The 134,547-nt window shown below is 38.0% G+C and overlaps 1 protein-coding gene and 1 pseudogene across 4 annotated transcripts; one reads left to right on the top strand and one right to left on the bottom strand.

The window, feature by feature from the left end:
* The first annotated feature begins 23,184 nt into the window (after nt 1-23,184).
* On the top strand, nt 23,185-86,482 carry CSNK1A1 (casein kinase 1 alpha 1). 4 transcript variants are annotated; one of them, XM_043983364.1, is made up of 11 exons: nt 23,185-23,912; nt 24,580-24,686; nt 48,091-48,217; nt 50,613-50,711; nt 53,098-53,181; nt 58,693-58,832; nt 62,841-62,919; nt 65,136-65,210; nt 66,780-66,886; nt 73,513-73,625; nt 83,867-86,482. In XM_043983364.1, the coding sequence occupies exons 1-11, from the start codon at nt 23,790-23,792 to the stop codon at nt 83,872-83,874; spliced, it is 1,062 nt and encodes a 353-aa protein (XP_043839299.1). In that variant the 5' UTR covers nt 23,185-23,789; the 3' UTR covers nt 83,875-86,482. The 4 variants fall into 4 exon arrangements, with proteins under 4 accessions (XP_043839299.1, XP_043839298.1, XP_043839297.1 ...); XM_043983362.1 differs by having other exon boundaries at nt 23,188-23,912; nt 73,513-73,661; XM_043983363.1 differs by lacking the exon at nt 83,867-86,482 and having other exon boundaries at nt 73,513-73,666.
* Nucleotides 86,483-125,113: 38,631 nt separating this feature from the next.
* On the bottom strand, nt 125,114-125,798 carry LOC122744365 (annotated as a pseudogene).
* Nucleotides 125,799-134,547: the final 8,749 nt, after the last annotated feature.

Raw genomic sequence — 134,547 nt, 5'->3', positions numbered from 1 at the left:
CTAATCCTATTTCCCCACTGATTTACATTATCATTTTAGAGATGCTAATTTACTTGGTGACCTTGAGTAACCTCTCTATGGGGCCATGCTCACAAAGGCATTTATAGGTATTTTCCAGTGCTAAAAATTATTTACCGTCCCCACCTTTACCATGAGTTATTTACTTTTTTTTTTTTTGGTGAGGCAAATGGGGTTAAGTGACTTGCCCAGGGTCACACAGAGTTATTTACTTTTTTATGTTTCACTTTAGTACTAGAGAGGACGGTGGCACAGGGATATAAAGTCCCTTGTTACCTGTTTATTTCTCTAAGGTTGGTCCTCAGATATAAAGCCCTTCACCTTTACTCCTCAGCCTAAGAAAGTAGCATAAAAAATATCAAACTCCAACATGCTAATAAATTCCTGAAAAATGAAAACTGCTAATAAGAATACATTAAACTTTCATAAAGAGTGCATTTTCAGTAATGATTACTAGGATTAAAACAAAAATATACCAATTCACCTTGTTTAATCATATCAATCACAATAGATTGGTACAGTAAGAGCATCATAGAGAACATATGGTCAGAGTTTCAATGACTTGGGGGAAATGAATTATATGAATTTCCTTTTTGTCAGGACACATCTTGGGTGTTTTCATATCTGCATTTTGTTCTGCTGACTACTGGCAAACCAGTTAAAGCCTCTGGCATTATTTTAAAAGTAGCTGTAAGAAGGGAGTGGTGGGTTAATGAATGTATTATTAAAAGAGGATATGAAACATGCTTAGCTTAGTTGCTTGGTCATTATTAAATCATAGTGCTTCCCAAGAATAGATCTCATATTGAAGACTTGGAGAACCTTTTTATACTTTGGGTCAGGGGAGATAGAATCATGAAATCTTAGTAGTAGAAGGAACTTGTAAGCATGGATCAAAGGAATTGTTTTTCTTTTTTTTTTTTTTAACTTTTCTCCCCCTAATTACCAAGTATTTATTTTCTCTCTTCACCCCTCCCCAATGCTACTTATTGTAAAAAAGAGAAACCAAACTCTTGTAAAAAATACATATAGTCAAGCAAATAAATTCCTGCATTAGCCACTTTCAAAAATGTATGCAGCCTTGCACAACCTGAGTCCATCAACTTTCTGTCATGAAGTGGAAAACATATTTCATCATAGGCTCTTTGGAAACAGGGTTGACTATTGCTTTGATCAGAGTTCTTAAGTCTTTCAAAGTTATTTTTTGTTATAATGTTATTGTCTTTGTATAATAATATATAATATTATATATAATAATACTTCACTCTGTATCAGTCTATACTTCCCAGGATTCTTTGAAATAATAATTTCTCTCATTTCTTCATTTCTTCAATGTAATAATATTTTATTATATTCATATAGCATAATTTATTTGCTCATTCTCCAGGTGATGGATACCCTCTTATTTTCCATATCTTTTCATTAATTTTTTTCCCTTTTAATTCTGCCTTTAGGATCAAGAAGTTTGCTTTGCTTCTAACTGTTCCTTTTGGTATTATTCTCATTCTTAATCTTCTCCTTCCTTTCCCTCTCCACATGTTCACCTGTTTCCCTGTTGAGTTTGGCATATTTCTACACTTAACTTTTTCTGTGTTTTTGTTCAGATAAAAGTAAGGTTCACCTTACTCCTTTCCATGTTTTTATATTCTTCTTTTCATACACACCAATTATGTTTCACTCTCTACACTAGTATATTATTTTTATCCTTCCTTCTAGTTCCCTTTTCAAGCCATTGGAATAGAATCAGTTTGGATATACCTCTCCTCTGTTTTTCTTAATTCAACATTCTCATTTTCTTTTGAAGATATTCAAGCTCTGAAGGGACAGATTTCTTCTCCTATTAGATTATTAGCACTTCATCATTTTACAGTCCCTTCCAATTGCCCCAAAGAATTTCACTTTCTGGGTTTCTCTTGACCCTTGTATTTGCATTTCAAAGTTCCTACTCAGCTTCTATTCTTTTCATCAAGAAGTCTTAAATATCCTCTATTCCATTAAAGATCCATTCCCTATCCCTCCACCCACCCTGAGTATGATACTCCGATTTGTTGGGCAAGTTATTCTTGGGTGTAAACCTATAACTTTTTGCCTCTTAGGATGTCACAATCCATGATTATTTCTCCTTATATGTGGTAGCTTCTAAATCTTGTGTGACCTTAATTATGGCTTTTTGGTTTTGGCTTCTTCCAGTATTTTTTCTTTGACTTGGGAATTCTGAATTTTGGCTATGGCATTTCTGGAACTTTTCCTTTTGGGGTTCCTTACAGGAGGTTGTAGATGTATTCTTTCTTCATTTTGCCCTCTGGTTCTAATAGATCTAAGCTGTTTTCTTTTATGATTTCTTGGAATATAGTGTCCAAAATTTTTATCATGGTTTTCAGGGAGTCTAATGATTCTTTTTTTTTTTTTTGGTGGGGCAATGGGGGTTAAGTGACTTGCCCAGGGTCACACAACTAGTAAGTGTCAAGTGCCTGAGGCCGGATTTGAACTCAGGTACTCCTGAATCCAGGGCCAGTGCTTTATCCATTGCACCTCCTAGCCGCCCCCTGAGTCTAATGATTCTTAAATTATATCTCTTAGACTTGTTTTCTAGGTCACTTGTTTTTTTGATAGTAATAACCTTAACACTTTCTTCTATTTTTTCAAACTTTTGGTTTTGTTATAATATTTCTTTTTGTACTATGGAATCATTTGATTTTTGTTTCGTCCATTATAGTTTTCAGAAAGTCCACTACTTAGGTAAGGTTTGCCATTTTCTATTCTAAGCTATCTTTAGATCTATTATAATTCTTTAGACATCTGTTTTGTTCACTGATCTCTCTTGCCTTAGTTTCCAAATTGGGACTTTGTGTCAGTTCCAGGCTCTACTCTTTGGTATGCTTTTGGATGTAGTGGTCTGCCTTGTTTGGTCTCAAACTAGGTTATTCTTGCTGCTAGGATTAGGTCCCCTTAAAACTTTGAATTTCAAAGCCTCAGATCACTAGGGGTCTCTACACAAAGTTGTACTGAAAAATGTTTAGCAACTCCCTCTCCAAAAATTCCCTATACACCTAACCTGCATTATTAACATTTTCTCCATCACTTTCCTATGTCTGGACAACCAATGAAACAATAAATCAAGCCCTTATTTGTTGTGTTTACAGATTTCTGAGACGTAAATGCTCACACTGAAAATTTAACAATCAGCTCTCACTGACAGCTAGATGACATGTCAGGAAAGAGTACCAGGGACCTTGGAGACAGAGCTCCAGGCTTCCCAGAGTGAGTGCTGCCGTGACCACAGACATACATGCAACACTGGTCACTGCTGATCTTGGTATCTTTCAAGGTGCATGATAAGGTTTTCTTGGGAGAATCTCTTTTCTTGTTGCCTCCAGACACATGTGCCTCTGACTCATTTCTAATGTACTGGGAGGATACTGGTTTGTTTGTGTGAGCACAAGTGCTATATTTTTAGTGGACCCCCTTTCCTATTGCCTGGGAGTTTCTGGCTGAATTTTTATGCATTTCTGGGGTAAGCAAATCACTTACTATAATTGTTAGTTGGGTTTATTGATCAGTTTTTGATCTGGTATTACTTTTAGGTTTTTGCTGGAATAGAGATGTGGGAATTAGGCCACCTGCTTCCATTTAGACAGTATCCTTGGTCAGAAGAACTATGAAGATTATTAAGTATATGCTCCTTACCTCCAGATAGGGCTGCACCTAAAACAATCTAAGACATTAATCTTCTATCATAAAAAATCTTTAGAAAAATACATTTTTCTTGCCCTCCTCAGAAAGTTCTTGTAATCCTAATATTTTTATTGGGACATTTGGCTGTCAGTAAGGTTTTCCCCATCTTGTAACTTCATTGAGGGTCTTTCTAGTAACATATGAAAAAGCCAGATCTATGAAATTTTTTGGTCATAGAAACACATTTCATGGGGAGCTTAAAAGTTATCTAGTCTGAACCCTGATAGGATGAACGAATCCTCTCTGTAAGACTCAAAAAGTGGTTATCCTTACTCTATTTATAGTGTTGGGGAATTTACTACCTTGTGAGGTAGTCTATTCCAGTTTTTAGATAGCTCTAATTTTTAGGTAGTTCTTCCTTATATGCATTGAACCACAGCCTACTTCTCTGTGACTTCCAGGAATTGGTCCTAATTATCTTTTCCAAAGTCACCGAAAATGAGTGAATGATGTAGCATTTATTAAGCACCTATTTTGTGCAGAGGACTGTACTAAAATGCTAGGGATATAACTGGAAATATAAGACAGCCCCTGCTGTCAAGGAGCTCCTGTTCTAATAAACGGAGGCAATGCATAGAAGAGGTTTAAACTACAAGTCAGACTGAAAACCCAGTGGTCCTTTGGGTGCAGTACAAAACTGGATGGCAATGCATCTTCTTTAATGTCATTTCCATTGATTAGAAACCATGTCTATTTCTGAGATTGAACCATTTGACAGTGCCAAGTACTTTGGTGGCAAGAACTTTCTTTTCTCGATTTTCAGTAACTGTGGCTTTTGAGAGGCAAGTCTCTGCAGAAGATCTGACAGGTAACATCTAGATAATTGTTGCTTCTGTGGACAGCAACTATGGGGGACCAGGCTGGCATTAGGACCACTGGTTTGGGGGCATTGTTATTCCTAGGGACCATGGACTCTGTATCCTGTGCTGCCTTCACTAGAGCATAAAGGAAAACTGATTGAGGTGGCAGGAGTGGTTTCACCTACCTGGACCATGCTACTTCCTTCAAGATGATTTTATTACTTCCTCTAGGCTAGCTTGCTTGCCCAGTGATCGGAGGTTTGTTGGAAAACAAAGAAGACTGATCACACAAATAAATATAACCTCTCTTTCCCATGAAAACCCTTCATTTATGTCAAGATAGCTATCGTTCAATTTTTTAGGGTCAATGTCCTTCCTAAAATGTGACAAGTGGTTCAGTGCAAAGTTTTCCAGTTTTGATCTAACCAGAGCAAAACGTAGTAAAACCATCATTTCCCTCATTGTGGACATACTTTTATTATTATTATTTTTTGTTTTGTTTTTTAATTCTGAATAGAATTTTGTTTTCCAAAATATATGTAAAAACAAAATTTTAACATCAATTTTTATAAAACTTTGTGTTCCAACTTCTCTTCCCCCTTCCATTTCCATCCCCCACCCACAAGAACTCAATCAATTCAAAATAAGTTATACATGAGTAGTCATGGAAACATTCCCATATTAGCTAATTGTGAGAGAAAACAGTCAAAAAAACCCAAACTTCAGATTAAGGAATTGTCAGAGAGGAAATGAAAAAAAAAATTTTAACATGCGTTTCCATCTGTTTTCAGATACTATCAGTTCTTTCTCTGCAGATGGGCTGCAATCGTCATAAGTCCCTCAGGGTTACATTGGATCATTGCCTTGCTGAAAACAACCACATGCTTCCCAGCAGATCATCCCCCACTATTGCTGTTATTTTGTATACAATACATTTCAGTCTGCTTCAGCTCATGTAGGTCTCTCCAGGTTTTCCCCATAGCATCCTGTTCATCACAACCTCTATATCAACCTTAAGCTTGACAGAGAATCTTCTTCACAAAAGCCCAGCAAAGTAGGTAACATACATTTTGCCATTATAATCAATCATCGTAACTATTTCCCTCCATCCCACTCCCTTCCCATGACATTTACTCTATCTTCTTTTTACCTATTCCTCCTCAGAGGTGCCTTACTTCTGACTATCCTCTCCCTCACTCTGCACTTCCCCTTTTTCATCCTTCCTTCCTTGTCCTCTTCCCCTCCTATTTTCCTGCAGGGTTAAATAGATTGCTCCTCCCAATTGGGTATGAAAGCTATTCCCTCCATGAGCCCACTCCAATGAGATCAAGGTCCCTGAGCTAATTCTGTGTTCTAAATTTTTCTTCCTCCCTCCCTCCTCAACCCTCCCTATGAAATCAAGCAATTCAATATGTCATACTGGTGCAGTAATGCAGAACATCTTCATCTTCCTTGAAAGTGTTTTGCTTTTTACTGCTCTCTCCCCCAATCTGCCCTTTCTCCTTCCCTTCTCCCCCCCACCTTTTCTCCCTCCCTCCAGGGCAAAACTATATTACTATACCTACTTGAGTATGTATGCTAGTCCTTCTTTGAGCCAATTCTGATGATATTAAGGTTCACTCACTCCCCAACTCCTTCCCCCTCTTCTACTCTCCTCCATAAGCTTTCTTCTTGTTTCCTTCATGTGAAATACCTCTCCCCAGACCATCTCTCCCCTTCTCTCTCCCCCAGTTTATTCCTCCTACACCTCAACCCTATTTTAATGATGTCATCATGGATTAACTAGGTGGCACAGTGGACAAAGCACCAGCCCTGGACCCAGGAGGCCCCCCCAAGCTCAAATCCAGCCCCAAACATAAGACACCCCTCCCCATCTGCCCCACAAAGAACAAAACATAAATGCTTTACAGATATCATACCTTCATATTCAGTTCAGCCCTGTCTTTTGTGAATTTCTTGTGAAGAATTTTTGTTTTGTTTTGTTTTTTGGTGAGGCAACCGGGGGCCAAGCGACCTGCCCAGGGTCACACAGCTATCAATTGTCAAGTGTCTGAGGTCACATCCGAACTCAGGTTCTCCTGAGTCCAGGGCTGGCGCTCCATCCACTGCACCACCCAGCTGCCCCTGAATTTTTTACTGAGATAGTTCTTATGATTTCAAAGTATTATCTTCCCATGTAGGAATGTAAACAGCTTGATCTTTTAATATCCCTCATGAAGTCTTTTTCCTGTTTACCTTTTTATGCTTCTCCAGGATCTTGTATTTGAAAGTCAAATTTTCTATTCAGTTCAGGTCTTTTCATCACAAATGCTTGAAAGACCTCTTTCACATTGAAATCCCATTTTTGCCTCTGAAAAATTATACTCAATTTTGCTGGGTATGTGATTTTTGGCTGAAGTCCCAGTTCCTTTGCCCTCTGGAATACCATATTCCATGCCCTTCGGTCCTTTAATGTAGAAGCTGCTAGATCTTGCTTTATCCTTACTGGAGTATTTTAATTCCCTTTTTCTAGCTGCTTGCAGTATTTTCTCCTTGACCTGGGAGTTCTGGAATTTGGCTATAATATTCCTGGTGGTTTTCCTTTTGGGATCTCTTTCAGGAGGTGATCGGTGGATTCTTTCAATTTCTATTTTAGCTTCTGCTTCTAGAATATCAGGGCAATTTTCCCTCACAATCTCTTGGAGGATGGTGTTTTGGTCATGGTTTTCAGGTAGTCCAATGATTTTCAAATTATCTCTCCTAGATTTATTTTCTAGGTCAGTTGTTTTTCCAAGGAGATATTTCACACTGCCCTCTATTTTTTCATTCAATTGGATTTGCTTTACTGTGTCTTGGTTTCTTATAAAGTCACTATCTTCCATTTGTTCAATCCTAATTCTTAGGCAGTTATTTTCATCAGACAGTTTTTTAATCTCCTTTTCCATTTGGCTTTTCAAACTGTTGACTTTTTTCTCATGACTCTCCTTCATCGCTCTCATTTCCCTTTCCATTCTTTCCTCCTTTTCTCTACATCTTCTTTCTATCTATCCTACTTTTTATCTCTCCTACTTTCTCTTCAAAGTCCCTTTTGAGAGCTTCCATGGCCTGAGACCAGTTCATATTTTTCTTGGAAGCTTTGGATGTTGGAGCTTTGACCCTGTTATCTTCTTCTGAGGTTGTATTGTGGTCTACCTTACCCCCAAAGAAGTTTTTGATGGTCTTCTACTTTCTCTGCCTGCTCATCCTGGCTTACTATTTCTTGGCTTTTAACTCCTTCTTTAAGTGTGGTGCTGCTTCCAGGACACACTGTTCAAGCTACAGCATGGCCTGGGGGATGGTTGGGCTTCTTCTCAGTCTGCCTGGCCTCGCTTTCATTTGATTTTAAACTCTCCACTGCGGGGTGGGGGCTGCTTCTCGGCTCCACTCCTGTTCTCAGCTTCAGAGGGTCCCAGGTGTTTTGGCTTGGGGGGGGGGGGCAGGCTTTAATCTCACCTGGCCTGTTCTCAGGTCCAGAGATAACCTCAGGCCTATTTACTAAGAAACCAACCAGCAAAGCTTTCTGTGGTGTGGTTCTCAGCTTCCGATGAGACTGCTCCCCTGCTCCTCTCCTCCACCTGGGTCTCCTGCTGCTCAGGATTTCTTCCTGGTTGCCCGCTGGGGTGGGACAGTCGAATCCTTCCCCCCAATCCACTGGTACCCCTGCACTTACCCCTCCCCCCCCAGGCCAGCCGTTCAGTCCAACTGCCGCTTGGTTCCCGAAGACGCTGGTGCTGCAGCCGATTCAGAGGCACTGGGGCAAATTCCTCTGGCGGGTGTGTCAGCCCGATTGTGGGGTTAAGCTTTATTCGTGGCCCAGCATGGCCCCCTGAAATCTATCTATAGCTGGAAAAAACTCTCAGCCCATATTTTTGTGTTTTTCTGCCCCAAGGGTTCTTTTATTGCTATTTTTGGGGTTATTGTATTAGGAGCCCTGTGAGCTTAATGTCTTTCCTCCACCATCTTGGCTCCGCCCCGACATACTTTTATTAATACAGTATAAGATCGCATTCATTTTGGGGGCCATCTTGTCACAATGTTAATTCATATTAAACCTGAAGTTGCCTAACCTTTTCCCCTCAGGTATTTTTTCACATGAAATGCTATCTAGCCTTGTCCCCCTAATCCTGTATTTTTGCATTTTTTTTTTTGGTGGGACAATGGGGGTTAAGTGACTTGCCCAAGGTCACACAGCTAGTAAGTGTCAAGTGTCTGAGGCCGGATTTGAACTCAGGTCCTCCTGAATCCAGGGCCAGTGCTTTATCCACTGCGCCACCTAGCTGCCCCCTATTTATGCATTTAAAAAAAATCTAAGTATAAGACTTTACATTCATCTGTCTTAAAATTCACCTTGTTAGACTGATACAATTGTCCAAGCCAGTGGAGATTTTTAAAGTTCCTAAATCTATTATACATTCTATCAGTTATCCTTCTTAGTTTCATGTCATTCCCAAATTTGATAATCATACATTTAATATTTGCATCCAAGTTATAAGGTTGTGATAGTGGAGAGAGGAAAGAGGCGTGTTAGCTAAAGTGAATCTTCTAAGAACTTACCAACCATAGAGAGAGGTAGAGTAACCCTAATGAATTATGTCCTAAGGCTAAATCCACAGCGGAGGTCCAAATGGTCCAACTGGAGCCAACTTTATTTTGAGATTATGGGCAATATAAACATTTGGGAAATATTGGTCGTTGTTGGAGTGAAACTGTATCCCACTGACCAGAGTAATCAATGCTTTTAATTCTCCTTTGCCTTCGCAACAGGGACTACAAAATATCCCTTTCCCTTAGCATAAGTATCTACACTGGGAATATCTGGTTCTTTCTTTCCCTAATCTCTTTTGGACTTCTTTCACAAAGCAGTTCCAGGATAATTGGAATCATCCATTCTAGCCTCTCTGGAGGACAAGGGATGGAAAGACAAGCAGGGAGAGAACAGGGGTGTTCCCTCTGAACCACAGACTCAGTGGGGACATAGTTATATGAGTGGAAAACATACTATATATAGGTATTGGGGGTGAGTGGGACTTACTTAAGATAGCATAGAATTGAAAACAGAGATTCATTTGGAAAGTATAATAAGGAATTGTCCATATAGACGTCTGAGGTACCCTTTTCCGTGTGTGAAGGGAAAAATGTTGAGATCTGTAGAACTGTAAGGTTTCAAAGAATGGAAATCCCCTCACCTGGAAGCATAGGCCAAGGCTAAGGATCAAGTACAATCTCTCTATACAGGCTAATGTTCTACATTCATTCCAAACTCAGGATATCCAAAATGTAATTCATTATCTTTCTTTTAAACCTTCCTCTCTTCCTAACTTTGCTATTTCTGTTAAGGATACCACCACTCCTCCAGTTATCCAGGTTTGCCACCTTGAAGTTATATCAACCCTCAGATCCAATAGGTTGCTAACTCTTAGCAACTCTTCCAACTATCTCCTTTCTATTCATATAGCTACCACCTTAGTTTGGGTCCTTATGACCTCTCAGCTGAACTATTGGAACAGATTCCTAATTGATCTTGTAGCATCAAATCTCTTTCTGCTCCAATCTAAATTCCATACAGATGCTGAATTGACTTTTGGGGGGGGGGGCAGGGCAATGGGGGTTAAGTGACTTGCCCAGGATCACACAGCTAATAAATGTCAAGTTTCTGAGGCTGGATTTGAACTCAGGTACTTCTGAATCCAGGGGCAGTGCTTTATCCACTGCGCCATCTAGCTGCCCCCTGAATTGATTTTTTAAATTTCCCTTTTTATTATTATGAACTTGTCATAAAACAAATACCAACATTTTCCTATAAAAAGAGAAACAAAAAAAAGACTGAATACAAAGTTCTGATTGTTCACTATGTATATTGTGGTGGATTTTTTTAGATTTTATATTTAAAATTTACCATCCTAATTCCAATATTTCTCTATGTGTCTGTGTCCCCTTCCAGACTTTATTCTGCTCTTGTTTCCCACCCCCCAATGATTCATTGATGCTACTTTCCTCCCTCCCTCCCTCCGTCCCCCTTTTCCTCCCTCTCCCTTCCTCTTTTCCCTCCCTCCCTCCCTCCTTCCTTCCTTCTTATTTCTTTTTTGTATGACTATCAATATTTCCTAACTTTTCCTCCCTAAAACATGTCTCATTCTTAGGCCATTGTCTCTCTGCAAAGAGGTGGAAAGCACAATTCATCATCAGTCTTTGGTAGTTGTGATTCCATTTTGTTGATCATAGATCTCAATTGTATAAATTGTTCTTCCGGTTCTTCCCATTTCACTCTGTATCAGTTTATATGTCTTTCCAAGTTACTTCATTTCTTATGATGTAATAATATTTCATGATTTTCAAATTAAATTATTTGTTCAGCCATAACTTAATTGATGAGCAACCACTTTGTTGCTAGTTCTTTGAAACAATAAAGGTGCTGCTATAATATCTGTGCAAATGGGTCTTTTCCTTTCCATCTTTCTTTGATCATTTTGTGGTATAAGCCTAATAGTTGTATTGCTGAGCTAAAGGGTCATGCAAAAGTTAGTGACTTTTTGAGTATAGTTCCAAACTGCCTTTTGAAATGACTGGATCATTTCACAGTGCCAACAGCATTGTATCTGTATGACTGTCTTCCTGTAACCCAAGAATTGTCATTTTCTCTTTTTTTGGTGGGGAAGGGGGAGGGAGGGTTATCTGGGGTTTAATGTAGAAGCTCAATATTATTTTAATTTTCCTTCTTTATTAGTTATTTGGGTGATACCCCCCCATGATTGCTTTTAGTTTATTTTTCTTGAAAAGTGCCCTTGGCCATTTATCTATCGTAGAATGTCTCTTGTTCTTACATTTTTGCCTATATATTTGGATGTCAGAGTTTTATCAGAGAAATTTGTTGCAAAAATTTCCCCAATTAACAGTTGTTTTTCTAATGTTAACTGCATTAATTTAATTTGTGAAAACCTTTTTCAATTTCATGTAATCAAAATTGTCAATTTTATCCTCTGTGTTTTTTTATCTATTCCTTGTTTGCCTATGCATTCTTCCACTATCCACAGTTATGGAAAAAGTATCACCTTTCCCGCTCCTCTAATTTTATGATGTGACCTTTTATATCTAGGTCATATATCCTTTCGGAGCTTATTCTAGAATTATAGTGTGAATGCTGGTCTGAACTTAAATTCTGCTAGATTGTTTTCTACCTTTCCCAGCAGTTCTTGTCAAATACCGAGTCCCCATCATAAGAGGTGGAGTCTTTTGGTTTATCAAACACTATATTATGTTCTATTGCTTCTGGGTCCCATGTACCTAATTTGTTCTAGTATTAGACTTTCCAATATGTTTTTAAACTAGTAACAAATAGTTTTAATGGCTAGTGCTTTGTAGTATAGTTTGAGATCTGATACTATTAGGCCCCTTTCCTTCCTAGTTTTTCTATTATTTTTCATGAGGTTCTTGACTTTTTGGCTAGAAATAAATTTGGCTATTTTTTTTTTAGTTTTACAAAGGTACCTTTTGGTAGCTTGATTGTTATGCCACTGAATCTAAAAATTAATTTACACATTTATTATAGCTAGCTATTTGTCTATAGTTTTCTTTCTCTGCTTTTTCTCTTCCTGGTTTAGGTATTAGAATTATAGCTCTCTCGTAGAATTTGGTAGGAACTCTTTCCTCATTTTGGTAAATAATATATAGTAGAATTGTTGTTGAATGCTTGTCACATATATCCATTTGGTCCTAGGTTTTTAAAGAATTCATTTATTTTAAAAAAAGAATTAATTTATGAGTTCTTTTCTGAGATCATCAGGCTAATTTGACTCAAATGGAGGGTTTTTGATATGAAATAAGACTGAAAAGGTAGGTGGAAGCCAGATGGTAGAAAGCCTTAAATGCTGGGTTTTTATATTTTGTCCTAGAGGGAGTAGGAATGGTTGGAGATGTTGGATTTCGGGTTGAGGGGTTTTGAGGGTGGGTAGGAGGGACATGGTCAAATTGTTTTGACAATATCAAATAGGCACCTGTATGGAGGATGGATTGGAAAGGGCAGAGACTGGATGCAATTAAGAGGGGGTATTGTCATAGTAAAGGCTGAGAGGGTTTCAAATAGGCTTTTTTGAGTGGAGACTAATGTGAAAAGATAGAAGGTAGAATATTCAGGTCTTGGCAACTGATTTGATATGAGGATTATGAAAGAGGAAAAGTCAAAGAAAACTCCAAGGCAGTAAACTACATCCTAGAAAACTTCCCAGAGTTCCTGAATAAAATATTTCCAGCATCTCAGCAAAGGGTTCTTGTTATGGGGGTCACTCGATAGTTAGGTTCTAATAACTGTGGGGATGCAAAGGTCTTTTTGGCCAAAAATAATCTGGTTTACATCAGAAAGTTAGGGAGCCTTCTGGAAAGTTGCCTGAGAACTTCTCAAGGTATATTGGTTACATCAAGGGAAGGTTATCTATTCATATCTACCTGCTCCTGAAGCCATGTTTTCCTCCCAAAGAGAGGTGAGAGCAACCTAGACCACAGCATTTTCACCGAGGCAATCTGGAATTCTCTTTTGTGAGCTGGGTCAGTTGCTTTTGGCAAACAAAACTCTGAGCTTGCTGAATGGCCAGCTCCTGCTGCAGAGTAAGCATTGTTTCCACCAGAGGCTCTCTTCATGTGGGGACAAAACAGGGTGGGCCAAGAGGGATGCCAATGGGAACCCAGCCTATGAGACCCTTGGCCAGTTATGATTGGCCTGCCAGACTCTCTACCCTCTGGCTGATGAGGTGGTTGAAGGAAGCAGGAGGTAAAGGTTGCTGGTTGAGGTCAACGTCAGTGATAAAAAAGACCAGAGACCAGTGGAAGTATGTGTGTAGTGGAAAAAGCCCTGGACTTGAAGGTAGAAAACCTGGTTCATGTTTGGTTCAAGTATTATTCTGCTGTTTGCCTTAGGCAGGTTACTTTTCTTCATTGAGCTTCACTTTATTTGTTAAGTGATTGAGCTAGATGATCTCTGAGGTCCCCAGACACAAGCCTGATTCTATGACAAATTGGTTGAGGTCTGTCTCAGAGAAGACAGACAGCATCCAGGCATAAGGACTCAGGGGCAAATAATTCCTCAAGTGAAAATGTAGATGGAAACTGTAGGCAGTTTCCAGGAAGTGGAATGAGTGTAAGGATAAGGTGGAGGAGGGTGACAGTCACAACTGTCGGAACTGTCAATTTGAGTGACATGCCTACAGCTCCAGAGCAGCCTCTATTTTTACCAGGGCATATGGTCACAACCCTCTCCTCCTTCTTGCTTAATGTTTACAGCTTTACTAGGAACCAGCTCTGATAGACTGCAGTGTCCTGGCTTTCCTCCTATCTCTCTGGCTCACTTGTGAGCACTTCTTTTCCACTTTTATTTCTTGCTCTTCTGCTTGTACATTTGCTCGAGTCATTTGTTCAGTTGTATATGGTCTCAGCTTCTCCACTGAGGATTCCAATTCTCCATATATTCAACAGATTCTTAATGAGTATTGCTATGTTCAAGGTATTCTAGGGGATAGAAAGATGTGTAAGACAAAGTCATTACCCAGTGTAATAGAAGCAATAGCTGTAAAAGAAGAACTATGATTGGGGGGCTGTTTAATAATATATCAGGATAATTAGTGATACAAGGTAGTATAGCCACCAAATAAATACTATATTTAGTAAATTCTATAGGAGCCCAGAGGAAAATATGTAAGGGTTGTTGTTTTTTAACCTCTCCCCTTCCCCCCAAATCAATCAAAAGCTGTGGAGGATCATGGGGGTATAGTTCTAGTAAACAATGCACTCCTTTATTTTCATGGGTATGGGGTCTCAAACTTAACAGATACATTTTGTTTTGTTTTGTTTTTTATGAGGCAATTGGGGTTAAGTGACTTTCCCAGGGTCACACAGCTATTAAGTGTTAAGTGTCTGAGGCCGGATTTGAACCCAGGTACTCCTGACTCCAGGGCCGGTGCTCTATCCACTGTGCCACCTAGCTGCCCCAACAGATACATTTTTTGCAAAGTAACACAGAAAATATTTTGCACCAAAGCTTTCCTAATATGACTACAATCCAACATGGCCCTATCAGAATTTCGAGTCTAGGCTCAGAATTGAGTTGGAAGAGGATAGGGAGTAGCTACATAACATTTGAGAAGGTGTGAAGTGATTTTAATGACTTAGTTTTTCCTTAACAATAATAAGCATTTATTAAATAACCATTATGTGTTGGTCAGTGCTAAGTACTGGGGCTATAAAGGCAAGAAAAGAGACAGTATTCTAAAGGAGCTCATAGTCTAATGGTTAAGACAATATACAAACACCTACGAACAAACAGGATTCACACAGGATAAATTAAAAGCCATTTCAGAAGAAAGGTACCAAGACTAAGGAGGATTAGGAAGGGCTTCTTGAAGAAGGTGGGACTTTATCAGAGATTTGAAGGAAGCCAAGGCTGTTAGGAGTCAGAGATAAGGAGAGACAGAATTCCAGGCATCAGGCAAGACTACTGAAAATGGCAGAGATGAGAGATGGAGTAACTTGTTCAAGGAACTAGGAAGAGGCCAGTGTCATTGGACTGAAGAGTATGTGGAATGGCGTGAAGTGTAAGAAGGCTGGAGGGGTAGGGAAGGGCTAGGTTATAGAGGGCTTTAAAAGTCAAACAGAATATTTTAAGTTTGATCCTGGAGGGAGTAGGGAGTCACTGGAGTTTATTACATGGGGAGGGAGGAGTGTGTGACGTGGCCAGACTCATGATATAGGAAGATCAGTTTGACAGCTGAGTGGAGGATGGACTGGAGTGGGGGAAAGACATGAGGCAAGGAGACCAACCAGCAGGCTATTATAATAGTACAGGTGTGAGGTGATAGGGGCCTGCACCAGGGTGGGAGCAGTGTCAGAGGATAGACTAGGGTACATGTGAGAGATGTTATGGAAGTAGAAATGAAGAATTGGCAGTTGTTTCTTTTTTTAAAAATTCCTTTTGAACTTAAATACAAAAAAGACAAAAAGCAAAACATTTCCATACAACATAAAAAGAGGACTCGATATAAAACCATGTATTTCCATTTCACGCTATTTCTTTCTTTCTTTTTTGTTTGTTTTTTTAGGCAATTGGGGTTAAGTGACTGGCCCAGGGTCACACAGCTAGTAAGTGTTAAGTGTCTGAGGCTGCATTTGAACTTGGGTCCTCCTGACTCCAGGGCTGGTGCTCTATCCACTGCACCACCTAGCTGCCCCTATTCATTTCTTTTTGAAAAATTATGTAACAAATATTACATACTATTTTCAAAGCTGCCCTGCTTTTCTGTGCTTCCAAGTTTTCTTTTGTTCTCTGATATAGACTTTTTTCCCTCCCTCCCACCCTGTCCCACACTAGAGAATGCTAACATTGGACACAAATATGTGTGTGTATAACTATATTATACATACTTCTATTTAACAGTTTTTTTTTCTCAATGTGGATATAGCATCTTCCTTCATTGGTCCTTTGTGGCTATTCTTTTTACAGGTAAAATCTATATGTATCTTTTTAAATTATAAAAGTATTTTTATTATTTTCTAGTTACATGTAGAGAGTTTTCAACATTTGTTTTTATAAGATTTCTAGTTTCAAATTTTTCTCCCTCCCTCTCCTCCCTCCCCAAGACAGCAAGTAATCTGATCTAGGTTATATTTGTACAATAACATTAAACATATTTCAGAATTAGTCATGTCATAAGAGAAGAATCAGAGCAAAAAGGAAAAACCTCAAAAAAGAAAAACAACAGCACCAAAACTAAAAGAAATAGTATGGTTCAATCTGCATCACAGTTTTTTGTTGTTTTTTTTTCTGGATTTGGAGATCATTTTCCATCATGAGTCCTTTGGCACTATCTTGGACCATTGTATTGCTGAGAAGAATCAAGTCTATCACAGTTGATCAATACTGTTTCATCAATGAAAACCCCATTTCTTGAAGACACAAATGGGGAATTGTAATGATTGGAATGACGCCACCTGCTGGAGACTTATGGTAGCAAAGCGCCGCCATGAGGTGAAGGCCTCTGATGCCAAGCCATGTGGTCAAGGTCCTTAGCGTCAGGAAGTGATGTTTGCTTGTGGGAGGAAGAAGGGGAAGGCTAGCGCTCTGACTTTCTCTCTTTCGTGTGGACTCTGGTGGAGAGTGGAGCTAGGAACGCTCTTTCCCTTTAATAGATAGATGAATCTAGGCCTTTCTCTTTCTCTTCACCAAATTCTTATTCTCCTCAATAAATGCTTAAAAGTCTAACTCTTGCTAAAGCTTATAATTTATTGGTGACCACTCATTAGATATTTTAGACAGTATAGCTAGAATTTTAGCCCTTACAACACAAAATGTTGGTGATACTGTGTACAATGTTCTCCTGGTTCTGCTCATTTCACTCATCATCAGTTCATGCAAGTCCTTCCAGGTTTCTCTGAAATCTGCCTGCTCATCATTTCTTACAGCACAATAGAATTCCATTACATTCATATACCCCTTTGTGGTTATTTTGAGTATACTCAAAATGACTTAGTCATTCAAAGTTGTTCTTAGAATACTATTCGTTTTACTGCATACAATGTTCTCTTGGTTCTGTTCATTTCACTCTTCATTATTTCATGCAAGTCTTTCCATAGTTTTCTAAAATCAAGCAGCTCATCCATTCTGATAGCACAATAATATTCCATCACAATCATATACCACAGCTTGTTTAGCCATTCCTCAATTGATGGACATTCCCTCAATTTCCAGTTCTTTGCCACCAAGAGAGCTTTAATAAATATTTTAGAACATATAAGTTCTTTTCCTTTTTTTTCTAATCTCCTTGGAAAACAGACCTAACTGTAGCATTTCTGGGTCAAAGGTTATAAGGGCTAAAATTCTAGCTATACTGTCTAAAATATCTAATGAGTGGTCACCAATAAATTATAAGCTTTAGCAAGAGTTAGGCTTTTAAGCATTTATTAAGGAGAATAAGAATTTGATAAAGAGAGAGAGAAAGGCCTAGATTCATCTATCTATTAAAGGGAGAGTGCATTTGTAGCTCCCTTCTCCACCAGAGTCCTCAGGAAAGAGGGCGAGCCAGCCTCCCCCTTCCTCCTCCCACAAGCCAACGTCACTTCCTGAAGAAAGCCGCATGGTCCTGCCCTCAGACTTACTGTAGGGAAGCTCCTCATGTTGGAGCTTCCCTACAGTAAGTCTCCAGCAGGAGGCGTCATTCCAATCGTTACAGGTTATACACAATTTTATAACTTTTTAGGCATAATTCTAGATTTTTTCTCTAAAATGGTTAGATAAGGTCACAGTTCCACCAACAGTGAATTAGTGGGGGCAGCTAGGTGGCACAGTGGATAAAGCACTGGTCTTGGATTCAGGAGGACCTGAGTTCAAATCCAGCCTCAGACACTTGACACTTAACTAGCTGTGTGACCCTGGGCAAGTCACTTAACCCTCATTGCCCTACAAAAACAACAAAAAACCCCCCAAAAAAACCAAAAACAAAAAAAAACCACACAGTGAATTAGTGTCCCAACAACTGTTTCAGTATAGAGGATAATAATGAGTAGTCGAGAATGACATCTAGGTTTCAAACTTTGGTGGATGGTGATACTCTGGTTAGGAAGTTAGGAAGAGGGAATTGTGTTCAATTTTGGACATGCTAAACTTAAGTTATCTAAGGCAATCCAGTTCAAGATGTCTAATAGTCAGTTGGAGATATGAGACTGGGCCCCTGGAGCACCTCCCTTCCTCTGGTTGGAGAGGGTAGATGAACATTGGAGAATTTCAGCCCCTTGCTGAGTAATACTCCAACCCTTTTCATCTTCTTTTTTGTTTGTTTTGTTTTGTTTTGGTGAGGCAATTGGGGTTAAGTGACTTGCCCAGGGTTATGCAGCCAGTAAGTGTTAAGTGTCTGAGGCTGGATTTGAACTCAGGTCCTCTTGACTCCAGGGCCACCTAGCTGCCCCCATCTTCTTTTTATATAACAGTTCTCCCATTAGATTATGAGTTGCTTGAGGGCAGGAACTATCTTATGCCTTTCTTTGTATCTGAATACCTAGCTCATATTAAGTGCTTTACAAATGTTATCTCATTTGATCCTCATCACAACCTTGCAAGGTGGATGGTGTTATCCCCATCTTACAATTGAGGAAATTGAGGCAGTGACAAATTACTTGCCCAGGGTCTCACAGCAGTAAGTATATGAAGTTGGATTTGAATTCAGGTCTTTCTAATCCCAGGCCCAGAGTTCCACCCACTGTACCACCCCCTACCTAGGCTGTAGTAGATTACAAATGAAGAACTGTACACTGGAAGCATGTATCACTGAAGAGAGGTATACCTGGAATAGGTGGGTCAGTAACATAGTAACAGTGAGGGAAAATGGATAAACTATGTGATAAACTGATAAAATATTGAGAAATATGAACGAAAGACCCCTGGCACATAGTCTGTTCAGTCATCTTCCAGTCATGTCCAATTCTCTGTGACTCTCCCAAGGTCATACCACTGCTAAGTGTCCTGAAGCTAGATTTGAACTCATGCTTCTCTGACTCCAGGCCAGGCTTTCAATCCACTGGGCTACTAGCTGCTCACATAGTATGTACTTAATGTAATACATGTTGAGTGGACTTCTTGGGGAGGATTCATGAGAAGCGGCTATAAGCAGCACCTCCAACATGAAGATTTTCCTGAATGCTCTCATTTTTGGGGATGCTACTTTATGCCCTCTTACGTGAGGTTTTTCCTGATCTGCCCATTTATTTGCTTATGTTCCCACCCTCCCTATCTTCCCTTCCACTTTCAGGAATCATAATCAAATCAATGTTGTTACTGTTACTGCTGGGCCAGTTGGCTCCCCCGAGCTTCCATGTTACCAGCAAGGTTACTTCAAGCAAAAATACTCCTCTCTGATCACTATTTCCCTTTAAGCACAACCTCCCCTATTGGACTATAGTCCTTGCCCTCAAGGATTATCTTGTTTTTGTATTTGTATTTTGCCCACTTAGCCCAGTGAGGCATAGTGTATGAAAAGGTACAGAAGTGAGAAAGGGTAGAATGATCCAGGAATGAGGATTAGTCTGTTTGGCTGAAATATAGAATGTATGAAGGAGTGGAGCAGGCAGTAGTGATCAAGTAAATGTTTTTGAGAGAGAATAGCATGGGTCAGGTCTGGACATTAAGGGTACAGTGGCAGTGATGGTATAGATGGACTGGGGAGGGAGCCAGAATTTCAACCCGGTCTTCTGACATAGTCAGCTGTTTTCCAGTATAACCCATATTTATACAAAACTTTTAAGGTTTGCAAAGCACTTTACATATGTTATCTCATTTCATATAATGCTGTCTTTCATTTAGTGATATTTTGAGGTGAAGGAAGCAGAGGTAAAGGTGAAAGAGAGAACAGAGAGAAGATACCATGGAGAGATTAATGCTTTTTGTTTGGGACATGATTTTTAGGGGAAGGTGTTTATATGGATGGATAGCAAAGGTATATATGTGGGGCAGCTAGATGGCGCAGTGGAAAGAGCACCAGCCCTGGATTCAGGAGTACCTGAGTTCAAATTCGACCTCAGACACTTAACACTTATTAGCTGTGTGACCCTAGGCAAGTCACTTAACCCCAACTGCCCCGCAAAAAAAAAAAAAAAGGTATATATGTTAGCTCAGTAGAAATTGAGATGTAGAACTGGAGTTTAGGTGAGAGATCTTGACAGGACATATGAAACTGGATACATTTATGTAGTAAAAAAGAACACGATTTAGAACTGTTTAAATCCTCAACCTGTAAGTTATGGGTTACTATGCTTAAATCATGATCTTTCAGCCTGCTTTCTAAAGTGGATAGAACTTGTATTGTCTACATTATGGGATTATTAGGAACACTCTTCATTAACTGTATGGCAATATATAAAGATGTGTAGAAGAGACATGGTGATATCTTAGAAAGAATGCTAAACTTGAAGGCTGGAAGACCTTAGTTTCAAATCTGCTTCTGGCAATGAAAAAGTATATGACTTTGGGCAAATCATCTAACCCCTCTCAGCTTCAGTTACTTCCTCCGTAAAAAGAAGTTGGATTAGATTGCTTTACAGGTCCCTTCTCCGTCTAATCTAAGACCATGATCCTATGAGTGGAGCCTTGGGGAGTACCCTGTTAGGGTTTAAAAGAGCCATTGATAAGAGAACACTTCAGTGTTCTAGAAATTAAAGGGAGACTTTTGAAGCCTTGGGAAACTTTACTTTCTAAGGACGGGGCCATTATCATTAACAGGTTGGCATAGATGGATTTCCACTCTAATCTGCCATTAATTGTAGTATCTTGCATTTATATAACACTCTACAGTTTACTCAACAAAGCACATTTTTTTTCATAATAGTCCTGTTGGAGGTAGTCCGATATTATTTATTTTAAAGGTGACGGGGCAGCTAGGTGGTACAGTGGATAAAGCACCAGTCCTGGATTCCGGAGTACCTGAGTTCAAATCCGGCCTCAGACACTTGACACTTGACACTTGACACTTACTAGCTGTGTGATTCTGGGCAAGTCACTTAACCCCCATTGCCCCGAAAAAAGAAAAAAAAAAGAGCAGCTATTTTAAAGGTGACAAATCTGAGGCTAAGTAATTTTTTCATACGTTGTGTGTGCTAGAGATTTGAACTCAGGTGTCCTCTCTTTTTCACTGTGTTGCACATCACTGCTTGGTTAAGTACCAAAGAACAGAGATGGCACTTTGCTAAATTTTTTGTCTTTAACACAAAAAATACCACTGAAGCATAAAAGGTATCAAATTAAAATGTTTACATCCTTATAACATCTTTGAATATATATCTTTAGAGCTACTTTGAAGGAACTATATTGTGAAAATACACTTAGACTTGAATAGGTTCAAATCCTAGTTCTGACACTTCAGATCCTACAGTAGCTAGCAATATGCATTAACTCATATAATCTTTTTTTTGTTTTGTTTTGGCCAGGCAATGAGAGTTAAGCGACTTGTCCAGGGTCGCACAGCTAGTAAGTGTCAAGTGTCTGAGGCCGCATTTGAACTCAGGTCCTCCTGACTCCAAGTCCAGTGCTCTATCCACTGCACCACCAAGCTGCCCCTACTCATATAATTCTTAAAACCCTTCTGAGGAAGGTGCTGTTATCCCCTTTTATAGATTAGGAAACAGATCACAAAGCTAATAAATCTGTGAGACAGGATTCAAACTTGGGTTTCCTGAAGCCAATGGCCAGTATAAAAAGCAAACAATGTAATATGTTTCCTCAACTGTAAAAAGAGGATATCTACCTCACAGGCTTGTTGTGGGGAGACTGCTTTGTAAAATTCAAATTATCACATAAATATTAGTTTTTTTAATTTCAAGTAATGTTATGCTTCCTATCAATTCTTTGAATTATCTGTTAAGCTTTCAAACTGCCTTTCCCTATCTTCCATCACTTGACTGATAATTTGTGCTTTTTATCCTAAAGAGGTACAACTTCCACAACTGAATCATTTGCTTTCTAAAATGTTTAAATTTCTAAAAAGTTTAAAGTTCTTCTGCTGTTAAGGGCAAGTAGAAAGATAAAACTCTCATAACCGAGAACCAAGCCTGGCTGTAACTTGATGTGGTGAGGCCACGAAGGCAGAAAGGTCATTTTGGATATTCAATAGGCCATTGATGTGGGAACAATGAACATAGCCAGGTTGTGTGGCAGAGAGCTAGGCAATGATCAAAGGGATAACCTTTGTAAAGCGCTTACAAAGCATTGCACAAAGCAAGGCATTGTTAGCATTATTAGGCGGGCGGCAAAACCTGGGGAGGAACAAAGGATTATAAAAAGGGTCAGAGCGAGGCTTAGGCTGGGGTTTAGGACCCAGAAGGTAGTTCCCTGGGAAAAGCCACCACTGTCTACACTTCATCAGCTAGTTTCTTTCTTAAACCTATTTGAGAACTGCAAGAAGCCGCGTATCCCCAGGGGCAGCTGTCACTGACTCACTGTTCGACCTTGGGAAAGTCAGTTTTTCTCTGAGGGCCTCAGTTTCCCCATTTGGAAAATGAGAGGGCTGGGGCTCAGTGACGTAGGCCAAGGTCCTTTCCAGCTCGCAAGACTGACTCTATGATTCACCTGACCCATCTTGAAAGAAATCGCCTCCTCCTCGCAGCTCCCCAACCAGAAAGACAGCCCGGCGGACGGCTTTCTCCCTACCTCCGCCCCGAGTCGGCGTCGCTTTACCCCCGGGGTGGGGCGGGGCGGGGCTAGGGAGACCGCAGACCGAGGGCTTCCAACGGCCGGGCCAGGCCAGGCCAGGCCGGGGGTCCGCGCCGGCCTCCCACCGCGGCGTGGGCCTTCTACCCGTTGCTACCAAGGGAGCCTGAGTGGGTCATGTCCACCTTCAGGGGCCTGAGCCCACGAAAAGCAGGTTGCCGAGAAAGGGAAGGAGGGAGGCCGGCTGGGGCCTGTCGATGACTAACGCCACAAAGCTTCCCTGGCGGCGGCGGCGGCCGCTGCATCAACTACAATTCCCTGGGCCCAGGGCAAACGCCCAATTACTAGCCGAGGAGGTAGCGCGCATGCGCTATAGGCTTTCTCCGGCCCCTCCCTCCGCTTCTGCCCGAGTTACGCCCATGCGCAAACCCTCTGGCGACGGGCTGACGCTACCGGCGTGAGACGAGGCTCACACCAATCTAGTTCCTTCCTCTCGTCACCCACCGTGTCTCGCGCCCGGCGATCCCCTTCCCAGGGTCCTTTGCGCCGTGAAGAAGCGGCTTCTGTGGGCTGGGGGCATTTTGTGTCGGCTGTAGCCGGAGGAACAAGATGGCGGCGTCGGCCGAGTGACCGTGGTCCTAGCGGGCGGGACCCGGCGGCGGCGCTGGCAGCAGTTGGGCCACCCCGACTTACTGCGCCTTCTTCGACTCAGGACGTCGCCCTGAACCCGCGGGGGATCTTTTAACGGGGGAGGGGGCACTCGGGAGAAGCAGCCCGGCCTGGAACCACGACCCTCCTGGGAGCCTGAGGAGGGAGAAGCCGGAACTCCGCGCGTCGGCAGAAGCGACAGGCTCCCACGGGGCGCCTCAACGTCTTCTTAACCCGGGGAAAGGGCCTCTTTTATTTATTTATTGGGGAAAAAATATTGAGTGCCACCATCTCCGGTCCCAGGAAGCTCGCGCCTGGTGGGTGAGACCCGCCCGGTCCTCGTCCTTCCCCCTTGGCCCCGGGACCCCCAAGGTCCCCGTCTTCCCTTTCCCGCCGCCAGGATGGCGAGCAGCAGCGGCTCCAAGGCCGAATTCATTGTCGGAGGGAAATATAAACTGGTGCGGAAGATCGGGTCCGGCTCCTTTGGGGACATCTATCTGGCCATCAACGTCACCAACGGAGAGGTGAGCACCCGGGGCGGGGGGGTGGGGTGGGGGCGGCAAACGACCCTTCTCCAGAGAACAATCCCTCCTCTTCTTTGCCGGCTACGTGGGCGCCTGGTCCGCGCCCCTCGGGAGGAGGCCAGGCCGGGCCTGAGCTTTCGCTTTGCCCTGTGAACCTTTGCCTGAAAGGGTAAAAAAGAAAGAAGTCTGCGTTGGCGCTGGGGCACAGCTACGACAATTAAGGTTCCCAGACTTTTTGAATCTTTTCAATCTTTAAAAAAACACGCCTCCAAAATTAAACATTAATATATAACCAAGGGTTTTTTGGCCTTAGGATGCTTATTCCACGGACCGCCCCCCTCCCCCTTTTCCTTCTAATTAGGATAGCTTTCGATTCCCCCCCCCTCCCCATTCTCTTATATCATATAGGCGATAACATTTGCTATTTTTGCATCGTTGTTGTTATCGTTATTGTTATGCTTCAGAGGACGACTTTGTCACCGGCCTGAAGAGGCTCTGTTGAGGCCGATTGCCTCCTTTTATGAATACGAGAAAAGATTTCCTCCAAAATTCCTATTTCACTCGATAGTTCGAATCGGAAGTTTGCGTGTTGTCCCTCTACACACTTAAGCGTCCCCTCCCCAACTCGCTGTTAAGGGTGTTGATGCCATCTCCTCTCTTCCCACAGGAAGTGGCAGTGAAGCTAGAATCTCAGAAGGCCAGGCATCCCCAGTTGCTGTACGAGAGCAAACTCTATAAGATTCTTCAAGGTGGGGTTGGCATTCCCCACATACGGTAAGAACCAAGAATCAGATGCTCTAGCCGTTCAGGGCGGAAGGTATGGGAAAATTGGGCAGCTAGGCATCTAACGGGAGCACCTGAATCAGACTGATTTCGTTGTGTATGTTCGGGAACCTCTGAGTCATTTAAGTGTCTTTTTTGTTGGCACACTGACGTTATATATGGTCGGTAGTTTCCTTTGATCTCCAATTCACCTCCGTAAGAAAAACGTTTTGTATGTGAATTTAAGGCTAAGTTTTATTCCCGATTCTCCTTTGACTTCCTGCATCCTTACTGAGGGTTTTTTGTTTGTTTGTTTTGCTTTTAAATTTACCGGGAGCAATTGCTTTCATTCCTGTTGGGAGAGGTCGATTGCTGTTTTTATGTGTTATGTCGGATATTCTTATAACCTTTAGCCTGTGCAGTTGAATTTGAAGGTTCAGTGACCAGGCTCATCCGGTTAGAGTTGCTATTGGATCTGGATTGGGAAATGGCTGCTCTTTTGTTGTGTTTTTGTTCCAACATGTCTTCCTCCTCCGCTTAGAAAATGGCGGATCTACGTGACTCAACCTCATTTTCCTGCCCTTTTCTCTTACTGGGTTGACAAGTCTTAACTTCCTTGGGTCCTCCTTCATCTCCTTAAATCCGGATTGTACCTGTGAAACTAGGAGAATAGAGTTTCCGAGGTCTAGGGTGGCAGAATGATTACTCATTTGTAGTCTCTGAACTAGATGTAGTGTGAAATTGTCAGATTGGACCATGGCTACTATTTCCACATTTAATTAGTAATTTTAATTTCATCAATTAACTATTAAATGTCCTTTAAGTTAGAAAGATTGCAGCTCTTCTCTCCAATGGAACGCAAATTGGACATCAACTGAGTTTACTTCAGTTTTCTGAAGAGAAAAACTTAATCATCATTCCACATCTTGATAAATTAACCTGTTGAATTATCTTTATGATAACTGCACATTAGGGAAAAGTAGGTCAACTTCTGGTGGGAATGCTGATTATTCTTAATTTGTCTGTTTAACTTAATGGATTTTACAAAATTTGGATTTGGGGTTAATCAGAAGATCCTGTTGACCATGATCCAAAGAATGAAATGACAACTGTACCTTGTCACATAAAGGTTGTTTTTTTTAAATGTAAAATTTGCAGAGTAAGTAATGGACCGCCTGTCTTGACTTAAGGATCAGTTTGGTTAATGCTCGGTTGTTTTTGTTGGAAAATAGCATTAAAAGGTTTTTAGTAATTGGTAAATAATCAAGTTTTTATTATGAAAAGCAACCCATTTTTATGCCTGCCCTCTTAAGGGAGAAGCAGCCAGTTGGAGTTGAAAGAACACTGAATTTTGGTTCTGTTACTTGCTTTTTGATCAATTCCTTAACATTTTTGGGCTTGAGTTTTTCATCTATAAAATTTGAAGGAATTGTGCTAATTGAATTCTGAGGTTCATTCCAGGTCTAAATCTATGATCCTAAAACATGTTGAAGTGGGTAGAGTGCTGGGCTTGGCATTGGGAAGAGCTGAGTTAAAATTTGTTCCAGACACTAGCTGTGACCCTGGGCAAGTGACTTAACCCTGTTTGCTTCAGTTTTTTTCATCTGTAAAATGAGCTGGGGAAGGAAATGGCAAACTACTTCAGTATCTTTGCCAAGAAAATCCCAAATGGGATCACAAAGAATTGGACACAACTGACCAACAAAAAAAATTCAGTCACTTCCCTTTTCTCCTCCCAGTTATGTAGGCCAAAAAGTGAAATTTCATTGTGCAGAATGGAAATCTGGTAAGCTTATTTGCCAGTTCTTTTCTTTGAGAAGAGAAAGTAGTGAGAAAGGGTTTTCTGGTTTCTTTTACAACATACCTAACATACCTAGTTTATTTTCTTATAAAGCAAAGTTCTTTTTTTCTTAATAGAATGCTCTAAAATTTGAATAACATAATTTTGTTAGACATAATTGAGAGTCTCTACAATCTCACCCAAAATATGAAGAATTTCCACATTGGGCACAATTGAAACAGTCTTGCTTTGCTTTTCACTTATATTATTCAATTGATTTAAAGCGTCCCTTTTCCTCTCACTCCCCCTACCCCCCCCCCAAAAAAAACCCTTAAAGCATCAAAACTGTGCTCATCTGTGTTCTTGATCCCTTCAAGGTTGAGAAATTGCAGCCCTTCTTTGCAACTACTGTGGGGTATTGGGCAAGCATTGGGCCTTGAAATTACATTTTAGTTCATGACCTAGCTTTGCTTTTCTCAGATGATGATAATTTTGAAATTCGATTTATTTTCCTAATTGGTGGTTTATTTCATAATTTTATAATGCTGAGTTAAAATACACTTGTAAAGTTCGTGGGATCATAGATTTTTGAGGTGACAGTCAAGTTCGTTCATTTTCCGGAGGTTAGCCATACCCTAATGTGGTGTTACTTGCCAAAGTTCACACATGGTAATGTTAGTAAAACTGGATTCAAACTTAGGCCTTCCAGCTGACTATATGCTTTGCTCTTTCTACAATGCTGTGCTGCTTTAACTGAACTTTTTGGTATCACTTTAAAAAAAAAAACAACATTTAAGTGGTCTGCTAGTGGTATACAGGATTTGAATATTTATGGTCCCTGCCATCTAGTTTCTGTTAAGACATAAGGTACTAAACAAGTAATTGACTAAGGTTGAGTCATGGCAGTTAAATTGGGTGGGGCTGGGGGAAATTACCACCTGGCTTCCTAGGTAAGAAAGGCATTTTGATTTTTAGGAACCGTTTAGGAGGGAGGAATAATTTATGGCTCCAGAGAAATAGACAGTTCTGAGTCTATAACAAATAGGAATCTAAGAAGACATGAGGCTTAGTAAACAAAATTGTAAGTATAGTGATTATGAAATAAAATTATTTGAGGTCCAATGGATGGTTTTATAAGAAAGATTTTCTTAACCTTGATGTGTGGTGTTGTGACACCTTTTCCTTTCTATGGTTCTGAGATACTTTTTTTTTTTTTACAACTGCCCAGGTTGTGCCCAATTAAAATAGTGATATTCAGACTTGTGGAAGATTTAACACTTTACTTTTTATTAGTATTTTACACTGCCCCCCTCCCGCAAAAAGCACAAGAGTCACATGTATTTTATAAATGAATTTAACTTTAATAATTTCTGGCATACCTTAGAGAAAATTTGAGATGGCCTTGAGTGACCTAACATGGGCTGTAAGTCACTGACCTACATAATATTCTTCTCTGTTACGGTCATTATTGTGTAATTTCAGGGAACCATTTATAGACTCAAAAGCATAGTTCCGTTTTAGAGAGCAGAAGCAAGATGCTTTTTGAAATTTTCTGGGCACTAACAATCTGTAGGCCATCTCACCTGACATCTGGTACTGGAGGGCCTTCAAATTTGGGGGAAGGATAATAAAATTCAAGGTAAGATTAAAAGTTCCCTTCTCCATAATGTTCTGTTTCTATTTATAGTCTTACAGGAACAAGACCATCTAACAATCCATTTGTAGTTAGGTGAATCTCAAACTGGCTAGAGGGAAATTAAAATATTTAATTGTCTTCAATAGAAATTAATAAGAGGCATCTAGGTACTGCTGTGGAAAGAACACTGGACCTGGAGTCAGGAAGATTTGAAAGTTCAAATATACCATATGACCTAGTATGACCCAGGGCAGGCCACTTAACCTCACTTAGCCTCAGTTTCCTCATCTGTAAAATGGAAATAATAGCACTCCTCTCTCAGGATTGTTGTGAGGATGAAATGAGTTATTTGGAGTGTGCTTTGGAAACCTTAAAGCACCATGTAAATGCTAGCTATCATCATTATTGTCTGCTATTAATGAATTGAATTTTGAGAGAGGAAAACAACACTATTGTGTTATCTTTTTTATTTTATCTTTTTTTTTAGTGAGGCAATTGGGGTTAAGTGACTTGCCCAGAGTCACACACCTAGTAAGTGTTAAGTGTTTGGGGTCAGATTTGAACTCGGGTACTCCTGACTCCAGGGCCAGTGCTCTATCCACTTCACCACCTAGCTGCCCCTATCTTTTTAATCTTAATCCAAGTTTCAGGGGTTATGGGCTAATAGCCCATATGAGAACCTGAATGTGAGGAACAAAAGAAAAGATTCTTTTTAAGTTTTCTTTTGCACTTGATGCATAATTCATAGATCTTTTGTGAAAGAATTTGAAAGTCTAAGAATTTTGAGTTTAGATAGTTGTCTTCCCCTTGAAAGTTTAAACCATTTAATATTCTGTGTATAAACATTTTTCAGTAATCTAACAAGTAGATAATTCCATAATCTCTTTTATACTTGCAGTTACTTGAGGATTAGGTGACACCCACATTGTGGTGGTCCTTGTTTTAATAGGAGATCACATAGAAAACTAGATGCCTTACGGTGAATTTCCACTTGTGGATTAGAATGGAATAGTTTAATTAAAAATAAGGGATTTTGGAGCTAGAAATGAGTTAATTTAGTTAAATCCTTTATTTTACAACTGTAAAAAAGTCTGGGCCCCAGAAGGACTCATAGCTGATTAGTGAGCCAGTGACTATAGAGACTCCAGATCACTCACCTTGTTCCTGCTATACCACTTGCTGTCAATCACTATTTGAATGGCCAAGATGGAATAATTTCTGCTATTAAACCCTGCTTTTGCATTTTATTCTTAACCTCTTATTATATGGTTTATGTGCTAAACTTTGGCCTTCCTCATTTTATATGGTTTGAGAATGGGAAATTCCATTGAAATACAGCAGTATTAAATATGTTTACTTTGGGGTCTAAATTGAAAGGAAGCATATGAGCCATTGTAAAGTGAATGGATGAGCATCTTTATACTGTAATGATCGGAATGATGCCACCTACTGGAGACTTGCTGTGGGAAAGCTCCGCCATGAGGAAAATGCCTCAGAGGAATTGTGGCTTTTCCTTGGCGTCAGGAAATGACGTTTACTCATGGGTGCTGTCTATCAAGGCTACCAGCCAATCAACTTGAGGAGCCTCCTATTTTCTGAGAGGAGACAGGAAGGAGGAAAGGGAGCCTGCGCGGAGAGCTCTCGCGTTTTTAGGGTTCCTGACTTGATGGTGGTGGCGGCAGAGGACTTCACAGGAAATTTGAGGAAAGATAGGAATGCCAGGCTGTTGGAATTCTGTTCTCAATCTTTTTCTTTCTATTTTCCAATAAACCCTTAAAAACCTAAACTCATTTTATCAGTGATTTTAGTCAGTTTCCCCCAAAACTGGGGGAACAGATTAGAATCCACATTTAGAATCTTAAATTACACAATACTAAATGGTCTTTTTTGCTTTGTGTGGAGGTGAACCCTGGGTTATTGATTGCTATGCCTTTGGAGCATGAGTTCTCTCAAACTGGATGAAGAGGTTTCCAGTGTGTCTCTGAGGACTAACTTAGCTAAGTTTAGAATAGTTCTTTCTCTTCCAGATTGGCTTAAGGAGGAATTTATTGGCCACAACAGTTCCCAGAGACTATGTACTATATTGAAGTGTGGTTATGATTTATATTGATGGAGGTGGTAATGCTGATGAAATCTTGGGTCCTTTCTGTATAGATGAATTTTACAACATAATTTGAGTTTTCATTTTCCCACAAAGTTTTGGTATGAATTTAGACATTGAATTATGGAAGAATGATTTGTCTTCTGAATAGGAAACCAAGAAAGGGAGGCATTCTTAGTCTACTCTTATTCTAGGCCTTACTTTTACTTACTTTACTGGACTACTAGATCATTGGTTCTCTCATCTTCCCCCACCGCAGACCCTTTCAGAGGGTCCCTGAGGTCAAAATACAAAAATGTAATTTGCCTATTAAAATGCCTCCCTTTTTTTTTTCCTTTCTTTTCTTTTTTTTTTTTTTCTGGGCAATGGGGGTTAAGTGACTTGCCCAGGGTCACACAGCTAGTAAGTCAAGTGTCTGAGGCCCGATTTGAACTCAGGTACTCCTGAATCCGAGGCCTGTGCTTTATCCACTTCGCCACCTAGCTGCCCCTCCCTTTTCTAATTGACATATTCTTGTGAGGCCAGATTTTCTTCATATACTTTCAAACACCATGTCATAACAGATTGAATGCAGAAGCAGAATGCAACTGTCTTCTATTAAACCAGACATTAAAGAAATTTGCGAAAAATATGTGAAGTCTGACACCCTTTTCACTAAATTTTATCTTGGAAAAGTAAAAATATGTTACTTTATGTTAATGTGTAATGAGTTTATTATAAATGAATTAATATTTAAAACTATCTGTTGTAGTTTTTAATATGGTAATAAACATAAATAAAAGCTCTTTGTGGTCTTAAATAATTTTTAAGACTCTAAAGGGTCCTGAGACCAAAAGAGTTGAGAACTGTTGGACTAGATGATCCTTAAGTCTCCTTTCAACTCTCAAAGCTTCAGTCCTTGGTGGGGGGCGGGAAGGGAATAGTGATCCCCAAATTAGGTTGGGTAAAATGTTGTGCATCATTGGGCTTAATGGCTGGAAATTTGAACTCTCTTCTACAGACTCACTTCTCATCTATACTATTCTTTATAACCTCCTAATTGGTTTCCCTGGCTACATTCATTTTTCTCTCCTAATCCATACAGCTGCCAAATTGAATCTAAGGCACAACTCTCTCTAATAAAAACTTTAGTGTCTTCTTATGCCCTCTAGGATAAAACAAAAGGATTCAGCCTGAAATTTAAAGCTTTCCACATACTTCTAGTCTTATATTTAATATACTTTCTATCATGGACTCTGTAACTAGCCTAAACAACATTCTGTGTCATGTTTGCCTGTGTCTGGAATTCACTTAAATGCTTAGAGAATCCTGAACTCAACTTTTTTGTGTGTGTGTGAGGCAGTTGACTTGCCCAGGGTCACACAGCTAGCTTTCAAAGTATACTTTAGGTGCCACTGCCTACACCCTTTTCTGGAGTCATCTCCAGGCCCCTTCAATTATGTTAGCACTTTCCCCTGTTAAAGCTACTTTATATTTATTTGTATTTTACTGTCTATGTACTGGATTTCCCTCAGTAGAATGTAAATTCCTTGAGGCCAGGGACTAGTTTCTGTCTCCCCAGCTTTTTGCACAGTTCTTTGCACAGTGACTGCTAGATGTTCATGTAGGAAAATGGTATATGTTTTATGAAGGTTTTATTTGAAGGTTGTACATATTCTTTAAATGATTACCCAAAGCTGAATAAGGTTGCTTCAAAACTCTTACTGCAGTTTTAAACTTTAATAACTACAGAAGTATAAGTGCTGTATATGCTTTTTAAAAAAATCATTTGAAAGTTTAATTTACATTTCTTTAATTTTGTGAATTTTAAATAAAATTTTAAAAAACAATTTAATTTTTATTTTTAAATTGAGTTCCAAATCTCCCTCCCTCCTCCTCCTCCTCCTCCCTCTCCCATACCCAATGAAAAGGCAAACAATATATCAGTTATACATTTGAAATCATTAAAATGTATTTCCATATTAGCCAGATTGTTTTTTCAAAAAAGCAAGAAAAATAAAGTTAGAAAACTATTTCAATTTGTACTCAAGAGTTCATCAGTTCTTTGGAGATGGGTGGCATTGTTCATCTTGAGTCCTTTGGAATTTTCTTGGATCGTTGTATTGATCAGGGAGTAGCTGAGTCTTTCACAATTGGTCATCATTGCAGTATTGCTGTTATTGTGTACGGTGATTTCCCAGTTCTGCTCACTTCACTCACTCTGCATCAATTCATATGGGTCTTCGAATATATTTCTGAAACCATTCCCATCATCATTTCTTATAGCATAGTAGTAGTAGTCCATCACAATCATATGCTACAGCTTGTTCAGCCATTCCCTAATTGATAGGCATACCCTCAATTTCTGATTCTTTGTCACCACTAAAAGAGCTGCTATATTTTTGTGCATGTAACTCCTCCCCCCTCTCCCTTTTTAAAATCTCTTTGGGATACAGACCTAGAAATGCTGTCGCTGGATCAAAGTGTAACGATTGGAATAACGCCACCTACTGGAGACTTGCTGTGGAGAGCTCCACCATGAGGAAAATGCCTCAGAGGCATTGTGGCTTTTCCTTGGCGTCAGGAAATGACGCTTGCTCATGGGTGCTGTCTATCAAGTCTACCAGCCAATCAACTGGAGGAGCCTCCTATGGTCTGGGAGGAGACAGGAAGGAGGAAAGGGAGCCTGCGCAGAGAGCGCGGGCCCTTTTTGGCTTCCGGACTTGATGGTGGTGGCGGCAGAGGACTTCACAGGAGATTTGAGGAAAGATAGGAATGCCAGACTGTTAGAATTCTGTTCTCAATCTTTTTCTTTCTATTTTCCAATAAACCCTTAAAAACCTAAACTCGTTTTATCAGTGATTTTTAGTCAGTTTCCCCCAAACTGGGGGAACACATTAGAATCCACATTTAGAATCTTAAATTACACAGTTTGGTGATGCAAAAAGTGATGAAACAGATAAAAATTATTTTTAATAATTAATATTGCAGCAATTGTCTTCTCAATTACCCTCCATAAGGGGGGGACTATAGTAATATTATAATTTTAAAGAATGTTTCAATTTTTGTTTTATTATATGTTTCATGTGTAACAACTAAGATTCTGTATTCCCTTAGACATGTTTTTGAGAACTTTCATTGTTTGATTTTATTATTGACAAAGCTATTTTAAAGTTGTGTTAAGCTCAATTTTGTAGGAAATTTCCTGGCTGATTACCAGCATCCATACCTCAACCCCTGAAAAGACTTCCATTCCACGACTACACCTAGAGGACATCTGAGAAAAGACTTTCAGAGACTTTAAATGAACAGTTTTGATTTGTTTTTGTTGTTTTTTTTTTCTCTTTCTGTTATAATATACACCATCTGTAACATGTATTCTCTGCAGAGGCCCTCCCTTTGCAAGACCAATGTCAAAGCGTCGGTTCATGAGGACAAAAAAATCGCCCCTCTGGACAAAACTTTCCTCTCTTCCTTTTCTATATTGTTGTTCACATATTATTAGTTAGCAATAGTTATTATATTGTTTTTACTGTTCCGTCAAGGAAACATTTTGTTTCTTGAGGAACAACGGGGGGACTGTAACGATTGGAATAACGCCACCTGCTGGATACTTACTGTAGAAGAGTTCTACCCATGAAGCGAAGGTCTTTGAGGGCAAGACCAGGAGTCTTTTCTTTGGCAGGAGGAAGTGACGCGGACTAGTGGGAGGAGGAAGGAAGAGACTGGCGCTGACTCTGGGGCTCTTGCCTTTGGACTCTGGTGGAGAGCGGAGCTAGAAATGTGCTCTCCCTTTAATAGATAGGACTCTAGGCCTTTCTCTCTCTTTACCAAATTCTTATTCTCCTTAATAAATGCTTAAAAGTTTAACTCTTGCTAAAGCTTATAATTTATTGGCGACCACTCATTAGATATTTTAGACAGACTAGCTAGAATTTTAACCCTTAACAAAAGGGTATGCATAGTTTTAAATTGTTTTCTAGAATGGTTGGACCAGTTCACAATTCTAAAAACACTTCACTAGTGTACCCTCATCCCTTTTATTTTTTGTTTTGTTTTTGTTTTTGGCGGGGCAATGAGGGTTAAGTGACTTGCCCAGGGTCACACAACTAAGCAAGTGTCAAGTGTCTGAAGCTGGATTTGAACTCAGGTCCTCCTGAATCCAGGGCTGGTGCTTTATCCACTGCACCACCTAGCTGCCCTCCCTCATCCCTTTTAGCATTTGTCATTTCTAATAGGTGTGAGATGAGCAATAACTTGAACCAAACCTTAGTATATGGCATAAACTGTTTTATGCTAGATTTGATTCCTGTACTTTTAAATATTTTAATTTGTATTTCTCCAATTAATGGTGATTTAGAGCATTTCTTCATATGACTAAAGAGATTTTTGATATTACTTCATTGTCTACAGTACCTTTTATCAAAATGTAGTTTCCCTACTTTTAAGAGTTCTTTAGTGAATTTCTGTGCCTCTTTTATCATGAGGCCAGTTCTGTTTTTAAAGATGTTATTTTGGGGGGCACTACGTGGTGCAGTGGATAAAGCACTGGCCCTGGATTCAGGAGGACCTAAGTTCAAATCTGGCCTCAGACACTTGACATTTACTTGCTGTGTGACCCTGGGCAAGTCTCTTAACCCTCATTGCCCTGCAAAAAAACAAAACTAGGGAAAAAAAGATGTTATTTTCTTCAGTATTTGTGGTGCCTCTTTTATGAAACTGAGTTAATTCTCTTTTCATAATTTTCTTGCATGATTCTTATTTCATATTCTAATTTTTCTTCTAGCACCTTTAGCTCTTTATTTTACTTTTCCAGGAATTCTTGTTGGGCTTGGGTCTGACTAGCATTTTTGAAACTTTGCTTCTTGTAGCTGTTTTTACATGGTTGTCCTCTTCTGAGTTTTTATCTTGATATTCCCTGCCACTATAGTAACTTTCTTATGTTCAAGTTCTTTTGTTGTTTGATCATTTAAAAAATTTGTATCTTGATTTTGAACATTTCCTTGATGTTGGCCTTCTCTTGGTGGAGGTAAGGGGGTGAGGAGATACTGTCCCAAGCTTCAGGTTTTTTTGTACTGCAGTTTTCAGAGCTATTTTGGTGGTGGTGGTGGGGTTCTTCAAGTTTTCAGTGCTTCCAAGGTGAGATGATACAGGAAAGTGTGTGGTCACTGCTTTCCTGATTTGTACTTTCAACTTTTTCCAAGGAGGGCCTTGGCTCTCCTGCACCGGAAAGTGCTAGAGCTCCTTCTGGCTCTGGAACTGTTACCAGAGCCCCTGCTTCCTTGTGACTGACCACAAGTGTTCCTCTCCAGCTATGAATTGTGACCCAGAACTGAGGATGGTAAATAGAATTGCCAGCTGCATGCAGTTCCAGCAGTGGGTCCCCTGTAATCAATCTCTCATCAGTTGACAGACTCCATTACCATCTTTGGACTGAGAGCTCCCAAAGCTGCTGCTGCTTGTTGCATCCGCCTCCAGAGCCTGTACCAGCTGCATTGAATGTGTTACTGGCTGTTGCCCACTCCAATGATCCAGACCTTCTGCTGACCTCAATCTGGAAAAATGTCTCACTCTGACCTTTTATTGGTTCTGCTGCTCCAAGATTCAATTTGAGGCTTTAATTTAAAGTTGTTTGGAGAAGAATAATATCATGGCTTCCCCACCCCCTTCACCAACTTTAATACATTTTTAATTTAATTTTTTGTATGAAAGTTTCTTAGGTGGATGAATAGAAATCCTCTTGTTAAGCCACCTTGGTCATGTGATCTCTCAAATTTTTTTTGTGGGGTTATATAAAAATTGTATATTGCTTCAAAACCTTTGGGTGATCTTAAAGGAGTTATAAATGCAGTCTTTTCAGTTACTGAGGAGTAGTTGATGAAAAGGATAGATGGCTTGGTTAGTTGAATTTTAATAAGGAACATATCAATACTTTGGGCCTTTTAAAATAGTTTTTTTGCATGTTCATAGCATTTATACATTTAAAGTTATTAAAGTTTAAAACTGAAGTAAGACTTCTGGGATCCTTGTCTTTCCTTTTGTAGTGGGGGGAGGAGGCACCATGAAAAGGCAGTATAATGGAATAGAACAAATGTTTAAAAGTCAGAAGCAAGTTGTGGTATATGATTGTGATGGAATACTACTGTCCTATCAGAAATGAGCTAATTGATTTTAGAAAAACATGAAAAGACTTGCATGAAATAATGAAGAGTAAAATGAGCAGAACTAAATAACAACAAATACTTTTCTAACAACAACGTTGAATGACTAAGTCATTTTGAATATCAAAAAATTCTCAAATCAGCTACAAAGGACCTATGAAAGAAGATGATGTCTATATACATCCAGAGAACTGATAAATAGAAGTATGATATAGTATGGTTTTACATCCATACATATATATACACACACACACACACAGGCTGGTAGAGGGAGGGGGAGAAAAATTTAAAGTGCACATCAGAGAAAAGAAAATGCATACACAGAAAAGTAGGGCAGCTTTGAATATAATGTGTAGTATTACATTAATTTTTCCAAAAAAAGAAAAAGAAGAAAGAGGGTGAAAAATAAATTAATTGTTCTATATTGAATCCTCTATTGTGTGCACGGAAATGTTCTTTGGTTTGGTCTTGTTTTTCTGTTTCAGTTCAAAATGAGAAGAAAAATAGCTGCCAAAAAAAGGAAGTCAGAAAATTCCTTCCCTGACTATCCTTTTTGTTACACTTTGGAAAAGACCTGTGGTTTTTATATTGCCTGTTCTCTAGTCATTTGTGGGTCATTTACCTCAGAGGGACATAGTGTATATATATGTGTGTGTGTGTATATATTTACATATATACACATGTAGATTTATGTTTAGTGGTAGCCATCTTGAAGTTGGGGGGAAAGGGGCAAAAAAGAAAGTTGCATGACAACTGGTTGGTATATTTGAAAGAAATAGCAAGTTGTATATAGTAGATTGGCAATCTCAGGGCAATGCTGTTTTTCTATCCCATTTTGCTATGGAAATGCTTGTTTTATTTCTTAAGTTTAGAATAAAATAAAGGTATTTTTAAAAAAGGAATAGTATTTTATGCGTCTCTAGAGAAAACTGATGGAGTCTGAATGCAGATTGAAGCATGCTTTTCCTTTACGTTCTTTTTAAGTTTTCTTTCACAATATGTCTAACATGGAAATATGTTTTGTATGACTGCTCATGCATAGCCTGTATCAAATTACTTGCCTTCTCAATGCAGGGGATGGGGATGGAGGATGAGAATTTAGAACTCAGATTTTTAAAAATGAATGTTAAACATTTTTTTTTCACATGCAATTAGAAAATAATTTATTAAATTTAAAAATTGTGGGAAGAAAAGGAATAACATTTTATTATAGGTGGAGGTACTGTGCTTCTGACTCATTTGGAAAAGAAGGATGTAGTTCTTAAATATTTTTTCCTGAAAGAACCACAAGTTAAAACCCTTCCTTATTTCAGGAGTCTTAAAACTACTAATACTATTTTGTTAGAGAACTTGAATGTTTGCATTCCAGTACAGGTAGAACCTGCCTTATGTATTACTGAAATTTAACGCACAAACAAGTTTGTGCATTCATCATCATTGTTCATTTTGATTGTGAAAAGAAAAATCCTTACCCTAACATTGATAAGTGAAGAATCCTAGTGATTACTTTAAGATCCACTGTTGTCATAAATTTCATTCTTTTTAATTTTGCTTGGAAACAGAAGCGAAGTTAATCAAATAATAGTTAATCCATATGATCTTTGAACACTAATTAAAAGTATGTTATAATTCAGTTGAACTGTGTGTTAAAAGCATATAATCAGTTTCTTCTTGGGGAAATAAATACATGTAACTCCTTGGGATTTAGGGTGATCCTAAGTATTTTACAAATAGAAAGGCCGTTACATATTTGTCTAGCTCTGATAAATCCTTTAAGTCCTCCCCCTTTATGTATGTAGAAACTGGAGACCCAATAAAAATAACTAACTTGCTCAAAGCAAGGTTGAAACCTGGTTTTCCCCTACTCTTTCCTTGAATCCAGATCCTTGCCTCTAAAACCTGCCAAGATAATTTAGTTTAAACCCTTGGAGTTTAGACTACTCAATTCCAGTTTAGATTTTACAGTAAAATGGTACTAATTAAAAGTTAATGTTCATTAATGTAATAAGGGCTTTAATGGTGTTGACTGACTGGGTTCCTTTAGCAGTATCCCTTAGGATTTATTAACAAGTACTTTTGGCCTGAAGTTTAGTTCTTACATAGAGGAATTGGGGAATTGAGAGCTTCCTGATACTTTTGTAGTTTATTTGAAGGTGATTTTTTTTGGGTGTCTTTGTGGAGAATATTTCAGAGACTAACAGGTATCATTTAAACCAGAGGCCAGCAAACAGTGAAGGACCAAATCCAGACAATAAAACTTAATTTTAAAATGTAAAAACCATCTTATCTTACTAGCTGTACAAAATAGAGGTGGGCTGTAGTTTTCTGACTTTTTTTTAGGCCTTATATAGGTCTAATTAACATTTGTGAGGTTTGAGAATACTTCCTGTTTGCAAAGCAAGTTTTTTAAACAGTAATTTTGTCACAAGGTATTATCTTTTACATTTTCCTCGTTTCAGGTAGAATGTTACCAAAGATAGACTTAATTGAAAGGAAGCAAATATGGCATTACTCTGCATATACATTTTTTTGCATGTCAAAAAGCACTGGCCTTCATTTTTGGAGAAGCCCATGTGATTTTATATCTTGAAGGCATTTTGGTCGAGTGTGTGTGTGTGTGTGTGGGGGGGCAATTGGGGTTAAGTGACTTGCTCAGGGTCACACAGCTAGTAAGTGTCAAGTATCTGAGGTTGGATTTGAACTTGGGTCCTCCTGAATCCGGGGCTGGTGTCTATCCACTGCACCACCCTAGCTGCCCCGCGGTCTTATTTTTAGAAGTATACAATGTAATTTTTGGAAATAGTCGAAAAACCTGAAAGTTAGCTCCTTGTAATGTTTCCTGAGTTCAAATTCGGCCTCAGACACTTGACACTTAAGTCACTTAACCCCAATTGCCTCACCAAAAAAACAAAAACAAAAAAACATAACTAATGTGGAAATGTTTTATCATGACTGCACATGCATAACTATATCAGATTGCTTGACATCTTAGGGAGGGGGGAGGGAGAAAAATTTGGAACTCAAAATCTTATAAAAATGAATGTTTTAAAAGTATCTTTAGTGGGGCAGCTAGGTGGCGAAGTGGATAAAGCACTGGCCTTGGATTCAGAAGGACCTGAGTTCAAATCCAGCCTCAGACACTTGATGCTTAACTAGCTGTGTGACCCTGGGCAAGTCACTTAACCCTCACTGCCCTGCAAAAACAAACAAAAAAAGTATCTTTATATGTAATTGGAAAAAATTAAATATTAAAAAAAAATAAAACTTCATCAATAGCAGTGATGTCAAACTCAAATATAAATAGATACGTACAGACTATATATTGACTTAGAATGCCACAAATTAATATTATCTACTTTTTGTATTTTCATCTATTTTGTTAAATGTCTTTCACAATTACATTTTAATCTGGTTCAGCCCCATTCAGTTTTGCATGCCAGTGTGACATGGCTGATCTACAGTATTTAAAATACATCCAGATGACCAATACCCACAAAAACTAAAAGGTCCAGTCCCAAGCTCTACAAAGCCCAAAGCAAGATTCAGATAAGGGGAACCATATTTTCAATCCATGCCATACCTAGATACCCTAAATTACAGAGATTCTGAGATTGCTAAAGAAAAAAAATTACACTTTTTTTATCATTTAGGAGGTAACTACTGCACCAGATACCACCTCAAGCAGCAACATTTAGCTCCATTTCCCTTAAAGCTTTTAAAGCTAAAAATAGATGACTTAAGTGTCAAGTGTCTGAGGCCGAATTTGAACTCAGGTCCTCCTGACTACAAGCCCGGTGGAACTGCGCCACCTAGCTGCCCCAGTCATGTTGTGAAAGAAGAAACAAAGCTAAAGGAAAAAACTAAGGGGTAAAAAAACCAAAGTGAAAATAGTATTCTTTGATCTACATTCACTCCATCAGTTCTTTTTTCTCTGAATGTGGATAGCATTTTCCATCATGAGTCTTTTGGAATTGTCTTGGATCATTGTATTGCTGAGAAGAGCTAAATCTATCACTTGATCATTCACATAAAGTTGTTGTTACTATGTATACAATGTTCTCCTGGTTCTGCTCAAAGATATGTTATTTCTCTATTTTCAGTGCTTAACAAAACTATTGGTCTTTTTAGGGCTGTTTACATTATGATACCCTAGCTGCCTTCATCCTTTCCCTCCCAGCCAAATGCAAGGAATCTCTGGTTAGTGTGGATTTAGTTTTGTCCATGTTGAAAGGATTCTTTTTGGTTTCGGGTTAGCACAAAGTACTCTAGATGTTACCCAGTATTTCAGAGCATTTATTTGCCTTTGTCCAGTTTAAAAAAAAGAATTGCTAAACAAATTAGTAGGAAAAATGAGATTGGAAGAAGAGGTGGTATGTATGAATATTTGACCTACCTGGAAGGATTTATATCCTCGATAAGGATTCATTTACATTATAAACTGTGCTAATTACAAGTAATTTTTACCTTAAGAATTGCCATGGGGGGCAGTTTTTTTAAAAATTGCTATAGGATTCAGAATTTTACTGACTCTGATTATCCATGAAGTCATTCTCAAAAGTTTAGGAGTAGGTGGACTACCTTGAGACTTCACTAGTTTTCATTATTAATGAAATAGTTGTAACATGTCGATTATTCATTACCAGTCCAAACCCTTCTTGGGCCTATTTTTATTTTCAATATGCAACTATTTTTCAGGATGGTAATGAGTTGCACAAATTTATTGTCTACTCTTTTAAGTACTTTATTATACACACTAGAAAATAAAACTATATATAGGATATTCAAACCAGCTTTCCATTTAACATTTAGTTCACACCAGTGAAGTTTTTACTGTATGTTAAATGTGGCACATGCCAGTTTTCCACCTGTTTGCTTTTTAAAATTTTGTTACCTAAATAGGAAATAAAACGGACACCTTCATTATTATTCAATCTGTAGATTTCAAAGCTGTCTGGTCTATGCTTCTTTTTGGTCTGTTCTGCATCTCCCCAACCCTGTTCCTCCTTATATACTCCTATGCCGCCCTCCAGGATGGGGAACAAATTGTACATAGTTAAGCAAAACAAAATCTCATTGTTTGAGTATGAAAATTTATTATCTTATGTATCTTTTGTAGCACCCTTCAGTCTTGTAGAATTGTAGTTGTCATTTCATTTGTCAGGTCTCTCATGTCTTTCACAGATTTTTTTTTAATGGTTCTATATAAATTTTTTTTTATTCCATTCACTGCAAAGATCGATCAATTCCAATGCTTAGTATAGTGCTTGGAATGTATAGTGGGTATTAATCGACATCTATCGATTGAATTTATGCATATCTAACCAGGCTTCTTTGGGACAACAATCTCATTTTATCATTTGAAATGATAAAATAATATTACATTATGTTCACAACATAATTTGTTCAGCCAACCCCTATTAGATGGGCACCCTTTAAGTTTCAGGTTCTTTACTACTATAAAAGAGTTGCTTTTGAACTTTAGAGTGTTTTCCCTTTTTTTTGGTTTCCTTGGCCTAGTAGGGGAATTGCTAGGTCAAAGGGTATTTCTGAATCCAGACAGTTGTGTTCTTTAGCTGGTAAAAGAAAGAAAATAAAAGAATGGTAGCTGTAGCTTTACTAGCTCCTTTTTCTTAGGGAAAAAAAGTGGGGAATTCTTCCCTATTGTTAATAAAATTTTTTTGTTAAATTTCACACCTTTGGTTGGTGAGAAATTTGGCCACTGACCAGCTCTTTGTTTTTTACAAGCAAGCTCACTTGTAATTTGTTAGTTTTCTTATCGGCATATAGAAACAGTTAAAGTAAAAGGGGTGGTTCATTTTGGGGAAAGGATACCTTGGTCAATGCAGCAGTGTTTTGGAGCTTTTTGTCAGCTCCTCTGTAAGTGGCAGTCACTGATAAAAACAAATGGAAGACTTGGCTTCTGTTACTATCTAATAATAGCATTTACATAGCTATTGACAAATATGTCATTTGATCTTCACAGCAGTTCTGGAAGACAGGTACTATTATTATCATTCCTGTTTTAGAGATGAGCAAACTGAGGCAGCATAAGTAACTTTCCCAGAGTCATAGGTCCAGCACTTTATCTACCTAGCTAACTGTTTAGTTGTAGTTAGAAAACATTCAAAATTTACCAAGGACCCATTTGTAAGGAATTAACAATGTGTGGTCTCCACTCAATATTTTATAAATGAGTCTGTGATATCCAGAGTATCATAAACTCTTTTTTTATAGATGAAATATAAAGATTGAGAAATACATCTTCAAGGCAATAGGAATTGCATTAGTAAGAAAGGAAGAGGAAAAATTATTATAATACCTTAGAAATTATCTAATCTGTATTCCCTTATTTTAATGAGAAGAAACTGAACCAGGAAATTAGTACAATTCCTAGGACATAAATGCTTGTTAGTTTGACAGTACAGTAATCCTTGTATTATAAGGTGGGAAGGATCAGTGACTGGAGTGGCTTTGGAATGAGTTTTATGGGTAAAACGAACAGGGAGACCATCCTCAGTAAAGATCTAAGTTTTTGTGTTTGGGAATCATAGAGAAATAAAAGTTGGATATGTTAGAGTATTGTAGTCATAGTAGGAAAATTACATGATAAAATCAGTTTTAGGAAGATTAAGGTGGCATTATTGGGTCCTGTGGGCTAATCTAAATCTGAGTTATTTCAGGGAAGAATTGAAAACAATAACTGGGTTTGGGAGAAATAGGTTATTGAAGTGTTTGGAGTTAGGGTGACTACAACAGAGGTACCAAAATCCCCAAAACATTTTTTGGGCTCACCTAAACCTCTTCTGACAAGTTTCAGGATAACCTTGAATTAAAAAGTTTCAACAATAAAAATTACCTTTTTTTCTAATCATCAATACTTTGTCTTGTCTGTAACATTTCTTCATAGCAGTGGTTAGCTTTCTTTCTTTGGTGCTGAAGCTTCCAATTTATATTAGAAACCCTAGCTAATTTTCCCTACACTTGGAACAGGAATAAGACGACCACATGTTTCGTTTTTTACTTGTCACAGTAACAATCCCATTAGCTGCCAGGTCCCTCTTGAAACACTTGGCTTGTTTTTTGAGGAATTAGGATATTTTGCAGCAATAGTTTATCAGCTTTTTGGTGGGGGGGGTGTTTTGTTTTTTAACCATTTCTTTTGCTCTTCTAATTTTGGCCGATTCTCTTATGTTCTTTGCATGTTCCTCAAAACGTGACTTCTATACTGCTGCTGCCATATCGTTAATAGTATTGAAATGTGGTATTATGTGCTTTTTGAGAGCTGCAACTTTAAAAGTTGTTTATTATTATTATTATTATTATTAAAGTCCCTATTATGTATGCCAAGCACTGGCCGTATTAAGTGTTAGAAATACAAATATAGAATCCTGGATGGTCCCTGGCCACAAGGAACTTAAATGTTAATAGAGGGAGGCCACACACACGGGGAGTGGTGGCCTGGGTGTTTTGGATTGGAAAGTTAAAATGGTGGTGAGTAGAGCAATAGAGTTAGATTGGCTGTATTCATTTGATTGTAGTTAATAGAATTGGTACATAGAGAAGGAAGCCTGGGAGTAAAATGAACTTGAAGTGGCCCAGATAAAGTGCATTGTGAAGCACTCACCATTCAAGATAGGTGGGGCTAAAGATGGGAGAATTGTGAGTGTTGTTATGGTTTGAATAAAAAGTAGATCGGAGTGAGGCAGAATGGGTACATTCGGAAAGATTGGTCGGGCCCTGAATATCAAGCTAAATATTTTATACTTTTATCTTTTAGGGAAAAGGGAACTATTGAAATTTTTGAGCAGGGCAGTGACCTGAATATTTGAAAAGGAGAGACTGGAGGCATGAAGACGATTTAGGAAACTGTTGTGATAGTCTAGAATTGAGATTATTGTAGACATGTTAAAAGATTTGGATTCTTGAGACATGAAGAAAGGATTAAATAGGACTTGGTAGTTAGATTATTTGGTAGGTGGTAACAAGGAAGACAAGATTTAAAAATTATAGATTTTCCACCTTGGGTGAATGATGCTAAAATGAACAAGAATAAAGAAGTCAGAAATTAAATTCAGCAAGTATTAAGTACCTATTATGTGCAAAGCACTAATTGTTCTAGGAAATGGAAATAGAAAAAGAAAACCTGCCTAAATACTTTCTATTTGGGTACATAGGAAGCATTAACAACTGGGGGGTGGGTAGGATGGGGGTAGGGTTAGGGTTTCACAGTAGATATGGTTCCCATGAAATTGAACTAGGAAGAGTTTTTTTCTGAGGGATAAAGTAGAAAACTAAGCAAAATGCTATTTTTCAGTGAACAACATAGAAATTCTGATTTGTAAAACTACTTTTTATCTTGGAAAGAAAAGTGCTTTCACATAACCCTATTTGACAGATGAAGAATTTGGGGGACAGATTAGATGACTAAACTATTTTGGTTAAAGGCACCACTATCCAGTAAGCAAAGTTTGCAGCCTTCCTCTTCCTGCTCTATATCTCCTTATTCCCTTTTACAATCCTCCCCATTCTCTCCACTCCTAGTCATCTGACTATGCCTTGCTAATTCTAACTCTACAACATTTCCTATCTCTCCATTACCACCACCATAGTTAGGCACTCATCACCTCTCACTTAACTATTGTGATAATTTTTCTTCTGGTCAGCTTATATCTAGTATTCCCTTTCCAATCCCTCTTCCTCACACAGTGATATTCCAAAGTGATTTTTGTTAAAGCACAGGTCTATTATAGCATTTTCTTGCTGAAAGGTGCCCTGTTTGCTCTAAGATAAAATACAAACTTCTCCAGTCTATTTCCAGGCTTATTACAACATTTGTCTACTTACCTTATGTTCCAGCTATGCTAACCTGGTTGAGTGTAGGGGCTGTGGTTTGCCTCTTTTTTGTTATCACCCACCAGTGCTTGGGACAGTCAATACCTGATACTTAGTAGATAAAGTGTTTTGCATTTAATCTTGACAACCTGAGGAGCTTCCCTTCCCCCATCCTCCCAGTGAGGCTTTCTTGTGGTGATTTATTAATCTCCCACTCTTTTAGTTGTGTTTTAATTTATTTGGTGCATCTAACTATTTGGAAGTGGTGAGGGGGAGCTGGGCTTAGACAGGATTTCAGAAGTCTTGCCAGATGAATTCAGATTTAGGCAAGTCACTTCCCCTCCCCAGGCTTACACTCTTCATAGCTAACATGAGTGTGTTAGACTACTTGACATCTAAGGTCTCTTGCAACAATTGATGATATAAGTCCTGAACTTGAGTCTGAAAGGTAAAGAGACGCATCTATTATGCACCATATATACTACAGGCATTTTAGAAGTCACCAAATCCAACCTTCATTTTATAAAATGAAGGTCCTTACCACCATTCCTATTCCACAATAAAAACTAAGCAAAATCGACAGAAAGATCATACCTAACATTGTCTAGAAAATTAAACTGAGAGAAATGTGTTTGATCAAGTTCTTCATGACTAAGATGTGGCATTGCAATCTGAATGTTGCTGCTGTTAACATTTTCATTTGTTCTAATCATTGTGTACACAATCTCTTGTTTTCTGATTATTTTACTGTATATCAATTTATACAAGTCATTCTGATGAATCTTCCTTGGATCTTTATTGGATGATAGATTTAGAGCTGGCAAGGTCATCTAGTCAAACTTAGGGCATGTTGTGATTTGTCCAAGCTTATGGGTAAAAAAAGTGACTTTGAACCCATTTACTCCAAATCTAGCCCTTTTTGGTATTCCATCATATTCATTCATCACAGTTCTGCCATTTCAATGTCAGTAAACACACTATTATTATTATTATTATTATTATTATTATTATTATTATTATTATTATTATTATTATTTTGGCCTTTACCAAAAGTGCTGCTGTGGTTATTTTGTTGCATACCTTATTGGACCTTTCTGCCTTCATGAGATTGTATGCTTATAATAATGCTGAGTCAAAGAATAAGTAATATAGTCTTTATTTCATTTTTCTTTGTGTCTATTCATCACACAGTAAATGCTTCATGTTACATAGACAGTGAGCCTGCAGAGCTTCTTACGGTTGCCTTGACTAGTTATTTTCAAATGTTGAGGATTAAAATAACCCCTAGATGATTCTGTGGTATGAGACTAAAACTGGGGTGCTCTTACATTCTTTATCCCTGGGATCAACCTGTATCTTGAGTCCACTTGATTAAGAAACTCAAGAGTCACCAGTGTTGGGGATACTGCTTACCATGTATGGTTCTAAGTGGTGTGGGGAAGTATAGGAAATTGGCTTTGATTCCATGGCACTTAATGTTCTAGTCTAGGAGGGCATGAGATTATGAAAATCTCTAAATAGATTGTACACTAAAATTATAGTCAGTAAGCGCTTATTTAGTGCCTACTATGTGCCAGGAACTGTGCTAAGCACTGAGGATTACAAAGAAAAGCAGAAACCAAGCCCCCCTTCCTTTCAAGGAAATAACTCACAACCAAATGGGGTAGTACAACTATGTACAAATAAGTTATATGTAGAACACATTGGAGATAATCTCAGAGGAAAGGCATTAAGGAAGATCTGGAAAATCTTTTATCAGGAACTTTTAACAGAAATTACTTTTAAAAGGCTATCGCACAGAAACTTAATTGAAATTCTGTACTTTTGAAGCAAAAAAGGGCAGGATGACTATAAATACTTAACCACAACTTAAAATCAAGGAAGTTAAAATACTGTGGAATAAAAGTGGTTGCAGAGTCATGTGATTTAGAAAAGGATGAGGATATAATGAGACTTTGAAGATTTTGAAGGATACTTTTGAAGAATTTCAGTAAATCCCTTTGCTTAGCAATATTCAACAATTGAAAAGTACCTACTTCCAACTACAAGAATTGTTACTATAAGTAAGACATCTTTTTTGATAGGTTATATCTCTGGGTTAGTACACCAAACATTTATTGAGCAACTATTTTGTGCTTGGCACAAACTGATCTTAATGTATAAAATTAACATCAATTTGAAAGTATAAAATTGACAAGCTAAAAAGCGGGTATAGGAATTTCATTAAAAGACTTTAGAAATGTCATTTTTTGCAGGAGAATGTCTTAAGCACATTTCATCCATCTTCTTGGCAATGTATTTGTTTGATCTTGCATGAACTTTGATGCCTGTTTAGAATAATTTATCTAACTTAATATATACAAGTTCTTAATATAGTATTGCCATCATATCAGAATTACTATTATATTATAAGCAATAATTTTCAAATAATTTTTATGGCATTTTGTTTTAAGAAATACTAATTGAACAAAGATACTAATTATGAACTAAAAACTGGATTTAGTTTCAAGCAAATATAACAGTAGCTTAAGATTTGTTAGTACTTGCCTGAGTATTTTTCGTTTTATAAGTAATACTGGAAGAAAAATGCTTTACTTGAAATCAGACGACTGGGGTTCAAATCCTACCTCAGACACTTAATTGCTAATGAGACTGGGCAAATAATCAGTTTGCTTCCCTTGTGTAAGTGGGGATAATGATACTTCCTTGCTTTTTTTTTTCTTTTGGCCTCACATAGTGATTGTGAGGAAAGTGCTTTGCAAACACTATCATGCTATAAAAATGTGAGTAGTCGGTGGAAGAGAAGCCCAGGGACATTTTTCAAATAAAAGATGATTTTATTCCTCAGATTATATAAATTAGCTTTCATCTCTACAATTAGTTAATGGATAATTTTTCATAGACTTTTTTATAACTTTATTTTGCAGGTGGTATGGTCAAGAAAAAGACTATAATGTTCTAGTCATGGATCTTCTTGGACCGAGTCTTGAAGACCTCTTCAATTTCTGTTCCCGCAGGTTCACTATGAAAACAGTACTTATGTTAGCTGACCAGGTATGTGAAATTTAAAGAAAAGCTATAAGTAAAATTAATAAAATAGAACTGCATTTAGCATAATTCTGAGATGTCAGTAATTTGTAATATGATCTTGTTTGACCATGTAGAAAACAGAGTCTAGGAATTATGTAGGATGTCCTAGAAGTCTCATCCAGTCAAGTCATCTATAAACAAGGAGTTTGGACTAGATGTAAGATTTCTTCTGTCTTTTAACATTATATAATTCTGTGAGACAGATCTTTACTTGAACTTCTTTCTTGATAATTGTTATCATGAGGTCTTAAACTAGGGTGTCTCTAAGAATATTGGTCCAAGAGTGGCTCTTCCTTCTTACATCTGAAACCAGAGCTTAGAGGAATTATGGGTATTATGTGCAGATTAAGACAATTCTTCATATTTAGAATGGGGAGTGCACAAAATTTAGACAACTTTTTGTCAGGCTTCTCAAACATTTTTTTCAGATTCAGAGATAGGTATACTACATTCGAGAAGTAAAGAATAGGAAAAAGGAAAATAATGGTTAACAGAATTAGAAGAGGTATAAGAGGGAAGGGAAAGTGCCTTAGAAAAAATCAGTTGGACATTAGTGGCAAATTATAGATAGATATTAGAGATAAAATTGGCACCTGAGTATAAAGTCAAAGACAGGGAAATCTATTAAATATTCAGGGAGAGCTTGGTGTGTTTGGGGAAATATAGTGGGTAAGAAGATGTGTTTTGATTGTCAGTGAGATGGCCTAAAGTAAAATGAGAGGATAATAAAAACTTTTGGTAGAACTTTGAAAAGGCTTATGTAAGGGGGAAGGAAACAGACTTACTTAAGTCAATAATTACTTGTCTCTAATTTTTTTAATCTTAAAAGCTAGTTTGTTTTACAGATTAAAATTTAATATTAGTGTTTTTTAAGATTAAACCTGTGGAAATTTAGTGATAACTTACATTTACAAAAACTTTTTATATCCATTATTCTCATTTGATCTTCACAACAGTACTGTGTGAATGCTATAAAAACTGCAGGTTCATGAGTGTAAAATTAAAAGTAGACTTGAAAAACAATCTAGAAATTCGTGGCATCACCATTTTACAGATGAAGAAATGGAAGTTCAAGAGAGTTTGAAACTTACTCACAAAGCTAGTAAAAAGAAGGGAAAAGAACAAGCATTTATTAAATTCCTACTATGCAGCTTACAACTTACCTCATTTGATCAAAACTAATATGTGGCAAAAGACTGATAGCAAATGAAGTGCCTTTTCTATTAAGCCAGTTACTTTTCAGAGCTCTTATTAGGAAGCTCTTAGAAGATCAAAAGTATTTTTACGTTCAACCATCAAACCTTTTGGAAAAAGTCGGGAGTTTTATTTGTATTTTAGAGACAGTCTTAAGTAAAATCAATATAATTATTGATACTCCCTCATTGAAGATAAAAGCCATCATTTCAGCTTAAAGGTAAATTATCTCTAATTATAATTTGTCTACCAGTTGACTAATATGCTGAAGATTGGAGTTTTTGTGAACTGAATGTTATAGCATTTTTCCTCTGAAAAGGAAAAGCCAGAACAAAAGAATATTACTCACATGCAATATATATAATGCCTAGCTTATTGTACTCATTAAAGAGTTTCCCTCATTTTTGTAGTTTGAGAGGATATCTGTGTTAAGATTTAGGGGTAAGATTATGAGAGAGATATACCTATAATTGTTTCTATTTTTTATTTTTATTTTATTTTTTTGTGTGGGGCAATGAGGGTTAAGTGCCTGTCAAGTGCCTGAGTTCAGATTTGAACTCAGAATAGAACAAAGAATATGCAAAGGAATTTCAAGATGGAGCGAGCATACATATATAATATACATATGCATAGGGAATAGCTAGCATGATATTTGACTGGTTTAAGAGAGTATAAATGGAAGTAATATGAAATAAGAGGCAAAAAAATACCATATATTCCTGTGTATCACCAACTATTTTTTTCTCTAAGTATTTTCTCTTCCTCCCTCCTAACTTTCCACATTAAAAAAAAAAATCTCCTGAGAGTTAAAGAATTAAATTTTATTTTTATGATGCAATAGTTGTGGTTTTGTGTGTATGTTCATTATATCACAAAGAAAAATCCTTTTGATGTTTTTAGGAACCTTTAATAGTAAGAGACTAGCCATTGGATCTATTGGCATTCGATATACCATACTTTTAAGAACTCTTGGACCAAAATCAAATGGTGACTTTTTTCAAGAATGTGTTTGGTCCCTTTGTATAATTTTGTAAAATGCTGCTCTTATGACCTAAAAGGTGTTATTGAAGGGGTGGGGGAATATCTTAGGAACTTTTTGGTCAAATGAACTTGTTTATAACTAACATGTCCTTTTTATTTTAACCCTGTTCTTTTTTTTTTCCAGATGATCAGTAGAATTGAATTTGTGCATACAAAGAATTTTATACACAGAGACATTAAACCAGATAATTTCCTAATGGGTATTGGGCGTCACTGTAATAAGGTTAGTCCAGTGTTCTTTGCATGAAGAACAAAGTGTAACTCCCTAATCTCTGATAAAATTTCAACTTAAAAAAATTCTTAGTACTTAAATTAGCTGTTTGTAATTGCTTATGAAGATTGTGCCACAAAGACCAAATCACCTAATTCCTAACTTGCTAAATTTTGGTTGCTTTCCAACTCCTTCAGCCAAGAAGGTTAGTTAGATTTCCACATTGTAAGTGTTTAAGCTAAAAGTCCAAATGCTCTATAAAGAAACCATATTGCCTATGTTGTTTCACTTTTGAACTGCTGTGTCCACCATTCATGTATTATAATAGTGGAAGTCCCCATATATTTTTGTAAATATTAAAATTTGATATTAACCTTTTGGCTCTGAGTTTTGGATTACCTGATATGTGTTTGTGCCAGCATTGGAGCTACTGACCCATCTGTCACCAAGTCATTAACATTTGCTGACTGAGTATGGTTGGTAGTGAGAAATCTTTAGCCCCTGAATCTGTGGCTATGAGAGTGCCACCTATGAGCCTGTTTCAGAAGTAATTGACAATTTTATGTATATGTTACACCTGCCCAGATGTAAGTTGGAAGGGCTTTTTTTTTTTAAAGAAACAATTTAGAAAAGTGAAATTATTATAAAACTACTTTTTATACTTTGGGGATTTCTGAGAGCTGTTGAATTTATGTGGTGAGTGGGTATTAGTTAGTGATGCATGATTGCAGTCAAAAACCGTATAATCGTATAGAAATTTTCTCTTCAATGATTAGTTTTGTTGAGTGAATTGCTTAATTTACCGATTCAATGTTCAGCTCGGGCAGACAGGCAGCATTGGCAATGCACTAAGCATGCTGTATTCTGATAGAAATTCTCAACTGCAGGACAACTGTACATTTTTTTTTAATTGGAAGCAAGATTCCCATTGTTTTGTTAAGCCATCACGATGTTTGATATTTTTAAGCTCTAGCTGCAAATGTTTACCTTTGTTTGCCTGTATGAATGCCAACTTGGAGCATTAGATATGGAATTGGTTGCTAATGTGTGAGATGTTAGTGTTGGTCTGACTTAGTTTTATAGAATTAAATTTTTGGTTGAGAAATTGAGCTTTTTAACAGTATTCAGTCTATGTGTAACTTGTTAAATTTTGCCCATTCCCAAGTTACATATTTTTTGACTTGTTATTTCTTTACTACAAATTAGTCAGGGTCTTAAATGTCCCAGGAAAAAATCTGATAGTAATTCCATTGGAGGAAAAACAAAACTTTTACTTTTTTGGCAATTTTGTCGATTTCTCAATCTTTCCCCTTATTTGGCCATTTCCCATCCCCCTTCCCTTCATTTCCCTATCTCCATTAACTTGGCTTCTACCCTTCTTAATACCCACTGTCTGCACAGTCTTGCTGGGTTGATAACACAATACCTTGCTTTTACTTTAAATTGGAATAATGGCCCAGAAAATGTTGCTTTGCGTTTTAAGAAATAGTTTATTAGTCACATAGATGTAATAGGAAGCCCAAATTAGTCCCATGATGCTTTAAAAGTCCTGTGTCCTCCCAGTTTGGAGTGACAGTCATAAAAATGACAAGGATTTGCCTTATACAATTTAGAGAGTCTTGCATAGATCTGCAATATTTCACTTAATTAGGAATCAAGCAACAGATATTTCTGTTAAATCTTAGATTAAGAATTGATTTTAATAGCTTCCAAATGTAAAGTAGTATTTTGTCTGTAGGTGACTTTTAGTGTTTTCTATACCATTTAGTTAGTAATACCAGCTGAATAAAGACTGGATTCTGTGGTAATCTTGTTCCAGGAGCTTTTTATTAATAGAAAAATTTGTTTTTTTTTTAAAAGTAAATGATTTTTAACCAAATTTATTATTTGGAAAATTGCTTTGAATGGATATTAAGGAGTAACTGCTCCTATTTTCAAAAGGTGAATTTGTTCACCTCTGCCAATAATCAGCCCTGCATGCTTATGAAAATAAACTTTAAGGTGACTAAATGCCTTCTACCTCTTCCTTACTGTAGATTTTTTCCCCTATATACTTTTTTTGGGGGGGAAGGGCAGTTTGTGGTACAAAAGATTGCAAAGATTAAATTCCTTTTAAAAAATAGAGCCAAATGTCACCATTGCTATCCCTGTTTACAGCAGTGGCACTATATACAGTGATACTTAAAATTAAGTTTTTTTCTAGGATTCAAATTTTCTTGAGCATGTGATTCTTCTCAATATTTGAAAAACTGAGAAGCTCCAGTGCTTGGTGGAAGAAGGATGGCATTTGGCTACCCTTTTCTTTCTCTGATGCCTCGGTGTTGCCTGTCTGCGCCGGCCATTGTTGCAATGTAAGCAATCCTGTTTGATGCACTGCCACCCTCTATTGTCTGTTTAGTGTTTAGAATCTCCAGTGGGGAAGAGGAAAAGAAGCATGACTGTTAGTACTTCTCAGGACCCATCTTTCTCAGGATTAAACCAGGTCTGAAACTGTCTCCTATTCCAACCTCAACCCCAAATTCATGTGCTTTTTTTGGTTTTATTTTTTGTTTTGTTTGATTTCTGGAGAATGTAGACCTTGCTCAAGCACCTCTTACGTTGGCATTATTCAGACATACTTGGCAAACATGTAACGTTACTAAGATGTTTCCTTGTGGCTGTTGCTTAAACTATAAAGTTTAGAGAAAAGTATGTGTAAATAGGATTAATTTTAGATATCTAACATCTATCTGTGAGAAAATGCTGTGTAGTTCTGGTATAAAATTATTTAGAGTATTACTTGGGTTAAACCTAAGGGAATAGCCTTGTCGTTTATTTTATTAAAATGGAACTTGGAATAGTAGATCTTAATGCATGGGGGAACATTAGCTAGCCTTAGCTGCATCTGAATACTCTGTATCTGAAATTACTTCTGGAAACCTCCTTGTGTCCCTTTTTTTCTGACCTTAATGAATTTCAGGTAAGTAAATTTAAGTTTCAGATCTTGGGCATTTGGTAAAACTATTGATCCTAGTTCTATATTCCTTTCTTTCTACTTAGGAACTAAATGGCTGTTCAGTACACTAAATGTTTTGGAACCAGAAATCTTGGTAAAAAGTCATACTACATTAGTATCTCAGTGATAGTAGTAATTTAACTTTATATAATATTTAATAGCTATAAAATGTTTCATACCTTTAATTTGCTCCTTACAACAGCCTCTTTGTGGTACATTATTACCCATATTTTATAGGTGAGGAGCTGAGATTCAAAGAAGTGAAGATGATTTGGTTGAGGAGGGTCAGACAGCTACTAAAATAAACAGGGTTTTTTGATTCTGAGTCCAATGCTCTTTCTATATTGTCTTGCATCTCAGTAATATATTTAGAATGCTCATAATCCTGTTAATGATCAGATTTAGCATATTATATTCAAGACAAATCAAAAGTTGGATAACTGCATAACTGATAGAATACTAGAAATAAGCCCCATAGTTGTTATTGCATGTGCTACAAAATCTTTTCATTGTTCATTGAAATAGTGAAAATTAGGTGCCTCCTTCACTAGGTTCTCCCTCCCCCCCAATAAAGAACAAACCAAGTAACTAAAGGTTGAATGGCTTTCATGTCATATGATTATGCATGTTCTTTTTAAAGGCTGCTTGAGTCTAAATACAGTCAACTCTAGCTGCACTGATGAAGGAGAACACTGGCTAAAATATGTTTCTCTTTTTTCCTCTCCCCTTCCAAATTCATCCAGCCTTAAGAGTGCATATTAGTAAGTTTTCAATTAAGATTTCACTGTATATTACACAATCTAAATTCTTAATCCCAATCTGAGCTTTTTATGTTGCCCCAAAATACTTTGGGGCCAGCCTTTCCTTTGTATTACTCTGTCGCTAAATCTCAGGAAATAAAAACAATTAATATTAATTATAACAAAGCAAAATCATAAGAAAAGTACATTTACTTGGAGAAAAACCATAAAGTAGCTTATGAGATATTACATTTTTCCAAATATTTGTTGGTTGTTTTTTTTTAAGTGAGGCAATTGGGGTTAAGTGACTTGCCCAGGGTCACACAGCTAGTAAGTGTTAAGTGTCTGAGGCCAGATTTGAACTCAGTTACTCCTGAATCCAGGGCCGGTGCTCTATCCACTGCGCCACCTAGCTGCCCCCTTTCCAAATATTTGTTACACAAATGTTCCCTCGTTCATGAGCATTGATAATTATGAGTTGTCTTAAAATGTACAGATTTTGCAGCATTTTTGCTTTTTAGTTAAGTTGAAAATGTGCTTATATTTTCAACTGGATGGGCAAGAGGGATGCAATTTAGGAGTAGTGGAAGATGAGATAGTTTAACCACAGATGAAAAAAAATGGCTACAGATAATTGAGTTGACCATGTTATTTTTCTTCTGTTGAACAAGATCTTGAAGAGAATAGTGCCTTTATTGAATGGAAAGTTCATGTCAATGAATATTTTCATCTCTTTACCTTTTCTATCAGGGACAGCTTTTTGGAATAGCAATAGTTTTCAAAGCATATGTACATTTCCCCTCTGAATAGGCAGTTAGTATAAACCTCTGGGCAGCTTTCATTACCAAATAATGTAATTTTGCATATGTGGCTTTATCAAAAGGCATCCTTTTAAGACCTACCTTTGGTGACCTGATTTACCTTGTAATGTCTTTATTTTATTGACTCAAGACTCTAGGGCCTGCCAAATTATTTACTATTTTTAAACAATGTAAAGTTCTTGCACAATTGGTAATTTGGGAACATTTTCTTAGGTGAGATAGTATTCATAGGAATTATGTTTCTGGGTGAAGGAAGGCTGTGTTTGAGGTGAGAAGGATTGGATAACTAGTCTGCTGTCTAGTAGATAGATTGGAGAACTAGATAGTGATTAGATTATCTGAGGCAGTGGGTTTAAGGCATGGATTAGTTAGAGTGGTCTTTTGTGATTGTATGGATGTCAGTTGAATTGGGGTTTTATGACCTTAAGGTGGGGTTTGTTATTATATTGAATATACTATTTCTAAGTAGCTAATACTACTTGGATTAGTAATTGTATGTATCGTATGTCTACATGCAGTTGTTTTGAAGCATTAGATTTTATTGACACAATATGTGGTATCCTTGGTTTCACTTTCTAAAAAACATATTGCATATAATCTCTTTAGAATACTATTTACAAATAACCCCCCTTTTTTTTTTTAAGTGAGGCAATTGGGGTTAAGTGATTTGCCCAGGGTCACACAGCTAGTAAGTGTTAAGTGTCTGAGGCCGGATTTGAACTCAGGTACTCCTGACTCCAAGGCTGGTGCTCTATCCACTGCACCACCTAGCTGCCCCTATATATTTACATAAGTATTCAGTTTATTGCCACTAATGAGGGAGAGTATGAACTTGGCTCTCAAAGATAAGTTTAGAGACTTATCATAATTTACATTTTCGTCCCTTTTCCCAGTTTAACCTTTTCTTTGCTTAAGATAATTTCTCTTATTCTTTCTAGTTGTTTTCCTGGCACATACAGGAGGGTTTAAATTTTTCTTTATTTTTTGCTAGTGAAGTTGGAGTTGTTACCTTAACCTGACAGTGGGGCTAGAATAACCTATTTAAGATGTTTAGGAAGACAGTTTTATTTCATTGGGAATGTACTCAAAACAAGTAGTTTTCCATTAAACCTAAGAAAGGATGGCCAGTACTGGTTTTTAATAAAACGGTTAGTCTGAAAGTATCTTTGTAATTTGTTACTTGATATTTTTTACACATATACATATATTTTAACTCTTTAGACTTGTTTTACTTAAGTTTCCTCATTCCTGATAAGTTTCTCAATATTGCTCTTGTGTATGCTGGGGGGGATTTAAATTTTAATGACTAGATTATGCATATATCTATCTAGAGAGAGACTTGTAGTGAAGACTTAAAAAATAATAAAAATTAGTCACTTCATTTTGTAAATAGAAGTCCAAAGGGAGAGAATGATGGTTCTTGATTTTTTTTTCCACATTGACCTTTATTTTGCCAACAAATTTAGAGATTATAGCTATTATTTTTACTTAGGAATTCATTTAAACTTGTTTAAATATTTGAGTCTTTTGCCAGTTTTCTTATAAAGAAAAATCTTTACAGTGGTATCAACCCTATTTCTTAATATTTAATGCATTTATGATCCCTCACAGTAAAGAAAGGATAAAAAGTTTTTATCTTATTTGGAAAGCTTTGAATACTCAATTATATCATAAGAAGAATGTCAGTTGGTTCATTTATAGTAAAACAAAGGAAACATGTTAAGTCCGTTTACTAGGAGTCAGACTTTTGCCACCCTCAGCAGTTCAGAACATGGCCACATAGAGATGTCTCTTAGTGGCCAAAATAGCTGCCTAACCAATCTCATATTCTTTATGCCATAGGAGAGAGCTCACTAAGAACATCCTGACTTCCTAGTTTCATAGAATTGTAACTGCTGACTTTATTTTGTATTGTGTAATTTAAGATTCTAAATGTGGATTCTAATCTGTTCCCTCAGTTTTTGGGGAAACTGACTAAAATCACTGATAAAACAAGTTTAGGTTTTTAAGGGTTTATTGAAAAATAGAAAGAAAAAGATTGAGAACAGAATTCCAACAGCCTGGCATTCCTATCTTTCCTCAAATTTCCTGTGAAGTCCTCTGCCGCCACCACCATCAAGTCAGGAACCCAAAAAGCGCGAGAGCTCTCCGCGCAGGCTCCCTTTCCTCCTTCCTGTCTCCTCCCAGAAAATAGGAGGCTCCTCAAGTTGATTGGCTGGTAGCCTTGATAGACAGCACCCACGAGTAAACGTCATTTCCTGACGCCAAGGAAAAGCCACAATTCCTCTGAGGCATTTTCCTCATGGCGGAGCTTTCCCACAGCAAGTCTCCAGTAGGTGGCATCATTCCAATCATTACAGTATACTCCTTATAAGTTTGATAAACTACTTTTCAAGCCAACTGAAGATTAGAAAAAGGGAGAAAGTATAGCAAAAAGGCGGACAGGATAAAGTCATAACTAAAAAGCTGATAACAAGAACTTTTTCTATAAAGGCAGTACCCCTATTTATTCCACTTGACCCTAAAGATATTATTTTATTGCAAGACCATAAAAGTTTCTCATGATCCTAAATAATCAGGAAAAGCCTAAATTATATTCAGAACAGATTTCCATTCCAAAATAGCTTAAGGTTTTAAGAATACTCCATCCTTCTAGATAGTGAGGCAGCACAGTCTACCTGTGGTTCTATAACACCAATTAATGAGTTTTACTCCTCAGTTAGTTAAATACCAAAAAAAATTTTCAGTATATAAACCTTTTAGTTCCCTTAGTCTCTTGGTTAATTTTAACTTATTTCATTTTCAGTGCTTAACTAAATCCTTGTTCGAAATTAAGCCAATTTGATATATAGGCATTTAGCTTTCTAATTAAATGCACATTGTCACCTTGAATTAGTGTGATGCATGATTCTGTAGAAGTGATATAAATTTGTTTTGCAACTATGTGTTTCATTTATGTAAAACTTTTACATATATAGTTTGAGGTGATCAGATTTTTGGCATGTTGAGCAGCATATATGGCCTTCGTAGATGAAATGGGACTTTGTTGATATCTTAAATAATATTTTAGTTATGGTTTCACATCATTATGGAAAATTAGCACATGTGTGGTATATACATTTTTATTTATAAAGAAGAGACTACATGCCTATTTAGCAAAGCAACTAAATACAATTAAGGGTGAATGAACTTAGGCATGCCGAATAGTGCAAATGACAAAATGCTTGAGCTAGTTGTGTTTTTATCTTTTGGTTTTGGTGAAGGCTAGTAAAACTTACTGTAATAAGTCTCTTTTTAAAAAATAAGTTTCTTTAACTATCCTTCAAATACTTTATTTTGAAATGTTTTCATCAAAATAAGAGTAACCATTTGATGAATGAGAAGTATTTGAAGTAAAGTGTTTGTAAACCTAACCTGTCTTCATTTCTTTTTTAAAGTTATTCCTTATTGACTTTGGTTTGGCCAAAAAGTACAGAGACAACAGAACAAGACAACATATACCATACAGAGAAGATAAAAATCTCACTGGCACTGCCCGGTATGCCAGCATCAATGCACACCTTGGCATCGAGCAGAGGTAACTTTTAAAATTGACTATTTCCCAGAGGCTGTGCATTCCTGAAGTTTTGAGGAATTTAATTACTCTTGTCATGTGAGGGTATTTATCCCTTGGCAGAGTATTTGAAGGATGCTTATGAATCTTGTGCTTACTGTCTTACACAGATCAGGAAAGCTAATTAAATGAAGGGTATTTTTTTGTTATTGTCATCGTTGTTGTCACCATCATCATTGTTCCTGTACCACCACCACCACCACCCCCCTCCCCCAATGTCTTGGCAGGATTATATGACAGAAAATCTATCTGGGGACTAATATTTTCATAAATTTAAAAAATGTTTCCTATTTTTAGTAATTGAGATATCATGTGTCAATGCAAAGGATGCTGAATTTAGTCTTGAAGACTTGGGTTTAAAACTTGTCCTCATTACTTTATTATTTGACTTTTGAAGTCCCATCCAGGTTTTTTTGGGGTTTTTTTGGTGGGGCAATGGGGGTTAAGTGACTTGCCCAGGGTCTCACAGCTATTAAGTGTCAAGTGTCTGAGGCCAGATTTAAACTCAGGTCCTCCCTGAATCCAGGGACGGCGCTTTATCCACTGCGCCACCTAGGGCCGCCCGCCCCCCCCATCCAGTTCTAAATCTGTGATAACTGTAAACTCTTAAAACATTTTTTTTCTGGTGTTCTACTGGCATTTGTCTTAATATATGATTTTATACATCTTACAATTTGAAAGGAAGTATCTTCCCCATTATTTTAATGAGAAAAATGTAATGCCAGCCAAAGTAGGTGTTTAGGGAGTAGTGGGAGGAACTGTACAAACAACACTTTGGGTATTTGACAGTGGACTCTGAGTAGAGGCAGTGTTTATAGAGCGGAATTGACATTTGAGATATTTACAGTTGTAGGTTTATAACACCTTTATTTGTATAATCCTTCACAGTTTTTACATGTTGTTATTAGATGTTCACAACCTCCTATCCCGACTAACTTTCCCACAGTTATCTCATATGTGAAATTTCTGCTACATTTAATATGAAATAAAATGTTATACCATTTATTTCTTATCTGATGAGTAGCCCTTTTTCTATAATTCTATTTAATTTCTATAATTCTCTACTGAGATGTTATTTAGAGATACTGATATGATTGAAAATATTTAGTTAAGCATGGTGTAGTAGATTAAGCACTAGTATTAGAGTTTTGAACACCTGAAGTTAAAATTACATCTCAAATCTCTATGAACCTAGAGAAGTCACTTAACCGCTCTTTGCCTCAGTTTCCTCATCTGTAAATGATTCTTTACAGCTGAACTCTGATCATTCTGTGATATGAAGTAATTTATTAAAAAATTCAAAGATTAAGCCATTCAGTAGTCTAGTCTTAGTATTATAATTTGGGGTATGATAGAATCTCATTTGTCAAGGACTATAGAGACTATCCTGATTCATACCTGAACAAGAATCCTTTCTACAATATACCTGAGAACTCAGGTGAGAGTTTAATACCTCCTAAGGCAGCTTATTCTACTTTTAGATGGCTTTAATTATAAGCATGTTCTGCTTTAGACTAAATATGCCTCTTTCTCTAGGGGCCAAGCAGAATAAAATTCTGTTTCCTTTGCCATATGATAGACCTTCAAATACTTGAAGATAGCACTCATGTACTCTTGAGGTTTTCTCTTTTCTGAACTGAACATCTCCAGACCCTTTTAACTCTTCCTCTTCCTCATGTGACTTAATTTCTTTTTTTTTTTTTTTTAGTGAGGTAATTGGGGTTAAGTGACTTGCCTAGAGTCACACAGGTAGTTAAGTGTTAAGTGTCTGAGGCCAGATTTGAACTCAGGTACTCCTGACTCCAGGGCCAGTGCTCTATCCACTGCGCCACCTAGCTGCCCCATGTGACTTAATTTCAAGACCCTTTATTGCCAGTTTTTCTGTGGATATTCACCAACTTGTCAGCATTCTTTCCTAAAATAGAACTAAACATAATACTTCTATTATGGTCTGAACAGGACAGGGTAAGAATAGGATTATCATTCCTCTAGTTCTGGACGTTATTCCTCTTATTGTGACCCTGTAGATTTCATTAATTTAGCTACCCATCATTGTTGATCATTGAGTTTTATCATCCATCAAAATCCCATAGATTTTCCCACATAAACTATATTCTAGCCACAATTCCTTTATGTGGTACTTGTGAAGTAGTGGGTTGTTTGTTTGTTTTTGTGAACCAAGTGCAAGATTTTATATATGCCTTTTAAAATGGATCTTAATAAATTCTGCCCAGTGTTTTATCTAGCTGGTTATCTTTTTAGATGCTGACTCTTTTATTTGCTGTGCTAGCTATTCTTTCCTCCTTTTTCTTCAATTTAAAAACATTTTTATTTATTTAATTTTTTGAGGGGGCGGGGCAGTGAGGGTTAAGTGACTTGCCCAGGTTCACACGGCTAGTAAGTGTCAAATGGCCGAGGCTGGATTTGAACTCAGGTCATTCTGAATCCAGGGCCGGTGCTTTATCCACTGCTTTATCTACAAATTTAATAATTATGTTGTCTGTGCCTTTATTGGTAATTACCATTTTTCGGGCTAGACCAGTGACTTCTGTAGATAAAGGGGACTTTGATGAGGAAACTGCAGTTCAGATCTTGTTCTGCGATTTATGGAGAGCTACTGGGGCATTGAAAGAAAAGTGCTTGTCCAATGAGTGGTACACTTTTAATTTCTCAGAAGCTAGACTTGATTCTGGATTATTCTGGGTCTTCCTGACTCCAAAATAGATTATTATCTACTTCTCCTTGGGTCTTTGGCACTCCCCAACCATCAGTAAAAATGTTAAGTTAGCACAAGGTCAAATGCATATCACTTGGCCATGAAACTTTTGAGATTGACTTCCAAATTGACATTGAACCATTAGTAACCATTAACCATTAATAATGATTTTAAAAATCTGGCCATTCAACTAATTCCAGTCCACTGAATTGTACTGTTATTTAGACTACAACTCAGTGTTTTCCCACACAACAGAATTAGAAATTTTGTCAAATGTTTTGTTAATCTACTATGTTATGCAATAATATTTTTGTCTGTTAGTCATTTTTAAAATAGTGGCACTTTATGTCCTCTAGTTGTATATATAAAGGTGTTAATTAAACATTTTTATTTTTTTATCTATATGGGTGAACTTGAAGCACATTTGAGGATTTTTTTCGCTTGTAATGAGGTAGTTTTCAGTTGTTGAGGATCATACTTAAATCTAAATGCTGTGAAGGTAAATTTTCTTAGATTGTGATTACTTAGGAAAGTTTTAGAAGCATTCTCACTTGTATTCTAGGTCCTAGCTTCTTAAAATGTGAGGGTTATGAAAAATTTGGCAATAGTAAATGGTTATGGGGCAGCTAGGTGGCACAGTGGATAGAGCACTGGCCCTGGATTCAGGAGGACCTGAGTTCAAATCCAGCCTCAGACACTTAACACTTACTAGCTGTGTGACCCTGGGCAAGTCACTTAACTCCAATTGCCTCACTAACACCCCCCCCACCCCCAAATAGTAAATGGTTATGTATACCTGTTATATATTTTATTTACTTCAGGTTATGTAAAAATTTCTCAGGTGGAAAGGGGTCGCAAGTGGGAAAAGGATAAGAAGTCCTGCTGTAGATACTATTATCTTTAAAAACAATTCACATTTTTTATCATGCTGTGCTGCCGAGCATAGCATGTGTTCCTGCAAAGCTTTCAGAATTGCTCTGGTACTTGGTGCTTCAGCTTCCAATGTAGTTGCTTGTTTAAATTGTTTTGTTCTTCATAACGTCAAGTTGTTAAGCATTGTGAAACTTTGTTGGTTCATTGACCAATAATTCTTAGCATTTCTTCCATTTATAATCTAATCATTTGTTTAAAAAACAACCTGGCATGAACTTTGTTCATATTTTTGAATGTCTTAGCCAATTCACAAAGGTATTTTTAAAATAGCGTGTGTGTATACACACACACTATTCCTAAAATTCTTTTCCCTTCTTTTTTAGTCGTCGTGATGATATGGAGTCTCTAGGATATGTGTTGATGTATTTTAATAGGACCAGCCTGCCCTGGCAAGGATTAAAGGTAGGTTATACTCCTGCTAGGCAGGGACTCTGAACCTGAGGTCTGTGAACTTATTTTTTAAATACTGATCATCATAACAACTACATTTTAATATAATTTACTTCCTTTGCAATATTATGTATTTTATTTCCTGCATTTTAAAATATTTTGATGAGTCCATAGGTTTCACCACACTGCCAGTAGTGGGGTGTCTGACACAAAAAAGGTTAAAAACTCCTGTAGTATAAGGACTTTTTTATAGCATAATAACATACATGTATATGAATTAATTGACTCTTGAGGGGGAAGATAAAGAATTCAGGAAGATTGGGGAGGTGGGTGGGTCCTAGGAATTTGGAACTTACTTGTCCTTCAGTGGCATTTGCTGTTGGTGGTATCAAGAACCATGGGGGGCTCAGACTCATTGTCCTGGGCTCTTTCCACTATCATCTGAAGGGATATAGTGGCAGGGATTACCATGTCGCCTGGTATGCTGTGCCTTGCCACCTCAGTAGGCTGGCTCACCTGCTCTGGTGGTGCTCTCACCAGCTGGAGATTGCTCCACACACTTTCCCTAGGTTGTTCCCTTGAACTTTGAGTGAGTGGGGCTGGGCTGGAAGTGGAGCTTGTGGTCTGAAAGGGGTTGCTATTTTCAGGGATGTTGGACTCTTTCTCCACTAATGGGGCTCTCCCAACACCTCCCTTCTCGCTCCCTACACTCACTTTTATCTGGGACCCAACTTATGACTTTTTCTCATAGGCATATTACACCTTGTCACTGTCACTTCATCTGGGTAGGAGTATGAGCTTAGTTAATGTCTGTAGCACTTTACATTTTACAAACTGCGCGCACACACACACGTAGTTATATATAATATTATGTTAAATATATTTAATTTATATGTTATTACAATTAATCCTGACAGCAACCCTTTGAGGTAGATGTTATTTTATAGAAGAAGAAATTCAGGCTCAGAGAGCCCAGTATCTTTGTGTACATTCATACATCTAGTACAGTAGAGTTGCAACTTGACCTCATGTTTTTCAGACTGTAAGCACAATGTTATTTTCACTTTGCCATTTTTCCCTTTTAAAAATGTTGATCTATTGTGCTATAAAGAATAAGCATACTTTCTGTGTTTAAAAAAAATTGAAAGCATTTCTTTGAAAGTACTTGTATTTTCTAGTAGGTAAAAATCTTGCTATTTGACCTTCTTTAATGAATTAACAACACCCCCCCATAAATGCTGGATTGCTTTATATTAGTTTAAGTACAAGTAGTGAGCTTTGAGAAAAGCTTTCATCTAATGTTGATATTTTCTTTTTTCTTTCTTGTATTGCACAAAAGTATTTTGCTTTGTAAGAAAACTATTAGACAATATTAAATTATACTAAATTAGGACCATGTTTGGTTATTATCTTCTCATTCGCAACCCAGTGCCCCTCCTCGCTCCCCCCACCGCCATGTATTTTGGGAGTACATCTTGTAAAAACCTGTGATTTCACTGGTGTGAAAAAGCTTGAGGAAGCACCTTCTACTAATGTACATTTCAATTCTTTTATAACTTTACTCTCTTAGAGAGAGAGATTGAGTTGAGAGATTTGCCAAAGATCAGACAGCCATTATCTGTTTTAAATAAGACTCAATCCTAAGTCTTGCCAAAGTCTCTCTACTCTGTCTCCCTATTTCTCTTAATCTGTCAGGGGAGAGAAGGAAGTTAACATGGTCAGGAAGATTGTTTTCCCACACTCTTAGGCTCAGCTATTACACAGGGGCTGTGCTGACCCATGAGATTTCCCCATGGGAAACTCAGCTGTACAATTTGCAGTGTAATTGGTATATTTATATTAAAGGATCTTTGTGGGTAATTGTTCTGACTGGGACCCGAAGGCTTGGCTTCCCCTACTCTTTTCTCTTTACAACTTGGGGGACTTAATGAATAGTTGTGGCCTACAACTCTGTTGATGTCCCCCTCTAGACTTTGCTAGATTTGCCTTTGTATAACAGGCACAAGGACATTCCTGAAAATCTTGCAGCTTTATGTGACCGACCAGAGTAGAGGTCCTCTTATGTACCCTTTTGAGAACTCAGGATTGAGAAAAGTTTCAAAACAGAATCTAGGATATTAGGCTAAAATATTTTGAACTACACTAATTCATGTGTTTGTTTTTTAAATCCCTGTGACTGTTCCCCTTTATAATGTTATTGACCATACGGTGTTTCTCATGTTCCATAGGCTGCAACAAAAAAACAAAAGTATGAAAAGATTAGTGAAAAGAAGATGTCCACTCCTGTTGAAGTTTTATGTAAGGTGAGAGGATATAATGGATGCATTTAATTGATTAAGCAAAGAAAAACCATCTTATGAGAAGCATTAAAACTTGAATGTGGTGTCAGGGTGGTCAGTTACCTTTATGCATTTGCTTTATGGTAATGTCATGCTATTTTAAAGAGGTAAAAATGGACATTGAGAAGAAAGGTATAGGATATCTATATATCTCCTTTAAAAAGATTCTCCAAATCCATGTATAATTTAAGAAAATAATTAAAGAAAAAGAAAAGATATCCAGTATATTTATGTTGGCAGGTAGAGTCAACAGAAGAAAGAAGTGGTCGATATAGTAAAGAATAGAATCACCAGTAGACAGACTATTGATTTCGGCATTCCTTTTTTTTTTTTGATGAGGCAATTGGGGTTTTTGCCCAGGGTCACACAGCTAGTAAGTGTTGTGTCTGATGTCGGATTTGAACTCAGGTCCTCCTGAATCCAGGGCCAGTGCTCTATCTACTGTGCCACCTAGCTGCCCCATAGCATTCTTTTGAAGAAATTAGAAGTAATATTTTATCTGGAGTAACATTAGAAAAGAAAAAAGCCTCATTAAATATCTCATCATCATCCCTTTTATATAGTATGCTCTTAGAATTGCTAAATAGTTCGTGTATCATGTAAAAGCTGCCTGAAATACAAGTTTTGTGTAACTACTGTATGTATACTTTTGTTTCAGGGGAATGTAAGGTATGTTATATGCTTTAAAGGAACTCATTCTGTTAGGGAAACAGACCTAATACATGTTTGTGATATGTGTGTATTTTTGGAGGTATATTGTGTATATACATATATATCTCCTTGGATTCCTAAATGAATAACTTGACTTAGAAAACGAAAAGTGTGCTGAAGAAATAAAATTATTTCACATATTTCTGCTTTTCTTTTCCTAAAATGGGAGAAGGGCAAAGGATATGATTTGTATCACACAGTGTATGCTTCTAAATAGCCAGAAATTTTTTCCTAATGGAAACTGTTAAGGGAAAACATTGAGAGAAACAATTGGACAGAAAGGTAAAGAGGTAAAAATGGATCAGGACAGAGGACAGGTATCTGCTATGTGTCCATATCCTGTCTCACTGTTAACTTATTGAATTCAGTTTCTTTTAGATTCTTAAAATTTTTTTACAATAAATAGTTTTCAAAGTCCAAGATAGAAGGGAAATATATTCATCAAATATTAGAAACAGTAACTTATAACTAATATGACCTAAAACTATCTATCTATCTATCTATAAAAGTACATTTTAGCAGTGAGGTACTAATGTGGATGGGAAGTTTGATATCCCTCCCTACCCAAACCCTGCCCTCCCCCCCCAAAAAAAAACCCCACACTGTTGAGAAATTAGTATTAGTGAGTGAATAAGGAAACATGATACTGGTTATATAGAGGAGGCAAACCAAGTTTGAGAGTAGTTACTTTTAAATATCAGACCTTTTGAAATAGTAAACACAGCATCCTGCTTAATTATTGCTTAATCACACATGTAATTGTTTTCTGTTAAGCATGTAGAGTGTTTCTTATTTTAATTATTTTAATTCTTGATCCTATAGGGGTTTCCAGCAGAATTTGCCATGTATCTAAACTATTGTCGTGGACTACGCTTTGAAGAAGCACCAGATTATATGTATCTGAGGCAACTATTTCGTATTCTTTTCAGGTCAGTTTTGAAATGTTGAGGATAAAGCGTCCCACACATATTGCATTATATTAATTCAGCCTTTCCTTTTATTTAATTGTTGTTAAGGGTTAAAATTCTAGCTAAACTGTCTAAAATATCTAATGAGTGGTCGCCAATAAATTATAAGCTTTAGCAAGAGTTAGACTTTTAAGCATTTATTAAGGAGAATAAGAATTTGGTAAAGAGAGAGAAAAAGGCCTAGATTTCTATCTATTAAAGGGAGAGCACATTTCTAGCTCCCTTCTCCACCAGAGTCCAGAGGAAAAGAGCGAGACTGAGCGCCAGTCTCTTCCTTCCTCCTCCCACTAGTCCGCGTCACTTCCTGACTCCTGGTCTTGCCCTCAAAGACCTTCCCTTCATGGGCAGAACTCTTCTACAGTAAGTATCCAGCAGGTGGCGTTATTCCAATCGTTACAGTCCCCCCTGTTGTTCCTCAAGAAACAAAATGTTTCCTTGACGGAACAGTAAAAAGAATATAATAACTATTGCTAACTAATAATATGTGAACAACAATATAGAAAAGGAAGAGAGGAAAGTTTTGTCCAGAGGGGCGATTTTTTTTTTGTCCTCATGAACCGACGCTTTGACATTAGTCTTGCAAAGGGAGGGCCTCTGCAGAGAATACATGTTACAGATGGTGTATATTATAACAGAAAGAGAAAAAAAACAACAAAAACAACAAATCAAAACTGTTCATTTAAAGTCTCTGAAAGTCTTTTCTCAGATGTCCTCTAGGTGTAGTCGTGGAATGGAAGTCTTTTCAGGGGTTGATGTGTGGATGCTGGTAATCAGCCAGGAAAATTTCCTACAAAATTGAGCTTAACACAACTTTAAAATAGCTTTGTCAATAATCAAATCAAACAATGAAAGTTCTCAAAAACATGTCTAAGGGAATTCAGAATCTTAGTTGTTACACATGAAACATATAATAAAACAAAAATTGAAACATTCTTTAAAATTATAATATTACTATAGTCCCCCCTTGTGGAGGGTAATTGAGAAGATAATTGCTGCAATATTAATTATTAAAAATAATTTTTATCTGTTTCATCACTTTTTGCATCATCTGCCTAATTATCCTCATGCCATTATGAGAAATTTTAAAATCTAATATAATTAGTAACAGATGTCAAGGCCAAATTCAACACTGTTATTTATCATGACACCTGAGATAATTATGGGGGTTACCATAAAAGAACAGAGAAATGATGGGATATGAGCATTCCCACACTTGAGCAATATGTACTGCCCATACAGTATGCCAGGCTTAAAATAGGTGGATGGAATATATGTCCATGCCACCGAACATATTGGAGGAAACTGAGTCAGACTTAATCAGATACATGGGATTGAGATGTCCATGGCATCAGGCATATAGGAGGGAGCATAGAAGCCAGGTGTAGAAATGAGATGGGTGGGATGAATACTTCCAGCCATCTGTACAATATTGTGGGGAAAAAGAGAATAAAATATTAAACCAAGAGAATCCAACCTCAACATTTGTCAAAAGCCGTTCCCTCGGCCATACCTTGACTTCATGCATGTCTCCCCTCATGTGACAGTTCAGTGTCTGCTCTTGCATGTATTCCTCTTGTGATTGGATGGCATCTTGGCCAACTGGCATCTGATAACTCAGAATAAAGGCAATTAATGTCTTAAATGATAAGTTCCCATAATCCAAGTCTCATATGGATTTAAAAATTGAGGATAATAAATGATTGCAAAAAATGTGAATACATCTTGACTCAGAACACAATATATAATTATGCAACAATTTCAAATAATACCTCTTTTTACTTAGTATACAATTACTTTTGTGAAAAATCTGAACATACTTAAATACAAGTTAAAGCACAACAGAATCTCAAAGAACTTTTTTTTTTGAAAATAGAAAACTTTTACAAATGTTCCCCTCTTTTTTTTTTTTTTTGGAATATGCTTATCAAAAATAATACTTCTAGAATCAATTTATACTTGCCATGGCAACCAATTTGCCAGGGAAATGCTTTAAAGAGTTTGATCAAATAATCAGTTGAGAAAAAATAACAAAAACAAACAACTCAGAATATGGGAGCACAATACTCCTAGAATTAACACTGTATTATGAAATCAAAACCATCTTGCAATTTTTTCAAAATTAGATAAATGAATAGAAGAAAATACACATGGAACAATAAAAGACAGTGAAATTCAAACTAAGGAAATCTAAATGAACATGAACTTAAAGAGTATTATAAAATATAAACTTGATCACATGACTAAAAAGCTTTTACAAATATTCTCCTTGTTTTAAAAACTAAGTATAAAACACAATCTCAAAAGCAGGAAAATCTCTATGAAAATAAACCCATACCATTAATTTCAAAATGTATATGTAATAGCATAGAAATCCTATGTAACCTCTGAACTGACATTAATAATCTGAGTGAATTCAGAACACTTTTGATTCCGATATCTAAAATCCCCAATACTCATATCAATACCTTGCTGCTTACTTCTACATTTCTGTAAAATATGTACCCTTCCATGGCAAAAGAAGCGGAGTCTTGAACTATGGTGATGATTGTCATTCTTATTCAGCTTAAGTTTTTCTTCTTTAACCCCTCTATATTGTCTGTCGGGCTTTTCACCATACAAACGCTTTATAAGATTACTAATTAAAGACAAAAGCAGGTTAGCAAAATTATGAACAAAACGAGCATATCTGGAATTTAAAGAGTTTTCTAAGATTGTCTCAAAAGCACAGCCAGGCTGGGGAAGGGCTGAGCCTGAAGCTGCAAATGTAGTTAGAGAAAGTTGCGCATGAGCATTAGATCTTTGGACTTCCCGGGCTGGGGAAGCAATGGGCTTGGCCATGGGAGGAGTAGAGGGTGGGGTCTGGAGAGGAGGGGAGGGACCAGCGCAATTTGAATCAGACTTGATTTTGAACTCAGGCCTGGATTCCTCTTCCCCCACTTTGCCTCCAGGTGCTAGGGGATTAAAAGCTTCTAGAGGGTGGGTCATTGCCTCCAGGCATGCAAAATTAGAGCAACAATTAGTGTTAGAACTGGGAAAAGCTGCAGGAATCTCTTCAGGTTTCTCTGAAAAAGCATGGTTGGGAGAGGGAGAGATATTTCCTTGTGTGAGTAAGTTGCTGGCTCTTTTAACAAAAATAAAAAGAAAAATAGAAAATCCACAAAAACAAAGCATTAACATGATCTTATCCCCCATTTGTCTGGTTAAACAGACTAAAATCAAAAATAGGGTAATTAGGGAGTTTAAAAGGTCCATTCGAAAAAATTTAAAGGAAAACACAGCCAGTACGCCAGTACTTAGCAGTTAAAGGGAGAGGGAGGGGAAATTTCTTACCCAACCAGAAGATCAGAAGACTGAAGTTTAGCTTTCCTCTTCGTGGTCAGCCATCTGTTAAGGGTTAAAATTCTAGCTAAACTGTCTAAAATATCTAATGAGTGGTCGCCAATAAATTATAAGCTTTAGCAAGAGTTAGACTTTTAAGCATTTATTAAGGAGAATAAGAATTTGGTAAAGAGAGAGAAAAAGGCCTAGATTTCTATCTATTAAAGGGAGAGCACATTTCTAGCTCCCTTCTCCACCAGAGTCCAGAGGAAAAGAGCGAGACTGAGCGCCAGTCTCTTCCTTCCTCCTCCCACTAGTCCGCGTCACTTCCTGACTCCTGGTCTTGCCCTCAAAGACCTTCCCTTCATGGGCAGAACTCTTCTACAGTAAGTATCCAGCAGGTGGCGTTATTCCAATCGTTACATTGTACTGTGGCAAAATGAGCTAAAAGTGTAAAATAAGTGTGTTAACATCTATATTGGATCTCTCAGAAGGTTATGATGAGGATCAAGTATAAATGTTTAAATGATAACGATGATTTCCCGAGCTTTCAGGGGAAACATTTTTAAAAATTCCAAATTCCATAGGAAATTGAGAAGGCAGTATAGAAAAGTGCTTAGGATTGGCACATAGGAAACTTGATTTATGATCCTGGTTGTCAGTTGGGGCAAATTATCTTCTTGAATATCTGCCTCGTGTTTCTCATTAGGCTATTGCCAGGATCATGTGGGATTACTGTGAAAATGTCTTAACCATAAAGCTTTTTACTAATATAATGATTGTGAATGATAATGACTTTTTCAGTATTCATAGAATAAAACTTTAGGTCTTTTGCTTGGGTATAGAAGAATCTTAGGGGGGAGAGAGGGTCATACTTTTTAATTTAAGCAAGTACTGCATTTTGAACCTAGTTGTGTGTATTAAGATGCTTACAAGCAATATCTATTAGCTTAGAGGGAAGACCTACTGCTATATCATAGTTGTAGAGTGTTTAACACAGTGTCTGGTGCATAATAAGTGCTATATAAATGTTAGCTATTGTTGTTATTTTTGTTACTGTTGATTACTGAGCCACCAGCAAAGAACATTTGAAATTATCAACTGTAGGCACACACTAAACACCTCCAGATGTTTACGTGGGTTCTGTTGACTGCTTTGAGACTTGATGGTAGAAATATGCTACAAATTTACAACAAATTGTAACCAGAATCTTGGATCTGAAGGAAGGCCTTGCCATTTTTCTTCCTCTCCTAGTAATTTCCTCATGGTATTTAGGTCTTTATTTGAGCTGTGTTGATTATATCAATGTTCTCACCACTCTCTTCCTTTAGGCACTTCTTCATACTACTTGATTTCCCATTTTGAAATGAAAAGCAGTATAGCATGAGGGTTTGCACATGCGCAAACACCTGACTACATGTAACTTGACCAAAGCAGGACCATAAGCATGTGATTGATCATCTATGAGATAACAACCTCATGACAAAATTTAGCATTAGGTAGCATAATTAGCTTTATCTGAGCATGGGGTTTTGAGGTTTGACTTAGAGGGATTTTTTACTCTTGTTTAATGTTTGAAGGTCATATACCATGGACAAATATATTTGGAGTGGTTTTCCCCACACACAAATTTTTTTTATTTATTTCTTTATTTTCATGTCTAGTAGAATGATTTCATGGCCAGTGATGGCCAGACTGTCTCTTAATCAAAGAGAAATTGTTCTTGTGGCTGACATTACTTATTTCTCTGGTAAACCTCTAAATCCGCTGGCGTGTCCCCAGGCAATACAGATATGCTTCTCATAGGCTTCTTGTTCTAAAAATATAATTTATAATCCCAGTTTGTGTGATACAGCTGTAGTGTAATAACTACATTTGGAATTAGAAGCACTGAGTTTAAAAAGTCCTACTCTGCTATTCACTAGTTTTGTGACAAATTAAGATTACTTAAAGCTTCTTTTTACTCATCACTAAATTAGGTTTAAATACCTGCACTAACTACCTCAGTCACACGCTCCTTTTTTTTTTTTTTTTTTGGTGGGGGCAGTGAAGGTTAAGTGACTTGTCCAGGGTCACATAGCTAGTGAGTGTCAAGTGTCTGAGGCTGGACTTGAACTCAGGTCCTCCTGAATCCAGGGCCAGTGCTTTATCTACTACACCACCTAGCTGCCCGGTCACAGGCTCCTTTTAATGACAAAAGCTATATTAAGGCAAAGTGCTATACAAATGCTATCTATTATTAGTACTTTGCCTTTTTTTCTTTTAAAAGCTAGATCTTTTTATTTATCAGCCTTATGATTGAAAATGCTCATTTTGAGACATCATTGTCTTTTTTATTTATTTTTTTAGTGAGGCAATTGGGGTTAAGTGACTTGCCCAGAGTCACACAGCTAGTAGGTGTTAATTGTCTGAGGCTGGATTTGAACTCAGGTACTCCTGACTCCAGGGCTGGTGCTCTATCCACTGCACCACCTAGCTGCCCCTGTCATTCATTGTCTTTTAAGTGCTACTTTTTCACTACTTCCTCCTACCCATCAGTAATTCAGTATTGAATGATATTTCACCAGGGGTTGTTGGGGTAGTATGTATTGTTATCAACTTTGATCCTATGCTTTGTGTTTGTGTATACTTATACGTATATACATGTACATGTTTATGTGCATATATACATTTATATACACAGTCTCAAATAAGTTTGATGGCTTGGGTTTTGTTGTTTGAGGGCTTTTTTTGGAGGAAAAAATTATAAAGTTAATCTCAGAACTTTTATAAGACTAGCACAATAAAATACTTGTAAGAATACTTTGACACCATGACCTATCCTATATCTAAAGAGAGAATGAAATTAATAGACTAGTTTTGAACTAATTTACAAGAAGGAAAAAAAATCTGTTAAGATGAATTATGTTTTTATTTCATTAAAATTTATTTTATTTTTATTTTCAGTTCCAACTTCTCTCTCTCCTTCCATACCTCCCCCACCCACCGAGAAGGCAAGAAATATGATTCTTATACATGAGTCATGGTAAACATATTTCTGAATTTGCCATGTTGGGGGAGCCATGGAAGGCAGGAAAAAGAAAAGGAAAAAAATATGCTTCAGTATGCTCTCTGGGGCCATTAGTTCCTTATATGGAGATGTATAACGTAAAGATAAATTTTATCAGCCCTTAAGAAGACATGGATTGTTCTATGAATTGTCTGTCTTTGGTATTTGAGCGTAACAGTTACCAAGTGTTGGTGTAAAGTAAATTATTTTTCCCCCGTAGGACTCTGAATCACCAGTATGACTACACATTTGATTGGACAATGTTAAAGCAGAAAGCAGCCCAGCAGGCAGCCTCTTCCAGTGGGCAGGGTCAGCAGGCCCAAACCCCCACAGGCAAGCAAACTGACAAAACCAAGAGTAACATGAAAGGTTAGTAGCCAAGAACCAAGTGACGTTACAGGGAAAAAAATTGAACACACAATTTGGGTCAGTCAGTAATGTGTTAGATCAAGGAGGTGGTTTAAAATACACACACATTTGGCTCTTGATTAAAAAAATTCAGACGTCCTTGGAAAATTTGACTACTAACTTTAAACCCAAAATGTCCTTGTTCATATATATATATATATGTATATATATGTGTGCGTGTGTCCACATATATATATGTATATATATTTTCATATATATATATGTGTGTATATTTATATCATTTCTCTTGGGATGTTGGGTCATTTTTAACAACTGCATCTTTTTTACTCATGCATTAACCCTCTTTCCAAGCAAAAACCATGACTTGGTGTTGGGAATGTGATCAATGAATTATTCAATCCAGAATCCTAGACCTAACACTTGTTCTCTCCCCGCCCTTTTTTAGGAATGGGTTTGGTTAGCCATGGTATTTTCAAACTAACTGTGTCACGGTTTTTCTTTGCATGATAATGTTACAGTAAATTTGTAAAATTGTGGATATGCCAAGTGAAGAGGTGGCATTACTGTGAATGTTCATACTCATATGAGTATGCCTTAGTTGCAAAGAATTTTACTTAATATATATCTTATGCATAACTATATCAATTACCTTATTTTCTTAATTCCAAATATTTGGGAGACTTCAGCTAAAGGATTTTAAAGAAAATATGCAAACTTACTTGGGTTATGGTTTAGAAGTTCATTGTACATTTTCTTTATTTTAAGAGCTTGCAACTTAAAGGTGCCTGTTTTCATGGAGCACAGGACTGCTGCATTACTGGTTTCTTCCTCTTTACCTATGACCTTATTTTCAGGGAGTGGAGGTTTTATGGCAATTTGCACTCATTATGTAAGCTGCCTTGAGACCCCGCTTCCTTTATGCATTCTTTTTCCTTGCGGACCTACTGGAAATTTTGCTTGACAATCCTGGATATTGGTGATGGGATTTGATTTTTTTTTTTTTTAATTTGTGATGTCTTTATTGCTGTGTGAATGATCCAGTTTGAATATAGTCTTCAGTTTGCCCTTGATCTGTAGTCTGATTAAAACCTTTTATAACAGCCAACTTTCAAGTCAAAAAATGAAAGATCTTAATTCTAAGTTAGTTTCAGAAGCCATAATTTACTGATGTCATCCTCATCTCAGAAGCTAATTTTCGATGTTCGTGACATTCATAATAAAGTTATCAAAGGAAAAAAGTGAGGGGGGGTAAACCAAAGTTCAAGTCACAGTTAAAAAACAAAGGAGAGCAAAATGTTAGCTGCCTACAAAGAGGAATTTTTCACACACACACCCCCCCCCCCCCCACACACACACCCGGCAGTGAGGGTTAAGTGACTTGCTCAGGGTCACACAGCTAGTGTCAAGTGTCTGAAGCCAGATTTGAACTCAGGTCCAGGGCCAGTGCTTTATCCACTGTGCCACCTAGCTGCCCCCACGTTTTTGTTTTTGTTTTTGCAGAACAATGAGTGTTAAGTGACTTGCCCAGGGTCACACAGTTAGTAAGTGTCAAGTGTTTGCAGCCAGACTTGAACTCAGGTACTCCTGACTCCAGGGCCAGTGCTCTATCCACTCTGCCACCTAGCTGCCCGATGATTTGAGGTGTTCTTTCTGTGCCATAAAAAATGACTGCTGAATTTGGGTTTTGTAGGTAAATTCATTTGGAAATCCATAGTAAAACCATCACATGTTACTTAATGGGACCAAAAATAGGTTTCTGAGAAAAAGAGAGGAGCCAAATATGGATTGAAACTGTGGAAGCTGGATGAATCAGCCAGCTCTCTGGGTAGAGTTTGAATATGACCAGAATTGTTTCTCAGGAAAGTTAATATTTAAATTTTGTTAATATTAATTGCCCTCGTAAAATTCAGAAGAGGATTTATTTTTAATTTGTAGTTGGACAGTGACCAGAGGAGAGCTGCCAGGATTAATGGAAGGAACTAGGTATATTTAGCCAACAAAAGATAAAACGAAGCAAACATTACTCCTTGCCTTCAAATATCTGAAGGACTGTCATGTGGCAGAAATGCTAGACATAATTCTGTATAACTCCAGTAATTCTGCTTAAAAATTAGAATCCCTGGTCTTCTGAACTTTTGAATTTCCTATCACTGGAAGTACAAAAGCTGAGTTAACTGACTGCCTGTCGGTGGATGTTGAATAGGGCTGCAGTTTTTGGATTTGTTGGAAGTTTGGACTAGATGACCTCTGAAATTCCTTTCTTATTTGAGATTCATTATTCTCTTCCATATTTGTCTCTGCAAATGCAGATTTTAAGAAATAGTTGATGACTTGATTTACATGGAAAGAGTGACAAGTATTGCCTGCTTCACCAGTGCCCTGGTTGTAGATTTCATTTAGGGCATATTGTTCCTTTTATGTATGCTAGTTAGGTTATAGAACCTATAAGTTAGCAAATGTACAATTGTACCAGTGTTATTGAAGGAAGGAAGTTATATCCATTAATTATAACTCATTATTAGGACGAGCAGCTCTGGTGTAATTTTCCTTACAAATGAAATAATTTGTTACTGTAATAAACTGAAACAAATTTTCAAAAGCTAGTTAGGGTCCATTTTCTTAACTAAACACACTCAGATTAGATTGGAATATTAATTAATTTAGAGCATTTTATTTTAATTAGGTAACTTCCAGAAAGAATTAGTAAATCATTAGTTTTCAAAGCTGGAAATTTTATTATTGTAGAGATCATCTGGTAAAATCACGACTTAAAGATAAAGATCATGTCTCCTGAAATATTCTTGGTAAATAAACAATGTGACACCATTGCTCTCCTCTAGTGCAAGTCCACTCCACTTTTGGACAGCTCTAATAGGGAATTCTACCAGTTTTGCCTTTTTTCAGGCCATTAGTCTAATGTCCTTTATATGTTACAGTATGAGTTTCTGAACCAATAAACAAGCAGAAGCAAGACCTTTTATTTCCAGATCTCAAAGAAAAGATTCTGGGCATATTGAATTTATATTTTCTTGCAAAAATATTATTAAAAAATTTGGGTGATGGGGATTTTTCTCATAAACCTCTATAAGTTTTGCAAAAAATTTATTAGAATGTGTTAGTTTTCTGACAAATGTATTCCTTCACCTTCAGTAAAAAGATGGCCATGAAGATTTGTAGTAAAGGTTTTTGTATTTTTTTTTAAACTGAGGGAGCTCACATTTCATTGACTGTTCTTTCAGAAAGACAGTCTGGGGGGAAAATATTTGGCCCTCATATAAAGTATTACTTGTGATCAAAATGCCCCCACACCCCAAATGACCAACAGCTGTTACTTGAGATTCCTTGCCTGCCAGGTACTGACATGTAATAGTTTCTATGGGTTGGCAACTAGGGAAATCTTTTCATTGGCATTAGAAGACTTTTTGCCTTTATACTTAGTCAAAGAATTGGGGTATCAGGAAATGACAATGTCAAAGATAGTCTTTTCTCTAAAATGTTTTCCTAGAATTTTTAAGACTTTTAAAATTGGGGGATTTAATTACTTGTCTGTGTTCGGCAGTTGGTAACATTGTCAAATTGTTTTCCTTTTGGTTAGTTTTTAAATTCTTCTAACGAAGTCGAATTCTTTTAAATCAAAACCAATAAAGGCTAGCTAAAGAAAATTAACAGCCCTGGACTGTTCTTGCAGTACTGGCTTTTATGTAGTGATTTTATGTAGTTTCCTAGCTACTGAACTTTTGCTTGACTTTTCAGAAATTTAAGTTATGCTTATATAAAACCTATCAATCTGCAAAAATGACATTTAAAGGTTAAATAACCAATATTTCTTTTCTTTTGTTTGGATCATATAAAACCCAAGCACCAAACAAATCCTAATTTCCTACATATTCATTTTTCCTCATTTGTGGTGTGTGTGTGTGTGTGTGTGTGTGTGTGTGTGTGTGTGTGTTTTGGGGGGGCGGGCCAATGAGGGTTAAGTGACTTGCCCCAGGGTCACACAGCTAGTATAAGTGGCAAGTGTCTGAGGCCAGATTTGAACTCAAGTCCTCCTGAATCCAGGGCCTGTGCTTTATCCACTATGGCACCCAACTGTCCCCTAATTTGTAGGGAAAAAATGTTTTCCCTTAGTCTCTTGAATTTTTTTCTTTTTTTGAAACATTAACCAGCATGACAGAGCCTTCTAAGTAAACAAACCTTTTCTTTCTTTTTTTTCCCCAGACCTTTTCTTTAATAAATATTTTTATAAGTGATTAAGCTTTCTGTTGTCTAAAAGTAGCTAGTCATTCACTCTTCGGTCAACTGTCAACCCTTTTCCTTTTCCTCCTTAGTTCCTTAGCCATGATTCCTCCTTCACTTCTTCCCTAAGAAAGGAGGGCTGGATTTTCATATTCTTAATACTGTGTCTGAATAGGGAAATGAAACTGCCTGTGTGCCCTACACCTAATAAAGACACTTAAGAAATAGAAACCAAAAAAAAAATAGAAGCACATTTTTAAATCAGTTACTCATTTTTTCTCTTTGCACATCTACTTCACTAGCAGTCAGTTTTTAAGAACTTGAGTTTACTAAAGGAGGGGGGGGGGGAACTAGGATATCAGTTCCAGTTAACCTGAGCAAATAAGGGTGTAACTCTTAGAAGTAATGAAGTTTACCAAGGGTGGTATAGGATAAAGTCATTTACTTAATTTTAAGGGCCCAAACAATTCATTTCCCCACTAGAAACTGGAAGAGGGAAATTCAGGGAGTAAAAGCATTAGAAACAAATATAACGTTTGTCTTTATGTTGGAGTATGCTGTTTTGATTTTGCCTATCAAGAAATATTTGTGTCTACCAGGGCTTTTGATCTCTCTATGAGGGTTAACTTTAATTTTGATGGACGTTAACTTTTAACAGAGTGCTAAATAAATATACAAAATGGTGTTATCAAGAGCATTTAGTACTAATTTTTAGAGAGAGAACCTAAGTAGAACCTATAAGTTAGCAAATAAGATACCTGTGACATTTTTAAAAAAATACATACAGGGTGTTCCAGAAGTCTAACAAAGCTTAAAACTTTTGGCAACACCCTGTATTCTGATGCATGTCACAAGTAGGACCCAGCTCAACATTTTTATCAACAACTTGAAGACATTGATGAAACACACTCATTAAGTTTGCAGCTTAAAATCTAGAAGGAACAGATGTGCTGTACAACAGAATCTGGCTTCAAAAATATCTCAATAAGCTTAAATGATGGATGGAAACTAGCAACATGAAATTTAATAGGTGTAAAGGTAAGCTTAAAATTAAGATTCAGATTAAAAATCCATCATTCAGATACAGGGTAAGAGAAACCTAGCTTAAAAGCTGTTTATATGAAATTGAATTTAGTTTGTGTTATCTGCAGGCTTAGTATAAGTTTAGCTGTGCAGTGTAGCTACCAAAAATGAGAATGTGCTATTCAACTGAATTAATAGAGGTTTGTGTTGAGAATTTGGCGAAGTGATAGATTTTTTACTCTGTCCTCATCTCATCAGCCTGATGCTACAGCATTGTTTTTTCAAGAGGGACATAGACAAGATATGTCCAAAGGAGGGTGACCAGGGTGGCTTTTAGGTCTTTTGGCTTTGTCATATGAAGTTCTCTTGAAGGAATCTGGGACTGTTTTGGCCCATAAAAAAGCACACAGGATGGAAGTGTGGGTGAGAGAATGATCTCTGTGTGAAGAACTGTCATATGAATTCTTTGTCATATGAATTGTCTTTGTTCCAGATAACAGAACTGAACTTATAGATAGACTTTAAAGAGAGACACATTTCAGGCATAAACTTAAGAGGGAGAACTTAAAGGTAAATTAGGACTGTTAAAATGGAATGTGCTGGAGGTAGCGCAGTGTCAACGGTGTGATGATAAAGGAAATCTCTGCAGTGGTTAACAGGTTCAAATAGGTGGCTTGTTAAGGTACATTTCAGTTGAATTCTAGAATGAAGCATGACAAAAAATAATTCACTTGAGTCTGCATTGTATCATAAAGGAACACCACCAGTATCTTTTGATACAAAGAAAAGGCAAAAATATGTTCTAAGTAATGTTGCAAGTGTGAAAAAATTATGCATAGGAAGTATGTTTGTTATCTCCCAGACCTTTCAGTCTAATGTTTAAGTATGCTTAGCATTTATGCTAAATACTGCTATAGTCTAGATAGCAAAGCCGGTATGTTATACAGTTTGTTGATTTGAGATGATCTTTCTCTTCATTGTGAGAATGTTGACAAACAAATGGAGTGATACTGTTTCATCATGCCTACTTTACCAGTCTCTTTTCTTACCCTCCAATGTTTACTGGACTTCAGCTTCAGTTTTTGTCTAGCATAACTTTTTCTGACTTCACCAATTACTGCTAGGAACATGTCTGGTTACTCAGCAGCATAGTGCAAATCACAGGCGAAGATCATGGACCATGTCTGGAAATGCTAATCTATTCGGGGGAAAAAATCTGAGAATCTAATGAGGTGCCAGAAGAGATGTGACTGACTACTGGAATCTAGAAAAATTGAACAATAAAACTGGATTGCTAAGAGCTTAAAATAAACCAACAAGAAAGAAGATAAATGTCAAAGAATCCATTGTGATTTGAACTCCATCTTTTCCAAAAACTCACTGAATCTTTCATACTCTTGGCATTGCTATATTTCTGAGTAGCTCTTTAACAAGTGAGAAGGCCTTGTGAATAACTAAATGGAGTACGATGTTGCTGTAACACACTGATGATATGGAATAGCTTCCACTTGTGAGAGGAAATCAGTCCAACGGTCTATAATGCAGTGTCTTCTATTTGGGAGGAGTCAGTATAACAGGTATTACTTTCAAATAAAACAACTTCACACATCTCTCTAACTGGTGACCTTTGTTAAAGTAAAGCTTTGAAAGCATTTAAGTTCATTTAAGTTTCATTGTGGTCATCCTTGAGCTAAGTGAAATAAATGTTGTACCTGCTGTGTTTAATCCTTACTTGTCCTTTGCTATTTCCTTTATCTCTTCCCACATACTGCATTTTTTTAAAGCTTCTGTGGGAAGGCAGCATTGCTATTATTAATTAAACTTTGTATGCTGCTATCTTATGGTTCAAATTCTAGAATTTTCATTGTTTGATTTCATTGAATCTTGAGTTATTAAAAACTGTCCAAAATATAGTATAATGAAGATAGGAAAACTCCCTGTTTGTATTTCTAAGGTGTTGTTACTTTATCTTTTATCAAGTGTTTCTAAACTCTTAAGGCTTATATAAGACCTTGCTTACTATACTAGATAAATAACGATCAGTTAATTTTGATTTTTGGTTATTGTTCCGATTTGATCTAAGTGGGAAATGTGGAAATTTATTATGTTGGAACATCAGTAAAGACTGCACATATATGGGCTAATATATAAATTTATGGGTTCTCCTGGCTTCTATAAAGCTTAATACTTTTTTATTTCTTTTTAATATATATTTACAGGTTTGGGAGAAACTTCAAAGTAGAGAAAAAGCCAGATGCATACCACTGACTTCTGGACTATCACCTTAACTTCAAGCTCTGGTTTTACTGTTTCCAGGAGGAAAAGGATTTAGCCCTTAGTTTAGCTGAAGTTTCCGTGAAGATGGCATCTTTAAGCGACCTTTATCTTTTGGAAGCCAGGAAGTTCCTGGCTTCATCTGGACTGAAAGATAAAAGCCAAGGAATAAAGGATTATGCTAACTGGAAAAAGAATTCAAGAGAGTATTTAATGCTTGAAGATGAGATGCAAAGCGCAAATATTATATATATGGTGGATATGCGTATTGGTTCTCTTTTCCTCCCCTATCCCTCCCCTCAAATAAATGTTTATTGAGCTCCACTGAAATCCTAGGATAATTTACTAGAGAAATGATCATCCTTGGGTGGAGTATATATTGTTGACCCGTTTCTAGAGCTGAGTCTGCAATTAACTACCACTACTTTCAACAACACTGCCCCAGTGGACTGTCCCCTCCTTAAATATTTATCTCTGAAGTGGTCTAGTTGGCACAGAATAATTTTCAGAATTGGTCCAATTAAATGAACAGAAGTCTTTGTATAATTTTAGCTTGCATGCTTTTAAGGGAAGTGAAGACTTTCCTCTCTCCTTCCCCTCTCAAAAAGTAGACCAAGAATTTAACCTTTAATTACATTGCAAATTTGATTTCTCTGTCAGGAAAAGGAAGTTATTGCCACATTTCTGGTTTAATGTTAGGTTCTGGTTATATAACTAAAGATTTCTTCACATTTTCACTAGGCTCTAAAGAAGGATTTATTTATGGGTTATAACAAAAATTACCAAGAATGATTGCAGGCTTTATGGTTTAAAAACAACAACAACAACAAAAAACAGAAAAAACCTGTTATTTCCAGTTGATTAAAATTTAAACTGCTGGCCATGAAAGAATTGGGTTCACCTTGAGTTGTACAGTTTCATGTAATTCTTTGAAATTAGGTCATGATCATTGAACATAGCCATTCTTAAGGTAAAATGAATTTGTTAATCTACAGGCTTTATTTTTTTTAAATGCATGTCTAAGTTATCCCAAGTTAGTTCTCCATTTAAACAGCAATATATCTTTGTATGTACCAGTCACTGTATACTTATCAGTAGCAGTTTGTTATGTGACTATACAAGAGATGTCCCATACATACATGATTGCCAGGTAACTGAGTAATAAGACAGATTCGTAGATTATAGAGAAATGGTCAGGTCTGATTGGGTTGGAGAGTCTGAGGATGGCTTCATGGAAGAGGTAGGGCCTATGCAAAACGGTTATAAACAAGCAGAAGGTTTACTTCAAGTGTGAAGAAAAGGTTAAGAGCAAAAGTTAATGGTGTTTTTCATGTTAGGTGAAAGTAAGAGCTCATTCTGTGGGGTTGTATCAAGTTGAACAAGAGGCATTTCTGGCTTTCCTTTGCCTTTTCCTAACACTTCAAGTTTTGTTGTTTCCTGGAGGAAATTTAAATTGCTGTCCGCATTTACATTTGAATTCTGGTATCAGGAAAGAGTGGTGGATCCCTTTTTTCCAACATTTCCTCCTAATGCCAGCCTTTTCTTTCTGTGGAGCTAATAACCACTTACAATGTATGATTTGATTGATGCTCCACAGGCCTTTTTGCCTCGGTCTCTCATAGCACAAATAAAAACACCTGTGCGTGGCAGAAGTTTTCACTATTACCATATATTATGGTGGTTTTGGAACATGGGTTTTTCTTTTCTATAAAGATGTAAAACAGGTTTGCCAGATGGATTTTTGAGTGTAGCAGTAATAGTTGATCGAGCTTCTTTCAGTAGTCACTTTTAAGGGGAAGTGAGGCATTTTCACAAAAATGGTTGAATACAATGCCTCTAAAGGGAATCTAATTTGACATCTATTAAAAAAGGTAATCTAAAGATAAAAGTATAATACACTTTAATGAAGAGGTAAGACAGGTGTCAGTAGCTGATGAAAAAAGTTACTACAACTTAGTCAAAGTGACAAGTAAGCTCATTTACCTGGCTTGGGTTCTAGAGCTAGGAAGAGTTTTTTGAACATTGAAAGAAGACATAATGGACATAAAAATCTGATACTTTGGTCATTGTAAGATTGGGGAAATTCTGTAATTAGCTACCTGAATTTAAGCAACATGTTCATATCAGCTTTTGAAACTAAACTAAACCCTAAAAGATTTAGTAGGAAAACGGCATTTTGGAAGACCTTTGTTGTCTAGCAGTCTTCAAGGATGGAACCCAAACTTTCTTGATCAGATCACCTTAGCCAAATTAAGTGGAATAAAAAGCAGAAATTACAAATGACTTTTTAATTTAACTAAAGTTGATTTATTCCAGCTTGTTGAACATTAGCTAATCTCCAGTTGTTAAAGTAATCCACATCTTAGGCTCACCCTAATCAAAAATCCTTGGGTTTCAGAATTGGCCACTACTAGACAGTTGTGTCTTGACCTATGAGTAACTTTAAAGTAGATGTGCTTGACTAAAGAGCCACAATATTCAATATGCAAAGGAGAAAACAACCCTCCAATTAGGAAAGGGTATTCTTAACTTTCAGAATACAGATTCAAAGGCTAATGAGAGATTCCATTTCTCAGAATTCTTAGCTTGGCTCAGTTCCCCTGCTCTGGATATAGTTTTTCTTTTTCAATTTGAATTAACTCATTTCTCTTTTCTCTGTCTCTTTTGGGCAGGTTTCTAAACATGAAGAGGAACAGATGAAGCAGAGCAGATGATCAGAGCAGGACTTGTTACTCCCCAAATCTAGAAATTTTAGTTCATATGTACACGTACCAGTGGTTGTGGGCAACCATTTACTTGGTGTAAAGAACTTAATTTCAGTATAAACTGGCTCTGGTCAGCTTTGGTGATGCTGCATCCTGAGTTGTAGCCGCTGTAATTGTGAATATTAACTGAGATAGTGAAACATGGTGTCCAGTTTTCTATTGCATTTTTTCAAGTGGAAAAGTTAACTAAATGGTTGACACACAAGTGGTGGAGAAATTGTGCATATGCCAATTTTTTGTTACCTTTTATTTTGAACTACACTGCTTTGAGATCGTTTCAGAAGAACGGCATGAACAGTTTTCAACTACAGTTGTGATAATTGTAAATGTTCACAATTGTGCACTCTTAGGGTTTTTTTCCTTCCTAGGGTTTGAAAGTTGTAAACTTACACATTCTTAAAATTGTTGGCTTCTGTGTGCAAATCAGCTGACATGGTAGCAACCAAAGATTCCAGTTTTTAAGCATATGAAAGACTCTGCCTGCTTAACTGTGCTAGAATTAACAGCATCTAAAAGTGAAGACTTAAGAAAAACTTAGTGACTACTAGATTATCTTTAGGACTCTGCATTAACTCTATAATGTTCTTGGTATAAAAAAGAAAAACAACATATTCGTCACAGAAATTTAGTTAACATCTTACAACTAAACCTGTATGTAAGTTGCTTAGATCAATGTAATCACTGTAAACATCTATATGACCTGGGATTTTGTTTTTATTTTGAAATGGGAGCTTTTTTTGTTTACAAGTTCATTAAAAACTAAAAAAATGTTTCTGTAAAAAAAAAATTTTTTTTTAAAGAAATGCCTTGCTAATTCATTTATAGAATCAACATCTCCCCAGTTTTTTTAATAGACTACTTGACGGCCATTGTTAAATAAGTCATATTCTTTTGCAAATCATTTTAGATTTAGTGTTGTACCTCTTCCTCTTTTTTTTAAAAAAATAAATTTTGTATTTTTTTTCCTCAAGGGAGAAGGCATTCTTGACTTTTTTTTTTTTTTTTAAGTTCTTGCATCAATGCCTAGTAGTGCAACTGCAGGACTGGTGTTGGTAGCTCTAGTGTTGCCATTGACTAAACAGCTGGACTGATTTGTGTTGTTCCTTTTGAAAATAAGAATGGAAGTGTTAAAGGGTTTGCAAACGAAGGAGATTTTCTTTCAAATTCTTGTGAAGTGGCTATGACCAGATTGTTTATTGTGTTAGATTGCCTCACACTGTGGTGTTCTCATGATTACTATCCCCAGCCCTCCAAGGCAGCCTGTGTGAGTGCTTTTTCCAGCTTATTTGTAAATTTTCTTTCTCTTTATCTCTGACCCAGTGGAAAGAAAAAAAATTGATTGCTGGTAATCCTTTAAACAGTGTAATTTATTCATTTATAGCATGTCAGAATAAATTAAAAAAAAAAACATTGTCTGAAAATGCTACCAGATGCCTATGTGTAAATGTGGTGTTTTGTACATTAACTTTAAGACTGTAAATTTACCGACGTTAAGGTTTAGTTTTGTGCCCTTTAATTCCAATTTAGTTTTTTTTTTTAATTTGAAAACTGCCTTAGCAATAATTTCATGATTGCCACATTCAGCCATTAAGGTGGTATGTGTGTATATGCATATACATACATATATATGTATATATATGTGTGTGTATATATATATATATATATATTAGACTTCAATACTGCAAGCATCTTAATAAATGAGCTCTTGGGGGTAGTCAGCTTATTGTAATGATTCTTTTTTCCCCTAGCCTTTCTAGCTTGTTACGGTGTTAGTTGCTTTATTAATAAACCCTTTTTTGGTACTTTAGCTAGAAATTGGACTCATAAAGCTATTTTAAAGTATGGTTTGTGTAAAAGAAAAGAAAGAAAAAGTTTTGGCTTGGTTAATGATTTTACCAAGTTGAGCTTCCTCTGGCAAATATTTTCCAGTGCTTTTATTTACTATGCACTTAGACTATGCACTTTTTCTGAAATATTTTTGTAACACTTAAACCTTTTTGTATTTTTGCCATTTGAAAAGGTTGTGGTGTAGTCCGTTTGTAATTAAGTTACAGATTTGACTGTTTAGCTTTGTAAATCCAAATGTAGGTATTTGTCCTGAGTGTATTGTCATTCCATCTGCAGCTGGAGCTGGAATCCCATTCATCTTCTAGCTACCATTCCTTTTCTTCATAGTTTGACAAAAGAAGAATTTGAAATTCAGTGAATGCACTAACAGATGCTGACTGGAGAGGAATCTCATTTGAACAAAATGTAAATTACGCTTTTCCACTAAAATGATGGTACAAGTTGAAGACAAGACACTCTGAAATTGGACAACCTGACCACTTTTGGCTCCACAGTGGCTTACTCAGCTGAACTCTAGGTTATTTCTACTTTGTTCACCCATTGGAGGTGCTGTTTAAAAAATGTTGGGAGATGGCCATTCTAACTATTGTTTGAATGTCTCTGTTTTGGGAAGAAATAACAAGCAAATAAAAGTGGAGGGAGAGACTGGTTATCTCTTCCCCATATTATTGTGGATATGATCTTATGACCTACAAATGCCTTTTTAAAGGGGTTGTTTTTACTGTAAATTTACCACTGGTAAGTTTTGAAAAAATTGAGGTTCTGTTATACTTACTGTTACTGCCATATTGACATTAGTTATACTCTCATGTCCCCTTATAACAAAGCTCTAGTCAATGGTCTATTCCCCCAGAATTCTTAAATGCAAATTTCTTGTGATAAAAGGTGTATAAATCGTTGCTCATGTTAACAGGGTGAACCTCAAGGAGGTAAGGAAACTGGAACCTCCTGCATAGTCTTAATTTTTGAAAGAAGCTTAAACAGCTAAATTCAATTTTTTCCCCTCACTAGGACATTTGATGACGGGTTCACATATTGCAATGCCCTGAGTTTCTTAAATAACCAGTTCTGATTTGAATTACCCAATTTTCTTGTACATTTTTTCAAAGTAAACATTTATATGTTTAATTAAGTGGAAATTAGGTAATTAAAAAAATTTGATTTGTTATCATATGGCAAATTAATATACCAATTTCTATTAACTGGAACTTGAAAGATTTTTAGCATCTTTTTGTGCTGTAAGTGCCAAGAGTTTATTCAGTCATAAATATGAATTAGTTATGTGCCTTACTTGAGATTGAGTTTTTTACAGTTATATAAAGTTGTCCGAGTTTCATGTTTGCCATTGAAATGAAATTGTTACTGTGCCTGTACAGGTAGTCATACCCTTCCTTATTCCACCTCATCACTTTGCTTTTTGTTGAAGTGTAGTTTCATTATGCTGATTTTTCTGATCACCATTCACATGTTTAAAAATATTTATTTTCCCCATAAGCCCACACACAGAATGCCACCATATTTTTTTGTGTGCCTGAACATAATTCTTATGAAATAGCCTCATCCTATGTTCTCTAGGGGTTTTTTTGTTTTGTTTTTTTGTTTTTGTGGGGGGTGGGGGAGAGGGGGTTTGGAACTAGCTAGACAGGTTATGTCTTCTATGGAACTAGCATTTTCTTTTTTAGACTAAATGTGGGAGGCAGGTATATACCTCAGAACAAAAGTCTGAAATGTCCATTTACTTATGTAATTTAAATAACTGTAATGAGCAGTTTACTAACTGCCATTTTGAAATAGAAAATTTTTCCTTATATTTTTGAAACAAAGTAATATTTGAAATTCTCTATAAGAATCATATTCCCTAGTTTATTTTGCAGTGCCCTGTTACCATCCCCTATATATCTGCTTGGAAATTTTAGGAGGACTTGGATTCCATATAAATCTAAAAATTAGTGTTTGGGTTGAAATAGGCAGTAGAACTCAAAAGCCAGCTAGTTAAAAGCACTTTGAACTGTAGAGATATCTAATTTTATTTTAAAGGGTAGACATGAACTTTTCCCTTGATTCTATGGAATAGGTCCATACCATTTTTTAAAAGCAGGTGTGAATTCACAGGTAAAAAGACCGACTGTATGGGCTACTCCCCTTTGATTACAACAATCACCTTTTAAAGTACTGAGGTCAAGTGAAGTAACGTTGACCAGGTTTGCTCAGGGTATGTCAGAGGTGAGACTTGAACCCACTTAGATGGCTTAGAGCCCAGCTTTTCATTGTGAAAATATATTTAAAATTTCTTTTTTTGTTTTGTTTTTTGCAAGGCAGTGAGGGTTAAGTGAATTGCCCAGGGTCACACAGCTAGGGTCAAGTGTCTGAGGCTGGATTTGAACTTAGGTTCTCCTGAATCCAGGGCCAGTGCTTTATCCACTGCACCACCTAGCTGCCCCCAAAATTTCAAGGAGAACTTAAAGGAAAATAGAAATATAAATTTATAATTTTAGGATTTCGTTTTTATTTTGCCCTCCTTATTTTAAAGTCTGAAATTTAGTAAATTGACACTCATTATTCGCTTTAAGTTTATAATTTGCATTGAAATTTTAGATGCTTCCATGTACTCTTTATAACAGCAGCTTGGATTTGTCATTGGAGCAGGGTAGTTATAGTTTTTTTTTTCTTCAACCACTTTCAGATCTAAGTATAAAAAGCCTTGCTTTGAAGTGTACTGTTATTAGCTCAAACTAGTACAAAGTTTTATACATGGTAAAGTGTCAGAACTAGATTATATATTTGTAGGTGGGGCTTGCCCAGGAGTAGAGAAAGGAAACTTAGTTTTAAAGTGTACTTTTTATGTAGTTCAGAAAAAAGTCTGTACATGTCTAATATTTTGAAAACAAGTTAATGTAAAGTTTAAATTTTGAACAAATTAGGGTTTTTCTTGCTCTTAGGTTGAGCCAATCATTTGCAATTAGACTAATGTCTTGGTTTGAATCTTAGAGTATATATGGATAGTACACCTGATGGCTTAAAATAGTTCTGAGCCAAATCAGAGAACTTACTGAGTAGTCAGTAAATGTATAAACTGTATAATAATTTTCTATCAGGGAAAATAGAATTTAGTAATGTGGCAATCCATGTTTATTTTTAAGCATAAACAGTGAAGGCTGGAGTAGATTCTAGTTTTAAATAAGAAACATTGAATTTGTCATTTGTTTTAAAGTCTTAATCTTCAATTATAGGTTAGCTGTAATTACAGTTTATTAAAGGGAGAGCCATAATACTTTGAATTTCTTGTAAATATGTCAGCTTAGAATAATCCTGTAGAAGAAACACTTTATCTCTAGGCCCTGCCAAGGTACTTTTTTAATGCTACAAGTACCTGGTTTTATTGCTACTAATGTTCATTAAGGTTGGAGCTATCGACCAACTATCTCTCCAGTTTTTCACTTTTACGCTTTACCACCTCAAAGATAGTAGCTACCAACACCCACCTTGCATTTCTGTTTTGCATGATGTCAGGAACCACATGAGGGGAGGATATGATTTGTGTGGTGGTAGGTGGACAAGCTATTTGTTTCCAAGCCAAATTAAAATAGGCACATGACTATATAGGGAATGAAGAATGAAACTAAATGATTCTCCATTGCAATTTGTTAAAGAAGTGACCACTGGCTAGCTCAATCCTTTTATTGCCTGCTTGACAACTAAAATCCCTATTAACATTTAACTTACAAGTGCAAAGTGAAGAACATACGGGTTTTGTTTTTTTCCCCAGGGCATTGTGGGTTAAGTGACTTGCCCAGGGTCACACAGCTATTAAGTGTCAAGTGTCTGAGGCTGGATTTGAACTCAGATCCTCCTGAATCCAGCATGTGGGTTCTTTAAAATAATGTCTGAAATAGTACTTTGTGCTTTTGCCGGATAAAGTAAAATTCAGCTATCCTTTAAAAGTTAGATAGAGGAAGCAGTGAAACACTGGGTGTCGCAGGTCACCTGAGTTTGAATCTTAGCTTTGCTGCTTCCTTTCTTTTATGACTTTGGACAAGTCACTTTGCCTCTGTGGGCTTCAGGCTCTATCTGTAAGGAGTTTTGATTTTGATTATCACAAGATTCTTTCCATCTCACTGACCCCAAACAGTATAGTCTATTCTAGTTAAATTATTGCCTCATTTCCTCCCATAAGCTTTTTGGCCACTTTGATGGGTAAGTAGAAGGATAGAGAAAGCAAGAATGTCTTCAATTAAGGCATAATGACTATTAAGGTATCAATGGAAATTTAAGGGAATGTTGCAAGAGCCAGTTAAGTTTGTAAAAATGTAGATGAATTACAAGTAAGACATGAATTCTAACCCTTTAACTTAGAAATAATGCAGCAGGCCTAAAGATGTTAAGTGGCTTGGCCAACCAAGGTTCTATAGCTGGCAAATGCATCTGGACTCTACCTCCCAGTCTTTATTGATTGCACAATCCTGCCTAAACTAATTGGATCAAGGGGAACTGGGGGTTAACTGAGAAGTCACTTTGAAAGTTGTGACTGTGGGCTAATTCCTAGTTCTAGTGCTTAGTAGGGTATTGATATTGATGTAATTCAAACAGGTATCATTTATTTGTGTAGTTCTACCAAAGCAAGAGCAAAGAGAAGAAGAAATTTTGTTTCTTGAAAAATTTAGAGGAGTCAATATTAAAATTTACTTTTTTCTTTGGAAGACTAGACCAAGTTGGCATTTGCTTATTTATGTCTTTGGATCATTTCAGTGTATTCAGATTTGTTGGGTTTGATGTTTTCTCAGAGAACTTCACAGTTCTGCCCTCCTTCCCTACAAATAAATCTGGGTTTGTACTTTGAACATAATTGAGACAGCTATTGAACAGGTTTAAATGCCTTGTTTTGAGGGAGAAAAATATGTCCCGCTATAAACATTTTGTTACTATATTGTGTATGATGCATATAAAACTTGTAGTTAAATAAGCCTTTCAGTTTCCATTTATATTCAAACTTAAGATTCTATAAAATAAAATTTTTGAGTCAATGTTGAAGTTAAATACCTATTATTAGAAAGTGAAGTATACCCAACCTATTTTGTTTTATTTAGATGTACTAGTTTGCCTTGCCTAGTCTGGATCTTGGAGGTTATAGGAAGTGGAGGCATTTTTTAAAAGGGTCATTATGGGGGGGGGGCAGTCTTTAAGTAGTTTTGGAAGCTCAAAGTCAGTTTGCAGTGTGCTAGTATTTATTCTAATACTTAAGATATCTATAATGTGAGCTGTGGCTATCTCTCTAGTGATGCACATTACAACCCCTCTATAACTTTGGAAATGGTCTCAAAGTTGCTGTGTTAGGAAAAATTTGCCCTATGGTCAGGCTGGTGATGACCATCTTTAAGCGTATATATGCTAGTACAGCTAACATAATCAGATAGCTATCTTTATGCATCAGACCTGTACTCAACGCCTTTTATGTATATTAAAACACTGATTTATTTTTGGCTCCAAATCCATTGAGGCATGGAATGCCTCAAAGACCTTCAGGAATTTTAAAATACATTGGATAATGAAATAGCATAGGTCACCAGGTATAGTATTAATGCTTCTATGTAATTTTTGGTACAATTTGAAGGTGTGTCTCTCCCCCCCAACCCCTCAAATATGAAGATCAATGATATTATCAGTATTTAGAAACCTCAAAGGGATGTGTTATCCCCAGAAATAAACAAGTTTGTTAATATGATTTCAGGTGTGCACAATATGAGTAATTCAAAATTCTATAGAAGACATCCAGGGAAAAAGTAAGGCAGTGAGGCAGTTCATTATACGGAAGGATTATTTAAAGATAGCAGATTGAGTAATTAGAGTGAAGGCTTTAAGAATTCAGAAAAAGAATTCATCAAAGAACTGTGTGTAAAGCATTGCTCATAAACTTTAAAGTATTTGACAGTCATATCTTACTGAACATGATAGCATTACATATACTCAGTTTCAGTCATATCTGATCCCATTTGGAGTTTTCTTCACAAAGACATTGCAGTGGTTTGCCATTTCTCCAGCTCATTTTACAAAATATGAAGAAACTAAGACAAAAGGATTAAATGACTTGTGCAGTATCACACTGCTACTAAGTGTTTCAGAGGCCAGATTTTAACTCAGGAAGATTAATCTTTCTAAAAGTTTCAGTGCACTTTGAACTTAACCTAGGAACTGCTAATTATACTTACCTTTCCATTTCCATAGTGGTAAAATGAGAAGAGTTAGGCCATCCATCCTTCCACATCCCTTCACTCACAGCCTTTTCACCCCATCACATAACACTAAAGACAATAAACAATGCAGAGCTTGAGACTTAACTCTTTTGTGTGATTTCATCAGGGCTCTTTGTTGCTTCAAAGCAAACTAAAAAAGGAAATGAGCTCTTGGACTGTATTCCCAGAAGTGGTGTCCAGGGCAAGGGATTGATAACACTGCATTGTTGAAGCTCTATGGGGGTTGGGGATTGTGTTCACTTCCAGGCACTGACTTTTCTGAAGGGTAATGCTTTTCTAATCAAATGCTTTTCTGTAAAAGTGCAGATTTAGGGTGGGGAGTAAAATCGTTACATTTAATTATTTGAAAGGTCCTGTGTAAAGTGATTTGCAAATGTTAAAGCATTATATAAATGTCAACTGATTTTTTCCTTTTTCAAGTCATTAAACTTTTACTTAGCCCTAGAGGGCAAAATAGGGAGCAATGAATAGAAGTGTTGTACTATAAAAAGAGCTGGATGTGGAAATGTGAGATTTTGGCTTTCCATCCTATCGTGACTCATTGCCTGTGAGAATTTGGACTAGTCACCTAATTTCTCTGAATCTCGGGGTCCTCATTTGTAAAATGATAGGATTATACTAGGCAGAGATCTCTAAGGTCTCTTCCATCTTTAAATCTGTAACCCTCTGGTCCCAAGTTACAAAGAGCCTGATTTCAGCTCCATTTAAGATAATTCAATTGCAACTAGAGCTCCGAAGTAGAATGAAAAACTTTAGGGGGTAACTTGGGAATATCGTAGATGGGATCTCTGCTCAGGTAAATAATTAGACTAGCCTCCAAAGTTCCTTTGAATTTTGATGGTTTTAGGGACTATGTATTTAAGTACCTACTGTATGCCAGACAAAGCTAAGTGCTTTATAACTATCATTTGATCCTAACAGAAATCTTGGGAGATAGGTACTGTTACCCTTATTTTACAGTTGAGGAAACAGGTTAAGTGACTCGCCCAGGGTCACACTCCTAGTGAGTGCCTGAGGCCAGATTTGAACTTTGGTCTGGACTCCATTGTAACCACTATGTCTAACAGGACAAAAAAGTCCTGTCCCCCCACCCCACTTCCCCACAACCATCCCACTCCCTGTCCCTCATTTTACTCAAGTAACCCTTTTAAAATATTTGAATAAAAATTCCAATATTAATGAATAACTCAAAAGCTCACATGTAATATAAACATAGACACTTGTATTGATGTATATGTATGTATGTATGGGTATGTACGTATGTGTGTATAGATAACTCATTGCCATTTAAGGTGTGAGGTGAAATGACATTTTAGTTCTCATTTCTCTGATTTGGAGCATTTTTAGATAGTGGTTGGTAGCTTGCATTTCCACTTTGAAAACTTCATATAATTTAATCATTTATCTATTGGGGAATTGCAAAGCCTGCAAACCCTGTTCAAATATACTTGGAGTTTTGATTTTTTTTCCAAGAGAATTTAAAATTTTTCCAGATGTCCTTGGGAGGGAAGTGACAAGCTGTGAAAATCGGTCGTTATTTATGTGTGCAATATGGTTGTTGAAATCATAGAATGTCAGCTAGAAGGGAATTTAATGACCTAGTCTGTGTCTTCTGTGAAATAGGAATCAGACCCTTATGGGGAAAGTGACATCTTAAATTGCATGAATAACCAAGAGTGTGCCAGATGCTTCCTTCCAACACCTAGGCCAAGGTTCTCTGTTTTCCATCTTTCCAATGTTCAGGTTGTGGAAAGGTGAACTTGCATTCCTGTTCAAATGCCACAAGTTTCCTTGTAGTCATATTACTACAATGTAGGGTCTAGGGATAATTCAAATATAATAGAGGTATTTCCTGATCTGATGGAAAAGGAAAAAATAGCTCCCGTTACTTTTTTCCCCTTAAAATACCTAATGGTAGTACTCTTATGTTTTTAAGTCTGCCAAGTCCTGGAGCCCTGCTTAGGAGAGGAAAAAATGTACCCCAGACATTTCTCCAAAATATAAACCAGGATATAAATTGTAAGAATTCCTGCCTGTCATGGAAATACATGAATGAGAATCAGAAGTAATCCCAGTTCTGAGGACTCTTGTCCTTCCCTAGCAGTGCTATTCAAGATTGCTATTCAATGAAACTTGCCTAATATTAGCATGGAGCACTGGGTGTGGAGTCAGACCAGAGTTTAGATCTGGCCATAGACTTACACTAGTTGTGTGATCCTAAGCAAGTCATTTGACATCTGCTTACCTTGGTTTCCTCATCTGTAAAATGGGGATTTAATACCTATTTTTCAATATTTCTTTGAGGCTCTAATGAGATATTTGTAAAGTCCTTAGCACAGCACCTGGTACATAGTAAACACTAAAAAGATATTTGTAAAGTTTACTTTGGTCCTTGGTACTTATTTCAGTTCTAGATGCAGAACTATAGAGTGGCAGAGCTGGGAGGAACATAAGAGAGCATCTAATCTAAATCTAGGAGGAAATTGGGGCTCAGAAGAGGGAAAGCAATCTTCCAAAGTGTTTTCAAGTTAAAATGTAATATCTAATACAAAGAAATGCAAACTTTAGCAGAAAGCATTCTTGTTGGCCATAAATGGATGTTAAGTTCTCTTTCCTTTTATGTTTGCATTTCTTACTCAAGCTTGGGATATGCAATTGTAATTCTTGGGGGGAAAAACATTCCTAGTTGTCAAAATAAAATTTCTTTCACAGGCATTTTAATGTTAAAGTGTATTACAGTCCAGGATCGGAGTGGCAAAGTAGAAGAAGTACAGGTCTAGGAGTCAGGAGATCTAGCTTCTAGTTTTGATTATTTAACTGTGACCTTAGGCAAGTCATTTCCCTTCACCCTCACCCTGTTTTCCTTTATTTAAAATGGAAAAGTTAGAGCAGATCATAGGTTTCATTGGTATATGCTTCCTCTCTGCCCCATAGCCTCCATTCCCTTGTGGTAACATCCAATTTCTCCACAACTTAATAGAGGGTTCTCTATGATTTGCTGAAACAAGAATTCATGTCAATAAACATTTAAGTGCCTGCTGTGTTCCAGCACTGTGTTAAGCACTAAGGATAAAAATGGCAAAAGAAAGCCCCTACCTTCATGGAGCTTACAGTCAACAGTTACAGACAATAAAACAAATAGGCACAGACAAGCCAAATAGAGGGAAAATGGGAAATGAGAGAAAGTTGAATTAAGAAAGGTTGGGAAAAGCTTGAATAAGGTGGAATTTTAGCTGGGACTTGAAGGAATTCTGGGAAACCAGGAGGTGGAGATGAGAGAGCGCATTCCAGGCATATGAGAAAGCCAGAGAAATTACCTGGAACAGGATGGAGGGTGTGGAACAGAAACCCACTAATGAGATACTACATGGTTAGCTAGGCTGGTTTTCAGTTGAAAATGGCAATCCATTCATTGCTAGCCTATACTCTAAACATTTCCAGTTAAGTAGAACAAGAAAGGGCTTATGCTCTGCTGGCAAAACATTTGTGTGTGTGTGTGTGTGTGTGTGTGTGTGTGTGTGTGTGTGTGTGTGTTTTGCTGTTTAATGCTAAGTTTTCTATTAAAACAAATTTTTTTTTAAATGTCCTATATGCAGTGCAGTGAGACAGCTAGATGGCTCTGCATGGAGCGTTGGACCTGCTGTCTGGAAGACTTGTGTTAAAATTTAGCCTCAGACAACTACCTGCGTGATTCGGGCGTGTCACTTAACCTCTGCCTTAATCCTTTGGAGAATCAAAAGGCAAACCACTCCAGTATCTTTGCCAAGAAAACTCCATGGACACCATGGTCCACAGGGTCACAAAGAGTTGGACATGAATAAACAATAACATGTACCATGATATTAAGGGTTCAGAACAAAGGAACACTGGACTTGGATAGTATCTACCATATACTGCTTATGTAACTGAATAAGTCACTTCCTCTATTTAGGTCTCAGCTTTTCCCATCTGCAAAATAGGGGCCAGACTGGATGATGTCTCGGGTCCAATTCAATTCCAATTCCATAGTACTGTGGCCTATGTTGTAAGCCCTTAAAGGGCAGAGACCATGTCTTTCTTACAACTTACCCTTCATGAGTTAGGTGCTCAATAAATGTCTAATAATACTGTGGCATTGAGGAGGGTGCCTGCCCTTTTGTTCCTTAATTTCCTATCTTTCAAATATAGATGCCTAGTTCAGAACACGATAGGATTTAAAGCTGGAAGGAAGCATACACATATGCAAACAATGTAATAACCCTACAAACACACACACACACACACCACACATACACACGTTTATGTGTCAATTTGCCCTTTTCATAGGAAAACATACATGGCAGTCACATAGTTGAAGAACCAGGATTTAAACTGAAGCTATCTGACCCCAAATTACATGCCCTTCCCAGTTTATATACATAGCACCTTTGATGTGTTCCCACTTCCTTTTTTTTTTTTTAGTGAGGCAATTGGGGTTGTGACTTGCCCAGGGTCACACAGCTAGTAACTGTTAAGTGTCTGAGGCCGGATTTGAACTCAGGTACTCCTGACTCCAGGGCCGGTGCTCTATCCACTGTGCCACCTAGCTGGCTCCCCACTTCCTTTTTAAAATAATTTACTTCTATCTTTTGATTTATCATCTTCATTTTCTTATTTTACTACATAATATTAAGATTCCAGTACCATCCTTCAACACATCTTGCAGCTGCAAAAGCCTACATGGAAGGCTCTTCTGCTTATGCATTAAAACAAAGCTGCTTTAGCCAAAATGGCTGCAGTGTTAGAGTTGTATTTGCGTTTCATTTATTTTCTTTTTCTTGCCATCCTTGTAGGACAGAAAGGAGACCAACACCCTTTCACCATCATTTGCACTAATGCTTCTGCCCAGCACTCATAGGAGTGTTACCTTGTGGAATGTTAATCTCACTTCCTATAATGTGGAAAGAGCCCTAGATGTAAAATCAGGAAACCTGAGTTCTAGTCCTGGCTCTGCCATAAACTTGTTTTGAGACCTTCAGCAAGTTTTTAAACAGCTTTAATTTCCCCTACTGTGTGAGGGCATGAACTGTTTTTTTATTTTATAGTTTTTTAGTTGCATGCCCAATTCATTGACCTGTTTTTTCTCTTTTATTGATGTAAGCAGTTAGGGATATAAATTTTCCCTTAAGAACTGCTTTGGCTGCATCCAATAACTTTTGATATGTTGTCTTATCATTGTCATTTTCTTTAATGAAATCAATTGTTTCTAAGATTTCTTCTTTGACCCACTTGTTTTTTTAGGATCAGATTATTTAATTTCCAATTGGTTTTTAATCTCTTTCAATTGTCCATTATCGAATATAGTTTTTATTGTATTATGATGCTTTTTTGCATCTGGCTGTAAGGTTTTAATGCCCTAAATATATGGTCAGTTTTCATGTAGGTCCCATATAATCCTGAGAAGAAGATATATTCCTTTCTATTCCCATTCAGTTTTCTCCAGAGATCTATCATATGTAACTTTTCAAGAATTTTATTAATTTCCTTAACTTCTTTTTTATTTTTTGGTTAGATTTATCTAGTTCTGAGAGGGGAAGGTTATGGTCCCCTACTAAGATAGTTTTATTATTTATTTCTTCCTATAACTCATTCAACTTCAAAAATTTGGATGTTATAACATTTGATGCATATGTTATATAAGTGTTAAGTGTCTGAGGCCGAATTTGAAATCAGATCCTCCTGAATCCAGGGCTGGTGCTCTATCCACTGTGCCACCTAGCTGCCCCAAAATATTTTTAACATTTAAAAATTTGAGTTCCAAATTTTCTCATCCTCCACCCATTGAGAAGGCAAGCAGTGTATCAATTATATATGTGAAGCCATGCAAAACATTTCCATATTAGCCATATCACAAAAACAAGTAAGAAAAAGTGAGAAAACTATAATTTGCACTGTGGTATTGTTGGGTCAAAGGGTATACAGTTTTATAGCACAACCCCCCCCCCCCATTTTCACCTTCATTGTAAAAGCTCTTCCTTGTGTGCCTCTTGTGTAAGAAAATTTCCCCCATTCCGCCTCTCCTTTTACCCTTCTGGTGCATCCTTTTTCACTCCCCCCCCTTTTTATTTTAGATTATCCCAACATAATCAATCCATACCCTTGCCCTCTGTCAATGTAGACTGATCCAGTAATGATAAAATTATTAGAAATTACATGTATTAGTCTTCCTATATAGGAATTCCTATTCCTGAGAGTTTTCTTTGGGGGGATCTCTTTCAGGAGGTGATTGATGGATTCTTTAAGTTTCTATTTGACCCTCTGGATCTAATATATTGAAGCAGTTTTCCTTGATAATTGCTTGAAATATGATATCTAGTCTCTTTTTTTTTGTCATGGCTTTTAGGTAATCCAATAATTCTTAAATTATCTCTCCTTGATCTTTTTTCCAGATCAATCTGATGATATTTTCACATTTTCTTATATTTTTTCATTCTTTTAACTTTTTGCCCCATTGTTTCTTGATATGGAGTTATTAGCTTCCACTTGCCCAGTTCTAGGGGGTTTTTTTTGTTGTTTTTTTTTGCGGGACAATGAGGGTTAAGTGACTTTCCCAGGGTCACACAGCTAGTAAGTGTCAAGTGTCTTAGGTCATATTTTTTTTTTTTGGCAAGGCAATGGGGGTCAAGTGACTGCCCAGGGTCACACAGCTAGCTTAGGTCATATTTGAAGTCAGGTCCTCCTGAATCCAGGGCCAGTGCTTTATCCACTTCGCCACCTAGCTGCCCCTAGTTCTAGCTTTTAAGGAATTATTTTCTTCAGTAAGCTGTTGTACCTCTTTTTTTCCCATTTGGCTAATTCTGCTTTTTAAGGAGTTCTTTTCTTCAGTGAATTTTTATGCTGTGTCTCTTTTGCCATTAGGCCAGTTCTGTTTTTCTGTTTTTTAAAGGTGTTATTCAATATTTTTTGTGCCTCTTTTACCACATTGTTAATTCTCTCTCTCTTTTTCTTTTTTTTTTCAGTGAGGCAGTTGGGGTTAAGTGACTTGCCCAGGGTCACACAGCTAGTAAATGTTAAGTGTCTGAGGCCGGATTTGAACTCAGGTCCTCCTAAATCCAGGGCCGGTGCTCTATCCACTGCGCCACCTAGCTGCCCCGTTAATTCTCTTTTCACAATTTTCTTGCATCATTCTCATTTTTTTTCACAATTTTTCTCTACCACTCAGCTCTTAAAAACAAAATAAAGCAAAAACTTCTAGGAATTCTTGTTGGACTTGTGTGCAGTTAGCATTTTTCTTTGAGGCTTTGATTATAGCTATTTTCATATTGTTGTCTTCTACCGGGTTTGTGTCTTGGTCTTCCATGCCACCATAGTAGCTTTTTATGATCAAGTTCTCTTTTTGTTGTTTGTTTGCTCATTTCCCCAGCCAGGTTCTTGACTTTGAAATTTATGTTAAAGTTTGTCTTAAGTTTTAGGCCTTTTCATGCTGCTATTTTCAGAGCCATTCTGAGCATCTGCAAGTTTTCAGTGCTTCCAAAGTGGTGTGATCCAGGGAAAAGGGTGGTCACTTCTCTTCTGGTCTTTGCTTTGGTCTTTATACAGGAAGGGCCCCTGCTCCTCTGCAGCCACAAGTATGACTCTGGAACTGTGACCAGGTTCCCAGCTCCCTAGTGACTAACCACAGGCTCTCCTCTATGCCCTGTAACTGAGAACTAAAACTGTGTATGGGCAATAGAGTTGCCAGTCAGTTCCAGCTGCACGCAGTGTCAGCAAAGAATTCTCTATTATCTCTTTCTGACTAGTTGTCCAACCCCTTTACCTTCTCTGGGCTGAGCATTCCCAAAGCTTCTGCTGCTACTGTTGAAACAACTTCCAAGGCCCACAGTTGGTGCTCCCTTGGGCATGTTCTTCAGGCTAGCCCCTGCCTCAATGTCACAGATTTCTTCTACCCACCCTCTAAGTTGTTTTAGGCTGGAAAAAATGTCTCCCCTTGACCTTTTCTTGTCTCTACTGCTCCAAAATTCGTCTTAAGGCATTATTTTAAAATTGTTTGTAGGGGAACGTTGGCAGTAGTTTGGCTGGGTTGTTGACTCTCATCCACCATCTTGGCTCAGCCCGCCTGGACTTGCTTTCTGAAATTCCCTCCAGTTTGAATCGTCTAGATCTCCTTGTTGTCCTGGCACAGGACAAGAAACAGCCATATGTGCCAACGTGTGAGCCCTTTAAAAGTCGTATATTGAAAGCCAATCTGCTTATGTGTCCTTTAGTACACCTGGAATTGTCAGAAATGTTTGGCTGCCTGAGTGAATGAGTCAGAAAAGTCATGGTTCCAGCTTAGTTTTATTTTCACTACGTGACTAATCTGACTGGGTCATGAGGCCTTAAAGTTGAAAGGGACCTTAGAACCTGGAATGTCAGAGCTGGAAGGAGCCTGAGAAAAGAGGACATAGACTATCACAACTGGAAGAGTCCTGAGAAGTCTTCAGTGCCGACTTCCCCATTTCACGGAGGAGGAAAAGAGGTTCAAAGAAAGGAAATGAGTTGTAAACAAGCATTTATAAAGTACTTACAGCTAATGAGAAAGACAGCATATATTCTATGTACAAACAAGCTACATACAGAATAAATAGATAATTTCAGAGGGAAGACACTATAAGGAGAACCAGGGAAGGCTTCTTGCTCAAAATTTAGTTGAAACTTGAAGGAAGTCCAGGAAACCAAGAGCTAGAGAGGAGGAGAGAAAGAATTCTAGGCACGGGAGACAACCCATGAAAATGTATGCAGTGGAGAATGAGTTGCCTAAAGTTAAACAGAGTTATAGCCTGGGTCTCTAGACAGGCCATTTACATACCTACCCTTTGCTCTAAACTGTCAGTATGCACTATGCCCCGTCAGAAGGCCTTCTGTCATTGCCCACCCTGCCCAAGGATCAGGCAGGGTGTTCAGTATATGAACATCATCCAAACAGCCCCTTGTTGCTAGGAAATAGATCAACACAGTAAAAAATATCTGCCAAGGGGTTTGCATTGTGACTTTGATATAAGAAGCCAACAGCTATTTGACCTTTGCAGGGCAAATGTTAATCTCTGTGGGAGGCTGGGGGTGGGGAGGGGGAGGAGGGGGAGGAGGGCAGCTTGGTTAGGCTTGAGAGATATACCCAACTTGTGCAAAATCAGTCTTTAAAGTCCAGGGATCCCTTAATCAAGAGACCCTCAGGAAAAATTGTCTCTGGTAGCACAGTCAAAGGTGCCTGGGGAAAATTTCTATCTCCTTAGTATTGGAAGGGGGGTAGATGAAGAGGCCTGGAGGCAGAGACACAGAGGTGCTTAAGCAGCGTCAACACTCAAGTTCAAGGACCAAAACCTGGGCCTTTGGGTCTAGTTGCATGAACCCCTGGAAAGGATACTACCCTGGGTCTTCATGTTTGCTAGACTTTGTAACTTCCTGAAGACATTAGCTCTTCCTCAGAACTAAACCAGAGAGTTTCTGTCTTCTCCTTTTATGACTTCTGATCTTTGTTGAGGCACCAAGTCTTCTGGCCTTCTTGGTGCCTTGTTATGAGTGTTCCTGCCTGCCTACTTTGCCCAAGATTGCCATGGTTAATATCACTATGGATTAGAGATTCATGGTTTCATATAGAATCCTTCTGCATTCAGGTTTGTGTATGGGCATGCTTTTTTTTTTTAAATTAGGGAGTGTTCAAAATAAGTTTGTGGCTCTGTATCCATTTTCTCCCATTTTCGGTAATTCAGTGACTAGAGGCTGATGCCTTTTAGCTATTTGAATGAGATGGGGCTATAGAATAATTAGTCCCTTCCCCACCTTGCTACTACTCTAGTTGTTCATAGGATTGAGGGATAAACTTTTATCAAAAACATAGAGAACCAAGAAGAAGAAAGTATTCTTCTGTTCACTGTATGAGAATCAGACTTCTCACCCTCCAAACTATTTCTACTGGCAAAGCTTTCAATGTGGTTGGGTAGGACTTCTCATAAGGAAAATATCATTTATCCAGAAGTGTCTGAAGCTACCTATTATAGAGCCCTTCAATGAATTTCTCTAACTCTTCATCACCTGCAATAGATGTTAGCAGCTAAGCTTCAATTACTTTTTTATTTCATTTTTTTTCAATTAACAAAAATCTAATTTTTGTCCCTTGTCACCTCCCCCTGAAATTGGAAAAAGAAAAAAGGGAAAGAAAACAAAACCCTAGTAACAAATATGGTTAAAGCAAAATAAATGTCCACATTGACCATGTCTGAAAAAAAAAAATGTCTCTCCGTCATCTTTTTGTCAGGAGCTGGTTGGCCTATTTCATCTGCAATTGTTTTCTTGGTAATCTTTCTCCACATGATGATCATGAGCCCAGCAATATAAAATGACCAAATGACCTGTGACATCATGTTTTTGGTTAACTTTGGACATATAATAAACCAACTTTGCTAACTCTTCATTTGCCTCTCCAAGGAGTGGCTGAGTCTATTTAGACACAACTTCTCTCCATCTTTGGGTTACATTTATAACAAGAATATGGAGACTGATGGAATTTAGTTCTCCAAGTAGCGTATCTACTTGTTGACACAAAGATTTCACATTTAGTGACATAACTGAGCTAAGTTAATGTTTATAAATGGTCTGAAAATGATGATCCTTATCCCCCTTTGCCCCACCCCTCTGCCACTGTCAGGGCAAATGTAGAAGGGAGCCAGCATTTAGCTGAGGGATGGTTTGTATTTTTCCTTGTTTAATGGGTTGCTATGGCTAAAGAATTCATCCCAAAGGGGCCAGCCTGCTGGTGATGACCCTCTCAGGACTTAGGTTTGTGCTCCAAAAACAGATCCAGCTTGTTGCCAGCACTGCACTCAAAGCCTCCCAAGCATAGGAGAACCTGCCAGAGCTTGTCCTGGGATGGCATTGCTTTAGAACCCCGAGTAACCTCTACAATATGACCAAGCCTTGGAATGGGACTTTGAGGATGTTTGGAAGTACCTACACTACAGCAGGCCCTTTGTGCAGATGAAAAGAACAGGATGGCCCATCGCCTGAGGAATGACTAAACAAGTCATGGTACATGAATGCAATGGAATTACTCTGTAATAAGCAATGGATCCTGGGGAATATGGAAAAGCATGCAAAGACTTAGATGAACTGATACAAAGTGAATTAAGTGGAATCAGAAAAATGATATACACAATGAACACAACAACAAAAATGGAAATTACAATAACAACGACACAATCAAAACTGAACACCCTGCAATTATAATGTCCAAGATTGGCTCCAAAGAAGAGAACAGGTGCCTCCCTCACCTTTGAGGAAGTTGGGGACTCTGTGTGTCAGACACTGCATGTAATTTCAGCCTTTTTGATGTGTTAATAAGTTTTGCTGACCAGTTGTTTTTTTCTTCCTGATTTTTTATTCTTTGTTATAGAGAATGACTGGGAGGAGACTGAAAGAGCTATACATTAAGAAATATAGGTGATGTAAAAACAAAAGATGTCAAAAAATGCATTTACCTTTTTTAATGTACATACATCTTTAGTTTACAGACTAAGTTGTTAGCTACAGGACAAGTCTACTTCACTAAGACTAATTAGATAAATGTAGAAGGTTAGGTTTCTTCTCTCTTTGAGATCTTGCATTTGTGGGTTTTTTCTTGTCTCCTTTGGTACAATAATGATTAATACCTGAGTACTAGCTAGCCTTTGAAGCTAAATTTGTTTTTAGGTCCAAGAAATCAAATGCACAAGTCCAGAATGGGATGTCACATAGCTAGAATTTCAGAAAAGATTTTATAGTCTGAGTTGATCATCATTTCAGTATGAAGCAACATGATGACATAATTGCTAAAAGTAATGAAATCTAGATATGAAATGTTTTCTTAAAAATAAACATGGTGGGGGCAGCTAGGTGGCACAGTGGATAAAGCACTGGCCCTGGATTCAGGAGGACCTGAGGTCAAATCCGGCCTCAGACACTTGACATTTACGAGCTCTGTGACCCTGGGCAAGTCACTTAACCCTCATTGCCCCACAAAAAAGAAACAAACAAAAACAAATAAGCAAAGACTTAAAATAATATTACATGAAAATCCTAGCATGATGAATACAAATAAGTTCTTGATCCGCATTGGTGGAGGGAGTTTCTACCTTGGGAATTCCCCATATCAATGAAATCTTAAATCTGGTTAAAATAAAACAAAACAAGCTAAACTTTTGCTACCTTGTAGTTTTGATACAAAGATAGAAAGGTAAGGACAGTACAAAATATTTTGGAAAATATGGTTTAGAGAGAGGCTGATAAATTAGAGATTCCACAGAAACCTCATACCTATATGTCACGATTATTTGAGAAAAGTATCAGGTCAGGTTGGACACGATAAGCACCATACTGAATGAAACTGCTTCCTGACAAATAGGAATGACTCATTACTGATGGTAAAGTCATTCTTGAATCATTTGTCTATGTACTATGGACTTTTTTAGAGCAAAGACCATAATTAACAGAAAGCTGGAAGAAAGAAAAATGTGGAAAAAAAAAGATATGGCATGAAATTAAAACTACAGCAACTTGACCTTTTTAACAAATTATTGATGCTAAAAAAAAAAGTGGGAAATGGATGGAAGAAAAAACAAAAAAACATAGGCACTGATTTTAGCAATTTCACACAGATGTTTAGTATAAATCAATAGGTGTAACAAGGAAGTCGAAAGAGTTTTAGAACTTGCTTAATCAGCCAGTTCTTGGACTTCTTTGCCAAGAATAGAGATATGGAAATCACTGACAAGTTTAGGATATAATCTTTTGTTTGTTTCGTTTTTGGTGAGGCTATGGGGTTAAGTGACTTGCCCAAGGTCACGCAGCTAAAGGTCAAGTGTCTGAGGCTGCATTTGAACTTGGGTCCTCCTGACTCCAGAGCTAGTACACACTAGTTCATTTCTCACCTGCCTATACTACCTTGGAACTTCTCTGATTAATTTTCTACCATGCTCCAAATCATTCTTGAGGGTGAAAGCTACCTTTTCTTTCTTTCTTTCTTTCTTTCTTTCTTTCTTTCTTTCTTTCTTTCTTTCTTTCTTTCTTTCTTTCTTTCTTTCTTTCTTTCTTTCTTTCTTTCTTTCTTTCTTTCTTTCTTTCTTTCTTTTTTTTTAATGTTTGTATCCTCAGTGCTTAGCACAGGGCCTGGTATATAGTAGGTGCTCAATAAATGTTTATTGACTAACTTCTAACTGATATTTGGCATTTTCTTCGATTATGAACATAGACCAAAAAACAAATGAACAACAACGTTATTCTGATAAAGGGTCCATAGTCTTTGCCAGACTGTAAGAGGGGTCCATGACACAGAAAACATGCAAAGAACCCCTGCTCTAGATTGATGTGCAGTTCTGTGGACAACCTAGAGACTTCATCCACCAGCATCCATCAGTATATAAGAAACCCTGAACATGTACAATGAGTTGGATCTAAAATTGAACAGGAAAGATGTGAGATGGATTACCTTTGGGAAATAGCAAGTGACTCTAAGCTATCCCCTGCAACAAAGGTCAGTTTTTCTAATACAAGCATTCTTCTGGTGGTATTGTATAGCTTTCCATCATGGAAGATTATAGTCTCTTAAGAAATGAAATTGAGAATCACCCTAGGCAACTAGGTGGCAAAAATAAATAGAGCACTGTACTTGGAGTCAGGAAGACTTGAGTTCAAATCCATCCTTAGACACTGACAGTGTGATTCTGGGTCAGTCATTTACCTGTCTGCCTCAGTTTCCTCAATGGCAAAATGGGGATAATAATAGTACCTATCTCCCAGGGCCATTGTGAGGATCAAATGTAAAGCACTTAGCATAGTTTCTGGCACATAGCAGTCACTTAATAAATGCTAATTCCCTTCTTTTCCTCCCAAAGAGCAATAGGAAGGTGCATGGTGGGAGAGGGGACTGCTATACTTAACAAAAAATTAACAAAGAAGTAAATTAAAGGATGTGATTAAGGAAAAATTTATAATCCTAAAAAATTGGGCCATCCATGAGGACAGATAGAGGGAAAGTCAGTTCACAACTTGTGTGGTTGGTATTGTATGGCCCATTGGTATTGTCTCAACATCAACAGAAAGCAAAGAAGCTTCCCAGTGTGTGAGTGGATCTTTTATGGTGAACACATATGTTGGCAGCAAGGTGGCTCAGTTGGTAGAGTGCCAGGAATGGAGTCAGGAAGACCCGAGTTTAAATCTGGCCTCAAACACTCACTAGCTGTTTGACCCTGGGTAAGTAATTCCATCTCTGCCCAATCCACTAGAGAAGGCAATGGCAAAACCACTCCAGTATCTTTGCCAAGAAAACCCCATATAGCATCACAAAGAGTCATGAGACTGAACAAACTAGAATGGGCAAGCACAGATGTATTGTGACCTGTACTGTCAGAGGGAATACCCACATTCATGAGATCACAAATCTACTCGAGTATTTATCTGAGAGTACTCTGGAAAAGTCAGACTTGCCAGTCTGAGTCTATGGCCTTGAATTCTTTCTTTTTTTCCCCCCAAGTATTCCTTCTTTCTAGTAAGCTTGTTGTTAGTCTTCCTTTGCTCAGATTCTTGGATATCTTTGCCAGGGCAAGAACATATAGAAGCGAGCCAGCACAACCCACTTAGACCCATTTAACGGTTGGCACTGGAGTCTGTGCCTTCAGTGTGGTCTCAGTGTCCTTAGAACCCTGAATGCAGGAGACTATCCTGTCTTCTCATATGTACTATGACACACAAACACCACAACATTTTCTGAACTCTTGTTATACTCCCAGTACTCTGATATCTTTGATTTGCAGCTCCTTTTTTGGGGAAAGAGGCTGATGTGGGGATTGTTAGTGGGTCTGGGACTCTACTTTCATCTCTGTTGAGAACAGAAACTGTGTAGAAGATCCCTCTGCTGGCTTACGTTGCCATCTAGTCCCAAAAAGCTGCCCTGGGCACTGAGATCTTATGTGATTTATCTATCCATGGTCAACCAAGGTGATATGTGTCCAAAGTAGAACTTCGGAAGTCATCTAACCCAGGGCATCTTAAACTTTTCCCACTCGTGATGCCTTTTCGTCTGAGAAATGTTATGTGACCTCGGGGACATAACTCTATAAAATAGGTATACATAACCTTTAATTATTGCCAAATTTTTGTGACCCTCACATTCAATTACATGACCCCATTTGGGGTTGTGACCCACAGTTTAAGGAACTTTGATCTAGGCTGAAAGCTAGGTGGCACAGTGGATAAAGCACCAGCCCTGGATTCAGGAGGACCTGAATTCAATTCTGGCCTTAGGCATTTGACACTTACTAGCTATGTGACCTTGGGCAAGTCACTTAACCCTCATTGCCCTGAAAAAAAAAAAACAAGAATAAAAAAACCTTTGATCTAACCCATAAGTGTCAAACATGTGGCCAACCACCAGAACCAAATTAAAATATAATTGGAAAATATTTGACAAAATGAATAAAAATACAATAAAACATGCATAACATTACATTTAAAAACTAATTCAATATGCTGCCAGCTGGGATCCTTATGTTTGGATTAGTGGCCCCTGATTTTGAGTTTGACCTCAATGATATCATCTGACATGTCTGGGTAGAATCCCTTCAACAATATTCTTTTTTTGTTTGTTTGTTTGTTTGTTTGTTTAGTGTGCCCAGGGTCACACAGCTAGTAAGTGTTAAGTGTCTGAAGCCGTATTTGAACTCAGGTACTCCTGACTCCAGGGCTGGTGCTCTATCCACTGCGCCTCTTCAACAACATTCTTGACAAGGGATCATCCAACATTTTGAAAACCTCTAGGTATGGAGAATTCAGTATCTGCTATGGCTATTAGTTCTGCTGTGGGTCATTTTTAATTGCTATGAGGTTTTTCCTAAGATGAATCTATCATCTACCTGTTTGTAATTCCCAGGCTTTATTGCTCCAAGGAGCAAACCTAGGCAGGGCTTGGTAGAAAAAGTCTACAGTGCAGTCTGGATGAGAAGTGAGGCCATGTGGATACTCTCCTTAAATTATTAATAAATAAATAATTATGCATAAGTGTCATTTGTTTTCTGTAAATAGAAACAGGCTGAGGCTTGAAAAGGAAAGTGTTGAATGAGGAGGAGTGTTTTTCCCCTCCAACAGATTTACCTCTAGGATTCCCATCTTTTCTTGAATCCTTAGCCTCCTTAATCATATCAGTCAGTGATTACTCCCAGTCAAGTTTTAGATTTGGATCACTCCCACCATTCATTGCCTTCATTCCCACACACATGCTGATGAACGAAGGTGGACATAGTCATGGAACTCTTCTGACTTATATAAAATGAATGTTTTATAACCTCAATTGGGCCCTCACTGCTGCTTGGCAATCTTTCTACATTTCCCTTATTAACTCATTATCCTACTCTCCATGGTGACTGTTCCAAACCTTTTCATTCCTCTTCAAATCTCCCCTGATGCCCTTCCCCCCACCCCCCCATCTCTCAGTTGATAACCTTGCCTTGTATTTTACAGAGAAAAAATGAGGCTATTCTCTGTGAGCTCTCCTCCCCTCTTCCTCATCTATCACTTAGATGCCTCCTGCCACCCTCTTCTTCATCACTGTTTCACATGACGAAGTGACCTACTTGTTCAAGTGATCCTGTTTCATCTTGTTTCTTCCCTGTCATGCTCACTCTTTCACAAATTTTTTATCTCCCCCTATCTGCTAGCTCTTTTCCTACTGCCTAAAAACATGACCATGTCTCCCCCATTCTGAAAAAACCCTCACTTGGTCCTTCCTGCTATCTTTCTATATCTCTTCTGCCCTTTGTAGCTAAACTCCTTCAAAAGACCATCTACAATAGGTGCTTCCACTTTCTCTCCTCTCGCCCTCTCCTCTTACAATCCAGCTTCTGGCCATATCATTATGCTGCTAGTACTCTCTCCAAAGTTACTAACAATCTCTTAGTTGCCAAATCCAATGACTTTTTTCTCAAACCTCATTCTCCATCTAGGGCAGGCTAGACCTCATCACCTCACAGCTGGATTACTGCAGTAGGCTGCTGGTGGGTCTACCAGCCTCAAGTCTCTCCCCATTCCAATTCACTCACCATTTAGCCACAAAAGAAATTTTCCTAAAGTGCAGGTCCAATCATGTAACCCCTCTATTCATATAAATATATATTCAAATATATATATGTATATATATATATATATATATATATATATATATATATTTAGGGGCAGCTAGGTGGTGCAGTGAATAGAGTACCGGCCTTGGATTCAGGAGGACCTGAGTTCAAATTTGACCTCAGACACTTAACACTTACTATCTGTGTGACCCTGGGCAAGTCACTTAACCCTAATTGCCCCGCCTCCCCAAAAAGAAAAAAAATATATATATACATATTCAAATACATATTCCAATATATGTGTGTATGTATATATATATATATATATATATATATATATATATATATATTTGAAAGGGTAATGAGGGTTAAGTGACTTGCCCAGGGTCACACAGCTAGTAAGTGTCAAGTGTCTGAGGTCGGATTTGAACTCAGGTCCTCCTAACTCCAGGACAAAGTGAGTTATCCACTGCACTACCTAGCTGCCTCGTAACCCCTCTATTCAATAAATAGTGGCTCCTTATTGCTTCCAGGGAAAAACACAAAATGCTCTGTTTGGTATTGAGAGTCCTTCATAACACAGACCCCTCCTACCTTTCCAGGCTTCTCACATCTTACTTCCCCCCACATACTCATTGTTCCAGGGACCCTGGCCTCCTGACTGTTCTTAGAACATGACACTCCATCTCTCAGCTGTGGAGGTATTTCCTCTGGCTGTCCCCCATGCCTGGAATGCTCTCCCTCTGCCTTTGGGTCTTCTGGCCTTCTGATCCTTTCTCACTTCCTGTTGTATGTAACGATTGGAATGACGCCACCTGCTGGATACTTACTGTAGAAGAGTTCTGCCCATGAAGCGAAGGTCTTTGAGGGCAAGACCAGGAGTCTTTTCTTTGGCAGCAGGAAGTGACGCCGTCTAGTGGGAGGAGGAAGGAAGAGACTGGCGCTCGGTCTCTCGCTTTTTTCCTCTGGACTCTGGTGGAGAGCGGAGCGAGAAATGTGCTCTCCCTTTAATAGATAGGAATCTAGGCCTTTTTCTCTCTCTTTACCAAATTCTTATTCTCCTTAATAAATGCTTAAAAGTCTAACTCTTGCTAAAGCTTATAATTTATTGGCGACCACTCATTAGATATTTTAGACAGTTTAGCTAGAATTTTAACCCTTAACATGTAGTAGGCTTCCACCAGTTGCAAACAACCATGGATCAGTGCCTTGAAGAGCCATAGGCCACAGTGTGGCTGTGCAGTCCGATACGGGAGCCACAGCTCCTGCCGCACTTCCTGTAAGTCCCAACTAAAATCTCATCTTTTACAGGAAGCCTTTCCTAATCCCTTTAAATTTTAGTGCCATTTCCTCTGTTAATTATTTCCTATTTATCTTGTGCATAGCTTGTTCTTTCTCTCTCATATATATATGTATGTAATATATATGTTACACATACACACACACACACGCACACACATTTGTTTGCATATTGTCTTCCCCATTAGATTTTTAGCTCCTTGAGGTCAGGGACTGTCCTTTGCCTCTTTTTGTATTTCCAGCATTTAGCACAAGATGGTGGTCATTCTTTGGGAACCTAGACCTGTCAGTAAAAGGGGAAGTTGGAAAGAGTGAACCAGTCTAGAGGATAAGGAGGTGGCCACACTCTCTATAGGACATGTCTAGGGGCTATAGTATGGACGACACTAAGAAACACATGGGGGAAGAATGGGCAGTTAAAATGGTCTAGCCTAAGTATGACATCTCCAGGTCTTTCCTGGAGCTAGAGCCATGTTAAGTCCATGTTCCCTTCTCTTTCTATCCTGTCCTGCTATCCTCAGAATCATGTAATAGAAGCTCATGCTGGGCAAGATCAGTGCCCTCCTCTATTGGAAAACTGAGTTAGTGATTGAAAGTGTCAGGACATCCCTTCGACAAGAAAATCACAGCTCCCTGACAAAGTCATTACTGACCTAATTAAAAACCATAATTTATAACAAGGACCTTTTAAAGAGCCTGATTTGTTGTAGATTTTCAGTCAGTTTCTTTAGCTAATATCATTGACCTCTTATTAAAAGGCACTGAACTGGCCATTTGCCCTAATTACATTCATTACTGAAAGTTGCAGGGTATGAGGATCTATAGTGACTTTATAGGGCTATTGATAAAGCATACTTCCTATTTCTCAGCAGAGAGGTGGTAGAATGAAGCCTATGTTTTTAGATATAGTCAACAAGCATTTATTCATTCAACCTTTTATTTATTTATTTATTCATTCATGTGTTTCTTATTTATTTGCTTGCTCATATATGTATCTATTGAAGTAATAAACATTTTTATTTATAGTTTTGGGTTCCAATTTTTATCCTTCCTTCTCTCCCTCCCCTGCCCCTCCATGAGGCACTAAGCAATCAGATGTAGGTTATACCATGTATGATTATGTAAAACATTACCATATTAGTAATTTTCTATATGAAAACGAATAAAAAATGAAAGTGAAAAATAGCATGCTTCAGTCTGTGTTCCATCAATATCTTTCTTTGGAGGTGGATAGTATGTTTCAATAGTCCTTTGGGATTGTCTTGGATCATTATATTGCTGAGAATAGTTAAGTCATTCACAGTTCTTCATCAAACAATATTGCTGTCTCTGTGCACAATGCTCTCCTGGTTCTACTCACTTGGCTATACATCAGTTCATACAAATCTTTCCAGGCCTTTCTGAAATCATCCTGATTGTCATTTCTTATAGCACATTCCATCACCATCATGTAGCATAGCTAGTTTAGCCATCCCCTAATTGATGGGCATTTCTTCGATTTCCGATTCTTAGCCACCACAAAAAAAGCTGCTATAAATATTTTTGTACAAATAGGTCTTTTTCCCTTTTGGGGGAATGTAATAAGCATTTATTAAGCACCTATTATGTACCCAATACTTTGCTAAGCAATGACGATAAAAGAAAGACCAAGTTAAATAAATAACAAATTTAACACATGCCTTTGCTCTCAAGGAGTTTACAATCTGATGGGGACCAGCATGCAAACAACTGTGTACAAGTGATACAGACAGGATAAATTGGAGATAATTTTAGAGGGAAGGCACTAGTATTAAGGGAGGCAAGGGACAGTTTTTTGGAGAAGATTCAACTTTAGCTGAGACTTGAAAGAAGTCAGGGAAGTCAGGGGGGAAAGATGAGGAAAAAGAGAATTCTAGATATTCCCATCTGTGAAACTGCCCAGAGTCTAAATGTACATAGAGTATGTTGTATAAGGAAGATCACAGAGGCCATTGTCACTAGATTAGAAAGTGAATGTAAGGGAGGAAGTGTAAAAAGACTGAAAAGGTAGGAAGAGGCCAGGTTATGAAAGTCTTTTTTTTGGTTTGGTTTGGTTTGGTTTTGTGGGGCAATGAGGGTTAAGTGACTTGCCCAGGGTCACACAGCTGGTAAGTGTCAAGTGTCTGAGGCTGGATTTGACCTCAGGTCCTCCTGAATCCAGGGTCAGTGCTTTATCCACTGTGCCACCTAGCTGCCCCCTATGAAAGTCTTTAAAAGGCAAACAGAGTATTTCATATTGGATTGTGGAGAAAATAGGGAGCCACTGGAGTGGGGTGTCAGGGTCACATTTGTGCTTTAGGAAGATCAATTTGATAGTTTAGTGGGGTGTGGGTTGAAGTGAGAAGAGACTTGGGGCAGGAAGACCAACCTGTGGACTTTTTATTACAATAATACAGGTGTAAGGTGATGGGGGCCTACACTAGGTTGGTGGCAGAATCAGAGGAGAGAAAAGGGTACTAAAGAGAGATGTTATGGGGGGCAGCTAGGTGGCACAGTGGATAAAGCACTGACCCTGGATTCAGGAGGACCTGAGTTCAAGTCCAGCCTCAGACACTTGACACTTACTAGCTGTGTGACCCTGGGAAAGTCACTTAACCCTCATTGACCCACAAAAAATAAAAAATAGAGATGTTATGAAGGCAGAAATGACAAGACCAGCACTTGATTGGATATGCTGGGGGGAGGGGTTGAAAGAAAGAGGAATTGAGGATGACACCTCAGTTATGAGCTGAGTGACTGTGATTATGGTGGAACCCTGACTGCACTAAGGATGTTAGGAAGAGAGGAGGGCTTGGAGGGAAAGATAATTAATTCACTTTTGGACATGTCAAATTGAAGATGTCTACAAGATATCAGTTTTTCAATGTCTAATAGTCAGTTGGAGATTTGAGACTAGAGGTCAGGGAAGAGGTTAGGGATGGACAAATAGATTTCAGACTCATCTACTTTGAATTGGTCCCCACAACTTAGAGATGATAATTGAACCCATGGGAGCTGATAAAATGACCAAGCAAAATATTGTAGAGGGAGAAGAGAACAAGACCTAGGTTAGAATCTTGGACAATACTTATGGTTATTGGATGTGACTTGGATGCAGATCCAGCAAAGGCGACTGAGATAGCGCAGTCATGGCCAAAGTGATGACTTGTTTCCCTTAACTGTACTTACTGGCTACAGGAGAGGGAATCATTAGGTTGTACAGAGTTGTTTTCATGTTTTCTTCCTCATTTGACTGTGAGTTCCCTGAAGCAAAATCCTGTCTTTTGTCTTTTTTGTAATCCCAGTGTTTAGCATAGTGCCTGGCACATGGAAGACACTTGATAAATGCTTACTGATTAATTGATATGCAACATGATTTCCACAAACAAAATAGCATTGATAAGACATTTTTGTTGTTGTTGTTGTTGTTGTTTTTTTTTTTTTCTGCTGGGCAATGGGGGTTAAGTGACTTGCCAAGGGTCACACAACCAGTAAGTGTCAAGTGTCTGAGGCCGGATTTGAACTCAGGAACTCCTGAATCCAGGGCCGGTGCTTTATCCATTGCGCCACCTAGCCGCCCCTGATAAGACATTTTAAAAGAAGAAAAAGAGAAAATAAACCCCCACAAGTTACTGTCTCGATTTCCCCAAGTATTTCACTCCTGCTTTTGCAGGCCACAGTGGTTGGCTCAGGACTCACGCTGCCTCTTGGCTCTGATTTGACATCTGGAAGTAAAGTAGCCACAGAAATATTGAATAAGATGGTTGATCGACTCCTGGTTTTGATATTCACTAGAAATGTGTCATGCTTTCTTTTTACCTGCAGGCCAAGGGAGAAAACTCTAGTCCAGGAGTCAAGAGACCAGGTCCTAGGCCTTCCTGGTTCTGCCAAAATCCAACTGTGGAACTCTGAGCAATTCATTTCTTCTTTGTTGAGCCTCAGTATTCATTCGTCAAGTGAGGAAGCGAAGAAGCAATTTACGAACATTGGATTTGGAATCAGAAGACCTGACTTTGTTTGGAGTGAAGTTCTGCTGATTGTTACCATGTTTTGGCATCAGCTCCTTCCCCCTTATCTGTAACAGTCTAACTAGAGGATCTATTAGGTCTTCTCCTGCTCAGAATCTTCTGTTCATGAAACCTGATTTCTCAGGTCCTTCAGCGCTGACAATTGACGTGTGTGTATACGATACTCTGGGAGGTAGAAGCAGCAAAACTTGGAGCTTGGTATATGGTGGAAGAGCTGTTTGGTGCACCATGAGGCCCCTGTAGGTGACAGATAGGATTAGGAAATGACCTAAACCCATTCTCTAGATGAGAGCTGCTCTGTTCCTCTCCTGTGTGACCTTGGGTGAGACACTTTCCCCCTCTAGGCCTTACTTTTCTTAGTGGGTTAGAACAGATGAACCTCAAATTTCTTTCCCATTCTCTAAACGACTGTGATCTTGGGCCCCAGACCTGGGTTGGGGAAAGCTGAGGAACCAGTGGGGCAGGGGCAGGGCCTGCCTGCTTGAAGCTCTGCCCCATCTTCCGCTCTTGCCCATTCACAGCCAAATGAATCTGTAGCTGCTTAGGGAAGGGCTGGGGGCCAGGGAGGTGGTTCATAGGGTGGGCAGTGACTCATAGACTAGATAGAAGAAAGTTACCAGTTTGGGCAGTTCCCCCTAGATGCTTTCCCCTTCACCAAAGTCTTTCCCAACAGGAAATGCTGCTGGCATCCCTGGCTTCCTTTTAAGGAAAAAACCCCACAGGCCTAGTGATTCTCCTGGAGGACCAGCCCAGAGTTGGATTAGGAGGGGGGGGGCAAGGGGGTGTGAGGCAACACTGCAGGCCAGTGGGGATGGAGAAAGCCAGTCACCTCAGGAAAACACAATTATAAATGATACTCTCCTCCCCTTGCTTCGGCGTGACTGTGGGAAACATGTTTGTTTTCCACATACATGTTTGTTCAATTGAAAAGATTATAGGTTCTGATCTTCTGACCCCAGAAGCCACCTAGTCAACTCCCCCTCATTTTACAAATGAGGATATTGAGGTCCTAGGAGGTCAAGGGATTTCCTCAAGACTCTGTGCTGTGTGATAGGCCCAGAGAAGAAAAAGGATTGAACAAGACCTGGATCCTGCTTTTAGATAGCTCTCAGCCAAGTAGGACACCCAAATTATTGCAATAGAAGACAATGTGCTCAGGGCTGTAAGAGAAGGAATAACAGTGGGGAGGGTCATAAGGAACTGGGGGGGGGTGCTAAGGAAGACTCCTTGGAAGGATAGAAAATAAAGAAAGTAGGATTTCAAAAGCATTTATGGGGGTGGTAGATTGGGAACAGCTTAATAACTGTGGGAAAATGCTGTGTGTTTAGGGAATGGGGAGTGTTCTAGTCTAGTTCAGAGGTCATATAGAGTAGTAGAGAGAGACAAGACTAGAGAAAAATGATACAGACAAATTGAGGAGAATCCTTAATGACAGATGAAGGATTTTGAACTTTATTTGGTAGGAAATGAGAGCCAATGAATGGGTTCCACAGGTAGGGGAATAAGCATTTATATAGTACCAACTGTGTGCTGGGAACTGTGCTAAGCACTTTTTACAAATATTATTTCATTCATTCTCACAATAATCCTGTGAGGTAGGCACAATTATTATTCCCCATTTGTCAGTTGAGGAAGCTGAGACAAACTGAAGTTAAGTGACTTGCCCAGGTTTTTGTTGTTGTTCAGTCATTTCAGATTCTTCGTGACCCCATTTGGGGTTTTCATGGCAGAGTTACTGCAGTGGTTTGCCATTTCCTTCTCCTCCTGCTCATTTTATTTTATTTAATTAATTAAATTAAGTTAAATTTTTTTTTTGTGGGACAATGAGGGTTAAGTGATTTGTCCAGGGTCAAACAGCTAGTAAGTGTCATGTGAGGTCAGATTTCAACTCAGGTCCTCCTGAATATAGGGCCTGTGCTTTATTCACTGCACCACCTAGCTGGCCCCCTGCTCATTTTATAGATGAGGAAACTAAGACAAACAAGGTTGTAACTTGCCTAAGATCACACAGATAACTGTCAAGTATCTGAGGCCAGATTTGAACTCAGGTCTTCCTGAATCCAGGTCCAGTACCTTAGGCAGTGTACTACTATCTGCCTCTGACAGAAGGAAAGAACTGATGAATGTTTTTGGTTAAGCAGAAGGCAGATAAAATGAAAGGTAGAACTGGGCTCCAAGAGAAGACAGTGACATGTCCATGAGATTGAGACTTGTGGGTGGACTGAGTTACATTTGGGCCTCCCTTATAGGGCCCAGGGTGATTCTAAAACCTTGGATGGAGGCTACTAGACAATAGCTTTGGTCCCCTAGTTCATCTCTTCTCTGTCCTGGAAGGGACCCCAAATTCATAGAACATCAGAGATGAAAGGGACCTGAGTCCAATTCCCGCATTTTTTGTGTGTGGAAATTGGGGTGGGGTGTAGGGGTGATGGAGGGACTCCTAGAACGCTAAGGTATAGTGGCATGGGCCCTTGATTGGGAGTCAGGAGTTGGGTTCAAATCCCTGTTCTTCCATTTACCTGTGACTTTGGACAATGCAATTCAGCAAGTCTCATTAAGCATGTTTAAGGCTCTATGCTTTGTACTTAGGACACAAAGACAAAGTCAAAAGTGGACCTTTCCCTCAAGTAGATGATATTTTGCTAAAAGAAAACATGGGCAAAGACAAAACAATACAAGATAATTTTAGGAAATGGGGTGGGGAGAACATTACTGACAGTGGAGATCAGGAAAAGCTGGGTGTAGGAGGTGGCTCTCACTTTACTGGGGCCTTGAAGGGAGCCAGGAATTCCAATAGTTGAAGATAAGCAGGCTTGGCATTCTGGGCACTGGGGACAGCCTAAGCAAAGACACTGAAGTGGGAGATGAAAGGGGGAGTAATTTAAAGTAAATATGAGAAGGGTAGGATAGAATCAGAATGTGAAAATTATTCAATACCAGGGGAATTTAGAGTTAAATCATAGGTAGCTACCAAAGAGGTAATAGGGAGTCCCACAGGTGAAGGACATAGATTGGTGCTTCAGATCAATTTGGTAGCTATGTGGAGGATATAGAAAAAGGTGGTGGTGGCGGCAGGGAGACCACTTAGGAAACTATTGCCATAGACCTTAACTAGGTTGTGAGTGGAGGGGAGATAAATGCAAGAAATGCAGCAGAGGCTGAGGCAGACCAGTGTTTGGTTTTGAAAGGCTGTAGCTAGTAATGGCCTAGAATCTTACCTAGAAGTTTCCAAAGAACAGTCAATTAAGAATCTCTTGGTATGATCTAGGGAATGGAAGGTATTTGGGCTCTAAGTATGGGTACCTAGGAGAATTATGGTGCCCTTGGCAAAAGATGAAAGTTAAAAAGGATAGGTTTAGAGGGAAAAATTATGAGTTCCATTTTTAAAGTAATAAACATTTTTATTTATAGTTTTAGGTTCCAACGTTTAGCTCTCCTTCCCTCTATTCCCCCCTCCCTGAGGCAGTAAACAATCAGATATTGATTATACATGTAAGATTATATAAAACATTACCAAATTAGTCATTTTGTAAAAGAAAACTTGAATAAAAGAAAAAAAGAAAGTAAAAAATAGCAGGCTTCAGTCTGTGTTCCATCAATATCAGTTCTTTCTTGGGAGGTGGATAGTATGTTTCATCAACAGTCCTTTGGGATTGTCTTGGATCATTGTATAGTTAAATTGAGATTAGTCAAGATTTATTAGTTAAGTTAGTTAACTAGTTAAGAATAGTTGTCAGTCACAGTTCTTCATCAAACAATATTGCTGTCTCTGTGCACAATGTTCTCTTGGTTCTGCTCACTTCACTCTACATCAGTTCATATAATTCTCTCCAGGCCTTTCTGAAATCATCCTGCTTGTCATTTTTTACAGCATAATACTATTCCACCACTATCATATACCACAGCTTGTTTAGCCATCCCCCAAGTGATGGGCATTCCTTTGATTTCCATTTCTGAGCGAATGAGTTCCATTTTGGAAATGTTGAATGTCCTCTAGGTATCTCTGGTGGAGATCTAATTAATTTGATCAATAAACAAGCGCCTGGGGCAGCTAGGTTGTAAAGTGGATAAAGCACCAGCCCTGGATTCAGGAAGACCTGAGTTCAAATCTGGCCTCAGATACTTGACACTTACTAGCTGTGTGACCCTGGGCAAGTCACTTAACCCTCATTGCCCTTACCAAAAAAAAATAAATAAATAAACAAGCACCTATTGAGCACCTACTATGTACCATATACTGTGTTAATTGATTGCAAGACAAAGATAAAAATGAAATAGTCCCTGCTCTCAGTGAGCTTATATTCCATTGTGGAAACATTATATATGTATACAAGTACATAGAAAAGAAATACAAGGTAGCTTGAGGAAATGGCAATATTATGAGATGACACTTAGGAGAGAGGTAAGAACTATATTGTGGATTTTAGAGTTATCTGCATAAAGGTGATGATTGAAGTCATGGAACTTGATGAAATTATCAAGAGAGTTTAGGGAGAGAAGAGGAGAGGACCCATAAGAAGACCCTGGAGTTATAAGCACACATAGAGGATTGGAAATGGATAATGAACCCCTATATGGGTTTTAGTATCTACATCTAGTTGGAACTAGAGGCCCCCTAGTCTCTGACATTATGTGCTTCTGATTTTCTCTGACTGCCTGATTTGTTTGTACTTTTGGGTGTTGTAAATTTTAGTGGTATCTTTAAGGAAATCACCTCATTAGGAAAAGTCACTTCTCCATGTAGGGGACTCATGTGGTTGTTTATACACTACAATTAGCACAGAGATTTCAGTTCCTCTTTCTAGGAAGTGCAATAAAGTAGAGCTCATGGATCAGAGAGTTAGAACTGAAGAGGCCAAGTTCAACCCCATCAATTTACAGAGGAGGAAGATGAGACCCAGAAAGGGAAAGTGACTTAACACAGGTACTTGGGGTACAGGGTTTGCACCAAAGTCCTCACCACAGGATGGAGGCGACTTGAGTTCTTCAAGGCTGTGCCAATGGAGTTCCAGCTCACGTCCTATCCCACGGGAAAGGCAACAGACTGTGTCTCTTGTCCTTGGCATGGCCTAGCTAAGTCCCAAAACACTCATCACCTGATCAGCCTCTAAGAGATATGGTTTTCTGGCAACCCAAACAAGCCCCCAGATTGCAAAAGGGCCCTCAGGCCCATGCAGCTCTGGCATAGGGAAGGAAAGAAACTGTTCCAGCCCTGTAATGAGCTTATGAGGATCCCAGGCCCTTCTGGTTGCTGCCGACCACCCCCCCCTCCCCTGCCCCAGCTAGCTTCCTGACAGTCCTGCTGGGATTCACCCTTATGAAGCAAGCAGGAAAATCACCTGCTGACCATGGCAATTTTCCCCCAGGCCATCAATATTTCAGACCCATTTTCCAAATCACTGACCTCATCCATCCATGGTGGGATTGCAGGGGCAGGGGAAGGAGGAAGAAAAAGGCCAAGGAACCAGCAGCATTGTTTGCTGTTTTTTTTTTTCTTTAATAGTATTTTTTTCCAGTTACATGTAAATCTAGTTTTCAACATTTGGGGGGGGGCAGTGAGGGTTAAGTGACTTGCCCAGGGTCATGCAGCTAATAAGTGTCAAGTGTCTGAGGCTGGATTTGAACTCAGGTCCTCCTGAATCCAAGGCCAGTGTTTTATCCACTGCACCACCTAGCTGTCCCACAACATTTGTTTTTTTTTTTTTAGTGGGGCAATGAGGGTTAAGTGACTTGCCCAAGGTCACACAGCTAGTAAGTGTTAAGTGTCTGAGGCCGGAATTGAACTCAGGAACTCCTGAATCCAGGGCCGGTGCTTTATCCACTGGGTCACCTAGCTGCCCCCAACATTTGTTTTTATAAGATTTTGAGGTCCAAATTTTTCTTTCTCTCCCCTCTCCAAAATGGCAAGCAATCTGATATAGGTTATATATGTACAATTACATTAAACCTATTTCCACATTAGTCATGTTGTGAAAGAAAAATCAGAACAAAAGGGAAAAACCTTAAGAAAGAAAAAAATTTTAAAAAGTAGAAATAGTACGCTTCAATCTGCATTCAGATTCCACAGTTCTTTCTCTGAATGTGGAGAGCATTTTCCATCAGCAGTTCTTTGGAATTGTTTTGGATCATTGTTGATCATCACACAATGTTGCTGTTACCATGTACAATGTTCTGGTTCTGCTCACTTCACTTAGCATCAGTCCACGTAAGTCTTTCCAGGTTTTTCTGAAATCTGCCTGCTCATCATTTCTTACAGCACAATAGTATTTCATCGCATTCATATACCACAACTTGTTCAGACATTCCCCAATTGATGGGCATTCCCTCAATTTCCAATTCTTTGCCATCACAAAGAGAGCTGCTAGAAATATTTTTGTACATGTGGGTCCTTTCCCCTTTTTTATGATGTCTTTGGGATACAGACTTAGTAAGCACTGCTTGTTCTGACAGGAACATTTCATGCTATTTAAATTTCTCCTACTACCTTTAAAGGTTTAAGAGACAGAGAAAGTGGTATGGAATAAAGAACACTGGTTCTGGAATCAGAGGGCATGGGCTGAAATCCCACCTTTGACATTTGTGATCTATTTGTGACCTTGGGCAAATCACTCATTGACTTTAAACCAAAGTTGCCTTATTTAAAAAATAAAGGAGAGTTGACCTTGATGATCTCTGAGGACCTGTCTGGTTCTACAGATATGACCCTAAGACTTGGATAGGGTACCTATACTTTTTTTTTGGATACCTATACTTCCTTATCCCTCGTCCTTGGCCCTAACTCTTTCAAAAATCAAATCTTCTCATTGTAGGGCCCCAGGGCCAGAGCACCTAGCCCAGAGTTTCAGGTTTGACAAGAGCAGTGTAGCTACAGACACTGCAGTGGGTCTGAGTCACCAAGGTGGGTCTGTGTCATGTAGACTTTCTAGCTGAGCAACTATAGAACTCTCTCTCTTCCTAGTCTTTTCTTTTTAAAAAAATACATTTTTGCTTTTTATCATGAGTCTTTCCTAGTGTTAGGTTTATTCCATAGTTCAAGGCAACATCACCCAAGTCATCAAGGACTTCCGGCTTAGCCCAAGAAATTTCTGGCCTTTGTGTACTGTACAATCAAGCCCAACTGGGCTGGGCTGTTTGCTCTCTTTGCTAGAGAAGGGCATTCCCCTGCCATCTCTGCTTGATAAGCCCCTACTCAGTTCCAAGCCTTAGTTCAAAGGCCACTTCTTTCATGAAGCTTTTTTCCTTCCATTTTCATGCCTACAATGGGATGTGACCCCTTCTGGAAAGAGGGAAACCCCATGCTGTTCTACCCCCTTTCCAACCCTATCCCCTCTTTTTGAGCAAAGAAACCCCAGTTGTGGGTGTGGGTGTTTTGGGGGGATAGGGAATAAAATTGTAGTTGTAACTATAGGTGGAGAAGGTATGGAGTTATGAGTCTATATACTGGGAGTCAATATAGGTGAAAGGGGTATACAGGTATAGGAACAGGTATATATGTGATATGGGGGTGTGGTATAGGGCTATATGTTAGACAATATAGATATGGGGAGTATGGGAGTGTACATATAGGTGTGGATATCAGTGTGAGTATAGAGGGATGGGAGGCAGTATAGGTGTGGGAGGAGTAAGTGAGTTTAGGTGTAGAGGCTGTATAGATGTGGGGATATATGTGAATGTAGGTGTGGGTGCAGACGTGAGCTCTGTTACAGAAAGGCCTGTTCAGCCTGGAGCCAAGAGACTAATTGGACTTCAAAATCTGCTGAGTGGGGAAATAGCTTAGGTTCAAAGTCAATGCTAATAACCTGGCAATTACTCTGAAGTTTTCCTCCATAAAGCTTCAATTATCATGAGTTAACAGCAGTCTTTATAGCCTTGTACTTCTTTGTTTTTTTCTTTTGGGATCCATTTATAGGGAGGCTAGCACTGGAAAGGTTTGTCTAAGAAACATTGTGGGGAATGGAAAGGATGCTGAAATTGGATTTAAGAGACTGTGGGTGTGCGTCACAGCTCTGTCACTTATAGGCTTTGTGACCTAATATGAGTTACTTAAGCTCTCTGAGTGTCAGTGTCCTCCTCTCTAAAATGGGGATAAGAATACTTTCTCAAAGTTGATTGGGAGGGAAATGCTTTGTAAACCATTAAGTACAATGTACTTGTGAGCTATTTGTTATTATTGGAAGCTGGGTCAGTGAAGATCCAGAAGTGATATTCCTGGTAGCTCTGTGAGACAGGAGTGTGCCCATTTACACAAAGGATCACAGATTTAGGACTGAAAGGCTGCTTACTGGACATCTCATTCAGCCTCCTCATTAAAAAAAATTTTTTTAAGTTAAAATTTTTTTTCAGCCTCCTCATTTTACAAAAAAGAAAACTGAGGCCCAGAAACGTAAGGTGAAGTGCCAAGATCACTATACACAAGTGGTAAAGGAACAAATCCAGTGCTTTTGCTATGGTACTATCCTTTTGCTGGCTTCTCATTGTCATCACCGTATTTGTTAATGGTAATTCCTACTAAACTGTGTTTCCGGTGGTAATTCACTGTGTTTGTTAATGGTAATTCCTACTAAATTGTGTTTCTGGTGGTAATTTCTGGTAGGGTTAGCTAAGAGCTGCAGCCATGGGGATGAGTTCCTACCTAACTTGCCAGTTAGTAACAATAAGAGAAATAACCCCTCAAAACCCTTTTTTCAGGGGAAAAAAGGGAAAGTAAGGGAGTTCTAGCCAAGGTGAAATACAGTGGGGTCTGGATCCCCTGAGACTTTAATGGTAGCTATGCAGACATGGTAGGATCTCTGAAATGCTAGCCTTTTGAGCTATGGTGATGCCACTGATTGGGTTAGCAACCCTTTCATTGTGGTGAAGCTGCTCCTATAAATCTAAGAAATGGATGGGGTATGGAACAGAGTTCAAATTGGTCCTTCATGAAGCCATGATCACCTTGATACAGTGAAGAGCAGAGTAAGTGGTGCTACTTCATGTTCTGGTACCCCAAGAAGGTACATTGGAAGACATTAGAAATACCAATATGTCACATGTTAGAACTGCTTCAGTGCAGAGGGAACTGACCACTAAAGTCAGCAAAACATGAGTGAATATGAAATGAGATAAAAACAGATATACTTTCATTATGCACTAATACTACACACACACACACACACACACACACACACACACAACCTTGAACTGGAAATAAAGATGGGACCTGGTGCAGTAGCCTCTATTTGAAAGAGTTGTAAAGGGTGAGCAGAGGTGCACTATTAATGTAATGAATAACAAAACAATTACATCAAGGGAGGTGACTGAAGCTCTAGCTTCTCTGCCAAACTAGAAAGTGGCAAAGCCAAATAAGATCTATAATTACTGGCTTACATTCTTTTCAGAAGCACAAGAATTAGTAAAGCACTTTACCAGCTTCCTCTCAGACAAAAAAAATCTGGTTCCCCCCTTTCTTGATAGTGGCCATTACACATCTATTACCAAAAGATGAGAATGTCAATTACCTCTTCCAAATATTGGCTAATTATGAGTTTCTGTATTTTATACAAAACATTCATATCTTGTTTCACTAAAAAAAATCCACTATAGACACAAAATAAAACAATAAATTGGAGCAAAAAGGATGGTTCTAAAGGTCACAGATATAATAAACTGATTATTGATTTAATAATTATTGAACAATCTGCCCCCCCAAACTCCATAATATTTATATTACCTATGCTGATTATTGAAAAGCTTTGACTTAGTTTCATGCAAAAGTTTATTCACATACTTCAAATATATGAAATAAACCCGAGTAGAGTGAGAATACAAGGTATTTGTTGTTCACAGAAAACTTTTCTTTATTTAAAAGATGCCACCACAAAGAATTGGAAACTGAGAGGATACCTATCAGTTAGGAAATGGCTGAAAAACTTTTGGTATGTAAGTATAATGGAATACTGCTGTGCTATCAGAAATGATGAGAAGGATGGTTTCAGAAAAACCTGGGGAGACCTATATAAACTGATGGAAGTAAAATGAATAGAACTAGAACATTGTACCTGGTAACAGCAATATTACACTGATGATTAACTGTGAAAGACATAGCTACTCTGATTAATACAATGATTCCAAACAATTCCAAAGGACTTATGATGAAAAAATGCTATCTCTCTCCAAAGAAAGAGAACTGATGAACCCTGAGTGCAGATTGAATCACATTTTTTCACTTTCTTTTTCTTCCCCCTCTCTCCCTTCACAGGAATGTTTACTACAGCATCTTCAATCAGGTCTCCCTCCTTCCATAAATAGATCTGTACAGCATTGAGGAAGCAGGACCATTATATACAGGAAAGTGAAGAGGGTATATTGAATAATTGGTTCTTTTTTTTTTTTTTTTTTTTTGCAGGGCAATGAGGGTTAAGTGACTTGCCCAGGGTCACACAGCTAATGTCAAGTGTCTGAGGCTGGATTTGAACTCAGGTCCTCCTAAATCCAGGGCCAGTGCTTTATCCACTGCACCACCTAGCTGCCCCGAATAATTGGTTCTTAAAAGTACCACACTACTCTCTCTTCCTCAGAGTGCACTCTTCTTGACGTGTTCTAACATGGGTATTTGGGTCTCCATCCTAGTAAAATGGCTGAGTCCGTTTCAAGCTCTGGTCTTTGCTAGAGGGCTTATGATCCTGGCCCAAAAGTCCCAGCCTTCTCAGCCACTTCCAGGGCTAGTTTCAGATTCTGGTCAAACAGTTCACACCGGATGGACATCTCCAAAGAGTAGAATGGATTCTTGAGGGCAAAGTCTGAGTAAATCTCATAGATCTTTCTCAAGAGAGAATGAGTCCTACCTTGTTGAGGATCTGTGAGTACTACAAACTCAATACCTGTCAGTGTCTGGAAGCAGTAGAGTTTGAAGGTGTCTGTCTAGAGCATCTTGATGCCTGAACTCTCCCCCTCAGGAGACAGCTGGGAGTCGATGGCAAACAGCTAGTGAAACATGGAGGCCAGCATCAGCTTCTCGTTGACATGAGACGGGGTCGACCGAAGTGGATGGGCACGGGGTATTTGGTCAGGTTGCTCAGGCACTCCAGCACTTCCTTTCCATCCACAGTGTACTTGCCATTCACGACCACACCAATGATGGACAGAACCACATGGCCCACGTGGATGCCATCCCGCTGGCCAAAGGTGAGGAGAATGCGCTCATAGTAGAGCTTGAGTAGTAGGTCCAACGGGTAGCTGAAGGCTTTCTCAGCTTTGGCTCAAGGTGCATAGTTTTGACTAGCTGGTAGATGAGGCCGCCGGCCTTGTTCACCACATAAACACTGAAGATCTCCATTGCTCCATTTGCAGCTGTTTCTGGTTTCCAGTCCAGCTCTAGTCCTAAAAGCTTTCCTCCCTCCCTGGCTGCTCCACCCAGGAACTCACTTTATTTTTCTTGCTTTTTTAATACACCATAGTTAATATGGAAATATGTATTGTATGACTTCATATGTATAATGAGTACTATATTTCTCACCTTCTCCATGGGTGGGGGAAGGAGTAGAAGAGGAAAAGACTTTGGAACTGAAAAGTTTTGAAAATACATGCTAAAAGGAGCAGCTCGGTGGCACAGTGGATAGAGCACCAGCCCTAGATTCAGGAGGACCTGAGTTCAAATTCGGCCTCAGACACTTGACACTTACTAGCTATGTGACCCTGGGTAAGTCACTTAACCCACATTGCCCTGCAAAAAAAAAAAATACGTGCTAAAAAATAAAATATGCCACCATCACAAGAACGCTAAGAACAATTCTTATAAAATGTAGTGTTTTATAGAGGTGCAACTTATTCCCAGTATGGCTCTGCCTGGCCTTAAATCCATTGTCATCTGTCCTAAATAGAACTAAGTATGACTTTCCAACTAAAGAGAGAGTTGACTCAAGACATATTATTAATCATTTGATGTGCATGGATGACATCAAGCCACAGATCTCCAATGAATATCTCCAATATTAAACAGCCTCTTTATTTTATGGGATACTGCTTCAATGATATAAAAAATTATTTTGATTGTATAAAATTCTTATATAAGTTTTGAGCTCATATCCAGAGATCACATTGAACAATGGATAAAAGCAATATCTACAAATACTTTGGTTCCCCTAAAGTAAAACACATTAAATATAAAAATAACATAGAACTCTCTGGCTAAATACATTAAGAGGCTTACTGGCATCCTGAAGTCAAAACTAGGAGAGAACACTTTAAAGTAATTACCACCAGTCTTAAGGTACAATTTCAGAAATGTAAAATAGGCTACAACAGATCTGGAGCATTATCTGATCAAAAGCCCATTCAGGGGGCAGCTTAGGTGGCACAGTGGATAAAGCACTGGACCTGGATTCAGGAGGACCTAAGTTCAAATCCAGCCTCAGACACTTGACACTTACTAGCTGTGTGACTCTGGGCAAGTCACTTAACCCTCATTGCCCCACAAAAAAAAAAAAAAAAGCCCATTCAATATTAATGAAACAGAAGGCCTGTCAGGTCTAAGATGGCTAGAAAAAGTTAATACTTCCTTGGCAGAAAAAGAAGAGGATTGATGGACATTTATAAATCACATGATAAACAGGTTAAAAAGCAAATAGAAATATTTTTCAAATAAGGAGACACTACTTCGGTGAACAATAGTAAAGGCTGATATTGCTGGATATATTATTGAATGTCCCTGAAAGTGTTTTGCTCTTGTTGTTTGTCCTTCATTTTCGAAGAAGGCCAATGACATCATGGGGAGATGTCTTGACTTGTGTGCATTAGATTTATGTGAGGCAGAGTTGTACAGAGTCGTCAGCCCCACTATCTCTTCCAGAGTCATTGAAGTCCAGTGGCAGCACCAAAATCAAGATGAATTGCAATGGCCTTGGGTTGCAAATGGATGACCTTGGTCTCTTTTGATGTCTGACCAAACTTTAAGTACTCCACAGCTCCTGCTTCGGCTGCCTTCATGGCCATTGGAACAAATTGTTCTCATCTTCCCATTCCACCAGGGAAAATCTTTTCATTTTGGAGTGGACATGCCCCTAAATCACTGATGGGTTTGAGTGTTGTCAGCTACCCTCAACCTAGTTTAGCCTGTCTGCTGAGATGGTTTTACCAGGGTTTGGCTGCTGTGCATGCTACAGCTTCTTGGAGCCACAAGGGAGAGTTGGGTGACAGGTGGACACCAAAGGTGTATGAGCGGCCCTGAGAAGGGCTCAGCAAGCTCTGATACCAGAGGTGCTAGTCCTCCTGAATACCCCATAGACCCCTGAAAGTGTTTTACTCCCCAATAGAACTTATAAAATGGATAAAATCTAAGAGTGTAGTCAAAAGTCTGTCCAAGGGGCAGCTAGGTCGCTCAGTGGATAGAGCATTGGCCCTGGATTCAGGAGTACCTGAGTTCAAATCCAGCCTTAGACACTTGACACTTACTAGTTGTGTGACTCTGGGCAAGTCACTTAACCCCAATTGCCTCACCAAAAAAAAAAAAAGTCCATCCAAGGGCAACAGCCATCAAATTAGAGAATATGTCAATAAAGAAATATTATACAAATGGCTGAGTCACCAGGATTTGTTTGTGAGGACAAGGGTTTATGATAGCAATTCAGGAACAGGTCATTGGCCCCAAGGCATTACCAAAGTGTTACCAAGGAGCCCAGGCTTTTAGATCAATGTAGAATATACAAGGAAATGGTAGAAAATGCATATGATAAGTGTATAACACACATCAAAGCAGGATGTAAAAAAAATGTAGTTCTTACTATATCTCTGAGAAGACAAAATGTGATGGTTTCAGTTATACATCAGGATCTCTCTCTCATGGACTGACAAGCCATAAATCTCCATATGATAGAGACCTGAAAATATTCTGGAGAACTTATAAACTATTCTGGAATCATACTGTTATCATAGCTCAAACTGTGGTCCATAATTGCTCAGACATATCATTGTTTCTCAAAAACAATTTTTTAAATTAGTAAGGTCAACCAAATAGTCACAATCTCCAAGCCACCTGGTAGAAAAGACTTTCAAGACAGACTTAGGGGAAGAATTCAAAATCATATTTGAAACAGGGGCAGCTAGGTGGGACACAGTGGGTAGAGCACCAGCCCTGGAAAAAAGAGGACCTGAGTTCAAATCCAGCTTCAGACACTTACTAGCTGTGTGACCTGGGGCAAGTCATTTAACCTCAATTGCCCCTTTTAAAAAAAATCATGAAGACCCAAAACAATTTCAAAGCATTCATGATGGAAAATGCTCTCCACATCCAGAAAAAAGAACTGTGGAATCTAAATGCATATTGAACCATACTATATCTACTTTTTGTTGTTGTTGGGGTGGTTTTTTTGAAGTATTTCCCTTTTGTTCTGATTCTTCTTTCACAACATGACTAATGCAGAAATACATTTAATGTGATTGCACATATATAACCTATATCATATTGTTTTCTGTCTTGGGGAGGAAGGGAGAAAAATTTGGAACTCAAAATCTTATAAAAACAAATTTTGAAAACTATCTTTACGGGGCAGCTAGGTGGCGCAGTGGATAGAGCACCGGCCCTGGATTCAAGAGGACCTGAGTTCAAATCCAGCCTCAGACAATTAACATTTACTAGCTGTGTGACCCTGGGCAAATCACAACCCCAATTGCCTCACCAAAAAAAAAAAAAAAAGAAAGAAAAAAGAAAAAGAAAACTATCTTTACATGTAACTGGCAAATAGTAAAACACTTAAATTTTTTTTTTAAATCATGAGGAAACAGGATAAGGTTCCCATCACTCCATCATTCCTATCTGCTACTGGAATTGTATTGCAGAGAGACAACAGAAGATGAGCTTATATCTTAATATTTTTATTCTTATTATTGTCAGAAGCAGCTAGGTGATGCAGTGGATGAAGGGCTGGACCTGGAGTTAGGAAGATATGAGTTCATACCCAGCTGCCCCAGATACTAGTTGTTTGAACCTGAGAAAGTAATTTAACTTCTGTCTCTTTTATTTTCCTTTTCTATAAAATGGGGATAATGATACCTACTTGCAAGTGTTGTTGTGAGGATTGAATGAGATGAAATTGGTAAAGTGCTTTGCAAACCATAAAGCATTCTATGAATATTAGCTATTATTGTTGTTGTTGAATTGTTTTTCAGTCATGTCTGACTCTTCATGACCCCATTTAAGGTTTTCTTGGCAAAGATACTTGAAGTGATTTGCCATTTCCTTCTCCGGCTCATTTTACACATAAGGAAACTAAGGCAAACAGGACTGAGTAGACCTCCAAGGTTCACAAGCTAGTTAAGTGTCTGAGGTTAGAATTGAACTCATGAAGATGTCTTCCTGATTGCTAGCCCAGTACTCTATACCTCCTAGCTACCAGTTATTATTATTGTCCAGTTACAAAAGCCATTCTTTTATCTACCTGTGCAATAGTTTGTAGAAGATAAAATAGAACAATAGAGGGATAGCAACTATTTCCCAGGGTTGTTGTTTTCTTCTGATCTTTTATCTAATTTTTCTTCATGGAAAAAGATAAGAATGAGCCAATAATAATGAGTACCAGCCATAATAATTCATTATTTTGGTATCAGTTATATTTCTGTAACATCCTGAGCACAGCCAGAAGAATGAGGGGATGTGGTCTGTTCAGTAGTCAGAGCTACTTTTTAAAAAAATGAAAAAAAAAAACAACCAGGCTCAGTTGTGGTCACAGCCTCTTAAAAAGGATGAGAGGAAATTGGAGGGAATTCAGAGGAGAGAGACAAAGATGCACAGCCTTCCCAGGTGGTAAGATACCCTTGATTGTGTTTGGGGCAAACTGCCTCAGTTTACCCAAATAACTCGAGGAGACCACCAAGTCAAGCAGAGACAGATTTATTACATTCCTGCAGGAATGGGCAAACTCAATGTCTGGGCCATGATAGCTAATACATGCCTTGACCTTTTATAGGAATGTTGGTCAGAGGGGAAGTCCCCACGCACACTAGGGCGAGCTTACAATCTAACAACCAATTCTGTCTCACCCAGGGTGTGTGTTTAGCTCGTGATCAATGTATGGAGACATGCATACGTGTTCCAGGAACAAGGGGGAAAAGGGGAGGGGGAACAAGGTCAAACCGAAGGAAGAGGGAACGGGGGAGTGACAGTCAGATGTTTCAGATCTCACAGTTCCCATTGACTCCCCTCCCGGCCCCCATCTCTAAAGATATTCAACTTGAATAACAGGAAGAGTCACTCAGGTGTTTCAGCATTGTTTTGTAGTCGTGTTAATTTTAGAAGGATGACAGGGTTAAAAATTATCTTTGGCTATGTTGGGAAATCAAAGAAATAGAATAAAGAATAAAAAAATAATCTATTGTTGGGACCCTAGGGTCAAGGGGATTCTGCTCTGAGAAAAAGAGACATGTCACTTAACATCTGGTCTCAACTCAATTGCTGCATCCTGTGTCAAGCCTTGTCCTTTCTTCTTGAGTCCTGAGTATTGAATTGGTGGGCAAAGTCCCCGACCCACTCAACAGGGACTGGGGTTCTGACACATGATGGATTCCAGATAAAACTAAGATGTAGCTAACAAGTGGGGAGACTGAGCAGAAGTAAAAATACTGTTAATTGGCAATAAAACTTAAAGCAGACAGTGAGAATTTGACAAGCAATAAACTTTTAAACTAACTATACTGGGGTGGGGCTGGGTATCTTCCAGACCCCATTCTCAGAGTTTAATCTGACTCAAATCCATAATCATCTCATACAATTGGGAGTACTGGAGCAGAGGGTGGATGATCACCTGTTAGGGAGGTCACACAGTAGATCTTTATATGGCATGGGAGATAGCATGAGATTACCAGATTACCCTTGAGGCCACTCACTCCCAGCTCTGAGGTGCTGCAGTCAAAGGTGATAGGCAATAGGGCTGACTCCCAATCTCCCCAGAATCCATGCTGCAGGGAATCTGTCTGATAAAGAGAGAAGAGCATTGGCCTTGGAGTCAGAGAAGTGGGTTTGAATTCCACCTTTAACACTTATTAACTATTATTAACTTTAGGCAAATGCTCTTAAACTTTAACTTTTCCAGGCCTCAGTTTTTTTTCCATCTGTAAATATGAAGATTATATGACTGATACTATTTATATCACAGGATTCTGAAAAAAGAGATTTGTAAATCTTGAAGTTCTAGGTGGAAAAATAAATACATGAAAAAATAAATATGGAGGAATTACATATACATAAGACTTTAATAGTTTAAAAATGCACTGATTGATCACTAAGACTTTGGGGACACCCTGAAGATATATATGTATATATGTATACATACATACACATGCCAGGAATACTGGCTATGAATATCTACTTATCCACATATATGGATTTTTAACCTGGTAGGTTTTAACTTCCATATTGATGCTTTCAGGAATTCATGCTTTCCTTGTGGCAAGTATTCCTCTTCCATCCCCATGGAATTCAAAACTCCCTGTCTTAAGAGGTGACATAATAAGGGGAAAGAATGTTAGCTTTGGAGTTAGAGACAGGAGCTGAGTTCAAATCTCGATTCTGCTACTATTACCCATCACTTTACTTCTACTTTGACAACTAGACAATGAAAAGATTGGGCTAGATCAGGGCTTCTTAAACTTTTTCCACTCGTGACCCCTTTTTGCCCAAGAAATTTTTATGCAACCCCAGTATATAGGTATACAAAACAGGTAAACATAACCTTTTAGTCTTGCCAATTTTTTCATGACCCCCACATTCAGTTACGTGACCTCATATGGGGTTGACCCACAGTTTAAGAAGCTAGGGGTTAGATGACCTCTAAGGTCCCTTCCAGCTCAAAATCTGTGATCCTATCATCCTTTTCTTCTGGTTCAACTCTTTTTCTCATGTTTCCAGGGGAAACAGGCAACTGGAGGTATAGTAAATAGAGTGCTGAGCCTAGAGTCAGGAAGACCCAAGGTCAAATGTGACCTCAGATGCTTATGTGTTGCGTGACCTTGAGCAAGTCACTTATCTTCTATCTGCCTCAAGTTTTCTCATCTATAAACTGAGGATAATAATAGCACCTACCTCCTGGGGTAGTTGTGAGGATCAAATGAGATAACACTTATAAAGACCTTTACAGAAAGTGTGGTATATGATGGTGATGGAATATTACTGTGCTATAAGAAATGACAAGCAGGATGACTTCAGAAAGGCCTGGAAAGACATGTATGAAATGATGTATAATGAAGTGAGCAAAACCAAGAGAACATTGTACACAGAAATAGCAATACTGTTTGATGAAGAACTGTGAATGACAACTATTCTCAGCAATACAATGGTCCAAGACAATCCCAAAAGACAAGAAACATACTACCCACCTCCAAAGAAAGAACTGATATTGTTGAACAGACTGAAGCACGCTATTTTTCACTTTCTTTCTTTTTTTCTTTTAATCAAGTTTTATTGTATAAAATGACAAATGTGGTAATGTTTTACATAATCATACATGTATTACCTATATCTGATTAGTGCCCCAGGGATGGGGTAGGGGAGGGAGGGAAGGAGGGATAAAAATGGGAACTCAAAACTATAAATAAAAACATTAATTACACTCAAAAACAAGGAGATAGATAGACAGCTAAATAAATAAATAAAAAGACCTTTGCAGACCTTAAAGTGCTATATCAATGCTATTATTATTATTCCCATAAACCTTCATTAGGGAATCAATCCCCAGCTCAGTGTCAAAGAATAACAATGTGGCATTTAGACTATCTCTCTGTTATCTTTCATTCTTGGCATGTGACCTGCTCCCCTCTTTTTCATACATTCATTGTCAGTCAGTCATGGAACATTTATTAAGAGCTTCCTATGTATTTTTATGTTATCTTTTATGCTACTTCCTGTGCACAAAGTAACCAGTCTGCTTCTTCCCACCATATGTCTCTCTGTTGCTCTTTGGATAATTTGTCATTTTACTTCTTCAAAGACTGTGATGTTCCATGATTCATAGACAGCAATCCTGGCAGAATATCTTTGTGTGACACAGATGGGTTTTTGTGGCACTGAGCAATTTAGGATCCTGTTGAAAGCTTGGTGTACTTTTCCATATTCCTTCTAGCTCCACCATCTCCATATGAGTTGATAACTGACCCACAAGATAGTTGGAAAATTCATAGGTCTTTATTTTCCTCAAATTCAGAGACTTCCTTCTTCATTCCACATTATTCCCCAAACTGCCTGACCATACCCTCACTGGCCTGCTTATCTGCATTACTCCCATATCACTGGCACCCCTATGCACTAAAAGCCCCCTGCTTCTCCCAGTCTATTACTTTCCTCCTTGATATTCACTTCCCTCTGATCCACGATGCCCTGACATAGATTGTTTTAGCTCCTTGATACTCACCAACTATTCATATCCAGTAGAAATAGCCCTGATCTGGAAATCCTGCAAACAGAACTTCTAACCTGAGTTCTGCCACTAATTCACTATGTGAGTTTAAGTAGGACACTTTTCCTCTCTGGTCCTCAGTTTCCTTCCCTGTCAAATAAGGGATTGGTCCTGTATGTAAGACAGGACTTCTCAAACTTTTTCCATTCACAACCCCCTTTCACCAGAGAAAATTTTATGTGACCCCAGGTATATAGGTATATAAAATAGGTGTACATAAACTTTTCCTGTGTTTTTAATCATAAAATTATTTTATTATTTTCCAGTTACACGTAAAGATAGTTTTCAACATTTGTTTTTATAAGATTTTGAGTTCCAAATTTCTCTTCCTCTCTCCCTTCCCTCCCACCCCACCCCAAGACAGCAAGCAATCTGTTATAATAACCTTTTACTGTTGCCAATTTTTTGTGACCCCCCACTTTCAGTTATGTGACCCCATATAGGGTCACGACCCACAGTTTAAGAAACTTTGCTCTCAGAGTCTATGAGTTTAGATGTCAATGAAAAAGATGATGATGCTAGGAAAGATTAAAGACAAAAGAAGAAGGGGATGGCAGAGTATGAAATGGATAGATAGTGTCATGGAATCTACAACCATGAGATTGGACAGACTTCACGAGATAGTGGAGAAGAGAAAGGCCTGGCATGCTATGGTATATGGGATCACAA

This window comes from Dromiciops gliroides, chromosome 2, assembly GCF_019393635.1.
Source record: "Dromiciops gliroides isolate mDroGli1 chromosome 2, mDroGli1.pri, whole genome shotgun sequence".
Taxonomy (NCBI): Eukaryota; Metazoa; Chordata; class Mammalia; order Microbiotheria; family Microbiotheriidae; genus Dromiciops; species Dromiciops gliroides.
This window is presented reverse-complemented; position numbering and strand designations above follow the sequence as displayed.

Excerpts from the sequence above, each read along its gene's own strand:
- CSNK1A1 (XM_043983362.1), top strand. The coding sequence starts at position 23,790 with ATGGCGAGCAGCAGCGGCTCCAAGGCCGAATTCATTGTCGGAGGGAAA. Across the intron at positions 58,833-62,840 it reads CACCTTGGCATCGAGCAGAG|TCGTCGTGATGATATGGAGT; the intron begins GTAACTTTTAAA and ends CTTCTTTTTTAG. Across the intron at positions 66,887-73,512 it reads CTATTTCGTATTCTTTTCAG|GACTCTGAATCACCAGTATG; the intron begins GTCAGTTTTGAA and ends TTTCCCCCGTAG.